This window comes from Neopelma chrysocephalum, unplaced genomic scaffold (assembly GCF_003984885.1).
Source record: "Neopelma chrysocephalum unplaced genomic scaffold, ASM398488v2 Primary Assembly neopelma1_119, whole genome shotgun sequence".
NCBI classification, from domain to species: Eukaryota; Metazoa; Chordata; class Aves; order Passeriformes; family Pipridae; genus Neopelma; species Neopelma chrysocephalum.
The window spans coordinates 4,799,971-4,942,447 of NW_020897781.1; the positions used below are offsets into that span (position 1 = coordinate 4,799,971).

The window sequence follows — 142,477 nt, forward strand, 5'->3', positions numbered from 1 at the left end:
GCTGCATCCAATCTAAATAATCCACCCATTAGTCTTCATGGTGGTTTCCAGTCCTTTTGGATTCATGGACCCCCACAGAGTCCCTGACAATAGACCTGCTTTTCTCGCTTATGTTTTTTTTGCAGAACCTTAGAATTAGTTCGCAGCCACCGCAAGGTCCATGGAAAACATACATAAAATCACACGTCTGAGGTATTTATAAGACACTAGCACCTAAATTCCCACAATCCTAATGGGTGAACATTAAAAAACCTCGAGGAGGTTTTATTACTTGCCCAACAATCAGCCTAGATATATGATTAAGCTTCCTAGTTGTTTCTAAGCCACATGCTGCCTTAAAAAAAACAATTTCAGTACAGTCTACGCCTGCATCTATAGTAGCTTCTCCTCTAGAAAAAGTCAGAGCTAGTGGTGATTTTGCAATTCACCAGAATAAAAGCAATTTCTTTCCAGATTGTTATACTTCTCCCTTCCTGGGTATGGGCAGAAGCAGAAGAGAACTGGACCTCCCGCTAATTTGAAAAAGTTAAATGCTATAGAGAAGTAAAATGAGATTTTCAAAAGAAATCATGGCTTTGGAGGTGTCAGGTGTTGGAATATGACTGTCCCATCCCTCATGCCACGAGAAGGGAGAATGGAAATTAATGCTGGACTGCTGGGGTTGTGAAGGAAGCAGCATAACCACAGAATCAGCACCAATTTTTTTGAATACAGGCCCAGTTTTGGCTTTGGAACGAGAACTTGGACTCACATGAATTGTGTGAGGGCCTGGCCTTGGATAATCAATGGGTGCTCAGTATCTGGCAGGATCAAGTCCATGGTGAACAAGGAACTTGGCCCGGATTTGAAACACCACTTCTTGTGCTTTCCAACCCCATGGTGTAACCACCAGACCACAGATGTCTTTCCCACTTTCTGCTGTTAAGAAGCAAGCATCAGCTTTCAGGCTTGGAGAAATGTGGTGGACTGAGGGCAGGAAGGATCTGTCATTCATAAGAAAACGTGGGCTAGAATTTCAAGATTTATTTAAATTCTAAATTTCCTTAATGCTGATAGAGTCGGGGAGCAGAAGAAGGTTCTGTCACCCATGGCTCTCACTGCAGCAGAAAACTCTCTTCTCGAGCTGCAAAAACCAACGACACACTTAATTCCTTCACACTTTGGGAAACAGTGGCACCTTGCACAAGATAGAAAGCTGGCTCATTTTTGATTCTTCCTTCTTCCCCAGGCCCCAAAAGCGACCTTGAATTAATGCGCATTCCTGATTAGCACGATGATATAAATCACAGCAAGCTGCTTTCATGTGGAGATGAGGAGCCTGTGCTCCTCAGGGCCCTGCAGTGCACACACTCTCAGAGACGTGTAGTGCAATGACACAAAACAAAGCTGCTTCTGGTGCAACGTGCTACACAAACTGTTGCAATTATCTCCAAGGATGTGGGAACTTTATCTGCTTCAACCCTTTGCTCTTAGACATTATAAAGTTAATTATACAATGTGCCAAGGGGGAGGGAAGGAGAAACCTTGTTAACCTTTTCTTTCTGCGGCTTTCCCCCCTCATTGCATTTACATTGGCCTTGAAGAACTGGGACATTTTGCAGATGGTTTAGGGTCTATAAATTCTTATTTAAATCATCGTGAGCCAAGTATAACAGGTAGCAGTCCAGACTTCTCTAGAAAGGACAAACTCCAGCTAAGCATGTAAATAATACTCCAGTGCTTTTTAGTGGATAAATACATATACTGAGCCAGGTGCCCTGGAAGGTTTATTCACATTTTGCTATTGTTGCTCAGTAAAATGCACTGGATATGCATTGCATGACTCTGCAATATTTTTTTAAAATGCTACTTCTCAGTGAATAGAACAAACTACAGGCTAAAGGAAGGTGAGATTTCCTTCACTGCTCCACTGTCAGAAGGTGCCCATCTCAGGTAAAGACAACCAAGACTCTGTCTTTATCCACCAAGCCTCAAATGGCCGAGTCCAATCAGGCTGTTGCTAATCATGGAAAAGCAAGAGGAAATTACCTGCTTGAGATCAGGTTGGTGTAAGAAACGATGGGTGATCAAGGAGGGCAATGTTACTTCACTAATGGTGAAGAGAGTGGCAACAATACAGCAGAGAATCATCGTTCTCTGCTGAGCTGAGAGAAAGAGGGTGCTCAGTACTGCCCATTGTAGCTGGGAAATGCCCCGAGACAGGCACTGATGGCACCTTTTATTTATCTGAGCAAGACACATCCCCCCTGATCCCAGTGTCCCTGTGGGGAAGATGCTGCTATCTTCCTTGAAAGGGCCATGTTTTGAGACTTAATGAATAAAGGCTCTGTACACTGCATTTCTGATGAAGAATCCTCTGCACATATTAACTGTTTTTACTTCAGTGAAAGGAGTAGCATCTGCACCTTATTTTTTTTTCCTGAGAAATCCAAGAATTTTTTACAGGTTTGTTTATTTCTATCACTTTTTTATATCTTTTTTTCCATCCCCACCTGCCAACTGTGCATTATGGACCATCTGTTGGTGAGCCTAAGAGTGTTAAATGTATATAGCTCCCTCCAGAGTTTCCCAGTGAGATTCAATGCAGTTCCCATGAGGGACACTTAGGTCTTCTCCCACAAGTCCCCCAAAAGAGGGATATATTATTCATTTCCACCTATCCTTGGCTGAGACCTGACAAAAGAAGCCATAGATTGGAAGTCATTCACAAGCACAGCAAAAGGTGTTGGCTGTTCCTTTTAAGTCCATCCTGATGCAGAATAACATTTTACAGCTGACCATCCACAGCAGTTGAAATCACCTGAAAGCAGAGTCTGAATGTCAAGAAAGATCTTTTTTAATACTGCACTTTCACTAATACTTTGTAGTAGTCTTGTGCCTAAACCTCTAGGCTGCCCTAGAAAGCTGCTAGGGCATCCTAATTCCCATCACCCCATAAAACACACCCCTGAAACTGAAATAGAGTTCAAGTGGTTCTGCAGGGTAAATATTGGTTGCAAATGCACATACTCAGCACTTTCAGGTCACCCAGTATATCCCTTGGTATTATCCCTTAGAGTCAGGACTTCAGAAGCAGCGTTGCTATGGCTCATGGACACGGCTTTTTGGGGACTCAAGTATCTACTCAGAGGATGCCTTTCTTCAGACAAACAGTATTTTCAGAGCTGCTGGCTGATCAATCTTTGGTTTCCTGGCCTGCTGCCTTCATGTGTGGTTGCCTATCCTCGCTAGTCTGGCAAAGGGAAGAGAAAATATTTGGCCTTTGGGAACTGGACAACTCGTTGCCCTGTATAGCTGACATGAGTGCATGGTTCTGAGTTCAAATATTCTGTACCTGTTTTGCACAGGAATGAATATTACACAAGGTGCCAGGCAAGTGAAGCATAGCTAATGTAAAAACACCTTGGTCTGGTTCCCAGTTACCCTGCAGCTGTGTTAGTATTTACAGCACTGTGAGTAAAGTGCCCCTGAATCAGAATAGGAACAACTTTTATTCTCTTTGAATGCATAAATCAGGCCCCATATTTCTGCTGGAATTACAGGCCTTTTGCAGTCATTTGTCTCCCTCCACGTGCTTTGCCCAGCAGGTAGCCTGTAATTATTTGATAATAAAAATTATAGGCATTTTTAGATTGCTGGTCCTCCGCAGGAGCCGAAGATTACCCAGCAATTTTGACACGAGCTGAGAATTTAAGCCTGATGTCCTGGCAGGCTTCCAGGTTGGAGGAGTCGATCGCCTGTCTAAATCCTCCTGGAATTTCTGACAGACTGTGGCACCCTTCTCATCCTCGGCGGCGGAACAGCTGCGTCCCTGCGCTGGGGCAGCTCTGCAGCACGAGGGTGGCAGGAGGAATTCTTCTCCCCCCCCCAAAAAGTGCTCATGACTTGGTTGCCTTGAGAACTCCCTTGGGAGCTGCAGGGATGAAAGAGGCTGTAGGAATGAAATCTGTCACTGTGCCCTGGGAGTCTGATATGGGATAAAAGCTCCTGATATTTTATATATGATTATTAACATTTCCAAACACCTGTGTAAAAACTACTCTGCTTTGGTTTTATTCCTCCCCTCGAACAGATACTCCAAAAGAAATGAAGGAGATTATCAGTAGAGGTTGGAAGTATCATATGAGAGGTGCATAGCCAAAAAAAGAGTTTGTTAGTGGTAGAAGATTACCTGTTCCATAATTTTTCTCATTTTAAGTTGGCTACACCTGAAAAGAGTAAGTCTTGCTTTGTAAAGGAAACTTCTTGGGAAATTACTCCTTTCTCTCTAGCTTCATTATAAAGGGCAACTTTTTCTGCCTATGCATTTGATAATTTATGAATTTGTAAATATAATAAAACCGCAGTGGTTTGGACATTTACAGAAAATGACTGGTTTGGGGAATTTGAGAATCAAAAAGAGATAAAAACATCAGCTAGAAAAAGGAGTGCCTGCATTACAAATGGACTTTGTTATTTTTTATCTTGGCAAGTATCGTTAAAATTTAATTCTTTATGCACCCAGGACAGATAAGTTTGTCCCACTTCGCATTAAAGATGTTATGCATTCATTTTGACAAAGTCATTAAACCCCCTGCACTGAGACCTCACCCCAGCTCTCTGAAGGCCCTGCTCAGCAAATATGGGACTATGGAATTGGGCCTTAACTTCTCCCCACTGCAATCAGCAGGATTACTGCCGTGAACTTGGAAACAAGCTTCTTTTTTTCCCTAAAGTCTCCTTTTATTCAGTGAAACCCCCAGTTTCACCAGGAAAAGTGAGTGTGCAGGGGTTGTGCTGGGGGCACACATGTGATTTGATTTCTTTGCCTCACTTGTAAAAACTGAACCTAGTTTTTAAGCCTGGAAAAATGCATTAAACTCCATCCCTTAGTGCCAGCACCGGCATGAGGGTTGGCCTGGCAGGGCTGTGGCAGCTCTGCCTCTTCCCTCACTGCTTCCAGAGGCAGCTGAGCCCTCACACTGTGGGACACACATTTTTGAACGTGCTCAAGAGGAGTGAACAGGCTGGTTTGTTGCTAATCACAACACAGAAGAGAAGTGTTTTGTCCCAGACACGTTTGTGCTTCATTTCATGCTGAGAGCCAGTTCTGAGCCCTTTATCAGCCACAGCTCTGTCCCATGGGCCTGGTTTGGGGAATGGAAAGGGAATGGATGGCATAGGTGAGCACTGCCTGAGGTGGGCATTCAGAGTCACCTGCAAAGGATCCCAGATTTTTTCTGTGTGAAATGTTGAGAGAATTTTTAGGGGATTTAGCCCCATCCTTTTGATGACTCTGGCAGCCGAGGTTGGAGATGAAGGAGGATCTGAGGGAGCCTTGGCCACAATGGGCAGAAGAGCCAGGCCATGGGGATGTGGAGATGATCCCCTCATGGTGTGGGGATGTGAGAATTATCTCCTCATGGGGTGGGGATGGGGGGGTGATCCCCTTAATGATGTGAGGATGTGGGAATGATCCCCTCATGGCATGGGGATGGAGGAATGATCCCTTCATGGTGTCCCACAAGAAAGATCTGGCCCAAGCCCCACAGCTGTCTCCAAGACCTCGGGGTGCCGGGGTAGCCCCTCAGCCGCGGGTGTGGTCCCTGAGGGAGAAGCACCGGTCCCGCGGCGGGGGTGCGGGCTCTGCTCGGGGGTGCGGGCTCTGCTCGGAGGTGCCCGTCCGCGGTTTGCGGTGCCGGGCCGGGGCTGCCCTTCTCCTCCTCCTCCTTTTCCTCTCCTCCTCCTCCTCCTCCTCCCCCGCGTGTGCGGTGCGCGGCCGCATGTGGGGCGCAGGCGGCCGAGTCTCCACCTCTTCTGGCAGCGGGAACCTGTGGCTGCCAAGCTCCATTAAAGCCATCAGCAGCCGGGGGGACGCGCTGCGCGGCGGCGAAGGCGGGGTGGGCTGCGGGGATTTAGTTTTTTTTTTTTTTAATTTATTTTAAAATACATACTTTTTTTTCTTTTTTTCTTTTTTTTTTCCTTTTTCCCCTTTCTCCTCCCGCGAGGCTCGGGCTGAGCAGGACGCCTGCGGGCTGGAGCCGCGGTGCCGCCGCCGCGGGCATCGGAGCGCCGGAGGCGGCCCATGGCTGCACCGCCGGGCCCCGCGCCCCGCTGAGCTCCGCGGGCACCTCTGGCCGGGGAACACAGCGGGCACCATGGTCCGGTGCTGGTGGCTCGCGGGGCTGCTCGTAGGTAGGTGCCACCGGCCGCCGGTGCCGTCCCGGGGCGGCAGGAGGGTGGCGGAGTCGGGGTCGTCCCCTCCGAGTGCTCCTCGTCACCTCCCTCGCCCACCCGGGCGCTGCGAAGGGGCAGGAGGTTGCTGGGGGTGTGCGGGGAATTGGGGTGCAAGGGGACGATGTGGGGAGAGCAGAGGAACAGCGTGCAAGGAGTGTGCGAGGAGGGTGCGAGGAGAGCGCGGCGGACCGGGAAGGAGGATGCAGGAAAACTGCAAGGGGAGTGCAAAGAGGATGCAAAGAAACGGCAAAAGGACGGTGCGAGAGGGCTGCAAGGAGCGTGCGAGGAGGGGGCAAGTGGACTGCCCGGAGGGAGCAGGGAAGTCGCACGGCGGGTCTCGGTGGGGCCGGCGCTGGGACGGGACTCCCGGGGTGTCCTCGCCCGGGCAGGAGGCACCTGGTGCTGGGACAGGGCCCCACTCGCTCGGTCCCTGCCCGGCTCGCCCCCGGTGCCCGCCCGGCCCGGACAGGGTGTCCCCGCCGTGCGCACCCGCGGAGGAGCCGGGAGAGGTCCGGAGCGAACCCCGCGCTGCCCCGCGGCTCCCACCGCCCGCTGCCGGAGGAGGGGACGGGCGGGGAGCGCCCCGGAGGGACCCGGGATGCTGCCCCCGAGCTGTGGGACCGGGAGGGGGGACTGACCCTTCCTGTGCCCCCCTCTGAGTGAGCGCCGGGCGGGGATGCCAGAAGGGCTGGCGGGACGGTGCTGAGCTGCCCAGGGCGGTGCTGGGCTGGGGCTCACCCTCTGCCTCCCACCCGGGGCTTCCAAAGTGGTGGGGGCCGCTGCCCCCTCCCCAGAAACTCTGCCGAGCATCCCCTCTGCCACCGCAGGTTGCTCCGGTCCGGAGCGCGGTGCGCGGTGAGCTGAGTTTAGCTGCAGGAAGGGCTTAGAGGTGATTCTCACTGGGAGTTCGGTATTATCCCCAGGAGGACCCAGCACCTGCCCCGGCAAGGGACAACCTCATGAGTAGTCTCCTGTTCCAGGGACATGACACTGAGCCCCAGCTGTGCAGACAGACCCTCGGAGCAGCACAGGCTGCATCTTTGTGGCTCTCTTTCAAAAAGGCATCTTTCAACCCCACAGTTCTTGGACCAGTTTCAGAAGAAAAGGTTCTGGCTTAAAAGACCATATGGGAGAACAAAGGCAACTGTGCTGTGAAAAAAACACAAAATTATTTCTGTTTACAACAAGGAGCAGAGCCTGAGGGAGGCTCCTCCATCCTCAGACAGTATTTTCCTAAGAAATGCAAAGCAGAACTCAGCACCCCTGAACAGAAGGGGCAGGTGAAAGGAAGGGTGGGAGGATGTCCCTGAGGGCCCTGTGCAGCCTGGACACTGGAAATCCAGGCACTTGGGTTCCTGCTAGCTTCCTTTCTACCACTTAGTTCACTCATCTGAGGCTTTGGGCAGCAAAATATCACACTGACTTGCCTTTCCAACTCAGGACTTGGTTTAATGGTCATTGCAAAACAATCATGTAGTGACAGCTATTGGATGTTACTTGCATGAAGTGTAAAGGACCAGACCAGAGGAGAAATCTCTGAGCACGGCACTTCTGTAGGGTAACTTTTCTGTTCTTTTGCAGGGTCTTGTCATGTGTTGTTTACAAAGATAAGGCTTAACAGGTTCAGAAATGTGTATTCTCTGTGTATTTTATTAGTTCAAGTTGCTCTGTTCTGTTATACTGCACTGTGTCAGATCAGTCACTGAAGTCTAATCAGAATACTTTCTTCAGTTCTCATACAATTTCTTTTAGTTCAGTCTAACTTAAACCCTCTGCTTCTTATGTCTGATATCAGTGAGAGAATTTCCAGTGATTTTGGTAAGAACAGAAACTGGACCTTAAGACAACTATTTAAAGAGCGAAGTCAGACCCAGAACTCATTAAAATCAAAGCAAGGTTTGCCAGTGACTTCACTGTGAGCAAGACTGGCATTCTGCATTTTGCATAAAGTTGAAAATCAGCATGAGCGTGACACCAGTGCATAATTAGTTGTAAAGGCACTTTAGTTAGGTAACTGGATCTGACTTTGGAGTCTCCTCCAGAAAAGAATCACTCATTCCTGGAAATGTCCCCAGAGACTTGCTGAGTTTTACCTAAGCTTTCATTAAAGTCTTTACATTCCAATAACACCACGTTGATATTTTTCATGTGTAGCTTCTCCAGCATGGTTTTAACATAAAAGATCTATTCTTGCTTCCAATGTTTATTTTTAAGTTCGAAAATGACAGTGTTGAGGTAAGATCACCAGTTGCATTCAGTGATGAGATTAGCAAGAGAACCCCATAAGTGATAGTACTACATTCAATATAGAGATGTGTGTATTTACTCATGCATAAATCTGTAGTTACTATTAAACCAACAACATTGTCTTTGGTTCAAATGTTTATTTGGGTAATATTTATTTAGCTAATTTATTTTTACCAAGTTGGCGGTTCTTCTTCTTCATTCTCAAGCTGGCCAAAAAAAATCAACAACTAATGTGTCATGCCAGATTGTGTGATACAACTCTATTTGTTCTTTCAATAATTATAGGTTAGCCATGTTTCAAAGTATATGGATATAGATAAAAACAGGGCTGAGAAGTAAAAAAAAAAAAAGCACAAGTGAAAAAAATATCGTGTGGTTTCTATATTTTCCCCACAAGCACAAATTGTTGAGTAAGGAGATTTTCAAAAGCCAGAAATTGCTGTGAAGAAAACCAAAGCTGCAATCCAATGCTAGGGGAGGCTGCATCTGGCAGAACAAAGTTTGGAAAGAGATTTTGCTTTCAGTGGGATCCTGTGTTTCCCCACAACACAGCATATGTCATCCATAAAGACAACGCTTTCGTGGATGAGATACAATCACTGCTAAAATCAACCTCACAATTAGGAAGCACCTATACAATGCTCTTACACAAGGGCTTTGGTTTTCTCAACTCATTTGCTGAGGAAGATAAAGGTGTGAAAGAAGAGAAACTTCCTGATTTTTACGATGTTGTATCTCAGATATAATAATCCCAAGAAAGTGACGGTGAGAACGTGAGAATTTCAATGTGTAACCCTTCTTCTGTAGGCTAAGAGTGCTGCCAGAAACTGAAAATATGATTCATAGAACAGCTCCTTCTCTTCCCAGTTTAAGTTGTGTAAGATCTGAGGGGTTAGTAATCTGCAATCTGTGGGGTTTTTTCTTGAAGGAGTTAAAAGGTCTCATGCTCTAAAATGCAAAATTAGACAAGTTCTTTTTCTCTGTCTGATGTCTCTTTGAAATGCCAAAGCTCCAGAGTGTGAAGTGATAAGAGGGTTGAAATCCATCATTATTTTTGAGTTTTAGCAGGGTGATGGTGTGATAATCGTGTCTCTCATATTGATGTTTTCTAATTTTTAGTGGATAGCTTATTAAATCATCACAGTTTGAATTCAATTGAAACTGAGAATGCGGCAGGGAAACTCAGCTCCTGTGGCACTGTTAGATAGACAGTTGGATCAGTGCAACAACAGCTCTTGACTTACAGCTGGTGTGATGGGACATAAATCAGCAGGAGGAGTCTCACCACAGAGTGTTTGAAGAGATTTGCTACAGTTTAGATTTTAAAATAATGCTTTAAACTTGACTGTACCCATTTAGTCAAGCACTGAAAAAGTCCCCCATGGTTTTTCCTGGGTTAATAAGAAACACTGACAAATGTGTGACATTTTGGCCCTGTCTAACTCAAAGACTGAGGTCTTCGGAAGCAGATTTTCACCCTGCACTCTGGGATCAATGTACACACCAAGCTCCCCACTGAGACAATTGGATTCACCTTGTTCACACTCTTACTAAATCCACAAGTGCTGGACATGGCAGGTTAGGGCTTGGATCTCCCCTGGTGATACAAAAACACAATGACATGTTATTTTTAAAGCTTTTCGGGGAAAAAAAAATCATTTTTCCCAGTTACACTGCCTGGAAAAGAGAGATAAAACCAAAAATGACAGGAAAGTTTTGCTGCAGAAAAGCTCCCAGGTTTTGTTAGCTTTGAGTAGCACGAGTGCCGTTATTAGATTATGCAGCGCGTAGGTTGAATGTCAACTTTGATTTTAGCATCTGTCGGCAGGGTTTAGGAGAACTGGAACACATCAAAACTTGGCTAATGCTGACAGGCAAAACAGTAGACTGAAATTTCAGGCTATCTAGAAACCACACCCAGACCCCAAAACACATGTTAGGAGTAACTTTAATTCTGTGCTTCAGCTGAACAAGTAACCTTTTTCTGTGGTCACTTGTGACTCTAAGTTAAACATGTATGTGTGTTTTTGGTGTGGGCTCTGGATCAGTTCACCACCTTTCTGCAGAGCTTTTTGTTCCTGAGGGTATCTTCTGCTATGACTGCTTTGGAATGCCCTTCTCATCTCAGGAGCCAAGTAGCCTCAGCCTATTAGATCCTATTAGATCCTGGTTTTATTACTATAAACAGTATCCTTGCAGCAGTGCCAAGAGTCCTGTTGTGTTAGGTGTTAAATAAGGAGAGAACAAAAGGATCCTTCCTGCTTTAGTGGGTTTATAACCTAATTTCCTGGATTTAGATTTTCAACGGTGAGCACTCGACATTGCAGGGAACTACTGGGATTCCCAGCTGTGTCCAGCAGTTTAGTACCTATTGCAGTTGCTTATGTCTCTGCACACCTAAATGCCTCATTTCAAGTCCCAGAGGAGCCAGGCAGTGATTTCCATGAGCAGGACAGCGAACAATGTGCTCACACAGGAGAGCAGCTGCCTCCCGTGGGAGCGGGGAGCTGGGATGGCTCCATGGCAGTGGGAGACTGAAAGGCCACTCAGATTATCCCACCAACTCCCTGCCAAGAGCGGGTTCTTCCCCGCTGAACTCATGCTTTGCTCAATCCCTCAAAATCCTGCCAAGCAAGTGGACTTGCCCTGCCTACAACACTGTGCCTCGAGAAGTTCACCCCACGTACAAGCCACATGTTTTTCCTCTCTTCATTCACTCCCAACAGAATCTCTTTATTCTCTGCAAGAAATTCCTTCCCTTCCTTGGTGTTTGTGCTTTGTGAATATTTATAGGCTGTTATCATGTCCATCTAGCTCAGCCAGGCTACATGTGCTCTGCTCTTTTAATCTTGCTTCGTAACTCAATCCCTCCCACCCCCTCATCATTTTTTGTTGTTCTACTCTCAAACTCCCTCCAGTTCCAGTTGCTCATTTTGCTTTGGGTAAACGCTGTATTTATGTTAATATTATGTGGTGGGTGGTCCTCTCTGCGCTCATGGTCCGTGTGAGTGATTTAGACGTTTGAAATGAGGTTGACATTTTATAGCCAAGCCATGGCTGATTACTTGTTCCGTTCTTCAAAGCACTCCAGGAAAAAAAAATGCTTAGCCATCACTATTACAAATGGCCACGATAGCCACTAATAAAGTGTCTGGGCAGGGGTGTGAGGGGGTTGCCAAAACCTGCATGGGTGCTCTATGCATTTGAAATGGCAGCATGGCATTAATTCCACATCCGTGTGCTGTTTCTTCTAATGAGTTTCCAACTCATCTAAATTAAGGAAGATAGATGTAATGTATCCATTTGGTCAGAATGTGAATTCCACAATTCTAACAATTTAACCGAGCTGTGATAGTACCCCCCGGGTATTGTTCAGCCTTGGACTGAGTTTGCTTGCTTTTGGTTTTGCAAACAAATGCTTTCCTTCATGTGTTCTCACTGTTTAGGTACCCAGGGATTTGAGGTCATCTCACTATGGTCTCACCTATCTCACCAAGTTGAAATTCAAACTTTCAGCAGTTTTCCAAGAAAAAAGCTCTAGCATCACCCTTCTTTCCTTCATTTGCTTTTGGGTTTTGGTTATATATTTGCCTGTGCCAAACTCATGTGGCAATACCAATCAAAGTTTCACACAAGCCAAGGTATGTTAGTGTAGGCTGAACCCATTTATTTTTCTCAGTAAGGCTGTATGGAATTGCTCAGCTGTTCTCCAGTCTTTTGGCACTGACCAATTTAGCTGTGGAAAAAACAGAGACCCCCCTCTTTCCAAGTCTGCAGAACATCTTCTGGGAGGAACATAAAGTGAAATGGCTCCTGTATCTGTCAGGACAGCAAGTGTGTTGTGAGTAGAGCTCTGTGTAGCTGAAGATGGTGGTGTTTTGGTTACCATGAACTGTAGGAGATCTCTTGGGAAGATGGACTTGCATCTGCCCCTCGTGCTGTCATTTGTCATCACGTGTCCTCTATGCCAGCTCTTACATGTCTTGCTCAGTTCACCACATTTGGGAATATCATGATCTGTAAGGTACCTTCCAACTCAAATAATGCCATGATATTCCCTATCCCATTTCTCCTTTGTATCCCTTCTTTCTCCAAATGGAGTGTTTGCTGTCAGTCTGTGGGAATGGGCATCTTCTAAACAAGCTGCTGATGCTGTGTTGATACAGTCACAGGATCTTTCCTGTTTACCCACTCCAGTGAAACTGGGATCAAGCTCTTGAATCTCATTCACAGAGCTAGGCCTGTTTTTTTGGGGGTAAACAGCCAGAGAGGGCAGTTTTAAGAAGCCATTTCATTAAAATGTAGTTTATACTGAAGAAGATCTTTGAGGTATTTCTCTTTCCTCCACTACTCTACCACAAATCCCATCTGTCTTGTCATCTATTGCTGGACACGACACTTACAAGAGAAATACGTGATTCCGTGTTTCCAAGAGCAAAATATTTACTTCTCTAGTGCCTAAAAACCCTCCAGGCAACTCACCACAAGTCCTTCACTATTTTAACTGTGGACATGAGACAAATCAGACAACGGTCACAGCCTCAGAACAAAGCTAGGCTGAAATCATAGACTGTGATGTCTGAGCCCATTTGCTATTGTGCTACAAGTATGTGGTGAAAGTATGTTTTGAAAACTTCTCTAAAATCCTGAGCTACTTGGGATTTTGAGTCGGCCGAGTTTCCTCTGAGGATCTGCAGAATTTCATACATGATTATGCTCTGCTGTGCACAGGAAACCCAAGGTGATGCTCTGCAATGATAGTTCCCTTACAGCACAGTTACTCTGCCAGCCCTGAAAGCAGAACTGAGAAACATCCAGTGAATTTAAAGCATTTTATAAATAGCGTGAACTGAGCACCAGACTGGTGAAACAGCTATATGTGAATATACCCTTTTTACAGACAAATGAGAGAAAGGATGAATAATAGAAATACTTTTCCAGAAGCCAAACAGTACTCCAGTGAAAGCACTGGCATCCTCCCTCAACCACTTGACCACATTCTGGCTCCAGTTCAGGGAGGCATTACTAATCAGGAAAAATGCTCATGTACTGGCTTAATTTCAAGCATATGCTTAAGTTTCACTGAAACCAATTAGACTTAAGCACATGCTTAAGTCCTGTCCTGAACTGGGTTCAGTTTGCAGATAGGCAAAATGCAAGGTTCTGCTGTGATACAGGTTTCCACCCCCAGTGGGTGTTATTTAAGTTTTATAACTTTATATCACACTATAAAATGTATCTCATTCCACACAGCTGTTCTCTTGGGAATGCCTTATTCTGAGTGAATTAAAAGCACCACTGACTTGATCTGCACACAAATGCAAGAAAAATTGATTTGCTAAATACAACCATTTTGTTTGCTTTTAAAAGAATGCTTATTCCTTTAGTGGTTAACCCAAAATCCATTCTGTGTGCTCTCAGGAGAGAAAAATGCTAAGGAAACACTGTTTTGCTCTGTTAGTGAAGTCTGTGTGGAAAAGTATAATTCGCTTATGCAGAACATATTGATATGTTCCTTATCGTCCATTTCTTTCCAATCTGAACATTCCTCAGAAAATATCAAAGGTTTTATGTCATCTCTAAATGAAGAAATGTGTAATGCTCCATGACTTCAGGCCCTGATCTTATCCCTGTGAATGGGTGACTAACTGAAACATTAGAATTATAAATGGGAATAATAAATTCTGGCCATAGGAGGCAATAACATGCAACAGATTTAGCAATCTAGCTCTGGAGAAGAGCTGATCTACAGTAACTAATTTGGTGCAAACTGTAATATATGCATTTTCTCCTCCATTTATGAAGAAACAGATGTGTGACTCAACTTTGCTTTTTTCCAAAGTCAATCTGCTTGGAGGAACACAAACAAGATTTGTTTCCAACAAGGAATATTACAGTATTTCTCTCTTGGTTGATGTTTTTTTTCCTTTGAAAGTGAGAAGTGGGTCTGAATCTGGAGCACGCAGCCCTCGTGTAGCACAACCCCACCGGCAGGCTCTCATTCCCAGGCTTGGGATCTTTCATCTTGGTTTTACCAAAATTTATTTTGTGGGGAATTTCTACTTCTGTCTTTCCATCTGTTGATGCCCTGGGTCCTGTACAAATGAGCACTGGAGTAGTCAGTCAGTATTTGCCACTGCTGCTGTCCCAGGGCTTGACCCAGTCTGTGCCGGTCGCAGGGATGAGCGGCCGTTCCAGGTCCTGCCATTCCTGGTTGCCTGAGTGTTTGTGCAGCCCCCTTGCTCAGAGACTTTGGGCCGGTCCTTGGGATGCAGCACGCACTGGAAAGCTGGAAAAAGCCCCTGTTTTGTCTAGTTTCTGTGCTGAGGAGCTCTCTGGAAATGCTTGTGGTTAATCGATACAGACAGACGGGATAAGAGTGAGGGGAAGAGATCACAGCCGGGGAGTTTTTTAGATTTTCCTATGAATGAGTATTTTTGTCTCGAAGATGAATTGTGAATAATTCCTTCCTCCTGCCCAAGAACTCTATAGAGCAGTTAATTTGTGTCTCTCTTAAGACAGAGGAGCTGCTCTGATGTGCTTCACCAGGGGCTGAGTAACAGAGTGACATATGAGTGACAGCCACTTTATGCTGCTCTTAGAATAGAGATGTGCCCTAACTACAGATTTTAGGGCTGGAACTGAAATTTTCCAGCTTGAAAGGATGTTTGGATCTGGTGGGGCTGGGCTGGAGTGATTGGGAGAAAAAAGCAGCCACAAGATTTGGACACAAGCCAATAGTTTTTGGTTTGAGGATGCATCCAGCTTGGAGTCTTGTGTACAATTAAGACAAAATCCCTAGGAATTCCCATCATGTCAAATATTTACATTCTGGAGGCTTTTTTTCTTTTTTTTTTTCTTTCCCCGTGGAGTTTGATCCAGATTATAAAAATTCCCTTTTCTATTGAATGTGTCAAAATGCAGTGACTGCATTGCCAAAGTGTCTGTGCTCCCAAACAATGCAGACTTTTAGTGCTTCTGCCAAAAGTAGCACTAAGAGTTCAGTCAGATATTGAAGCTTCTGCTGCAATAAACATACACAGAGCACAGTTAGAGAGTTGAAAAAGGGGTTATATTGTGTATATTCTATAGCTATACACTCTGTAGCTATATACTGCACTGACACCTCTGGGGTCATTCTGTGGTTATGGGCAAGAGCAAATTTGACCCTTATGTCCATTGCCTTTAATACAAATATAGTTATTTCAGTTTATTGTATTCTCTAGGATAATAATTTCATGTTTGTTTGAAGTGTGGTTCAGTTTTGGACTGCCCTTGTTCTGATGGCTCTCCAAAAGCTTTGCCAGTAATTGGGACTCTCAGGGCAGTCAGATGAAACTTGGCATATCCTGCACATGAGTAAAAAAAGAGCCCTGGGAGTAGGGAGCACATGGGATCACAGAGCAAAGTCCTGGCAGAACTGGGATGAGGATGAAGATGCCCAGCTCCTAATGGCTCTACTAAATTGGCACTCATGGGGCAGCCTCACACACGCCGCAGCTGCCAAACTAAAGGTTTAACTAATAGCAACGGGTTTTGTCATCCAATATTTTCCTATTTTCATATGAAGACTCACAAGAACTGCATCTTAGGAAGCACTCGTGTAAGCAATTGTGAAGGAGTTGGATGTGCCTGCTCTCCACATCCAGCCCTTGAAGACAGTAAGAACTATAGAATTGTGAGTCTGCTCCAAAAAGAGCCCTGGACACTAATAGTGTGTCTTTCCCGCTGGTTCACTCTAGTGCAGTGCACAGCGAGGTACCAGAAATCCAAGACTGGTTTCCATGGCCTTTGGGCTGCTTCTGGTACTGCTCTGCTGCTTCTCTGGGGGCTTCACTTTCCATGTGTTTACTTCTCTCGTGGTTTGTGTGCTTAAGCCTACACAAATCCATTTGAAGGACCCTGTTGCTGTGACATGTAAAACCTCTGCATATGGTGGTGCCACAGCAGAGTGACTGAATTTGCCATCAGACAATTATGTATTACTAGATTCACAACAAAATACTGTTTGAGTGGGAATCCCTCTGCTTTGTCACACATTCTGACTTGAACAGCAGTTTAATTGCCAAATTCCCACTTGACTTGGTCTGGGGCTTTGTTTGTGACAAACTTGGATGTGGGAGATCTGTAACAGGCATTTAACCCTGTGTGGAGGATATGTTGATGCCAGGGATGAGAGACTCCCGTCTCAGAATAAATTGGCTGTGGAGATCTGGGGAACCTCCCTGGCAGATCCCAGCTGTGATTCTCACCCTGAGTGTTTATATTTGTGTTCCATCCTGAGCTCATGAGCCAGGGAATTCTGCTGACTTTGCTCAACAGCTCGCAGTTTGCCCATGGTTTGCAGCAGGATCTGTGTGTGCCAGGTTCATCCACAAACACTTCTTGTTAGGAAGGTAATTGCACTCTCCAAGCCCTGCACGATCTCACCTGTCCCTTATCTCACGTGCAGTCAGGTGAGAGAAGGTGGTTTGGGGTTTCTCTTCCTAGTGAAAGGTCTGGTTTAGGCAAATCTCCCTGTAAGGATCACAGGATGGTTCAGGTTATATATCAAGGTACATATGTGGCACACAGGGACTAAGATGAGCAGTTGTTATTCTGTCTTGAGCTCCTGGACTGAGGCACAGGGTGTGCAAACATTTCACATCGTCATTCTGTGGGAAGGGAGTATAGATGTTGGATCTTTTGTTCCAGCTGATAGGCAGGCTGGAAATCAACCTGTATGGAGGTTGGAGTGAATAAAGGCTGGCTTGAAAATGTCCAGCACACTCCTGGGTAAATTGCAAAGTACAGCTGGAGCAAGCAAACCCTGTCTGGGCTCATAAACCCCTGGCTGGGCTGAGCACCACCGGGACCATGGACTGGGCTCTGCCAGGCAGGGCAGTTGTAGGACAGCAGAGAATTGGTGAGGTGTCAGGAGGAGCTTCCCTGAGAGCTCATTCCGTGGTGTTATGAAGAGGCAAATCCCAAATTTCTTAGTGAAGCAAGCCCATGGTGAGTGCCAGAGAGGTTAGCTTAAGTAGGGTGAATAATATAGAGTATATGTACATGTGTGTGTGTGCATGCAAAGGTCTTCAGGATTTAGCTGAATGTTCACACATTCCCTAAGCCAATAACATCCGTTGTTATGGGAAATGAGGTAAGTGACAGAATTACTGTCCTTATGGCGGGCGACAGGCGAGGCCAATGTTCCCATGCTGTAATTCCATGTTCCAGTCACTGCCTCAACAATAGCCCGGGAGAGAGAGAGAGAGAGAAAGAGAACATGAACAAAGAGCGCTTGGTTTTATTTGAAGATTTCATCTGAAAAATAGTTGGATTCAGATGAAACTCAAGTGGGAAAACCTGAGTGAAATAGAAAAACCTGTGTGTCCTCAGCTAAGAGCTGAGAGTTTACCCGTCTGGGGGTGTGTTCTCCGGCCACTCGGGGCCCTCGGCGGTCGGTGCGGGCCCCGCAGTGCTGATTCCGCTCCCTTTCCCGCTTTCCCTGTCCCTGTCCCGCTCCCTGTCCCTGTCCCTGTCCCTGTCCCTGTCCCTGTCCCCGCAGCCTGCGCGGCCGCGGAGCCGCCCCTGCGCTGGGAGCCGCGGTGCCGGCAGCAGCTCCGCCACCTGCAGGACGGCGCCAGGATCGCAGCGCGGCTGCCGCCCCGCCTGGAGGGGCGATGGGTCTCCACCGGGTAAGGCACCCCCGGACCCCGGGCAGGCACCCCCCAACCCTGGGAAGGCATCCCCGGAACCCCGGGAACGCGCCCCCAGATCCCGGCAATACAGCCCTGGTCACTGGTAATGTGTCCCTAAAGCCCCGGGTAAGGCACCACCGAACCCTGAGAATGCGTCCCCAGACCCTAGCGAGGCATCCCCCTAACCTCCATGGAAACGTGACCCTAAAACCCTGGGTAAGGCACTCTGTTCTCCTGGGAAGGCACCCCCATCCCCGGGAATGCACCCCCAGCCCCTGCCAGGCCCTCCCGCCCCAGCCCGAGACAGATCCTCTGTCCAGCACTCTCACATTTTGGTAGCAGATGCCCATTAAAATCACCCAAGAGCGGCCACCAGGTGTGGGAGGTTCTTGCCCACAGTGCTGCTCCCGCCCCGGTGCTGTCCCCTGTTCCCCCACGCCCCGGGGAGGGATCTCACCCCGCACACCCCCGGGTACAGGCGGCTCAGGACGGCCTTTCCCGCAGGTGTGAGGTGCGGCCGGGGCCCGAGTTCCTCACCCGCTCCTACCTGTTCTACGCCAACCGCCTCTTCAAGGCCTTCCAGTTCTACTACTGGGACCCCTCGTGCCGCGACCCCTCCTACACGCTGGTCATCAAGGGCAAGCTGCGGCTGCGCCAGGCCTCCTGGATCACCCGCGGCGCCACCGAGGCCGACTACCACCTGCACAAGGTCGGCATCGTGTTCCACAGCCAGAAGGCCATGCGGGAGGTGGCCTCCTGGATCAACCAGACCTCCGGGCAGGGCTGCGGGGGGTTCCTGCCCCCGGGGCGCGCCTGGGCCCCCGGAGCCCTCTACGAACTGCTGAGCGCCAAGACGGAGCGCGACTGCACGGCCGCCCTGGGCTTTGCCATGCACGAGCTGAGCCTGGTGCGGGTGGAGAAGCACTACCAGCCCTTGCTGCAGCCGGGGCAGAGCGGGAGCCAGCTGGTGGAGGAGCTGTACCTGGGGGACATCCACACGGACTGGGTGGAGAGGCTCCACTACCGCCCCACCGGTTACCAGCGACCCCTGCAGAGCGCCGTGGTAAGGATGAGGCCTTTGTATGGTCCCCTCACTGGGTCACAGGCTTTGCCAGCATTTATTTCCTTGCTGTTCAAGTAGTGCCTGCTGTACATGGCCCTCCCTGTCCTACGGACATGAGGGTGAGGCAGTGTGGGGCTGCTGGTGCGGGTTCCCAGCACGTGGGGTTCACCCTCTCCCTTCTTGACAGAGTGGGACTGGGGTGGGTGAAATGAGCCTGCATTGGTGTGAGCCTGGAGTTAACGGCCTTGCTTTGGCTCCATGTTTTTTCCTAGGAAATGCTGTTTCCTACTTTGCTGCACCAAAGTCCGTGGAGGCTTTGGTCGTTAGAGCTGCACGTTGTTAGAGCTGCCTGCTCTGTCCTTCATCTTCCTGCCCTCTCCTCCCCTCCTTAGGGGGTGCTCAGGGGGAGAGGAGCGAGGCAGCACCATCTGCCAGTAACTCATCAGTCCTCAGTGTAACGCCATTAGCTGAGGCAGCTGTCCCCAATAGAATTATGTTATTACACAGAAATCAAACTTTCATTTTGACATACGTAAAACTGAGCAGGAGACTTGCTGGCCTTTTATTCTATTTTATTTTATATTTTACAGCAGGTCAGTTTATTCCCAGGAAAGCACCTTTCCATCTGAATCACAACTGATCAATTCAGAAATGATTGAGCAGTGAGACAGGATGAAAAAACCCTCTCTGAACTTTACCAGATAGAATGAAAAAAACTATTTTGGGGCAACATTTCCCCAACATTTCCCTGAACTGCACCAACTGAACTCTGAAAAACACAGAGCAACACCCCTCTCCCTCTCAAAAGCAACATTCTCAAATTGGTTAAACTTGTGTTATCTCGGGCCAAAACCATATATATGAGCAAAACCAGATGGTAAACATAAACACTTTTAAAAGTTAATTTAAAACCAAACCTAAAGATACTGAAATTCACTCTCTGAAAGTAGCCCTGTAATTAATCAGGCAACAGCTCTCCAATGGACCCACACATGATGTCACCACTTGGCGATAATTAGAAGCTGCCATATATTAGAAATAACTTCACACGACTGGTTTAAGCAAGTAAGATTTTTGGCTCCATGTCTCTAGTGATAATTTTATTGAGCACAGGACTTCTTTTTATTTTCTCTGAACTGACATCCATTTTGCCTGTGCTGGTGAGTTACACAGCTATGTTAGGAATTATTTTTTAACTCTCTTTACGAAAATACCACTCTTTTTCCCTTAAATTTATATCTGTTTTAAAGAAACCCATTCTCCCCAAATTACCTTTCATTATCAAAGAATTTCCTGCCTAAGGAGAGCATATATATTTGCCAACTTCTGGGATTATTTAGCCATAATGTACTGTGTACTGTCAGCACTCGTTAACGTGACAGTAGCAGTAAAGCAAGCTGAAAATGACTAAATTACAGTAGACTCCAATCAACTTGCATGTAAATTACCCACCCTACAGTTAACTACTGAGTTATTTAACCTTCTTGCCTATGACAGTTCAGTAAAGATTAGCTCGTGTTCTAGAAAATTATATAATGTTCAAACCCTGCTTATTTAAAAATAAATCATTTGTGATATATGAAGTATAAGAAAAAATTCCAAGCTACAAAAAACCCCTGCTGGCAGCGGATCAGGGGCAGGGCTGGTTTGACTCAGAGCTCTGCAGGCAGCACAGGAGGGAGAGCAAAGGTCAGGGCCTCCTTCTGCAGTGGGTCCTTTTCTTCTCCCATTCTGGCTGCTGGGAAAGCCCTCTGTCCTTCTCCCTCCCCACCTGCCCCATCCCAGTGCTCACACGGGCAGGAATGGGGTGAAGGAGAAGCAGAGCATGAGGGATTTTGGCTGTCCTGGAGAGGCTCCGTCACCGCGGTGCAGCACAGGCACAGAAGCCTCCCCACGGGAAGGTTTCACAGCCTTTTCCATTGCCAAAAACACTGTGTCATTGTTCTGAATCGGTGCAGAAACGCCGTGGTGGAGCTGACACCTCCCAGCACCCCCATCCTCACCCAGCTTGCCCTGGAAAAGTGGTGGGATGTCCCGGGGGAGCAGCTCTGCCCTGCCCTGCCCTCCTCTCTCGGCCTGTCCTCAGCGGCCCTGCACGGGGCAGCCGCAGGACACAGCCCTCTGTCCTTCAGCTACCAGAATAGCAAAGAGCCAGGGCAGCGCTTTATCTCACTTAATCTGCTCGGATGCCTCGTGCCGGGCTCCCTGCAGTGCAGCACCCTGGTGTGGACCGGGGGAGTTGGAGCTTTTGGAATATTCTGAAAGGTGGTTTGTTTGTTTTTTTTTTTTTTGCTTATCAGTTTACAGAGCCGTTGTTTTTTGTCTCCTGCAGCACCACGTGCACCCTTGCCCAGCCTGTGGGATTATATACAGGGCTGACGAGCACCACCCACCCATCCTCCCCGCCGGAGCCCAGCTGCCCATGCAGCTCAGCGGCAGCTGGGTGAGCACCCACTGCGAGGTCCGACCCGCCGTGCTCTTCCTCACCAGGTACTTCATATTCCACGGGAACAACCACACCTGGGAAGGGTATTACTATCACTACTCAGACCCGCTCTGCAAACAGCCCACCTTTACCATCTATGCCTCTGGGCACTACTCCCAAGGCATCCCCTCCTCCAAGGTGCGGGGCGGCACCGAGCTGGCTTTTAAAGTCACCCAGGCTCGGGTGACGCCAATGGACCAGGTGACGGTGATGATGCTCAACTCCTCAGAACCTGGGAGCTGTGGGCTGGCGAGCTCCTGGAGCGCCGGGGTGGAGCAGGATATAACAGCCACGAATGGCTGCTTGGCTTTGGGCATCAAGCTGCCCCACACCGAGTACGAACTCTTCAAAACGGAGCAGGACACGCGGGAGAGGAGCCTCCTGTACATCGGGGAGAGACCCACGGATGGGTCCAGCCCCGACAGCCCAGACAAGCGACCCACGTCCTACCAGGCCCCTCTGGTTCAGTGTGCTGGAGCCTCAGAGGAATTCTCCAACTACGTTAGCCTAAAATACTTGGGAAGAAAGGATGCTAGTGGGAAGGAAGCACTAAAACCTTTGCCTGTGGCCTTTTTATTGTTCTTAGCACTTCTGTTTTTAAGATGGGACTAGTTATCCATTCAGGTACAGCACAGAATCCAGATAAATCTTGGTGCTAGCGTGATTTTTATATCCTCCAAATGAGCACATCTGGAATCAGTTTTTCTCAGATTTGGAAACACTTTTTAAAAAACACCCAGTAGTGAATGAAGCCAAGAAGATATGCCTGACTCCATACTGTTTGTCCCGTGGCTTTATTGCCTAATCTCCCCTCCTTGCGTGCAAATTTAATGTAGTGACACGGATGTGCTGCACATTGCAAGGGATAATTCAGCAACATGGGGGGGGGGGGAAGTGACATCAATTAAAATTGCTGCTTTGAGCTTTTGACATTGCTAAGATTTAATCAAGAGCTTGATTCCGATGTAATTCAAACATCCGAAGTGTCGGCTGCTGAGTTTCTTTGAGGTTAAGTTCCCTCCCATCATACTCCTTTTTGCTGTTCATGCAAATTTAATCTGCAGAGTCAGGCAGCAATAAACAGTCAGCAAGTGTTCTTGAGAAGGGCACGGTTCACGTGCCTTTGGCAGTTCACAGATACTTTCTGCACTTTTCCTGTGTGTGTCACACACACAAGGGTGCAACGTGCAGTCTCCCACTCGGGGCTGCCCAGAACAGCCCTCCTGGAGCATTACCTCGGCTGCTACGCCTGACCCTCGTCTGAGAAGATTATGGTAAATGGAAAATGCTTCTGTGCACAACAGCTCCAGCCTCCAGCATTCCCTGGCTGCAGCACTGCATCCTTGCTGCGTTGTTCTGCCTCTCCAGTGCAGTCCTGACTGCTGCTCACCAGGCACCCCGTGAAGGAAAAGATCCCTCACAAGTCTTGTCAGGCCAGGTATTTTCACTGCCTCCTTTTCAGTCAGTGTACTGGCACACCAACTGTTAATCCAGCTCTCCTCTCAAAGTGTCCCTTCCAGCCTCTTTCCTGTACAGATGTTTTATAAATCTGCCTCTGGTGAACAATGGGCTGGGGAGATGCTCAGATCAGACAGCACAGTCAGGTCAAACTGATTCCTACTGACAAGAAGGACAAACTAAAAAATTATATTCCCTGTCTGCTGCAGCTAAGAAGCATATAACTTCCTTGGAGAAGCCCTCCTCCAGCAGCTAAATCCTCTCCAAATAAGCCTATATATCTTACCACAAAGGATATTTTGTTAAAGCAGCTATGCAATAGCCACCTTCTTAATGCTGTATTTACGAACTTGCAGCTTGTACTTAGATAAATTATGGGGTTTATAACACAAAAATACTTTGGGGGGACCTGTACATTAATAATTCAAATGAGATGCTTATTAAATGCATACAATTGTGACATAAATGTTGTCAGCATGTTCACGTGTTCCAGGCATGATCAAATATTAATCATGCATATAAACACTTATAATGCTTCTAAGATGACACACAAAAGGGCCAGGCTTGGCTGCCTTGCCTTGGGTTCCTTCCCCAGTCTGAGGAGGAGCCTTCTCCAGGGATTAGTTCAGCAGGCAAATCCTCCCTGTGTCCAAGGGTGGTTGTGCTTTGTTGCATGGAGATCCACAGGCAAACGTGTGAGGGAGTGAATGTTGGAGGTGGTGGTGTCTCCTTTGGGATGTTCCCGTTAGGATGCTGTGAACTGGGGCAGCACAGCTGCAATCCTCTGTCAGCCACACACGTGGCACCACTTCTCCTTCCGCAGTTTCCCATCCCGGTGCTCCAGCGGCCGCTCCTGCAGCCCAGGGAAAGCTTCCTGGGACTCCCAGCAGCAAAGGTACCTGTTTCTGCAGGACCCACTCCATGGCAGGAATAGGGAACAGCTCTGTGCTGCTTTGGAGGGTGGGTGGAGGAGGGGGAAGGCAATTCCTGGCCAACAGGAAGGAGATTTGTGTGCAGGTGCTTCTTTTTTTTCATAGCACTGAAACATATGAAGCTCAAGTCCACACAGATCCTTTCCAGGTGGGGATGGGATTAACATGATATAAAACGTTACAAGACAACATCACACACTTATGCAACAGCAACAAGGCCTTGAGAAAGCTCTGCCCTGCCCTGCAGCAGCTCAGGCACCACTGGCTCCAGCAGCACCAGCTCCACAACTCTGACTGAACTTCCCTAGGGAAACCTCATCAGGAGCCTCTTTCTCCTGTTTCCCCCCTCCTCCCCCCTTAAGGATCCTTCTGAAAGGAAAAAAAGCCATGGAAGACCTATTTGCATAAATATCATAACTTTTATTGTTCTGTTCACAGTTTTTGAAGACACATTCCTAAATTACACAGTTATTCTCTCTTAAGAATTTGTGCCTTTTCCCAATTTGAATTTGCCTGGCTTCCACTGCCAGTCGGTGATTCTTGTGTTGCTCTTTTTATGTTCAGAGAGCTGCAGTGTTCAGTGTTTTCTCCCTGTGAAGGTATTTGTGCACTGTAATCAAGACAGCCTCAAGTTTGGTAGAAAAGCTCAGCCCAACTGAGTTTTCTCTCTCACCCTCTCTAAGGCATTTTCACACTCCACCAGTAATTTCTGCATCTCTTCTTTTTTGATTCCATTCCAATTACTCAGCTTCTCTTTTAAAATGTAAATATCCAAACTGCCTCCAAAATTCCCAGCTCTCACAGCTGAGACATACAGAAGGATAATCACTTACAGCTAACAGTAATTAAAACAACAACACATTCGTATTCATTTGTCTTTTACCCTGGGACTGCACTGGGAATGTACATGGAGCTGTTATTCACTCTGGTCCTGGTAGGGATATTTTTGCCCTGTTACCATTTTATCAGTACTGGTTTTGTATGTTTTCATCAGTGATCTGGAACCACTGAATCTGCCGGGTCCCCACAGAATCCCCCTGAGCATCCCCATTTCACTGTGGTTCCCTTTGAACTTCAGCAACGTGTGATTGTCAGGAAACACGGAGCTTTGCGGGGCCCAGGCAGACTCTAATCCCAAAGAGAACTGAAAACCAAAGAGAATGAAAGGACTTGGATCCCACTCCTTCAGGAACATCCATCTCCTTTTCCATCCCTTCCCAGGGCTGTCACACTGCCTGTCCTGTCCCGCTCACCATCCTCAGCAGCAGCCCCGAGACTGCCCCAGGCTCCTCCCTTACAAACACGGATCCAGGGCTTCAAGGCCTGCCTGTTATTTGAGATACTGAGCGTTGCTAAGGAATGACATCACCTTTCCCATCCTCTGACACCATCACCAGGTTTTACCACCTGCACCTATTAACGGTCCTTCTCCTACGGCAAAGGTTCCCCCTGAACTGCAGCTCTTCATTGCCCTCTCTGAGCACTCCAACCCACACGCTTTGCTTTCCCTTTGGCTAGAGCTTTCCTTATTCATTTTCTGCACTTTCTAACTCCCATTTTGAATGGATTGCTGTCTGCTTCCCTTTTTCTCATTTGTTTTATATTAGTTTCCATCTAATTTTTCCCTTCATTTCACCACTGAAGCAGGATGGGCAGTTAGCCAAAGCTGTCCCCCTTCTCGACTGCAGAATTATTGGGTTTTTGGCCATTTAATACCTTTCACTTAGAAAACTGCCAATTCTAATTCAGTTTTCCATCTAATTTCTTCCCCACTACCAGATCTGATACGAAATTTGCTCAGCTATGCCCTTTTGAAGCAGCAATTACATTTATTAGAAGCTCACATGGCTCTGTGCTGAACTCCACTGTAATCAGGATTCCAGCTTGAGTTCTGTGATTCATTTATCTTTATCTGACATACACAAGACAAAACCAAATAACTTCATCTTTCATGTCTAACACTGCATTAAAAAAACCAGGTCTAAGACATAGACCACGAGCATTAATCCTGCTTACTGGCTTCCTTTCAACTACCAAACAAATAAATACCCTTTTATTGTTCCTGTGAAGAAAACCCAAGCTAACACGTGCTGGCAGGTTTGTACCAGCTGGAAGTTGATGGTAACAGGCATATGTGTCTTAGAAAACTCTCCTCCATTCACTTCTTTTAGAATACATTCCAAAAGTTTAATCATTTTTTAACAACTCCAAAAAGCAAAGAAAAATAAAATCATTTCCAAACAGTCTCATTTTCTGCCTTCCTGCACTGAGCCTGAGCCTTCAGTACCTTCTTCACCACCACGAGCTCCTCAGACAAGCTGCCTTTCCAATTTTCTGCTTCTTTAGCAGGTGCAAAAGTTTAAAGCAGGAGCCAAGTTTGCCAGACAAACACAGTCCTGACAATCTCTTCACAGCTCAATTAACAGCAACTTATTTTTCCAATTAACCACCCTCATGCCCCTCTGTTTAAAATACCTCAGAATGCATTTTTGCATCGCTGATTTCCCAAACAATTCTTAAACTGAAACAAAACACACAAAAAAGTTTCAAAACATTTTTGGATACATTAACAGCATTGAGCTACTGCTTCATTTGATAAACAATCCAGATGGAATATAAAAGCCTGTCGCATACTATAAATAAATATACTGCCCTGGAACAGCAGGAAGAAGCTGGAGACAGAAAGGAGATGGGTGACAAGACTCATTGCTCCAAACTCTACACAGAGTGAAGAGGAAGGAGGCACAAATTTGATCACAGAGGAAGCAGAAGGTGAGTGGTTATCCAGGATGGGAAAAGGCATCCAGGACCAGTCCATGTCTCTGCCAGGCAGCCCAGGTGCAGCCACAGCGCTCTGGAGGCCAGAAGTCTGGGACAGGCAGGCAGGGAAAAGCAACACTGGCAGGGTGATGGGAAGAAAGACCCAGATGGAAAACAAGCAGGCAGCAGGGAAGGAAAGCCAGTTAAAGATGCTCGGCTGAACATGGATTTCTCTGCCAAGGAGCAGGGAAGGAACAAGGATGAGTTGGCCTGAACCAAAGCGCTGAGGGAGGGAATGGAGTGAGATTTGACAGCTCAGGCAGAACAGATCAGAAAGGAGGATGGGCAGCAGAGCCTCCAGCTTTCATAGAAATGCTCTTTTGGGCTCAAAACTGAAGCAAAGATTCCTGGCTCCAATCACACTTGTGTGTGGCCTCCCAGTAAAATGTGGAAATGAAAATTGCTGCTTCAGCTCCGAGTTACACGTTGGGAGCTCGGGTCAGGAACGAGTGTCCACACACAGAACACAAAGGATTCCCTCCTGACACGCACACGGGTTACACCCAGTTCCACATTTTAAGTTCCACTTTTAAAAATCTAATTATACTTAAGAGAGCCTCTATATTGTCAGGCACACAAAGCTGGGAGTTTTAGACAACTTCTGAGCAGCCTCATCTCACTTTCTGACCAGGTACTGACCAGATACTGCACTGTACTCACAGAGAGTGGCCAAACTACCAGTGCACAAACCTGGTTCTGCCATTTCCTAATTCCTGAGTGCTTGACTTTGTAGAGCCTTAATAAAGGTCTTTTAGAAGTAGCTCTGTGTGGATAATTGTGTGTGGGAAATTTGCCAACTCAAACATGAGGGAGTTCAAGAGGCTTTTCTAATCTTGTGAGTTTATCCACTAAAGAAAAAGATTTGATTAAAAAAATGTACAGCTAAACTGGGAACAATACTTTACTACGGGCTGTTCTTCACAGGCACTTCGAAATCCTAAAAAAACTCCCCACAAAATTAGGAACTTATTAAATCAGAATGAAATGTACCGATGCAGAAACATAAACAGCAATGCCAGATGGATAATGTCAACTTGTAATAGGCAGCTTCAATTAATTCTTCTTAATTCATTTGTTTTCTTAACTTCTTTTGTTTTGCCATCTGGAAAAGGCCATTTTCTAATGACAGATCACAGGAGAAAAGATCCAAAGTTCAAGTTTGCTTCAAGGAAAAGCAGCTTTGTTTCTGTGCTCGCAGGCCCCGCGTTCCTTTTGTACTTCCACTCACATAGAGGCTTCAGGTCAAACTTAGGCCTGGGCTGGGAGGCAAAGAGATCTATGGGGAAGTTTAGGAAAGGTTTCAAAAAGTTTTACTCTTCAAGTACAAACATGAAAGTAGTTCTTCAGCAGGAAATGAAGCCACAGGGAACAGTGGAGTGAATGACAGGCCCACGGTCACTTTGGAAGTGTGCAGGTCTGTGCTCATTAGAATATGATGTGCAAGAGATTCCTGGCTGGCTCTTACTTGGGTTATTTTAAAAATAATCTTCAATTATCCAGTTAAAAAAAAATCAATCCATTAATAAAACAAACAAATTTTATAGCTGAGCAGTGGAAACACACAATTACTTTGTTCTCTGAAGCTTATCAAAATAAAAGTGAGGAGCAGCACAATGAGCAGTGTCACTGTTGCACTGACACACATTGGACAAAGTGATCAGAATACATTAAGCTGTCAGAGTAATATAAAAACTTAATTGGACATGGTTAAAGGATCAGCATTGCCCTGCTTGAACAATAAATCCCATGATTTATCTAACTGCAACAGATGATTTATACCAGCACTGGATCCCCCTGTCAGCTCTTCACGAAGCTGAGCCTGAGAACAAGGTTTCACTGTACAAACAAGCAGCCTTACTCAGTGTGTCCTTTTATCTCTAAAATGCCTAAACACTGGTTTGTACAGGTATTTTCTAATTAGTAAATTAAGTTTGCAGACATGTGTCTGATTCCAAAGAACAGTCACCTACAGACGGTACTGAACTAGCCTCACTCCACACATGACCTTCTGTTTGTATTAGTGTTTCTGACTTCAAAAACAAAAGCTCAAACACATACACTGAAATCCACTCACCACCTGTCCCGTCTCAACTTGCTCACTTGAGGATTTGGGCAGTGGATGCTCAGCCATTCCCAAACCATGGAAGAGCAGCTCTCCAGGCCCCCTCGTTGCTGCGCAGTTCTAGTGCAGCTGTGACCCAGCCACAACAAACAGGAGGTTCAGAGGGTTCTTTTACATGGGTTTTCATTTCAAACAGAGGGATTTTTGGCCATGTTTTTTTCTCAGTTCCTTTATATGGAAAGCAGAACTCAGGACATGGCATTTCAGGTCACCACACAGAGCAAGAGAAGTATCGTTTCGAAAGTTAAGAGAACTACAGTTAAGTCACTATTGTGCCTGGGAATTAAGGACATTCCAATTAAGAGAAAAAATTACCATTTTTTTTGAAGAAAAGGGATGATAGTTTTTTCCAGTGGGGAATTGCAGCCTCAAGTATCCTGAGAGGTGAATGATCCACTCTGTGCACACCACGATTCAAACACGCTGACAAGAATTGCAAGTTCACATGTGCAGAGAATAGAAACCCTTCCGAGTTTATTGGTGACAAGAAACTCTATAGTGATTCGCAAAGTGAAGTTCCAACTTTATCCCACTAACAGCATTTCAGGAGGAAAAAGTCACATGGAATACCACCATCAAGCTATTACAATCCTGTATTTTTAGAAAATGACATTATGGTACATCAATCCCCTTCAACATGACAGGCATGGCATGATCTTGCTCTCCAACCCCAAGGGCTGTTCCACAGTAACCTGAGTTGGGTTCTGGCTCCCACATGTTCCAGTTGTGCAGTCACAGCTGACAACTGCCAATGCACAGCAATACTTATGATCATTCATGCACAGAGTATTTGCTTTAAGATGTGGATAACTACATAAAAATAGTAGAAACCATTTTCCACTCGTTTCCCAGCACTAGGCTTCAAGATATTTTGTACACCTATTTATATCAAATTTGCCCAAAGAGTGCACCAAGCAGCCTCTACTGGCTCTTAAAAAATTAACAATAAACGTATGTGCAAGTGGTCATCTTAAAATAACAGCAAGGACAATAACTAGATTAGCAATAACTTGATTTCTACTATCATGTATAAATCACAGTTTTCTAACATCTGTTGTTGCGTGAGGACCCCAGACAATAATCTTATTTAGAAACCCTGTGTTTCATGCATAACTTCCTAAGATGTACAATGTCCTCCAGAATATGAACACTTCATGAAAACATTTGCTCTGGTGTTGTCATGGAAGGAAAGACTTACAAAAGGTCCAGGTGATTTAAGAACATCTATGCAATATATTTTTGCACTGTATCTACAGACTGGCCTTTTATGAAGAAAAGAAGTACTTAACATTTCTTTCTACTGCCTATGACAGAAGGGTTTGGTCAGACAGACAGGCAGTGGGGATCCCACTGATCAGCTATTTTATTTTAAGCTCAGCAAAAGCAAAGCATTACCCAGACAATTCAGGGCTGTCAGAAATGGTGAGGAAAGACCTCAGAATTTCGTTAAATTCCAAAAGATAAGCAGTTAATTTGAGAGTCTTGTTTAGGACCGATGATGTGGGTCAGCCCCAACTGCAGGTTACAGTCTTTACCAACAGATCCTCTGCTGGTCTCCTTGATCACCTGTTTTTAGGGCATCTGGCAAAGCATGAGAATGTTTTCTGGGACCTCTTTATAATCCTGGAGTGCAAAACACCAGGACAACTTTGCTCATGGATGATTTAAAGTTCCAGGCTGTCAGAGATCACTAAGAAGTGACCACTGAACACTGGAGGAGGACACAGGTGCTGCTGCCTTTGCCCTGTGCCTCCTCACAATGTGTGTACAATTTACCTGAACATTACTACACATTTACTCACAGCAGACCAGCTTAAAGCTTTGATCCTCTCCCCTGTACTCTGCAAAGACAGTGATTTTTTTTAAACCAATCTTTTTTTTAGGCTGTTTTTCAGCAGAAAGGGCCCTCAAAAACAATTATTTTTTAAAGCAAATCAGGAATTCAGCTTTTCTTACAAGAATGAGATCAAGATACAGCCTCTGAAAAAAAACTACTTCACAGCTCAGTAAAGGTTTGCTCAAATACATTCTTCAAAGCCATGGAAACTAATTTTGCAACATCACTTACAATCTTGTCTTTCTGAAAAGGCTCTTTTACACTGTTTCATTTAAAAGTTTTCTTTACTCATCCTGCCCAAAAAGTATCTTTGTCTTGATAAGTTCTGCCCAACATGTCCCATTGAACTCACTGCTTTCTTCTCCCCAGCTCACTCCCACCTTCCCTGCCCTTTGCAGGAAGGCTGCAACAGTTCTGTCCCTTCCCTCCTGAGCAGACAAGCCACCAGCACTTTAAAATGCTAAAAATACACCTCTCCTTTTCTGCTGAATCTTCTACAAGTACTTCCAGAGTCGTGTTCACAGGCTGAACACACCGGTTATAGTTTTTTTCCATCTATTTTCTTATTAAGCCTCAAGTAAAATTTCACTTATTTGCACTTGCAAAGAAGGAAACCCTTGAGACACAAGTGGGACAAACATAAAGGTCAAGGAGTGCAGCAGACAGGCTGCAGCCCCAACAGCCTTCTCATGGAATCACAGGAATAAGGAAGGAATGACAGAAGTCACTTTTAAAAGGCTTATCTTAATCATGAAATACAAAAAATTTTGTCACCATTGGTTTCTGGATCCACCATTTAAGAAGATATGTGAATTTACCTCCTCCAAAACTATTTCACCAACTGAATCCATCATGTTAAAGCACACTGAGTTTATACACTTTGTGCTAAAAGGAAGCTTAGAAACAAAATTACCTTCACCTTAATATGAATGTGCTGTCAAGTGTCTTTTAACTGCTGAACCCAACTAACCTGGAAAGTGGGATGTTACCTTGTACCTCAGCAGCCAACAAGGTTACTCTGAACAACACTTTTGTGTACCAGACTCGTGCTGGGGTGGTTTGGATTGATCTTAAAATCAGTCTGGAAAAACAAAATAATCACCATGAAACAAAGTTTCCTTATGCCATAAACAAAGCTGACAAGAGAACACTGTTTCCTCCCCACCTCTAAAACTGTGAGAACAGGACAAAAGTAACAAAGGAAACATTAATTTGGGGGCTTTATTTAATTTTTCTTTTCTTTTTTTTCTTTTTTTTTTTTTTTTAAGATGCTACATAGTCAAACAGGATTGGTCTTTTACGGCATAGGACTAGTTTACTACTAATATTTTTTTTTCCCCTAGATAGACTTATTTACATACAAAAACAAGTTTCCTGACCACTGTTTCCCCAATGCTCAGATGATCAAAACTCCCCACAATTGTGTAGTGCCCAAAACACCAGGAGGCAGAAGAATCTTGCACCACTACAGCAGCAAATTTTTAGTTCTAGTCACGGGCTTTGAACAGGTGCCTTCTCACACCACGTAGGATTAGTCGATTTTGTGACAAGAAGGAGACATGAGATGAAATACATTAAATAAGTCAAATATGCATTAAACATCTCTGAATAACATTTTTAATTCAACTAAATGAACCAACAGCAGTGTAGCTTGGTCCCTTGGTGAGAACAAGGCATCGCCCCTTTTCCCAAGCGCGTCCCACCGTCAGCATGAGCCCCTCGGTGCCGCCCGGCACACTCAGCGTGGCCACACACGACTCTTTGCAGCTTCTCACTACCCAGTAAGTGCCAAAGGAATTGGTAACTTGCACAGAGCTGAAGACACTGACAGAAACTGTTAAATTTATGAGCAGAATGGTGGATTAACGTATTTTACAGAAGTTATCAACACCTCCTGCCTAACCCAGCTCCAAACATCCCGAGGGCCAGCTCCAGCAGTGGAGGAAGAGGGTTTGTTTTTTTGTTTTCTAGTTTTCCTTTTTTTTTTTTTTTTTTTTTTAAAAAGAGGTAATCCAGCAACATGTACCAGGGTCTAAGAATGTTTAAAATGACATATACAATATTCCATTGTAGTGTTAAATCAGGATTTTCTCCCCCCCTTCATCACTGAAGCGTATTCTCTTTCATTCATTCGCTCATCGTACATTTTAAACTTTCTAGATTATGTTACATAGTATTTGTGCAGGGGTAATTTAAAGGCAAGACCTGTGAGATGTCATACATTAATTTTTTTTTTTTAAACATTGTTATGAATAAATTTAATCCAATGATATGGCAGAACCATCAAACCAATTTACAATTTCCAGCATGCTGCCTCTACAAGGCTATTTTTCCTATAATTACACCAAAGACAAAGAACAAAACCACCAAAGCAAGTAGTCTGGAGCTGAGCCCTTCATCCTTGACAGCAGCTGCAGAAGGAGAGATTGGGTTGTTTGGTTGGGGTACCTTCCTCATCCGCAGTCCATCTTCTTCCTAAAGGGAGATATATTGATTAATTAATGAAAAAAAGCTTTAAACATTCACCCTTTACCATATTTATTTAGGTGGGTGTTACACAATAGGTGAAAGGTAATTTACAGGTAATTTAGAGCTCCAGTTCCTAAATAATCCTGAGAAGGAAAGGGTAGTGAGGTAGGAGAGGAATTCTGTATCTACTTGAGTGGTAGAGCAAACGCCACAAGCTCCTGGAAGTTTCCTCCTGCTAAGGGAACAAGGGAAGAATGGGGAAGCCATTCCTGTCCAAAGTCTAGAGACAGCTTCAGAACTTCAACAGGAATGATGGAGGGGATGGCCTGAAGATGCTTTTCTTGCCCTGTAAGCACATAAAGTGCTCCTGGGGAAGACGTTTTTCAATATAACTAAGATAAAGTTGCATATTTTTCACAACCTAAGGCAATTACACTCATCATTCCCCCAGTCAGATGTCACAAGCAAATTTTCCCAGCCTTTGAAGGGAAATCTATTTCCCCCATCACATTAATGCTGACATTTTGACATGAAACTAATGGCAATAATTAGGATATTTTCTTGGTACGAGTTTGACAGCTCACTTGATTGAAAGATGAATGAGACAAGAGATAAAACAATGTAACACCACCAAACATTATCACTTCAAGTGGAGATGACGTTCCCCAGCTTTACCTAAAGTGTTGTGCAGCACAGCTAAGTGTTAGCACACTCCAGGCCACACACACACACTCAGAGCACTTCAGGAGAGGGGAAAAGGAGCCTTTTGTGACCTAATTTGTGTCCAGCTGAAGCAGGTGTTAGACTTTTTAATGTGATACAGTATTACAGTGCAAAAGTATAAGATACTGAAGCAAAAGCCTCCAGACTATACATAAAAAAAACACTCAAAATTGGAATAAAAGTTACTGCAGCCTTAAAAACTGTAGATAAGCGAAGTTCAAAAGGCTCAGGGTTTGTCAGTGTTTCTCGCTTTTGAATTTAAAGGGACACCTGAACATTCCAGATAACTTATTAATTAATTAATTAATTTATTTACTCATTAAGTCACAGGTCACCTGACACCCCACTGCTGCTCTAAGTCTGGGCAGGGACAACTGACTTCTGTAAATACTAAAATGTTGTTTACATATATAGTAATTTCACTGCTAGAAACAACAAGTTTCCATTTGAAATATTTTAACTTCCTCCTGACTGACTCTGGCCTGACACTGACAGCACCTGGGAGCTGGCAGTGATTTAGCATTGCTTTCTGATGTTTTACAGATGTTTCTGCACTCCACAAAGGGGACAAAGAGCTCACCAGTTCAGGATGTTACTGTAAGACATCAGCTCAGTTCTAGATAGCTCCTGTAGAGTGTTTATTCAAGACTGATTTGCAAAAAAATTAACTAAAATCATACAGTACTTATAGTAATGAGTTGCTGGCAAAACAAGAAGACAAGGAGAAGTTAAGGGCATGTTACTGTTGTATTATGTGTGTTATTTCTGTGCAAAACAAAACTGGTTTAAAGTATTTCTTCATGCACCAGCCAGAGCTGACAGAACAGAGTTCCTTCAGCTGGGCTGCAATAGTCACAAAATCTAAATGTTCATTGGTGCTGATATCTATGGAACCAGACACTTAAAACTGATGAAACTGCTGCAAAAAGAGTTTTTCAGCACAGTGGTAAAAGCTGCTCAACCACTCCACTTCCCAGCGAGGTGCTGGATATGACAGGGAGCACATTTCCCATTAATCTGTCTTAATTTGGCCTTTTCAATGGCTTATTACAGGTGCAATCACTAAAACACTCAGTATTTGCACAACACGGCCAAACTCAACACTGAATTAATTCACACTGAGAAAATAAGGTGGGAAAAGAAAAAAAGAGGAGGAATTCATTACTCCAGGTTGCCTTCAATCAGCTTCTCTGACTGCATCACTTGTACCTCCTTTGAAAGGAACCACTGATTTCAGCACCTTTTCACAGTTTATAGAGAGAAAACTCAAGTTATCTTTTACTTTATAGACAATATTCAAATATTGTGCTAAGGTCAGGGAACCAAACCTTTAAGTTGAAAGCTTCTTTTTCAGGAAAGGGGTAAATCTGAAAAGAAAACAACACATATCTTTACCTTAAACTGTTTATTCTCCTCCCGTAACCTCTGAACTTCTACTTGAAGCCTCTTATAGTCTTCCATTACTTTCTTAACTTCAGTGTCATCCAAAGAAGAACTTATTGATTTAGACATTACAGAGGAATCTGTCTTTGTTGCAGTTGTGGATACAATTTTATTTATTTCTATGTCATGCTGTTAAAAAAGGACAGAGTGATTTTTGGTTAGTTATTAACACCACACCACACACCTGATATTTAGGAGGAGGATCAGGTAAAATTGTCTGTGCACACCTGAAACGTGCCTGTATCAAAAGAAATAAACATTTTTCTTTTTGTAACCTTTAGTGCTCTCACAGAAAACACCAGATCAGCAATAAGTGCAGACAGAATGACCTCGACTTTCCAGTCCCTGCATACATAGAAAAGGAAATATCCTCAGTCCAGGTCCCACAATATGAATGGGAACTTGCTCACAGTCTGCCCATGGGGTATCAGTGGTCTCCTCACCTTTCCCTCACCAGCAGCTACTCCAGGAACCAGGATCCTGCAGCAGTTCCCTCTCTCTTCCCTCCTCACACCTGGCTGTCACCTCTCCTTCTTTCTTTGGCACTGTGGGGAGGGTGGAACTTGCAACTCAAGGTAGGGAACAAGCTGCAGAGCTCCAAACCCTCCTCCCCCTCCTGCCTTTGGATCCTCTCCATGCTCTGCACTTTGGAAAGGGCCCTCATAAAACCAAACCAGTCTCTCCCCACCCAAACAATAAATAATCCCAATTACAAGCTGTCCAGTGCAAGGCAGAACAATTGTGCCTTTAGCACCTGCATATTAGGAAACATTTCTCAGTTTATTCAAACCATTATCAGTTCTACACTGGACACTACACAGTTCCCTTAGAAATTATTGTGCTCATTACCCTAACAAAAAAAGATCCTGCAATATTATAGCTGCTAATTGCAATATAATCCCTAACTGCATTTGTGTTTTCCTCACCAGCTTTCTACCAGTTTACTTGCTAAAATCAGCATTGTCCCACAGAAGCAAAGGGGAGCATTGGTCAGACAAATAATATTGCTGCTGTATTCAGTATAAACTCTGAGCTTTACAACCATCAATCAGCATCTTGACATTTATTTTAAATATTTTTTATCCTGTGATCTTTCACTAAATGAAAACTAACTCAGACTGCTCTGTGCTACTGTTGCACTTACACTGTTCAAATTAGCTGCCAGTTACATTAAGGATTAACAAGACTTCAAGCAGTTTATACCGTGTTTTTAAAGGGTGATGCCATCCAGGCAGTGAAACAGAGGGTTCTGTGCTTTGCTCATAGAGCTGTCTGCATAAACATGCCATATTACAGGATTTACTGTGGTATTAAGTTCAATCACTCAATATGCATCTGAAAATACTCACAGGCTTATCATTTTCTGCTGGTAGCTCGAACACACACCTAAGTTTCGAATCCATGAGTTCTTCCGGTTTTGCTTCTTTCCACTGGAATAATTTAATATTAATTTAGTATTAAACATATCAGTATAATAAGGCAGATGGAAAATGTGGTGTATTATGTAAACAAATCACATCATTTTACTCAGGGAAAAAAACCCCCACAGGTGTTTATCATGTTCCATTAGCCACATACAGGATGAAAAATGAAATCAAATATGTGACTGATTGGCATCGTGAAAACAGACCAGACACTGTGAAGCAAATCAGTCTAAATAGTCTGAAACCTCCACAGGTAATTTATGAGGACTGGGAGCTGTGTCAGAGTAATTAGCAGAGATAGGGGGAGCTGTGGGCCTGGTTAAAAAAAACAAAAGGAAAAAGGAGGGGTGAATTCAAAGGAAGGGAAAGATAACAAAAACCCAAATCAATCACAGTGTTAGTTCTGAAGTCTTTGCCCAGCTGAGTTCCTATTCAAACTTTTCCAATTTCACATGAGCTTTTTTTCCTAATTGTTATAAACTACAGGACTGTTCTTTCCTCTCCTTGTTTTCCATCTCCTTATTTTTCAGCCTCGGTGTCTGACCAATAACAGATGTGCTACACACAGAGATAATTCCCCTCTCACCTCCTCTCCCCTTCAACTAGGGAGTGTACCATAAACAAGCCTCCTTGCAATATTTTTAATAGGGATTAACAGTAATAAATCTTTGCTCAGTATCAGCTGTAACCCTGAAGTGAAGAGATTTATTCCCAGCAATGATACACAGCAAGAAGTGTCCACACTCATATCCTGGAGTTCCCACGTGCTTCTCTTCACTGTGACCACACTTCTGGTGGCTTGGTATTCCCAGCATATCTCAAGTAGGTGTCAAATTATGGCCAACCCTGTGCAACCTGGAGGAGTATTTAACTCATCCCAAATAGCTGAATCCTACTCCAGCTCTTCTGGGGCTGAAGTCAGAATTCTATTTCGAGCTCCTTGGCTGCCTGGGAAGTGTTGAAAGCTTTACAGTCCTCCCGTAACTGGGCTCACCTGTTCATCCAGAATGGGAAGAGGTTTGGAGAGTGGGAACAGAACTGAGAACTGATCAAAGTGTTACAGGAAAAGAAATTGTATCGGGTCTGGAGAGCTGTGGAAAACTGAAAGGCCCTTCTAGGTACTAAAAACATTCTCTGCTGGCAGAATAACATTTGTCATGGTATAAAGTAACTCATAAAAATTAAAGGGTTCGAAAGAAAGGCAGACTGGCTTATCTTTCTAGTGATGCAGATTTTATTACTATAGCTGTTTCTCCCACTGGATCTTATTTTGAGGCCATTAAACAAATATAGTTCCATAAATCTCTTTCAGAAGGGAAATTATTAACCCTGCAGAGTGCCCCAGCCTTAAAAAGCTATTCAGAAGAAGACTCATCTTGTAAAGACTATTGTAAAAAAGCCATGATATGTACCCTGAGCTTTTCTGGGGTTACTTTTTTAAGTAACACACATACACAAACACACACAAGTCCCACACTTTGGTGTAATGGCCATTTCCCGTTTTATATGGTGTCCTCAATAACTACCCTGCGCTCTCCCAAAGCTTCCTTGTGCCTTCTTGTGGTAGCAGATGCTGCTGTTAAAGGAAAGCCAGCAGTTGACATAATGGTTTGTTCCTTTCCAGGTTGCCTTACTGTAGCCTGATATCTTCTTTCTATGTCTTTTGTCTTTCTTTGCTTCTGCTGCTCTCATTTTTAATCCATGGGACAAAACCTATGAGGACCTTCCATTTGCCAAAGCCACAGCAGACATAGGCAGGGATAAAGAAAAATACACCACTTGTAAATCATCCTCGTGTTTCTTGCTGGGAAAAGGAGCTGCCCAAGGGAAGACTCAAGACTGAGAGTAGAAGCATAAAATATAAAAGATGCCACAGACTTAGAACATATTCTACGTATTCTTAGAATAGATAGTTCAAGTTGGCCTTTCTAAGAAAGGATATATTGCAAAAAAAACTACAACTAGTTGTTTTGTGGCTTGGCATCCCATTCCTGACAGCAGCTTCCCAAGGAAGCAACCACGACACCAGCTGTCTCTTGCAATGCAAGATTCCTGGGGCTCAAAATAAACAGAAAACACCTTGAAATGCATGGAGATGGAAATCTGGGAAAGCCTTCAAGGATCATCCCAGTGTGGTCTGACAACAGCCCTCAGGCAACGCAGTAAAAGGACTTACAGAATTATACAGGTAGAAAGAAATCTATTTAAATTAATATCAATACTTACTACTGCTTCCATATCTGAAGTATCAGCTGGAGCAAACATAGACTGAACCATAAACTTGTGTTTACTTTTCTCATTAGGGTCATAGTCAAAAGGCTGTAGCATCACTGCAAGAAAAAGCCCCAAAACACATCACATCAATATTGCTCTGAGTCATGCACTGATGATACAGGTACCAGAGTTCAGAAATACAAACATTGAAATGGGTTCAAGCTGTACATCCTTGTGACCAAAGCAGCAGCTGAGATCAGGAACGTCACTTTAAACCAAAATTCTGAAAGAAGGTAAGAGAAACAGACTTCTCCAGCCTGTCTAGACTTCTGTCTGAGAATTCTGGAATTGCTGATCACTTTACAATATTCTGTACACAACTGTGGCAGGATAACAATAGTAATTTATAGTAAATAGGATAATTTACATATCCTCGGGGACAGAGGGAAAAATTTTCGAAGGCAGCATCTTTTTATCTTCCTCCACCCTCGGGGCAGAAGTAACAAGCCTTTGGATGAGCCCTGCACACAGTGCTGCTGATGGTCCCTGAGCAAAGCTACAGAGGCAAAGGCAAACATTGTAAACCTCGAGGTTCCAGTCTCAGGATGGAAATTTCCTCTGCAAAGTTTAAGAGCCTCACAGTATCTTTTGTATCGAGTACAAGTAATTTCACTTCCAAAAATAAGTCACTGAACGTTTGTTACCAATTTATAGCTGGAAGTTAATGGTTAAATGTGATGTAAACTTTGCCTCTGAAAGGTATACAAGGAATGTATTTCTCTCCATTTAAAAATCAAAAGCATTCCAGAATTTACTTATGCAGAAAATGACTGTGTTCAGGGGGCAGAGGAAGGAACAGCAGGTTTAGGGGTGTGGTGTTTTATTCCATTTTTTACATAGTATTAGGAGTTTCCAGGTCTTTTCTTTTAGGGTAAAGAACTAATATGTTAAAATAACTTGAAGAGGGACAATGAAGTATTTAATTTACATGGAATATTCTTTAATCACAGTAGTCACATTTGCAAATGACACCTGGATATTCAGCTATTGTGACATTAACAAACATGGGTTTGGCTTCAACACGAGATAGAACTTGTGAAAATAAGCAACAGAGTTTACACAAACATGTTATTAGATATTGCAAAAAGCCACCAACTCCCTCAAATAAAATGAAGCTTATAAATACTGTCATTACCGCTAACATAAAAAATGATATAAAAATTCACATTTTATGACCAGTGAGCTCACTTCAGTCCCTCAATTCAATCACTGAGAAGAAAAGCAGTTCAAGAATTAGGATTACTTTCAAGTACTGGTGCTATTAACGTTATGTGCCCAGATTCATATGCACTAATTGCAGGGGTTTGTTGTATAAAAGCAATATCCAAAGATCCCATCTATTGCAAATGCAGGCAAGTCAAAGCAATTTGCCTCCCTCAATGAGCAGAGGATGTTATGGCTGTGCCATCTTTATTATGCACACAATCTGTGGCCATCAACAACCACATGCCTTTTAAAGCCCAGAGAGAAGGAAGACAATAAATTCCCTCAGATGAGGTGCTTTAAAAATTATTATACATTTTTAACTCACCTTGCAGTAATCGAACACTAGTCCAAAATAAGTGTTTGCAAATTAAACAGGCCACTTTTAAAACTATCTTCCCAACAGAAGTGACTGCACTGTGAGGACACATATATTTCAACACTGCCTGATACATCACTGAAAAGCAGCAGCACGTTTTTCTTCACTGTAGTAGACACTTGAATTATTTCAAATCTACATAATGTGCAAGATCCAACTGGAGAGTCAAAACTATCCACTGTTTATGGAACTTGTACAGATTGTGGCTTTATCAGCCCGCTTTGCTGAGTGCATCCATAAGCTCATTTGAAAATCAGGATTCCCCAAGTGACAAGAGCTGAATCCATCCTGGAACGTTGCTCTGAGCTCCATTCACTGAATCACAAGAGCGAGAGAGGGCTCGACAGTACAAACCTTGTTAGCACTTGTATTTTTAGATCAATACATGAAAGCCACATTGACACAAATTATTCAGCAAATGTCTTGTAAGCCAGATGGGAAGCTCAAAAATATGTACTTTGTTCCAGAGGAAACTGAATCATTTCAATATTTATTTCGCATTTCTGTGAAAGAGCAGCTCCATGAAAGTGCCCTAATTGCTGGAGAATTTGCTACTGGGAATGTGGCTCCTTTGTTTTGAATGGAAACCACATACTTTATGCAAAAACTACGTGAAAAGTGTGTTCCTACAAAATGCCTCATCACATCACTCGTCTCATCTGGTCAGAAGCTTCAGCTTTCATCAGAACCCAGAGTTTTAAGAAACAAAATTATTCCTATGATCTTCAAGTTTACTACCACCAGCATCCATCAGGTAGAGACACGTATTTCAAACACTTTCTAAACTGTTCCCCCTCAGCAGAAGCACCAGCAGCGTTCTACCCTGAGCAAAAACTGCACAGTCACTGAGATCAATGGAATGAGGAGAAGTTGTGTTTGTGAGCCCACTTGTCTCTCTCAAAATTCAAACATGAAGGACTGACCTACTGTACATCCTGAAGTGTTTCTAAAGCAATGGACACCAGCTTTCTCACACATCCCTGCCATACCCCTCATCTATCTTAGATAGCCAGGAGAGGCACTGACCACCCACCATCCTCCTTCTTTTCCCTAGAACAGTTTACTGGCAAAGTTAGTGACAACGTCAGAAGCATTAAGCTCTTCTGGTTTTCCTAGGGTAAACCTGCTTTCTCAAGGAACAGAGGAAATCTGAAGCAAGGAACACGGAAGGAGGCAAAATTCTACCTCTAACACCTGCTGGGATCTACCTTTCCCTTCCAGGAGCAGAAGGAACAGAAAAGTCTCCCAGCTCAGATGGTCAGCAACCTTCCTCTAGTTTCCATCTAAATTTATTAATGGCCTGTTTACTTGGTCCTGGACCAATACTGCCCTTCTGCTTAAATATCAGAGAAGGGGAAGAGTCATTTACTTCTGGTGCACTCCAAGACATCAATCACAGCAACTCTTGGCCTTCTGGTACACTCAGTAAGCCAGACTCAGTGGGTCCTCCCTGGGCCAGGCTCCCCATTCATTCTCTGCACCTGTTCTGGCATGAACTCCTCTACATGAGCTACTCTAATTATACACCCAGGAAATTCTACTAGTGCCTTGCACAACAGCAGTTCTGCTCTCTTCTCTCTCCCATTATCAGCCTGTTTGCTACATATTTGCCTGCAAATGCAGATGTGTGATACTGCATTTGCCTTATTCACAGCCACATTATGTCAGCATCTTGCTCACCCCAGTCAGGCCCCTTTGTTTAACGAGCTTGCAATTATAGCAGGAGTGCTTTATTCTCCAAATATGTGATTTTGCAGTTTTTTCTAATGGAACTCATCCTTTGTTTGTCTCACTTTAACCTTCAAGGACGCCTAGTTCTGCTGCATAACTTCCCAACTTTACATCATCATCAGGGTTTTTAGCGTTCTCATTGTGCCAGAATTACTTGTAAAAGCATTAAACAAGATTAGTACCAAGAATCATTCTCAAGAAACGTCACTAGTAACTTCCTGCTATTACATTTCCATCCACCACATCACTGTTCTCTCTCCAGCAGCTCATTCAACACTGTGAATCTATTTTTCTTTTCCAACTTTACTGATCATTTTCCCAAATGACACTGCATGCAATTCTTCATGGTCTGGACGGATCAAATCTACCACATTTATGTCACCTTTCCATAAAATACCCCAACCAGGGGCAAGTCTCAAGTTCATTGTGCAATTTGATCAGCTCTGCCAGAGGTGAGGAAGGACACTGCAACTACAGAGACGGGCAGAATCCACGGCACCCTCCACGTTTGTTCCACGTTTACATAAACAAACATAAAATTTCGGTACATATTTCAATAATACTAAAAAATGTTGAATCTGTGAAGACCAAGACAGAATCTTTTAAAGCAAGGAGGCACAACCAACCCCAAACTTGGTAGTGGCTATAGGGAGGTCCATGGGAAGAAGGCACAGCGGAGATGCTGCCAAGGGAAAGTTTGGGGATGTAGCAGTGGATGAGGGAACGGGGCAGCCCCCCTGTGACTGCAGAGCACAGGGCTGAGCTCCATCCCTGCTGAAGGCAATGCCAGCTGCCTTTTCCAAGTCAGGCAAGTAAAAATTCCTCCCGAGGACATTCGACAGCAACCCAAGGCCAACATCAGGTTCTCCCTGTTTTCAGGCAGCGTGTTCAGACTGCTCTCTTCAGCAGGACACTGTCACAGATGGTTCCTTCTGCACTTCCTCTCTCCCCCCTCACACACCTCACCAGCATCTGCTGAGGGGTTTTTTCCACTTTTCCTTTGTAATCCACTCATGCCTTTGATTTAGATTTCAACCTCTCAGAAAAAAAATCAGGTATCTCTGCAGAAATCACACGTGTCTGACAAAAAGGGAATGTGTGCAAATGCTGTTCTTTGCCCAGTGTTTGTGAGCACATGCAGAGCCATCAGCTGACAGCACACACACATACGCTCCCCGACAGTTACATAAACTGAGCTGTTAAAATTACATGCCATTATATAACAGGTGAAAACACGGGCTCCAAACCTGCCACCACAGCGAGCAGCACATGCTGACAGGGCCTGAAATGCTGGGATTTAGCAAAAGCTGTGATTTGGCATAAGAAGCCAGTATTTGAAACTCCACTAGAATAAAGTAAGCTTTATTCTTCTAGCGTTCTGTGTGTTGTAAATGAGCCATTATATTAGTACCATATAAGGTGGAATAATGTTGGAACTGCTGCCTCTGTCTCAGGGCAGAATATCTTCTCATATACTTACATCAAATTAGTACAGATTTGGTTTCACAGGAGTGTAACAAAGGCATCTGGTTACTACAGTGCAAGGAGACGAGGCTGCCCCAAATTCAGCTGCAGTCAGTAACATTCTGAGAAACTAATAAATCATTCCAGAGCTTCATGCCACCACAGGCACTGATTTTTTGGAGAGACAAACCAGTGCAATCAGTGACTCTGACAAAGCCAGTCAGCAATTTCCAAGAGGACAGATTGCATATAGTAAATACAGCCCAATTAGTTTAAGTGTCCAGAAGTTACTACTGAATTAACTACATTCTAATAATTTCTCATCAGTAGTATTTTCACTAGGTCTGGAGGAATTCAAGTCCTATTTATTCAAGTCCTATTTTTATGCCCTGTTCAAGACTTAAATTACATGACTGAAAAATAACTGATTCAGAGGCAAAGAAACAAATTCTATTTATTTTTCAGTTCATTAACTCCAAAATCACTCCTCTGTTCTCAAGCAACATCACTCCAAAGCAAAGGTTAAACACGTCTCCCCCCTCTCTGTGAACCTGAAAACAATTCTGTTCTGTAAGTTAATGGGAGTCCCCTCTTTGATCCCTATCCAAGGGATCCCATCTGCTGATTAGAACCAAAGACACTGCCAATTTCAAGTCCAAGTTTAGGTCCCATGCATGGTTTAAAGGACCTACCAGAACTGCCATATATACAGCTCTATTAAACTCCAGTTTAGAATGTTGTAGGAAATAAAAAGTAACACTTGTAAACCCCAAATTCTGTAACATCTACCTATAAATTTACCTCAATATATTACCTGAAGAACAATGAATGTGTACTGTTTGCATTTTAAAATATAACACTAATGTAAGGACTGGCAATTTAGGACCATTACTGAAATTATTATCAGCATGAAAATATTAGAACACACATGTGAGCTTGTGATTAAATACACCACAGCCATTTTCAAAACTAACCAAATCATAAATCACTACAAATAAAGTCACCAGAAAAGGGAAAATTGTAAAGCTATGTAAGCAAGAGGAAAGCACAGCTCAGGGTTAGCACAGCAGTCTCCTCATGGGATACTTGAAGTCTTGGACTAGATCCACACTATCTGGTGTGTCACTGGGAAGAGTGAGGCTGGAAAGGCAAGTTGTTGGTAGCATAACATGAGATGGTTCCTACAAACACCCTCCTGTACTGTATTTGCTCAGGGTGGAGCCTAGGGACACTGAGCAGAGGTTTAAGGAAACACTCAATGCTGAGATCAAGACGACATTAAAAAGCCCGGTAAGAGCCTGCAAAGGAAGCAGGCTTTTAATTCTCAAAGTTCATCTGCAAGATGAAAAGCAACCACATCTTTATAGCATGAAGATAATTTGTAGCTAGAAACCATGCTAATTTTCATTATCATTTCATTGATTTCAATGCATTTGATATGCTTGCCTGCAGCTAGGAGAGATGACAGACAGCTTTACTTGGGAATTGTCCCGACTTTTAAAAATCTCTATTTCTCTCTAGAGAGCTTTTTCATTTACATATTAGTCATTTCAGAGCTCACTGGGCATGTGCTGGCCTCTTCCTGAAGCAGAAGTGCTTTGTCTGCCCCACCTGTAGCTCCCAGTGCAATTGAGGCACAATCCTGCCCATGTTTGCACGCTCAATTTGACACAGAAATCCCAAAGACAACAGATCAATGAGTGTGCAAATGTGGGCATGTCCAAGAAGACTTACAGGATTAGACTTGCTTCATTTTACAGTGCAAAGTATTTTTGGGAGCAATTTTGATTTTGTTGAAGCAAGCTCCCCTAGGGCAAGGTGTTAAAATATTTTACATTTTGTTAAGTAAAAAAACTGAAGTCTTGATTTGTACGAGTTGATTTTTTTCAAGTAAAAAGCAGTGGGTTTAGCTCCCCACCTTTTTTATTCCAGGCTAGGAAAGGTTGCTAAGACACTAATAGCAAACTCTAGAACCTATCAGTAATTTTTCTTATCATGCTAACATTAAATTTTTTTAAAAATAGTAAAGCAAATCTGCATATTTATAGAAATTATTTTCTTAACTAAAAAGTCAGATCTCATTCATGCAATATGCCATTACTATGTGCTTTGGTAGAATTCTTTATTAAAAACATGGATGAGAGAAGTCATTGAGAAAATACTGTTTTCAGGCATGTATCATCAGTGAGTTAATGATATGCAGACATTCAGTTCATGGGAATACTCAGCTCTTTATGCTTTCAAAGTAAGCCACTCCTTTGTTTTTTCCATTACCAAACTTAGACAAGTCAAGAGCTACTGACTCATTAGAGAAAATCATTAACTTTTCCTATGGAACAGCAAAGATTTAGTCATTTGACATTTTTAACACCAAAGGATACTGAATCTTCAGGGAACACAAAACAAACACGGATTGAAAGTAAATGTTTTCATTGTTGGTTATATCAAGGCAGTCTGGCAACAGCCAACACCAGTCTAAACCAGTGGCTGCAGTCCACCCAGATTTATTCTTCCCTTGATGTGCTCACCCAAGCACTTGTTTGACCCCATGGTGAGCTGGTTCAGGAAGTTAAGCTGGCAAAAAACTAACTACAAAAATAATCCCACAGGGAGGGCAGGGCTGCAGCAGCACTGGGTTGGATAGGCTGGCTGAGGCTCTTAATGAGCCATATAAATCATTTATGTATTTCTGCCTTTTTCCTCTCCAAAACATGATGTAAAACCAAGCCTACAGCTGCTAGACCAGGAATAAGGGAAGTAAGGCTGTGTGAAATGGCTGCTTCTCCAGGAAAACACAACCTATTGGGTTCAACAAAATACCTTCTGGCTGCAAAGCATTCCCAGCAATTGATTAAAAGAAGCTACTTTCAAATCACCAAAAAACTGCTTGAATGGCTTACCAGAAACATTAATTGATGTTCCTGCATCGATAATTCCACTGTTGGGCCTTACACAGTATCTACGTGGTGCTGTGGTCTTAACTTTGAAGCAAACATTTCTGTCTGTGGGGTTGCCGAGCTTCAGGTTTGTAGTGACAACATCTGTGAAAGGACCTGGGGAGGAGAGAGAGAAGCAAGACTTGAAATCACACAGAAAGCACTTTTCAGGCAGAGGCTAAGCAGGCTCTAAATCTCTGTTCACAAATCTTATAAAGTCATTAGATGTCCAATTTCCATCTGAGGCACGTACAGATAATCGCGCACGCAAAGCCGGCGCCCCGGCCCTGCTGCAGCTCCAGCCCAACAGCTGAAATGATCATTAACTGCCAGACAAAAGGGGGAAATCATTCACACGTTGTGCCAACACCACAACATGGCATTCAGAGGATGCCAAATTCCCTGCTGCATCACAGATACTCCATCCCAGCGAAGCCAGGCTAACAGAGGTACCACATATAGCCACGTTGTGGGTGATAAATGGTGAGTAAATGCAGTTTGTTAACTAGGCAGGGAATGATAACAAAGGGGCTGCTACAGATCCATCTGCACGTGAAGCTGTACCTCCAGAGAACCAGGAATCCACCAAGTATTCTGGAATGCCACACCAAAACCAGCAAAACAAGCATTTAGGACACATTTTCTTTTCCCTAGCAAGTTTGTTTTTTGGGGTTTTTTTTGTGATAACTCTCTTGGCTACTAGAAATTATACACCAGAAGAAATAAAATAGCCTACCTCACCCAGGGCAGGAAATAACCATGTGGAAATAGGGAAATTTTTAGACGTTGAGAGCACTGGCAAAGATTTCCATATTAGCAAAGCCAGAATCAAACCATTGTCAAGTTCTGCAGCACCAAGTGCAGGCAAATCCATTTCTCCCAGGTTCACTACCTAATTGGAACTGCCCAAATCCCTCAGGTTAAAGGAAAGGCTCGTTACTGATTTCCCACAAGACACTGATAAATCAGACAGGCAACACACAACTACAGCGTTTTACAGATGGTAAAGAAGTAAAATTAAAAGAAATAAAACCACACTTTGATCAAATGTCTTCTGCATAGAAGTGATTAATTTGATGTCTGAATAAAATATCTTCATCTGTCCTCAGGAGTAAAAGCAAATTGGTCAAAAAAAAGCATTGAACTTTTCCTTACAGAAATGACAGCCTTAAAACTGAAAAGGGGGGAATGACGACAATAATAAAAATACTGGCAGGCAACATTTTACCATCCTCCTCCCAAAGCATGGTTGACTTAAATTTGTAGAAAAAATATCACACTTAAATTACCTTATCACACAAATTTGTCTCCCAGGATGACATTTTATACACCTGCAGAAGTAACTCAGTCCTGCAACCTTTATCCTCAATTTGTTTAAAGGAATTAGAAGGGGAAAACCCCAAAACAATCACACACACAAAACTCTCCCACCAGACAACAATGTAGCACCATTTCTGCCCGTACTCTGAACAGACCAGCTTTGCATTTACAATGCAACCTGGGACCTAAAAAAATTGAAGCAATAAAATTTTCAGATCCCATGGCGAAGATTTCACTAAACCTGTGCCTGGTGAAACACTGTGATGTGAAAGGGAATGAAACACAGCTGTCAAATTTTCTCTGTGTTCTGCATGCAGAGAGAGACTTGAAGCTCATGGAAAATAACTGGGCAGAAGCAGCCACGAGTTGTTAAAGAAGTTAAACAAGCCAAACTATCAGAAAAATCCAGCAGACGTTCAGGTGTGTAAAGACAGTGGTAGATCTTCAAAACAGCTCTATCTGGGGGAAGTCTCAGCATCTCAGAAGAAATTACAGGACTCCTAAGCACTAAGGATGTGTCTTTACTAAAAACTTACAGCTTGAGCTATTCCAGCACAGAGGGAGGGTGGGCTGAGCAAAGCCCTGCATATGCAGCTGCATCCTCAGCAGTGCTTTCCTGCTCTGCGTGCTGGGATAGATTTCCTGGGGGAAATACCATGTTTTTATTTGGCTGATCCATGAAGGCTTGTGGGATTTGTGTGCCCCAGCAAAGAGCTGCTGTTTGAAACAGTAATACAACAACAATTCTGTGTGTAAAATAATTTCCAAATGGAGTTACTTATTGCTAACAGAGATCATACCAAAATATCTGGCAGCAAAACCTTCCGGCAGACGGAATTAATTTCTTCTTGTCTGCTTGATGTTTGCTCTTCTGTTCTGTCCACTAAGCTTTAAGCAGTTTCTTTAGCTCCATTTTTCCCCCAGTTCCAGGTTTTGCAGATCAGCCAGCACAACTGTACTGGAAGGCTGACATCTGCTTCCAGCAAACCTGTGTGAGGCACAACTCCTCACAGCACTGCTGGCCAAACACTGCAGCAAAGGAAAACACAGCAGACAAACACAGGATTAACGTGCCATTGGAGGTGTGGTGAAGTGTGTAAAAAAATAAATAGGCAACAGAGTATTAACTCAGGGGTAATTGGGGCATGGCAGTGAAATATTATCAGCTTGGCTGGCCCTGCCTTTTGAGAGCAAGGCCCATGGACTGCCAAGTCGGGCTGAAATGAAACCCTGATAGCCCGTTGTTAGATTGCTATAGCCAAGGCTACACGGTTTTTGGAGGGGTTGGGGTATGTGGGAGAACTATCTCAGGATAAACACAAGCTAATTCTTTACTGGAGATACACCTTTGCTTTCCAACATCTGGATGTGAGCACAGCAGATAAGGCTGGAGTGGGTATTAACAGTCCTACAAGACACACATCTACCCTGGAGCTTCATTTTCCAGTGCAAGGCATCAGGAATTCTGCATTCATACACTGATAGAGCAAGATAAAATGCTCTACACTTCTTCCTGATCACTTTGCCCTCACTACAATTTATACAGGTATATGCAACACCTGGACAATGCCTGTACCCCCAAGGTGGGCTGTGAGGGCAGTTCAGTCAGAATGGTGCATCTGGATGGTACTTGGGTAAAAGCAAGTGAGGACTGACTCTTACTCTGTTCCTAACCAGAAGCTGGGTTAAAACCACAACCCTCACTTCGTTATTTTGTTTTGAATGTTTTTTCTATTGCTCATAATATTCCTAAATAAGTGAAACTCATACTAAGGCAGGGTGCTTTCCAAATGACAATTTGCACTTTAAAATCAGCTCAACTGTTTTTCCTCAAGTGTTTTTCAAGAGATCATGAGAAAAATGCCACTGGTGTCATCCCAAGGACAAAGTTATGGGAAACAGGGTCTGTATATGCATCATCTGACACAGGGTTGTCACGGGAGCGAGCTGTCTACAAGGAAGAATGTAGTAAACTGAATTTGGTGGTGAAAGTCTGAAATATTCCACAAGGGTTTGATGACTTTTTCCTGCCAAAATAAAGTCAACTTTAGTGTTAATGCAAACTGGGCATCAAGTGATATGCAAACTAGCAGAATTACTGAAAGGAAAGGAAACATCACCTCCTATACTCATGAAACAACCAACAGTAAGAGGTGCTATGGTTTTTCACTTTTCAGAAGGGTTAGTGTCAAACTACAGCTGTGGCTTTCTACCCAAGGAGCTACACATCCAACCCTTCCCATGTGAAGATCACAGCTTTACCTCAGAATCAGCCACGCTCCATTTCCTATTCAAACACCAGTGCTGTATCAATCTTTCCTAGGAGTGCCATTCTGCAGTTATAATACCCAACATCATTTCAGTAATGACACAAAAGTCTGGGAATTAGGTCAAAAGAACATGATGTCAACTCTATTTAATTTTTTAATAACTCTCCTTGCAATAAAAATTGCCCATAATTGTACCAGAAATCCAGGCTGATAACTTTTTGATCAGCACAGTACTCACTGTGAGATTCTTGCTACTCACAGAAACCACGTTCCCCAGTACATTCGTACTGAATCTTAATACAGCCATTCTCACCTCAACCAAAATTCCATGCTTTAACACAGCAAATAAACAGTCCTCACACTGTTTGGCATGTGAAAGAAGTTAGCACAAGTATCAGCAGGGGGAAAGCTTTGATGGCACAGGTTGGGCAGGAACATTCAGACCCACCAGGGACAGTCCTTGGCAGATTTGTACCTGCAAATACTACAACATCTTTATAATTAACTACACACATCAGGTGGGCCACAGTCCCAGGGTTGCTTTATTCCTGCATGAGTCCATCTCACTGCTGCCAGGGAGGTGTTCTGACCTCTCCTCTCCCCACCTGCCTGTGCAGGCTGCACAGTGTGTGCCCAGAGCCCAGCCAGGGAGCTGCCGGGGCTGCAAATTAATCCACTTACCAGGCAGGGAGCGAGGGAGGGGCAGTGGGGAAGAGAAAAGGGAGAATCAGTTTTCAGCCAGATCGAGCAGCACTCAGACCTGGCATCAGGCAAACTGCATCTTCCTGCCCAGCATTCTGCCAAATTAAGGCAGCAAGGTCTCACAGTTAGCAGGTTAAAGCCAGCAAGCACATCCAGGCATAGGCACTGCAGTCACACTTGTGTTGGCATAGCTGTTGAAAGTAATTAAGGCACATGCATTATTTCTTTGTGCTTACATCTAATGCAAATTCTCATCTGTTTAAAGCCAGGCATCCCCTAAAAAATTCAGTGAACTTTTCAGAGAAAAGCCTTGCAGGATTACTTGACAGAATTGTAGCCATGTTCAACTGGCACCCATTGACCCACAAGACTAAGGGTAAATTCTCATCCAGCTGCTCCTCCCAGAGTGTTTTAGATGCACTTTCAGCATCTTTCCTTAAAGAACTTTTGCCACTTCAGCTCACCACAGACATGTACCCTAGAGCAAGGTAATGGGAAACAGCCAGAAATACAGGCAGAGCTTCTGGTGAGATAACCTCTCTTGTACTTCCTTTGTGGAGAGCAGTGGAATGCAATAATAGGAGGGGAAGGATGTATTTCACCATGGTTTAATCCCATCGATGTGTCAGAGGAAAGTCATTAACCACCTGACACATTAATCAGCCATAGAAAGGTAACCAAGGAATCTTTATTAAGGGAGATGGTGGAAACCAGGAAAGGGGAAACCTAAACTCTTTTGTGACTATTCTCAAGAGCCCAAATCCCACACATGACTAGGAGATGTCCATCCACATGGAGCAATAACTGACCCTTCATGTGCAAGTGGAGAGGGTGGGGCTGAATGTGATACTTGAGGCTCCCTTCCCAAAACAGCCATCTCTCCATCTGACTATTTCTGTCTTTCTACTTGCCACTTTTCTCATCTTCGCACTGAGTTGCTCCTTTCCTGTCCCTCTGACAGCACCAAGTGATTTCATTTTATTTCCTCCATTTCTCCCATTTCATTTCTGTGGATGTCTATCAGCATTAGAGAGACAGGCAAAATAAAACCACTAGTGATGTGCAAGAGGGCTCAATAACAGGTGAAGAACTTGACTTACTGTCTGCTTCTTTTTAAAGTTATATATAAAGCTGATGACCTTTGACGATAAACACTAAAATGAAAAGAGCTGAAATGTCAAGCAAGACATCTTGAGCTCTCAGCCAGGTGCCTGTGAATCAAGAACACCCAAGATCCAATCAAACCCTCCCACCATCTTACTTGTCTTTAGACAAATCACTTAAGGGCTTGATCTTCTGCTATTAAGAGCCTTAAGAGTTGACAGCAACTCCAAAACAGAAGCAGGTTTGGACCCTTATAGTTTCCCTCTCTGTAAAGTCAGGAGAATACTTACCTAATTACACAGTATCTTGTGAAGATTAGTGTTTTAAAAAGGACTGTGTGCCAAGTTTTAATCATCATCATCATCTGGCTCTGGAGACATTCATAATTAAGGGAGCATCCACAACTTTGGAAATCAAAGAAGTCAAAAAATGAGAAGAAGAGCCCGTGTTGCACAAACATCTGATTTCACAAGGAACTCACTGAGAGGGCCCCAACAACTCCAAATTTGGTAATTATTTTTAAGACAAATCCTTGTGTAAACCACTTGCCAACCTTTCAACTTCAGCTCAGATTTTAGAAGGAATTAGTTAGAACCCCCCCAGCCCCGTGGAATCAATGGCTTCACTCCCAGCACCCACCTCCTCACCCAAGAGAGCCCTGGGAAGGGAAGTGGTCGCTTCCACTTCTGCTGTGTCAAGCAGTAGATACCTTGATGAAAAATACATTACAAAAATAGAAGCAGCATCCAAATCACTCCCCGTGCAATAGCTGATGCAGTGGAGCGATTTTTTTAAGAAGTATATAATCAATAAAGTGACCTAAGAGGGAGAAAAAAAATCCAAGATGCAGAAATCCAACAAAACTACATGATCCAGATGCCAAAGCTGGAGCAAGGCTGGCAGTAAGTTATTCCATTTGGGTGGATTAATCAGTGTCCTTCTCTGGCCTTTTTTGGCATAAACTATTTTTCTCAGAGTGTGCCTCATGGTTAATGAGGAAAAAAACCCAAAACCCCAACAAACATGACACTGAAGACTATTTTCAGGATATCTATTAGTACATAATTTTTGTCACCTTTATCCCTCTGAGGATCATTAACAGTCTGACTTCACAGTTTTAAGAACTGAGAGGCCACACATAAGCTTGCCAAGAGAAACACAGGAATATGTCCTTCACGTAATTTTGGTACCAGTGTCATTTGTTTTTTTCCCAGCTGATCCCTTCAGAGTTTTATTACACCTAAACATGACTTACAGCAAACTTAATCACACAACACGAAATATTTTCTCCACATCCTAAACTGCAAACACATTTCTTGCAGAAACAAGAGCCTGAGAGCAGCCTTGGTGAGCTTTTAGAGGTGTATCTCTGTTTCAGCTGTGCTTTCAGCCCCTTTTAGCAGCGAACAGATCGTATTACTGTGCTCACAAATATCAGTGTACCAGCCCTCTCCAGGTATGAGGAGTCTCATACCAGAATCTCTTTCAGTGGCCATAATGTACCAGAGCCACTGATAAAAACACCTACTTACTGTCTGTGGCCTGAAGTCCCATCCATGGGATTTCAGGACACTGAAACAAAGCACAGGGAGAAGTGGGGATGCAGCACTGGAGAGCAGCAGGATGATGGATGGGCTGATGTGCAAAACTCCCTGGCAAAAACACTCCTGAAGCCTGAAGTCAATGTAAAGTGTCTCTCTGGAAGAAGCATCACGACTTTAATCACCAACCCAAACTACACTTTTTCTTGTAAAGTAATTTTTCCTGGTCTAATTTTCATCACTAATCTCCATTTCAAATGCACATCAAAATGTTAGGGAAGGAGCAACTTAACTACTCTAATTTTATGCTCACGTATACTCTTCAAATAGACAAATGTGATGTGCAACTTAAATAGCAAATGAGCAAATATTTTAAGTGCAAAACTATGCACAAATCGGAAATACCAGAAGAAATAAGCGAAATTAGAGATTTTTGGGATGCACAAAGAGCAGCTGCTTTTCTAATAAGTTTAAAAAAACCCCAAACCACATTAAATAGGCAGTGGGATACTATTTATAGCTACAAATAAGGAAGGAAACCTGAATTTAGCAAGATATATTTCAAGGGAGCCACTTGAAAACCATCCTATTAACTGTATTTTCAGGATCAAAGGAAAAAACCCCAAACCAAATCAGATATTTAGTCAGAAGCAGTGAGAAAACTTTATCTGAAAAAACAATGCCTCACATCTTTTACAGTCTGGCACAGAACAAGATACAAATGTCAAGTTGTGTTCTTCAAACCTAAACTTCTGTCTTTTCCAATCTAAACAAGTCCATGATTCAGTGATCATCTGCACCACTGTATGACACCAGTAAACACAGTGTAAAACCAGCTATAGAAAAATAAAAAAAAAAACCCAAATCTTCCTGCTCTTACACCTCTGCTCCTACTCTGGTTAAAATGTAGGAAGGCCAGAAGAGGAGACATCACAAATCAGAGGAAATGCAAATATTTTGAAAAGATTCAAAATATATTGTCAATTCCCACATCCCAAGAAGCAGCAGTTGCAAATATCAACATCCAACACACATGAAATTACCCAAGGGAGAGGGTGAACTGCTGGGAAAAACATGGGAAGCACCAATAAGGATAATAAGGATGAAGTAACTGGTTCCATGGAAAGGAGTAGTCTTGAGAAAAACAAAGAAGTGCCATTTTTTTTCCTTAAAGAATGACACAGTCATTTGACATGCCTTCTAGAAGCACAACTAATTTGAATTAGGCCTTTTAAATTGCTTACAAAAACATAAGATTTGGCTCCATAGTGATCCCCACACCTACATGATTTTATAATCTGCATCCTAAGTAACTGGATCACCAGGCAAACCTCCCCCTTCTCTATTTTTCCACCACTCGTGGAAACCAACCAAGAAAACAGGATTAAATTTAGAATGATAAAATCTGTAATCCATGCACCATGGTATGAGGGACTTCGTTTACAGCTTGGAGAACTAGACACGAAAGAAGTTTAGTAAAGAGATTATTTTCATAAAGTATTTATAATAACGTGGGATAAGTACTGCAGGCAGCAGCAGAACCCAAACTGCACAAATGTTTTTGAGGCCAGAATTACAAATGAAGTAAGCAATTCTCAGAACTGCTCTAACACAGCAAGGACAGACTCTCTCAGCTCTAGGTCTGGACTGTCTTGCTGGTGTAAACACGGAATCACTTTGATCCACGTGCATTTTAACCCTGGACTGAATTAACATGGAAATGGTGATTTGCTCTGCACACATTTTCAACGACAGCCAGACTGTGACAGCTGTTCCAGACCGATGGCACAAACCCCTCTTTAGGAAAGGTTGCCCAGCAGGCCAAGTTTTAAATTCAACAACATCCCAGACATCTCAGAAAACGTCCTATGTGCCCCCACTGACACTCGGGCTACAAAGCAGGTCTGAAAGCATTTTTATGTCGAATAAATACTGGGTCAAACACCAGAGGAAGAGATTTAGCATGAGTCTGGCCCCCAGCTTAGACAGACTGGCACTTAAATATTCATATCTGTACATAAAATAGGCTTCCCTTCTGCCTCTGGTCATGACACAGGAAGACAATGAAAGGAGCCTTCAATGTTCCTCATGGTAGGAACTGTCACAGCAATGCCAGAGTCCCTCATCCAGAGAGGTCTAACTGGGAAGAGTTCCTGACCTAATCGGGGAGGATTTACTTGCAGAAAAAAAGCCAAACAAACAACTTGCAGCAGCAGGATGATAATGTTAAAGCTCACGTTCCTTACAAACACAAAGATGAAATTTAAGCCTGAAACAACAGCTGTGACCACAAACAGAACTGCTGCAAACACCGTCAATAAAGCTTTCAAAGCCAAGCAGCCACAGTGACAGGGAAAGTAAAAAAGGCTGTTATTGTACTGACTATGAAATGCATTCAGTAGTTATTAGCTGTTCCCAGCAGGCAGCAAACACAAGACCAATATGGTAACAAGATAGTAGAAAATGAGTGTGACTGCAAGATGAGGGCAGAATTAGCAAGGGTCATTTGATTCCTGCACCCTCAGCTGGGCAGAAAGCTGTGTTGAGGGGCCCTCAGAAACAAGACAAACCCTGACTCGCCCAGTTTTCTACAAAAATTGCATTATAACATATGCAGAAGTTGCTCATTTGATTCAAAACTCATTTGATGCAATCAATACCTTCCAGAGCTGGCTGCATACAACAAATTAAGCTGCTTTTAAAATTGGGTATTTGTTCATGGATGTAAGCTGACCTGAGCTCATGAAGTTGGATCATTTGCTATGGTGATGATGCTTTTTTTTCCAGTTGAGTTTCAAAACAGATCTGACAATCTATTTAAAGGTTTGTACTTGAATTCTTACAGTCCTAATTCTGAATTAGAGAGCAATTAAACAAAATTCACTCTTGTATTCCGAGGCAGCTGACCAATTTTAAAAGAAATAAAGCACTGCACGACTACATAAGTTTTTAATTTATAAAACCTGTGCAGTGAGGAAAAAATAGGTAATAATTTATTTTCCAGTGAGAAGGAACTATCAGAAAACTCCTGTGGCAAATTCCTACTCCATATTCCTCTTTCACGGGTGATAGGACATTGCACATGCAGGGGAGCAGCTGGGAAATACAATTTACTGCTAAGCACCAGTGTGAACCTGCATCCACTCTGATACATTAACTGTGCCTCTATTTTGCCATGACAGCCACGTTCCCAGGGCTTGAGACAGCCACTTCTTAGATGTGTATTTTCAATATAATTTGTTATCAGACCTATCTTCTGAAGTGATGAATAGAGGTCACATCCCATCAACCACTGGCAATCCGCCATCCTGATGAGCTTTGAATAACAAACTCAACAAACTTTTTCATGTATCATTGCAATGGTTCCACAGCTCAAAGTGAGCTGAAAATCCATGCACAAACATGGATTCCCAAGGAACAGGAAGTTATGAATGTGTGTGTCCCTTCCCTTACAGTAAAGGCAAGCAGCTGGTCATATTTAAAACACAAAATCACATAAAACTAAGAGAAGCAATGGCCAAATAACAAATATTATCACTGCATTAGGTCTTTCCCTGAAACAGTAATACTTTGATCCCATTAATGCTCATAACTTCATCTGGAATTCTCAAAATCTATGCAGTACAAAATTATTCAAAAGTCCTTAACCCATAAATCACATTGGCCAAAGCCTTCAAGCAGATTGTGGTATTTTTGGAAATAGTCTTGGGAGACCTAAATACATTAATTAAATTTAACAGAAGATGCAGTTAAATCTCCTTGACTGCTTCACACATCTCAGTTGTTATTTGGTGCTCTAACCATCCTACTCCAAGTTTCTGTTAGTCCCCACATGTACAGTTCCTGTCCCCTTTCCCAGTGGAGCTGTTAGTGGACAGCAGCAGATTAAGGAAGCTCAAAAGCAGCATAATCTTCAACTTATTCCACCTTTCAAAAAAATGAGATGTGTTGTAAGACACTCCCAGTGCATCACTATTGTGCTTTTGCTTCCAGGTATTTTCCTTCAAATACCTCTCTTTTAAAGTGAAGAGTCCATGCAAAGCACTGAAGTAATTATAAAACTAATGGAGCACGTGAAATCAGAATAATTCACTATACAAATAAACTAACACTTAATAGAATAAGTTTTTGATTTTAGCTAAGCTGCAAGAAAAGTGAGCATAACATGAACTGCACCAGAGAAGGATCGATTTTGTTTGGTAATTGGGCTACATTTTGAGTTAGATTTGTTTAGATTTAGGAAGTTGCCTTTTATTTAAATACTCTTTTTAAGCCTATAACTTGATAATCAAATTCAAATATGTAGAGAGATGCAAAGGTTTAGTTGTATTTAATGCAGTAACAATGATTTTACTCGGAATCAGGCCAGACAGAGGGAAGCATGGGCTGGTACATTTTTCAGCAGAAAAGTAGAGAGCCAATGGCACAGCAGCCTTCAAAGAGTAAAGAAATCCTAGCACTGACTGCCATTCTGCTGTCAATACCAGGAGGGCTCTAAGAGTTTAAAGAAAACAGCATGTAAAATTTCAGCTTAAAAGATGCATATTTATTACACTAAACAGGAAACCTCACAACACTGTCAGTATTTTACATTCTTAAACATGGCCTGTTCCTGTGGCAGTGACTAGAAATCCCTGTTTATCCAGTACAGAACAGAATGAGAGTCAAATCCCTCCCAATACCTTCAGTGCAGGAGTGGTTCAGTCATCCCTGATGGATCAGGACAGGGGTGGAGGCAGAATAATATGGCCCAGCTGCAATATGTGACCAAGTCCTCAACCCCTGCTCTGACACTTGGCAACTGCAGGCTCAGTAAACACTGATCTTACATCCCAAACATTACTGGACTGCCGGATTGAAGAGCCTTACCCTGGTATCTGGTAGGAATGGGACATCCATGTGGGATCCAGGAGGCTTTGCACACTTGCACTGCAATGTCCAGATCTCTCCTTTACACAGCCTGATCTGCAGGAGCTCAGATGTCTCGTCAGGGAGTGGCAGCCACCCAACCACGGTACTGCAGGTTACACAAACTGCATGGGACTGGGGCTAAATACTAAATATTGAACACTTACACTGTTGCAGATACACTGTTGGACTGAGCATATCACACAGGCCAAGGCCACACCTTTGGGCTGCAGCTCTGATGTACCCAGGGGATGCACTTGAGCCAGTGACAGGTGACAGCTTGGAGGCAACCCTAGGCTCCAGGCCAAGTCTGAATCTCTCCTATTAGGACTGCAGAGGATTGGCTGTTCTGGTGTATTATTGTGCCCTTTGCAGAAAGCAAAGCTACACAGTGACATTTTGCATAGGTGTGAAATCACGAACTGGGGACAGGAACCTGCATTTCCAACTGGCAGCGACTCGCAGAGTTTTGCGAGGCACTAATCCCTGTTTGGCAGTACTGCCGTGAGCCACTTGGGGAGCACGGACAAGAGTGCTGAGTCATAAGTCCAGCCTAACCTGGAGCAAACCTCCAAAAACCCTCCTGAAACGTCCCTGAGCCTACAGCCCCTCTGTTCTGTGTGACCCCTCCTGAACAGCCCTGCCCCGACACACTGTGTCTGCAAAGAGTCCCGCAGCACCTCAAACACCACAGACCCAGGCACGTTTTAAAACAGGCTACATTTTAACAGAATTTTACTTACTGACATTAAACAGCTGATCTCTGTGCCCGATGGGCTGAAAGGACAGGCTGGCCTGCCCTCCTGTGAGGTGCAGGAGGCAGTGCCTGCAGCAGGAGCATGGATATAACACTGTATCACACAGCACCAGGCAACAGGGGCCACAATTCCACATATCCCTGTCCAAGTTCAAATCTAGCAATTCCTAAAGTCAGAGCCTTGAATGTTGCAATAAATTCTTGGCAGATTGTCTGACTTTATCTCTTAGGTTAAAAAAGAAAAAAAAAAGAAGAAAAAGAAGGGGAAACAAACGTAAATGCCATGTATAACAACGGTGTTTTTCACCCTTTGTTACCAATAAAGTCTGAGATGTAAACCTTTAGTTGGATGATTTCTCCCTTGGGCTGCAGATCTACAACAAGCAAGAAGTGAAGGAAGCCACTGAAGGCAGTGAAGCTCCTGTTTCACATGGCATCAAAGACCAGGGAAACGGGCACCTCCAGGCACCTAATGGTGTCCAGCCTCCCACGACTTGCAGCTGCATTTCAGCACAGCACATGCTGATGCTATTTTGGAGCGTGTGTGCTATGGTGGAGGAGATGCAAGGCGGGAGGAAAGACAACCCCTGCTCATGTTCACATGCTGTGAAAAAAAAAAAAAATTCCAGCATGAAAAACTCCTTTGATATTTTTTTCAAACAAGACACAAGCACAGTATTCTGAAACAGACCTCCAGCCGAATTTAGAAGGTTCACTGCAAACCAAGGGGCTAAAAAAGCTGCTTTAAAAAGGTCTTCAACCCTTCGCAAGTGAAAGTGGAGGCCAAGAGAGAGATGGTTGCAACCCCACAGTGACTGGGACGTGTTATAGAAGAAATCCTCATTCACTTATTCCCAACATCCTCCCTCTAGATTTTATACTGAAGAGCTACACAGAGCACTCAAACAGCACGAGCCGTAACAATTTTCTGCTTTTTCTACCTGTCTGCATTTTGATTAAGCCATTTATCCATTTCCAGGGTTTGTGACACTTGGTTCACAGTCCTATCTCATTAAGCAGGAGACCTTTCAGTGCACACCATGAGGAAGCACACCCAGACCAGTCAGCAGCTCCATGACCTCTGGATCTACTCACAGGGGGCCAAGCAACACTCTGGAAATAAATGCAACTATTTGCAAAGGTGACAAAACCATTTCAGCCCTACCACCAGGCAGTGTGGCATCACAAAGTCAGTAGGACAAGAAATGCTTAGAGCAGAATTTACTTCATGAATACTTCAACTTGGGCTCTCCTGAAGGAAGGACAGCGGTCAGCCCTGCTGCTAGAAAGGACTGTAAGGCAGAGGGATTGCCAAAGCGTATGAACACTGCCCACAGCATTAAGGCTGTTTGAACATTAATATTTAAGTGTACTTTGAAACTAAGCCATTTAATAGGTGCAGTTAGTCAAGTAACATTTTATGCTATAAGGAGTATACATTGCTGGCTAAATATCTGGCAACCAAAGTCACTATGGTTGGTTGATTTAACTTCAATGGCTACTGGTTATTTAGCCCAAAACCTCAACTGAAAGAAAGGCAGCCTGACAAACTATCTTTATTTCAAGAAAAAACAGAGTCTGACTGGATCTATACCTACCTGTGCTGAAGTGAAAGAAGAAAAACAAGCCCTGAACCACAATTATGTCTCATTAGCCAAGTCAGTGCCAATTAAGGCCCCGCTTTTTGCCCACCTGAACTTGGATTTGCTTGTTTGCTGAAAGCAGCTTTATCCAGAACAAGAGCTGATTTTCATCTGCTCATACTTAACACAAAGAATGTCAAAACAACAATAGTTTCCTTCTTAAGTATGTTTGATACTGCTGCCATAACAACTTCAGCTTACAACAAAGATATATTCATTCCACCCAGTGTTTATTAACATGCTGCTTGATAAACCCATTTCATAATATTAGTTCAAATATATTTACTAATAAAAGCTGCTACACACCTCCCCTATATTTGAAAATGTACATGAAAGCTTTTTTTAAAGGAGTATTGTTTTTGCCAGAAGCCAATAAATGAATCCCTATTTTTAAAAAAAAGCATGTTTGCCAGAAAATAAAGCGAAGCCATAAAACACCTCTGACTCTGGTCGCATAAATAAACTTGCTGAATGCTTATTTGTAATCCCAGAATATTGTATTACAGCCCTGCTGTCACGCTGCAAGACAGGAATTTCAGTGCCAGCGAAAGCCCAAACCCATTCAAGACTTTTATTTAGAAAAAGGATGGATTTTCACACAGGCAGATTATTTATTTATCCAAATAGCTCGCTGAATTATAATAACAATAATAATAATAATAAGCATAAAAAGGCAGGAAATGCTGCCCAGCACCTGGCCAGAGGCTGGAGAGAGACAAGGTTGAAACAACCCCACAGTGACTGGGACATGTTCAAGAAGAAATCCTCATTCACCACCTTATTCCCAACATCCTCCCTCCCTCTGGATTTTATACCGAACAGCTACACAGCGCACTTAAACAGCATCAGAGGCAGCAATTTCCTGCTTTTTCCTTTTGGCTGAGCCCTTTACCCATTCCCAGGGTTTGTGACAGTGGGTTCCCAGTCCCACCGCACGGACACCGCTGTCCTACATCGAGCACCAGATCTCTCGGCCGGGGCCGCTCACACCCCCCGGGCAGGGCAGCGGCTGCCCGGGGAACCCCCCCGGTCCCGGCGCTCCCCCGGGGGGTCCCCGCCCTGCCGGGCGCTGCCCCGGGAAGGTCAGCGCGGGGGGAGCGGGGTGTTCCCGGCGCAGGCGGCGGCCGGGACCCCCCCGCGCCGTGTCCCCGGGCCGCCCTGGGCGCTGCCGCAGCCGCCCGCGGCGCCGGGGGAGCGGCCCGGGGGGACCCCCGCGGGGCTGAGGGGGCCCGGCGGGGCGAGGGCGCGGCGCTGAAGGACATTTTATCTGCCGGCGGTGCCCGGCCCCCGGAAAATGGCTGCCGGGGAGCGGGGCCGGAGCGCGGCCGCGCCGCCCGCCCGGCGCGGGGAGCGGCGGCGAGCGGGGGATGGCGGCGGCCGCCTCCTACCTTTGAATTTGAGCTCGTGCTGCGGTTCGAGGCTGAGGACCTGCTCCGCTTTCGCCATGTTCCTCCTCCTCCTCCTCCTCGGCGGTGGCGGCACCAGGCGGAGAGAGGAAGGGACGGGGAGGGAGGGGAAGGAAGAGGGGAGGGAGGAAGGGAGGGAGGAGGGAAGGCGGGCGGGGGGCGCGCCCGGCTGGTTGTTCACCCCTCGGCCGGGCGCTGGTTCACCCTCCCCGGGGGTTCTGGTTCACACTGTCCCGGCTGCTCGTCCTCCCTGTGCCGGCGGCGGAGCGGGGACCGCGGGCGGCGCGGTGGGGCGGCGGCTCCGGCGCACACGCTGCCCGGGCAGGGCGGGCGGAGGGCGGGACGATGCAGCACCGAGGGGCCCGCGGAGAGGCTGCGGCGGCGGCTGACGTGGGGCCCGGCCCCGCCGTGAGGGGACGCGGGGGAGGCTCCGCGCCTCCGCTCCCGGGCGCTGCTCCGGCTGCGGGAGCCTTGCGGGAAGAAAGTGGTCTAATTGGTGTTTAATCGCCGCTGGAAATCGTGATTTGTACTCAAATCCTCTTGTTGTCGAGCAGCAGCGTTACTGTAGGGCCTGTGCGCCGTATGGCCTCGGGGCTGCAGGAGCAGCCCTCGGGCACATCGCCGGCCCTGCGTGGCTTCCAGCGCCTTCGGCCAGGCACAGGCCAGGGAAGGGAAGCGCTCCCGGGAAAAGGAGGAGCTCCCGGAGCTCCAGAAGCTGCTTCGTGCGGGGACACCCCGGGGCAGGTCCGGGTGAGGGACCAGGGCAGCCCTGGGAACGGGCATCAAGGCACAGGAAACGCTCGCTTTTTAATAAATAAAACCAGAGTTTCACTTCGTCTCAGCGATTTTAAGACATCCTCCCTCCCTCCCTTTTCTTAAGTGCATTTGGGTTGTTCCTTAGGGCTTTTGTTTGGTTGGTTTGGGGTGTTTTTTGGTTGTTGTGTTTTGGGGATTGTTTTGTTTGCATTTAGTTTTGTTTGGCTTTTACTCCAGTGGTTTAAAATATTTTGTTTTAAATTTACAGCTTGGTTTATTGATAGCCTGAGGCCAGTGTAATTACAGTAACAGTTTGCTTTTTTTTTCTCCCCTCTCTTCTCAGGTTGTTTTAAACATTTGAAAAGTTCCTAAGAGTTTATGAAGTGCTGCTGTAACAGGACTTCTGGAGGAGATGCCATTTGCAGAGATAAAAAGCTTCCAAAGAACAGCAACTCAAAGTACCCAGTTATGTTGGATCCTGATCAGGGCTGATGAGCAAACAGATGAGAGGTGAATAAAAATATGTTAAGATTAACACCCCTGAGCAGGACAGTGACATTCACTGAGCACATCTGCAGTGTTTACATCTCACCCTTCAGCTGCTCCTGTCCATGACAATCCCTGGTTTTCAGCTCATCTGCTTCACCACCTCCAATCCCATTTCATCTTTTTTGTTCCAAGATGTCTTTCATTCCATGCCAAACCAAACCAAACCCATACATGTGTTTAGTATAAGTCTTGGGTTTGCATTATACAAGTGAAACCTGTGAACTCCTTCCAGCCAGGAGAGCACGACCAATTTTTAGAAGCTTCAGCAATGCAGGGAATTACACTCAAATACTGCTCTTCTTCCCTAAATTCCTTCTGTGTTGGAGAAAGGATGGTCACACAACAGGATAGAGGAGTGCATTTTCTTTTCCAGGTCCTTGCTATTCTATTTTGCTTAGTTAATTAGATTTGGAGCCTTGGATGTTCTTGGGTTATTATTTTTGCTACTTGAAGGGGGTTAATTTTTAGCCTAAACTACAGGTTATGTCATAACATTTTAGTTCTCAAGTCAGGAGAGAATTGACTTCAGTTATATTTTGGAGTAGAGCTTTCTTGGCTCATACTGTGGAAAGGTTATCTTCTTTCACCTAATCTCTTAGGTTTTATGTCATAGACAGATTCTCTCTCTGAGCCAGGCATTCCTAGACCAGTAATTAGTAGAAAAGACAAGCTTTATACATATCTGCAAGTTAATTGCAAGCTAACGGTGAGGAATAAGAGAGAAAGTTTTACACAACATATAGTCACACATAATAAAAAACCCTAAATAAACAACTATTAAGTGTTGTTGCCCAGACCTTTCCGAGTTCTACTTTTCCTGAAAGAAGTACAAAGAACACCCTGAAGGGTTTGATGATCCACATCTTAAAGGGTTTGCCAGGATGTATCATCTTACCATAATTGGCACTTACCTGCTTGTGTTTGAAGGACTCGCCCATGTTTTCATCCGGGGTGAAGTTTTTATAAAGCACAGCATTGTTTAAGTTGAAAATTTATGAAGCCCAATGAATGCCAGGTTTTTGTTACGTGTAAATAATGTGTGTACATTTAGTGCTGTGCAGATCAGGTTCACTGAAATAGGTGTGCATGGAGGCCACCTGCAACACTTGTTACCCAGCCAGCACTCACTGTAACAATGCAGCCACAAGAAGGCAACTTGTTGCCCTGGTGGGTTTCTGATTAACAGGAGAAAATCGGGATGAACACTACAGGGAAACGCTGGAGAGCATCAGAAAGCTTTGCACTGCAACAATCTTGAAGAACAGTTTTATCTGCTAAAAAACTTCTACCTTAAAAGCTATGAAACACTTGATCCAAGGTAAAACATTCTCATTGTGTGTGTGTGCAAATCTGGTGGTTAGCATTTAGTTCCCTAGATTCCCTATGCAAACACATGCAAATGTGCCTTTCTCTCTATTTTAGCACACTCCTCGTGTCTACCTTTCTTATGCTCTCTTTGGCACATTCCTGCCATCTTATACAAACACATTTGACACTCTTCAAAAAGCAGTTTGCACACATCTAAGAGGGAACTTCAAACTAGCAGGTAACAGTAAGTTCAAATTATTCCAGGTCTGTTGAAAAGATGACAGTGTGTGTTTCCTGCATAAGAAATGCAGCCACTTGCTTAGTAAAAACTTGTATCCAACACTTTCAGGTGAAACAGCAGTTCAGAAACAGGACTTTTTTGTTTACTTAGCTTTTGAAGGCTGTTATTAACTCAACACGTTCGACCTGCATCACAGATTGCAACAACAAAAGCACATCTTTTAAGCATCACGTAAGACAAACGAGGTAACTGTAGCCAACTCCCTATTTTTGGGCTCCACATAACCACCCGAGCAGTGGTTTAAAAAAAAAGCAAGCTCTCAACCAGCTGGCTGTATTAACAACTGAGAAGGATCCCTTCCCAGCACGACAGGCCCCCATGACACTGCGCAGATATTAAAAGCACTTTACAGCTTTGATTGACAGAAACCTGGCCTAAGCAGCAGAGAATTTAACATTTCATGCAGCCTAAGGTAAAAAGCAATGTATTAAATAACTTGGCCCTGGCAGAATTTGTCAGGCCTTGCCCTGGCTGACAGGACTGTGTGTGGCCTGCAGTTTCTCAGACATGATGCTGCAAAGAAAGGAAGTGTTACACAAAAGCTGCATTCTCTCTGCTGTTTCCCCCCATCCCTTCTTTGCACAAGATCGTCTCCTGCCTTTGTCTGTGTATACATAAACCAGGGAAAAGCTCCAGTCTCTGAACGACCAGTAGTCAGTACTTTTGGAAAACAGCTATCTGAATAGTTTGTAAATGCTATTTTAAAAGCTATTACTGACATTCCTCTTCTATAACCTTATTGCTATAGAGACTATTTTTTAAGATGTTGAGAATTTTGGAAGCATTTATAAACAAAGCCAGCACATTTATAAACAAAGCTTTTTATTAATAAAATGTTTACACCTTTTCTTTTTTTTTTTGCACAATACATCAGACTGGTAGTGATTTAGCATGTTATTACACTATAAAAGTTTATTATGAATGCTTAGGCTGAAAAGGCTGTTTACATTATGTCAAATCAACATTTCTTTATTTGCATTCTATGCACTATATGGGAGTGTAACAATTCAAACAAAAAGGAGAGAACAAAAGCCTGGTTTTCCTCATTAGCATCTACAAACCAACAATACAGACAAACCTGTACACGCTCTCAGGACCAGCCCAAGAGAAGACTAAAAAAAGTCTCAAAACATTCATAAGCTTGGGAATTTCATCACTACAATATTTCACCACTAGTAATCTGACTACACTTCATGCAGTGAAGCAATGGCTGGAGATTTGTGCAGTTTACAGTGCTGCAAACGCTCTGTAACTTGGAGCGGCTTGAGTTTGTTTCAGTAAGAGAGAATATAATAAGAAGGCACAGACCTTTCAACCCTTGTAACAGGTTAACTCAATCCTAGACTGAAAAGGCAGAATGTTCTTACGAGGGACAAGAATTGCTGATACCAAGGTTAACCTTCACACCTAATTTTACAGGCAAACATTTATTACACTGCAAGAGCTATCTGCATATCAGGGGATTTTTGTGTCCTGAACACACAAATGCAAAGTTTCTCGTTGAGAAGAAACCTTCTTTTTTTTTTTTAAATTCATTGTATTCAGCGTGGGGGGTAAAAGTGGGAAGATAGCCAGGAAGTCTTAAGTGTCTTGCAGCTCCAGAAATGTGATCCATTTCTGTGCCTTAAATCAATTAATTCACCGTCACAATGTCACTGCTGGACACACAATATTCAGGAAGAGGAAGTACAAAAAAGGAAGTTAAAACACAGAAGAGTTTACATTGTGTTACTAGAGGCTTACAATAATTTGCTCCTTCAGGTGAATGTGCTTTTAGCCTTCATTATGTGGTAAAATACAGTTGTGGTGCAGCTCTCAGCTGCATTAACAGTTTCCTAAAGCTGTACTAATGAATTTCTACTTTGCTTACAAATATTTGCTGTTGTAGCAGATACTTCCAGAACCTTTGTGGCAAAAAAAGACACACGCCAAAACTATTCCTGTCTAAACCCCACAAGGAAACAAAGAACAAATTGCCAAGAAAACATAATGGATTTAATAGGAAATACATATTGTAACATGAGTAGAAGTGAGGCAAGACAGTAGCAGTGAATCTACCAAGGTGTCAGAGTTACAGCATGTCCAAGTGCAACAACTGGATGGAGTATCACACCCACACCGGGAAGTGCATGACAGGAGGAGTGGTCTGTGCCCTTCAACATTGGGAAAAGAAGTAGCAGTTGGTTTGTTCCATAATACTTATGTGAAAACATCAATAGAAACAAAGCAAAGGAAACCCCAACCTTCTTAAAAGAACACCTTTATAAAGGTAATTAGCTCCTTGAATAAAATTTATAGTAGTGTTTAAGCAAAAATTGAAGAACATCAACTTGCAGGATGACGTAACAGGAACAGCAAAATTGTTTCTTCTAAGAAGTCCTGACTCTAAACTGAGAAGAGTCATCCTACTGCCTTGATTTTCCATGTAAAATAGAAAGCACCAAATAACTCTGAGCCATTAGAACTCTTTAAAGTATTTCTGAATAGCTGTTTATGGCATGTACACTCTTGACAACACTATGTTAAAAATTCAGGGGTGGGGTGAAATGGGAGGGGGAAGGAGGAAAAAGCTGACCCTAGGATCATTTTGACATGTCAGAGGCTAAGAGCATCAGTATTCTTGGATTTCAGGATAGTCTTGTATCCCTTAAAAGATTTGTTATCTGTGACACTTCATGGACAAAGGCTGGTAATGTTTGTTTGATTTTTTCCAAGTCATGAATGTTTGACTGTAGCTGAGCAAGAAATGCTTTGCATTCAGACTTTTGAGACCTCCAGAATATCACAAGGGATGTTTCAGAAACACTGGTGTCAGAAGGCCTCAATAATGTTAGGGAATTATGTTTTGGCACCTGAATTTTGTAGGATATACAGAGATGTAGTTTCAAGCACATTCCTTTTGACAAGCTGGAGCCATAAGACTCAAAGGAAAGCTAACATGACTTTTTTAATATTAGAACCTGTGTTTCCATCTGACATTGGTATTTCACACCAACATCTTATTTCTGTAAATCTTCTGTCACCTACCATTACTAGTCATCTATTACTAGGGATGGGATCTGAACATAAAACATTAACAGTTTTCTTCAGAGAATTTTGTGCAGATTTTTTTTAGAAGCTTAATTTCAAGTACACAATTCTCCTGCTTCAAGTAACTGACTCGTGGGGTATAAACCAACTCAGGTCTCTGTAAAACGACTTCCTGCTAGGAAAGTTAAGAAAGTTTGTCCTGCTCTCTTGTCCATGAACAGAAAAGCCTCTTTTTTTCTAGAGGTTGAAAGTGTTCACAAGAGATACACGAAGCCTTTTTAGAAACTGAGCAGGCAGTATAGAAGTTGAAGTCAGTGAGTGATGCAGACTCTCCTCATGTTTGAGATGATTTTTCCCTGCTTGTCTGTAGCTATTGCTGCTGGGAGGGAGGTTCACTCAGGGTGAGGCTCCACTGCTCTGACAGCTTCTGTCCTGTACATCATCAATTCCCAAGACAGTCTTTGCAGATTGCTGACATAGCACACCACAAATAAACTACAACACCCTTAATACACACTAAAGACTGTTCCACAAGCAAGTCATTCAAACATCACTGCTACAGCTTCCTTTTCCAGCTAATATTACCTTATTTTGAGGAATAATTTAAGCTTAACAGCGTTAACAAAAAAGTCTTGCTGAGGCCAACTTTTAAACCATCCAAGATATCCACCCTGAATTACTTCTTGATAGTTAAATGAAGCTTTAACCACAAATGTAGCTCTCCCTCAATCAGGTTAAAGGATTAGACTTCCAAATCAGTAAGCAGGCACTGTCTCCTCTCCTCTTACTCTTTTCCCAAGCAAATAAATAATCTTTCTTGAGCAGGCCAGTGGCATTAAATGTAAAGCAACACATCAAAGACTCAAGTCTGCACAAAACATCCTTCTAAACCATTAACTGTCTGATCCTGCAGCACTTAAAGGAAGGGTCTCACTGATGTCAGCAGGGTTCTGAAGAGCAGTGATTTGTTTTGTTTCAACATGGACCTAAGAACAAAGTCTTTACCTTCTTGGCAACAGCAAAAAGTGTTAGAATTGTCTTAGAGCTTTTCAAAGCACCTGTAACAATTTTCAGTAGTAGGATTACTAGACGTTCATGTTATTAAATGTAAGTTTCCAGATTTTGCCTTCTTGGGCATTTAGTTGTGCCAGTTTTCAGGATGGTTATAAAATATCCTACAAAATTACCTACAGCACAGATCAGGAGCCTGGCAAGGCAGCCAAGTGGCTGTTGTAATTTACAGGGTTGGATGAAGACACCTCCCAAAACTTGGGGAGCACATTCAAGTTGCTCCAAAGCTTAAGAACTAAATATTTACCAAATTATATTTTTGTTCAAATCTGTAACTTTCATGTGAAAGAATGGTAGTGGTGTTGTTTAGAAGTTGAAACAGTCATATTCTATCAGTTAAAAAATGCTCTGGATCAATGCTATGACACGCACCTCGCTACATTTTTACATACATGGTACTTTACCATTCCAGACCTGTTTTGCAGGAATTAAGCTGTGCCATGTGCTCTGGGAAGATGCTGCTGGAGCAGGGAAGTTGAACCAGATGACCCACTGTGCTCCCCTCCAACCTGACCCATTCTGTGATTGTGGAATTCCCTTTGAGAGCATCTGAAAGTCTGGTCTCTCTGATGAGCTCCACTCATTAAGCAGAAAGATATGGTGGAATAAAACTTTAATCCTGAGCTTTTTTAACAACTTCTTCACAGAAAAAAATTATTAAAAAATTTAGCTGGAACAGTTGATAATCAGCTCTCCAAACACTCAAATACTAATGTATCACCAAATAGAGAAGCTATGTTGGGACAAAATAAAATCAATTCCAGCAAGCCTAGTGCAAGATGAAAGCAGATGACCTGACAAATTATTAATACAAAAGAAACCATTCTTCTACAAGAAAAATGAAGCAATCAACATGTGCATCTCATCCAGGGAAGACTATTCCAGCTTCCAGCTGGGGCCAATGGATCAATAAACAGTTCTCTTGACTCAGAACTTACATCAACCGTCTGTCAGTTTAAACAGGCAGGTGTTAAAGAGCAGCCTCCCTCCAGGGTTTGTAGTTTGGACAATCTCAAACATTGGCTATTTCCATGTTTCCATTAACTGCAGTAATTCAGGATCAGAACTGCAAAAGGATAGGAAGTGTGCAAGGAAGTTGTGTTTTTTGGGCGTGAGGCAAAGAAGGCATCATTGGCAGTGCAGGCAGGGTGAGCAAAAGGCATGACAGAAATGTAGTCACCAAATTTCATTAGAACATCCTGACCCTTTCAGAAACCTCACTGCAACAGTTTGCCTGTTTTGCTCCAGAACAGCTCTGTGGGAATTGTCACGAATACAAACTAATCTGAACTACGAGTCCTTTCATTTCTTACAAACTTTCTTACATTTCCTTCAGAGAAAATACTTGAGATGATAGAAAACCAGATTAAAAACAAAGAATAAGCATCATCAACATGACCTCATTTTGATACTAAAGCTAAACAGCATATTTTAGTATATACTCAAGTCTATTAAGCTGTTCTTCTTCAAAAGTATAAAAGTTTCTCACTAGTGCTGGTAAGAAACAAAAAGTAAAAATAAATAAAATAGCACAAACAGGTATGGTCAACCTATGGTTTAATTGAAAGCCTACTAAAACCAATACAGAATAAGCTAAACACTGAATTGCTAAAACCCCTCACAGATTAAAAACCCCAGGAACCAAGTGGTAACGATCTACGTTACCACGTGTCTTAAGGTTACTTCCTATTTGTATTTTTGTGCCCAAAATAGGAAAGACTGGGTGCACCCCAGATGAAAGCTTGTTCAACAGACAGTCCTCATGCTGCACTGACAGCATTCTCTATTGGCCCTTTCAAATGTGATTGAAAGAGAAAGAATTTCATCTGCCTCTGGATGAACTCACAGTGACAATACCTAAAATGCAGGAAAAAAACCTGATGGAGAGTCCCCAAGGGTTTATCCATAGGTGTGGAATGGAAGGAGTGTAGAAGATTGCATTATTTTTTACATAATTTATAATACTTTAAACACTGGTCTCATAAATATACTATGAACACTTTACACATGCCAAGAAATTAAAAGCTTTCCCCAAAAACCTGTAGGTCTTATCAGAACCACTGGCAGCATCTGTTTACAGCATCTCTTTTTAGTCAGTAACCACTTAATTTAGTCAGAACTACAGGTAGGTTTCCTTCAACCAACATCTTAATATTAAAAAACTTTTGAGAACAAAAAGATGCCTATGAGCATATCAATTTGCCTTAAAGTGATTACAGTCAGCATGAAAGAAAGATTGTCTGTGGTTTAATATCTGTTGCTTGTGTCCCCACCCCCAGAGCATATCATCTTTAAATAAAAAGTGCAAATGGGATTTGGGGACTGGATGGACTGATTTACCTACTATTTATCTTCAGTTGCTTATTCTGTAGCCATCTCACACCAACTGTCCCATCACACTTTGGATTAGCTACACTTAGATTTAAAATAAGGCTCACTGAAGAAAAGGAAGAAATGACATCTAACTTCCAGACTCCTCCCACCCTGATGTCCCACAAAAGTGCTCATTTCCCTTTTTACAAAAAAAAAAAACCCCAAACCTCCTCAAACCTTGATTAGAAAACTATGAAACGTTTCAGTTCTACCACCCATATAGTCACCTTCCTGTCAGGCAAGGCCAAAAAAAAGTGATGACGGATTCCCTTTGAATGCAAGAGCCACCACACGGCATCGCGGCTGCAGTCCTGTCTGCCAGCGTGCGGCTGTCGGATGAGCTGGTCCCTTTTTTTTGGGGGGGACCCTGGGTGTGTGAACACCAGCAGATAAAGATCTAAGACTGAGAATACAAACCCAACGTGAACTTATGAACTTCCAAGACCACCTACTGTAGGAACAAGTTTGACTTTCTAAGGGGGTCGGTCAACAGCAGCTGCGCTTCGTCACCGATGGCTGCCTCCGAAGTTTGAAGCCCTTCCCGCTGGACGGGGGGTTGGTGTCGGTCGATGGAATTCTGCGACCTACAAGGAGGCAGGAAAGGAAATTTATAGCAAATGTTATACTTGAAACCAATTCTAAGCACTCAATGTATATTTTGTGTATAAAGATGCGCCTTCAATTAGCTGTGTGACATTAGGGATGGCATTCCTGCCTAACAGGATGGCAGCAGGAGTCTCCACCGTGTCTGCACAAAGGAGGAGCAGAGGCAGTTCAGAGCTAATTTAGCAGCGTTTACTCTTCAGGCTCATCTAGACCTGGCCAGCTGAGCTGTAAAAGCACTCAGAGCACATACTCTGCAGGATGCAAGGCCATCTGGAATACCTTCATTGAGAACTCCCATCCTGACCCATATTTCCACAGATCACCCGCACCGGGCTTAGCACCGAGGTGCTTGTGGAGAGAGCAGCTTTAGTCATCTCATCAGTCTTTCAAATGGACTATTCCTGGTTGAGTATTCCTTTCTGAGCAGGATTTATGATTTTTTTTCCCCATGTGATTTATTCAAGATCAATTTTAGAGAGCAGCTATTAAGTCAGTAAATCAGGAAGCCAATCTACAGCACATACTTTTTACATCAGCTTCAATATATTCAGCTGTTTAGAAAGACCTATTTTTTTTCCTAAGTCTAATGTTTCTGTAGTTAGCCCTCTTTTCACAAGCAGGCTGATGTACCTGCACATTGGTGTTGCTACTTGCCACATATCCCCCAAATAATATTGCATGGAATTCACTTTGGAATACTGTCTGCTTTTTATTCACAAACATAAAAAGTATCATTGTTGTCCCCACCACAAATGAGACAGAAAAGATTTGCAATTTAATATAAAAAAACCCCAAGATACCACAAAAATACTTGTGGAAAATCCACATGCAATAGTTGCTATTTCTCATGCAATAATTTGGCATTTATGAATTCTTCTGTTTTTAAAAATGCACTTTTTTAGACCAAGTACAAACACTAAGAGCAAGAACTTAATTCCTTTTCTCACATGTATAAAGTCTGGATCTTCCTCATGCCATTTCTTTTCCCCTCCATGACCTTGGAAGTACTAATTGAAACATTCAGTAACAGACATAGTAAGATGAGACTGAATTCTGACATGAGTGCCCTGCTTGCTATTTATCCAACAGCATCACAGTAGGCTTAAGATCTCTAGAAGGAATATTTAGAGGTCATTAGATGACCAAAAATTCACGCAGCTCATTTTGCAGTTTGTATTCATGTCTGATTGCAGAAAAATTAAGTCAGTATACTCACACCTCAATAGCACAAAAGTAATAAAGAAATCAAATTTCTACTTGAACTTGTTGCAGAAGAAAGTATATTAACTGTTTCAATACTTACTAATTTCTATAAAGAGTTCATTAATGTTTATTGCATTTTTCGCACTTGTCTCTACAAATATTGCATGAATGGAATCTGCATAGTCTTTAGCATCTTTTTCCATGACTTCTCTGGAAAAACAAAGCAAAGAAAAAACCATGAGTGCAAAACCCCCCTCATTATTCAAAACCTTAAGGGATAGATTAGGCTTTTAAGTGTCTCCTGTAAAGGGTATTTTCTATTTTACCTGTCTGGCATCACAGTGCTGAAGTGATGCTCATTCTTTACTCTGTGCTGTCTCCCTGCCTTGAGGTTTGAGCACAATCCTAAACTAAGCAAGGCCTTAATCCATCTGACAACACTGCAAAGGTTTTGTCTTGAGTGCTCTCAGTGCAGGTCTGCAATCAATTGTTCTGGGGTGTGTTACACACTCACCAGCTTTAGATGTGCTGACACGATCCTAAAGCATTAATTCCAAAGATCCAGAGCATTTCCTACAACTGTTTACAACTCCAAGTATCTCCCAACACTGCACAAATCATTAGGGCAGTATTTATTTTGCATGAAGATGTAGCTATAAAGAGGAACATCTTTATACTGAGCACAGAACCACAGAGCCCAGCAGTGGAATAGTTATTCTGCACCCCAAAGTAGGCAAGTTGATAATGAAGAAAGTTCCTTAAACAACTTGAAAAAACCAAACCCTAATAGGTGGAGAGAGGTCTGAACTATATGTTGTTATCACTTGACATACAATTTCTGCAAAACACAGGCTACTTTCAGTAATGAGAAACTTCAGAATATCAAGAGCACACACTGATCAGTGACTCAGATATTGCCTCTGACTAAAGCACAAGGAGTCTTGCTCATTAGCTTGAATAATAATGTTTACATAATTCATGATTGCCACCTAAGCACCAAGAAATGAGTGTCAATCTGAATACTGTTCCAAGGAGTTTTAAGCTGTATGTCCTTCAAGAGACATGCTACTTGTAACAGAAGTTACTAGAGCTCACTAGCTGACTGCTATATATTAACAATTTGTAAAACTATTCTAAGAACCCCCTTTGCAGTGGTTCTTTAAACACAGAACCATCTGTCTCCTTTGAGACACCAGCTATGGTACCTTTTCCAATGAAATCTAAAACCAAGAAGTTTACACACACCTTCTTTCTGAATTCTGGCTTATTAAACCAGGACATCAATAAAAAAAGCCTTCTTTTGTTTTTAGTACATGCCTTCTTGAAAGTTTGGCTGTTCATAAAATTTCTCAAGAGCTTTTCCCGCTCCCTGCAACTATTTTGGCCACAGCCAATTCCACCCCAATATTTGAGCAGGGAAGGAAGGCACCTGAACAAGCAAGTCAGAAAAACCTACACAATGCTTTCCAACAGGCTTGATATTTTTCCTAACAAAATGAGGTGCTACAGACTGACAGGGGCACTTCTTACAGAGTGAGGTAAACAGCTTCTATTACACTATAGTTTCACAGGCAGTTTAGGTTTGTGTAACTTGGCACTGCCACCAGAAAAGGTAATCCTGTCTCCCAGTAAACTGCTCATTCCTAACCCTGCTATCCCCACACTGTTATGCCAGCAAGTGTTCATGGTGTGAGAAAGATAAATACACTTGGATGGGTTCTCTTTTTATTTTTTTTAAGGGGTTAGTTTTAATCTGGATCCATTTTACAGTCCCATTTACTGCCAATCACACATCTACTCACAGCAGCACTGGGGAGGAAGTGGGCAAGACCATCCAAGGGCAGCCTAACCACATCTTCTGACAGTAGAAACAGCTCAAATCCCCTGTGAAACTACAGTGCTAGAGCAAAACAGCTTAAATTGTTCTGTAGCTTTCAGCTGCTCTGAAATCCTAAAACATTTAGCACTATGGGCTTAAGGGAAAATCTCCAACCTGACAACAGTTATTTACCTCACATCATTGAGATCACACTTATTTCCTGCAATAGCTACAACAATGTTGGGAGGTCCGTGCTGGCGAAGCTCTTTAACCCAGTTCTTTAACGTTGAGAATGTTTCCTGATGTGGAAAAAAAAAAAAAAGACAGAAGGAATTATGAGTCAGAACTGGCCCATGACATAGAAAAAAACCCCAGAAATTGTAATGCTGGATAAGGATAAATTTCTTACCTCTTTTGTGATGTCATACACTATAATGGCTGCTGCTGAGCCTCTGTAATACATCGGGGCTAAAGCACGGAACTGAAAAGAGAGAGCAGACAACATGAACATCACCTTCCCCTGACCTCCAGGAGTTCATTACCATCACCAGCACTGCTGAAAACTGGCTTTAAAGGTCACATGAGTGGAAAACCTTTCTTTACAATTACAGTGACTCTGTGCAGCAGAGCACATCGAGGCCCAGGAAGGCATTGTTCTCCAAAGGGCAGCCAGGAGCTGGTTTGGGGAGCAGCAGCACACCTACTGCAAACAGCAGGAAGTCAAACCTGAGTTTATTCTGACTTGATTAGAATCTCTCACCTGACAGACTGTCAATTATACACAAACTCTTATTTTGACTAGATTAGAATCTCTCACTTAACAGACTGTCAATTATACACAAACTCAACGCTCAACTTTAAACACCAAACAAGGAGAAAAATAGAGCAAGAAGCAAGTTCAATTTTGACTAAGACAAAAATTTCAAGAAAATTAATATATATTAATGCTGATCTGAAATGTCCAGAAGTTAGTGTCAAGCTCTAGCCCATGGATCAGTCACAGAACTCTTAAATGCTAGAAATGCTGGTTTTTTCATAATCTAACTTAAGGTTTTAAGGATTTCACTACAGTTTTTCTCTCAAAAGTTAGAAGCGTGTTTAAAACTAAAAACTGCAAAAGGCCACAACTGTGTGACCTGCTGCAAGTAGAGCTTTAAGGGACAACACTAGGCAGTAAAAGGCTGCAGTAATTTTCTTGTTATTTTCAGAATTAAATCTACAGCAGGTCTATTTGGATGGTTGGCCATTTGCAGGGTACAAACCAGGCCTGCACCCTTGCCCTGAGAGAGTGTTATGAATCCAGGACTGAAAAAAGTCATAAACCACATGATCAAGTTGCATCAAAAGTATCAATGAAACATTCTTATAAACACTGTGATATTCTGCCAACTTAAAAAAACCCCAAGACAACTAATCTAGCAACCAAAACTCTCCATCAGAGTACAGAGTGAACTGCATATATTGCTCCCATATAAGCACATTTAGAACTTTTGTGCATCTTATTACTCAGGGTAAAAATAATGAATTGGATACAGTTTTTCATAAAGGCTTATTCAGTTCTAATAAAATATCAATTTCCTTTTGCTTAGTGCAGTTCAACTGAGAGCAATATTATAAATCATAAAAATCTTGCTATAAAGCAGAATTCCAGACCATTTACATTTGGCTCTCAAATTCTGTTTTGAAAATAGGATTTTGAACACAAAGTTCAGAATATAAAAATATTTAATAGTGAGAAAGGGAAACATGGGCAGGCATTCAGTTCACGTTGGGACATAATCCCTCTCTCCCTCCTAAGCACTAAAATGTAAAGGGAAACATATTTGGTAAACCACCACTTGGACTGGTTGCAACCTGGCTTTTTGATTATTTGACTATTTACATTGGGAATAAACCAACTTTCACTTGCTGATTTTGTATTACTCTCATTTCCTGTCTGCTAACACTTAGATACTTTTTTCCACCTTAAGAGCAGTCGGCAGATAAAATATATTAACAAAACAGATGTTACCAGAAACAGTGAATTTTCCTTTTGCAATATTTCCAAAGACTTCAGCTTGCCCTCCAGCCTCCAATTCATGTTCTGACAGAATTGTTAAGGCTACATAATGTAATTATCCAGAGAAACTCAAAATTGTTAAGAAGGCAAAAATCCTAATTGCTGTAAATAACCCCCTATCAGTTTGAGTCAGTGTAGAAGAAATGAGGGAAGAAATAAGGTGTGTGTTTAGGGCAATGAGCTGTGGGAAGTAAATTGGTGCCCATTCCCATCTCTGATCAGCCACCCCTGAGAACAAGGGAGTGCCCAGAGCAGTGTAGCACTAGTTGCTGCTGGGCTTTTGAAATGGGAAATAGCAAATGCTCCTCAAGAAGCCAGGCCTATGAATTCCGTGCGTTCCGCATCACAGCTCAGCAGAGACATCCTAGTTCCAAGAATGGTGTGGATGTTTCTGGTATTCCAGATCACCACGGAGGAGATCCCTTCCATAATTCTTTGTCAGATGTGTTGCATGACCAGAAAACTCTGGTACAGATTTCAGGGCAAGGTGGGTATGCAGCTCATTTATGACTGGCAGTGAGTGACAGTGCTGTCCTGTTCTGGACAAAGAAATACCTGTGAAGATACTGCATCATTTCAAAGTAAACATCCTTGCTCACATTCCCTGGTTATATTGGGGTTATATTCCTTGGTTATATTGGGGTCTCACAGTTAAGTTCTCTCAGGAATGGAACATGAGCTTCACAGCTATCACAGCTCTTGGGTCAGAGCCCTGTAAGACCTTTCCTTTTTTTGATTTTAATAAAGATATCGTTCAACTCGTACAGAAGAAAATTAAAGAGGTATCACTCAGTCTAAAAATAGACAGACCAGGAACATGCTGGTCATGTACAGAGATGCTTCCTCAGATTGCAGTGAGCTGAATCCAAATCACCGTGTCCTCCCGTTCCTTGCAAACAGTGGACAGGATGGGATTGCTGATATGTAATGGATGTTTCCTGCCAAGCTGTGGCAGGCATGTTTACAAAGCTTTCCAGTTAAGAGGACCAACCTCTAAAAATTCAGACTCTACCTCTCAGAATATCACATTTCAGCCTCAACATTCCCAAATGGGGCTAAGATGTTCACTTAAGACAAACTATTTACAGCCAATGCTGACTGACTGCTAGTAATGGAAGGACTCGAGATATTTTTGATAACACGGATACTCTTGGACATATTCCTGGGAAACATCCCTGACAACATAAGTTTGCTTTATATGGTGCTGTTGGAAGGAAATGAATTGTCATTCAAAATCTACAGCACTGAAATGCAACACAAATATCCTTGAGTTACTTTCTAGCCACCAAGGCTGTTATCAAGGTAAAAAGCTGGCAAGGCAGTTCCACCAGGAATCCAAAAGTGACTCTGCACAGGGATGACAGAGCCTTTACAAGGTGTTTGTTTGTTTGTTCCTATTGAGGAGTTGTTTGTTTGGGAGATGTTTTGTTGGGGGTTTTTTTGGGGCTCTGTTTCTCAAGCCAATCCTGAAAAATAGTAAAGCTGCATTTGCCAGCTGTTATCCTGAAATAATAACCCAACCTTTGTTACAGTTAACTCACTCCTAAATAAACTCATCAGGAGTAATTGGCACCTGCCAGTAGTTAACTTGCAGTCAACAAACTGCAAGAATAAGCACAGCTAATACAGCTGTTGTGATTTCTACCACTGTTACTAGTAATCCATAAACAAGTAAGTTCACTAGCAAAGTTGCCCTTTAAAATTCCAAGTAAAAATCATGCAAATTAATTAACTGGGTTTTCATTTGACTACTCATTTTCTTGAGAGCTGTTATTGCCTCCTCTCAGAACTGTGCACACTGCAAAGATCAAAACCCCAAACTACCAAACTGAAATTTAAATTACAAACCAGATTCCTTTGACACAGCTTCTAACACCATCAGATTTGATCAGTATTGTGATTGCAGGGGCAGAGTTGAAAAGCAACCCAAACTCTGGCCACAACTTTCACCACAGGTGTTGACTCTACGTACCCGCTCCTGTCCAGCTGTATCCCAAATCAAGAATTTATGCAGCTCATTCTGATACTGTACAGTCTTGGTCATAAATGAGGCTCTGGAAAAAAAACCACCATAGTTTATGTATACATCCTTAGAACATTCATTACCACCATGAGCTTTCAGAGAGGTTTACATTCCAATAAAAGTGCCTTCCCCACACATACCCACACAAACTGAGAGAGTTTCAGATAAAAAACGCTGAAATTCATGAGGATGAAATTTCCTTTCTGAGCCTGAAATTCAACTAACAAAACGCAACAGGAATGCCAATTATAAGCTTTAGTTATTAACAAGCTTTTGATAAAACCACAGGATGTATGACCCAAAGAACCCAGAAAGGTCAGCCTTTTAACAATATTCTCCCTAAATGAAGGAATCATCACAGTAAATCAGTGTACACTGGAAACCTCCAGGGGGAAAGAGGTCAAATCCTTCCCTTTGTATCAGCTTTTTCTATCTCTGTACTAACGCTCAGGTAAATGTTGGTATGTCCATACTTGGGAATAAAATATGGGAGATTTGTATCACTACTGGTATGGGAGATTTGTATCACTCCTGGTAGGTGTTAAGAGGACAGAGAAATCAATAATGAGTAACCTGCTTGTTGTCTGCACTCAGTGCAGCTCCCAAACCCTGTCTGTCATTATACACTTTAGTTTGCAGAGGCTCTTGGACTTCCACAAGACAAAAAAAAAAATCTCTCCTATTCTCCAGCTGCTTCTCCCCTCGATCAAATTCTAGATCTTTTGCAGTAAAATATTGCAAAGTACTTTGTGCTTTACTTGATCTGCTTTAGATGAATCAGTGTATTTCCCACAAGAACACAAATTCAGAGAACTAATCTTTTACAAGAGGGAGTTCTTTGCTATATCTATTACCTGTAGGCACATTTTTTACTAGAAAAGCCACACAGTGAATTCAAATCCTTGTAGAACTGGAACTATAGGTGACATAGTTATTTTAAGCACGAGACCCTACGTTGTGATCCTGAACACCTTTTGTACGATTAATGCTTGTCACTTGAAAATACTGCAGACTTCCAAACTTGCTTTCCTGTCACTTTTGGACAGGATTCTGAAGGTACTGGAGCCTCTTCCAGCACCCCAACTGTACTTGCTGCACAGTCAGAGTCAGCAGGAGCCTTTCAGCATGATCAACAACATTAAATGCCCAAGACTCAAGTTTATCTTGGATCTGAAGTACCACCAGGGCACAGATTTTAATGATGTTCCTGACACTTTTGTATTCAATACAACTGGAATCTTTGGACATGTTTCAATGCTATAGGAGGACAAATAACTATCTACATTTAAAAAAAAGGGAAAGGGAGCAGTTACACAATGCTTCCAACTGTTTGGAGGTAACTTTCTCCCCATTCCTTAAGCCCAGCTCGTTTGCCAAATAGTACATCAGTCTCCAAAGTTGATTAGTCTTTCAAGAAGCCAAATATAAGGTTGCAGAACCCCTGCAAAGGAAGGGTCTAATTGCAATGCATTTCAACACCATTAACTAGCTGATGTATTTCTGCACTGAGTAAATGAAAACAAAGTGATAGGAGTATCTCTTGTAAAGCACAGCAGAAACTTCCACGTCCTTAAGACTGCTGCAAAATAAGCACCAAATCTGAATTCTCTGGTCAACATGGAAACAGTTTCCTAAATCATTGATTCTCACTGAATTTATCTTACTCGGTTCCAAAATATCCCTGTACAGTCAATATGAACTGAACAGCTGTGTTGCTGTAATTCACATCACAACTAAACATCCCAAGTGGTAGCTGATAACAGAGGTTAAATGTTGCTTGAAATTCTTTGCCCATTGGGTCAACAAAAGCCTCCAAACGAGTTATCCCTGATGACTTTTAGTAGGAATAATGTCTGGTTTGTTACTAGATTTCCTTGCTGCTTCTCCCAGCCAAGAAGGCTCTGTAACTACCTGAACAAAATGTACCTGAAAGCAGTTTGATGCTCATAATTCTTTTTTGATGCTGTAATGAAAGACTAGATATTCTGCAGTACCTAGAGAGAGATACTGGTTAAATGTGTCCTCAACACCCTGAGAGGACAAAAGTCGCAGAATTCTGACAGGGCTTCTACAGCTGCTCATGTTTGAACCTTTGTGATGAACATTCACAACAACAAAGTGGGATTGCTCAGATAGTTCCAAGAGGAATGAAAACAGAACAGGAAACAAGATTGTGTCTCACGTCATGAACTCAAACATGTATCCCATGAAGTCAAAACATTCTCAGCTTTAGTTTTGTAAGATGCTCAAAACTCCTCTCTAATCCTTAGTTTTTTCTTTCTACCTACTAGTCTCAAACAGGAAATAAAAGCAAGGTCTAAAATAAATTTCAAAGTTAACCTGCTTAAAGTTTTGGTTCTGTGTATCTTATTGGAGCTTCACACAACCCCTGCATTTGGGCAGATTTTGATTCATTTATACCACAACAGCAAACTACCAAGATACCAAGTCCTCAGACAAGGGAATGATTTTAAGACTGGTAGAAGACAGATTTTGAGTCTGTCACTTCAATCAAGTGTACTAATCTCAGTACTGTCATTAAACCAGTGAAGGAAAATTCTCTTGTACACACCAGCCTCCTCACCACAATGGCTAACACCTTCCAACAGCACCTGAACTCTCTACACAGCGACAGACATTGCCCTGGGAAGACACATGCAAGGGATTTCTTTGGATTCCTGCCTTCAAACACAGAGGTGCTACATTGGAGGGAGGAGAATAAAAGGGAAAAAAAAAATCAACCCACACAGCAGTCAGCAAATCACCAGATCAAAACAGACTCTGGAGGAAGGACAACAAGATTTGATGAAGTTCATTCCAAAGGCTGCTGCTGTTAACAGGGAAATTTAAACCAAAGCTTCCCACAGAACATCTGGCAATTCCATATCATTAGGGGTGTAAGGGGAAAGAGAGAGATCATGGGGAGCCCAATATTTTAGGACAGGATGAGACACAGCTGATGTTTATCAGCAGGATTTTTTCTGGTCAGAGCTGCAGTGAGCCCGTGTGACACCTGAGACAGGAAGTTGCACCGACACCCCCACACACTCCTGAGCATCAAGTGAAGTGTGTCCTCCCCTAAGCCAAGGACTGCTTCTGATCAAAGCAGGCCATAAGACACTTGAAAACCAAAAAGAAAGACAGCAAAAGAAATAAAAAGGTCCAGCTACTTCCTACTGCCCTTCCTTCTACCCATTCGAAGATTCAAGCTCAGTAACGTTGCTACTCTGAGGCTCAACTTATAACACCCTTCTCACCTGTGAGACCAACTGCACAAACAGTTCCACCAGTTACTATTGTGTGTGCATTGCACATGGATGTGCAACATTGGAACTAATTCCTGGAGAGATCTACAACCTAAATTAGTATGTTAACCACCTTCAAAACCTAGGAGACTTGTAAATGTACTTGAGTATTTAAAAAAAATAAATTAAAAACCGTGTAGTTGCATAATAATCAGAAGTTGAAATTTAGAGGTAGCGCATAAGAAAAGAGTGTTGTCCCTTTAGCAAAAGCATCTACAGTGTAATTTATTCACTGTTAGCTTAGACAAACAATAAAAAATGGGTCCAGATCTTACAGATGAACATGTGAGCTTCACGAGTGCTGAGAACACTCCTACGTGTCCTAAGGCAGCTCAGGAGCTTCATTAAGGCTGCAGTCATGTTTATTGCCACATTTAGCTGCCACACACGAAGAATCCTCAAGTGATCTACTCAGATAATTTCACTTTATTCATGAATAAATCACATCTGCTTTATTCGGTTTCTTACCCTATTGTTGGGTTGATGTTGGGATCAAAGCTATCTTCTACAAACCTCCACACGATACTTGATTTGCCCACACCAGTGTCCTAAAAAAAGAACAGAAACAGTTGAAAGTGACATTAGTTACTATAAACAGATGATATTTTGTCCTCAGATCTTGCAGAACATTGTGATAATATATTCCTGCCGAGAATCTCAGAGAAATCAGATGATTAAATACTTCAAGTACTATATTCATTTAGTAGAAAAAGGAAAGGCCTGCGATAAATCACAGTTTTCTAAATGAAATTGCTACAACTTTTCATGAAGGACTATAAAAATCTGCATTCACACTTATTATTTATTATTCAAACTTTTCTTTTCCAAAGTTATGCACAACTTGCAATTGAACAGCAACAGGGAAAGACCATTATTAGTAAAATACACAGCAACTGAGTATGGCTTGGCAGGATGGAGGACCAATAGAGCACATGGAATTATACAAGTGTGACACATGCATTTAACCTCTGACTAATGCTGTCCCACCCTGCTTAATGAAAGACTTGAAATTTCTTCTGTGACACACCTGAAACATGTTACTAATGCAACTCTACAAATGGTAGAAGAGGAAACATAACATGAAAATTCTGGGTCCTGTATGTTTTCGCACCACTGATCCCATGGTTAAAAAAACAGATATATAGAAGTCATAACTAGAACTGAAATAACTCAGTAAACTCTTCTCAGTAGAAGATGGGCATCTTAAATTGTCATTTAATTAATACATTCGAAGACCAACCTTTTGCTTTACATCTCCTGAGTTATTAAAGTTTTAATGAAAAAAAAACCCTGAGGAAGAGCTTCACTGAAAATGAAGTTGTACATTATTCATATGTTTTTTTTGAATCTTCTGAATATTGCAGTAAATTTGGGTGCAGTACATATGACTGTGTTCATCCTGTCAAGCTGTTTTCCTCTCGAGGAAAAACATATTATCCCAGTTCTTCTAAAATACAATATTTTGTATTGTTTGCAGTCTTATGAAGCAGAGCAAACCTTAAACAGAGAAATTCAGATGTGGCTCCTGGCTCTGGGAGTTCAAGGACCAGTTTTCCTGGGTGCTTATTCTCCTCCTCTTACGTGACAAAAGGCTTCTCAGGTCGGGTGGACACAAACAGCAGTTACCCCAAATGCCTTCGTAACGCAAAGGGCAAACAAACACATAATTTTCCCCTCTGAAGGTCAATGTAGCTATTTAGAAGCAGAAAACTCTCGCCCGACTCTGTTCAACACAGGGTTTCGATGCAGGTGGTGGCACCTCCACCTGCTCAACGAGAGGCTCCCTGACTAAACCAAGACTAAATTCACAGCCTTGAATTCTTCTGCTTCAGTTTGCACCGCGACTCCTTCTTCCCCTACCTGCAAGGCTTCCAAGCATCCGTATGTCCTTAAAATAAAAGTTCAGGCCCCTCCCTCTCTCCCACCACTTTGATTTCAGGTGCTTCTATTTACCTTGCGAGCTTCAAGCCCGGAACAGCTCGTGAGGAAGAGGGAAGCACACGCTGGATGTTCGTGCTTCCTCTCTCATTTTTAAAAGGAGAACACGGGGAAAAAAGGACCGGTAGTGGGGGCTGGCAAACACCACCCCGGAGGAGGGGAAGGCCCGCTCCCCTCAGAGGGATGGGACGAGGGGCACCCTCCGCCCAGGGAGCGGATCCCCGCGGCCGGAGCCTCTCCGGGCTCTGACAGAGGCTCCCCACCATCACCGCGGAGGCTCTCCGGGCTCTGACAGAGCCTCTCCCTCCCGCTCCCACCCTCCCTTCCGCCGCCCCACACTTACCCCCAGAAGGCAAACTTTGAGCTCCCTCAGCGCCATGGCCGGGCGGGCTGCGCCTTCAGCGAGCGCCTGAGACGCGGCCCAGCTCGATCATCGCGGCCGCCCCGCGCCCGCCCCGGTTACCCGCGCCCCGCGCTCCTCCTCAGGCTGCGCGGCCGCGCCGCCATCTTGGGCGGCCGCCGGAATCCCCGCCCGCGCCCCCCGCCCCACTCTTCTTCTCCTCAGGCGCTGAGGGGCCGCTCGACCCCCGGCAGCCGCGGCTCGTTCAACCCGGTGGCGTTTCGGGGCTGACCCGGCGGCAGGAAGCGCCGGCGGCTCCTCCCTGTGCCCTCCCGCTCCTCCTCCTCCTCGCCCATGTCCATTCCAAGATGGCCGGTAAGTGGGGCCGGCAGGCGGGCGGGCGGCTCAGCCGGGGCTGCCCCGTCCCTCCGAAACCAACCCCCCTGGTATCTCTCTTCTGTTTTTCGTTTGTAGGGATCCCTTTGTATTTTGTGGATTTGCAGGATGACTTAGATGATTGTGAGTAACTGTTTTTTTATTTTTCCGCTCCCCGTTCAGGCCCCCGCTCCCACCCTGGGGTCCTCCTGCTGCCCTCTTTCCCTCTCCGCATTTTCACCCAGGTGAGGGCGAGGGGAGGATGGTGAGGCAGTTCTGGCAGGTGAAGGTGTACAGGGTGTTAGGACCATCCTCGCTGGTTCCAGGGGCCGCAGGGCTCGGTGTAAAGAGCAGCTCCGGCAGCTCCGCGATGAGCCTGGAAAGGCGCACGGGTGGCTCGGGGGAGCAGCCCCGCTCCTGTGGTCGGTGGGAATTAGGGAATTGACTTTCCAAGGCTGTAGAGGCTGCTGAGGACGCGTGTTCAGCTGTTCTGCATCCCCGGGATGTGCTGCGAGTGCACCTCGGGATAAAGGGAACAATCGCCGTGTGCGCTGCGATTGGGTCGCACAAAGCCGTGGTTTTGGGTTCAGTGCCCTGTCGAGGGTCCCAGGGCAGGGAACAGCTCCATCCCAAGCCGGGGTAGTCCAGGGCTGTGTTACAGAAGAGTCGGACACCTGTCAGACCCTGAGCACGGCTTGGTAAGCGCTGTGATTTAGGAAGATAAAGCCTTGACTAACAATGATAACGAACTTGTATGGCTTTAGAAAGCAGCTCTCTTTGTAGGGTGGTTTTATTGGCACTTCGGATGCTGGATTGACTTTTCTCTTAAAAAGAAATGAAAAAATGATACTTGTACGTGTTTCTTGTGAGAAACTGTATTTGTTTATCACAAAACCGTTATTGTTTAATAGTGCTTGAAAACGTGTAACAGATTTATGAAGAAGATGGTCTTCAGAACGCCAGGGGAAATGCTGGGATACAAGTGGGATCCCAAGTCTTCCATTGGGAAGATGTGCAGGGATGTTGCCTCTGTGGGAGGAGGTGGCTCTGTGGGATTCTGTTAGTTGTTGCTCTCAGCCTTTGAGGTTTAAAGTGCAAACAGCAGAAATAAATTCAGACTTGGTAGTGGTTGTGTTATGGGTTTTGGCCTGGGACCAGGGGTGCCCATCCCTAGAAGTGTTTGTTCTGCATTAGTGCTCAGTCTTTGGCTGTTTTGTTGAGACTGTGACACATTTGTCTGGTAAATTGATTAAGAAGTTTGCTTCTAAGGCAAAACTCCAGTTAATAAAAATGTCCAGATAAAGAAGTTTTTGCCATAAGTGGTAATTAATAAGAGAAAATATCAGTTTCAGCATAAGCATATAAATAAATGTGCCTTTTAGAGCATTATTAAAGTCTTATTTTATGATTTAAAATACTCTTTGATTAAGTTCATTAATTTGATAATGCAGTTAGAATTATGGAATCAAAAGCTGTTGTCTCTGTGTTGTAGCAGAGTTCAGGGGTCCCATCTGAGATATTGTTGTGCTGATCAGTGACTTAGGCTAGCAAAGAGTTCATGATGTGTTTTAGGAAAACCTCAGTGAAATAAATCACTGGCACTGGACTTTTACTTTCTTAACTAATTTGGTGGAAGTGTCATGCACACTGAAGATTGAAACAGAGTCTGGAGGATTACTCTGAATGTGGCAAAAGGCTGTAGTAAAACCTGCCTAAGTTCAAGTGCAGTTTTAAACTTGTTTTCTCTAAGATGAGATAATGGATCATCTGGAAAAATAATTAGCTTATTTATGCCCTTTGAACATTTAAAAAGAAAGTATTTAAAGAATTTGTTTTTCCTTCTACAAACACCAGGAGGGAAAATGACCTCCTTGAGCTCATTAAATGGTTGCACTCTGCACTGGTATTTACTGGTTTGTGTTGTGAAATGTTAATAGTGGCACTGGGAGATGACATTGAGTTGCACCCTTAGGTCCTGTGACCCTGAGTTTCTTACAGGCTCTAAGCAGCTTTTGAGTCTGGGGCAAACTGAGACACAGTGAACTCGAGTTCAGCTCTGGATACTGGCACATTTATTCCTCCTCAGAGGTGGACAGATTTCAAACTTACTTGTTTAATATAATTAAATGGAAAAATACTGAATGTTAGATTTACCTGTGAAAGAACATTAGACAAGAAATGCTAGTTCATTATTTGTGATTTATTTCATAGTACTCTGGTGTATTCTGAAACCTGTAAGTACCTATGGCTTCTTTTTTTATGGAAAAAGAAAAAATTCCTGAGAGAAGACAAAATGGATTCTGCCATGATTATTCCTTACTTGTGTGTAGTGAGAGTGTGTGGAAAAAATTTCAGGTATTTAACTCTCCATCTTGAGCATAAGTAATAGTGCTCTGTTTTCTCTCTACCCTTGGAAGCACTGGTATGTGCTTAGGTAATTTAAATGAATAATAGAGCTACTTCACATAGTAAAATTAAACATGTTCATCATGTTTACAAAACTAGTCCCAGGTGTGGTATAGTAGTCAAAGTTAGAATTGGGATTTATTTCATTGTCATTTGAATTGGTAGAAATTCTAAAATATGTGAAGTGAACTAATAAAAGCCTTCATTTTTAAAGTGTTTCTAATTGGGGACAGGTGGGAGCCAGGTGAAGTTAATGACAAGTATATTGATCCTAATTGTTTTCTTGAGCCCTAATAAATCTTTCTTTGTATAGCAGGTGACTAGGCTCAAAAATTAGCTAGTGAGTGTTCAGTCTGTGTGCATTTTAAAATACATTTGTTATAACTGTAGCTATAAGGATGGTGAGAGTCGGGTGTGGATGTGGAGGATTTGTTGCAACCTCAGAAAGGAAATCTGCGATCCCACAGACACTGTGTAACTTCCCCTGAGCTGTCAGGGATACAGAGGTTTCTTCTGAAGCAGCAAATCTGGATGTTCAGGTGCTGTGATTGGGGAAGTCCTGGAGCAGATCGATCCCGGATGGATCCGTGCATTGGAAATTGTTTACACTGGTGCAGAGAAATGTTTTGAACCCGGCAGATCCTTCTTTAAGGAGCAGTGGGGTGGAAATAAGGGTGTCAGTGCAATACATCATCACCACACAAAGCCATGAATAATTAGCAGCTGTTTCTGGCCGTGTAGCTGTGGGTTCACTTGTAGTGCCTGTGTGTACATTTAGGATTTGAACACTTATTCTAATCCCACAGTTTTCTGCTGTTTGAACCCCATTGAGCTTGTTGAGCATGTTGTCTGCATGAGCAGCAGAGTTTGGAATTGCTCTGGTCTTTAACTCACCTGGGTTCTGTGGAGACCTTAAACCAATCTGATTTTTATTTTTTCCCCCCTGAGGACCCAGGTATAACATTGTGCTCCAAATATGTTCAGATAATTTCCTCTGTAAATGAGCCTTATTTCTGAGGATGTTTTGACTCATGTTAAATAATTGGAAAGAAGAGTTTTATATATGAAATAAGATTTTTCTGTTGGAAAAATAGAGGGGTTTTTAACATTAAAAGTGATTTATAATGGGTATTACTGTAGTTTAGAGCCAAAGAATTTGGCTTGTTGTCTTCAGTGCTTTGTCACTCTCAGCACGTGCTGGTTTGCAATATTTCATGCATGTGAGAAGCTGTGTTGGCACATTTTGCATTGATTTAAGTATGATCACAGTTGCTCTGTTTGTGTGAAAGAAGTGTGCATAGTTCTAGGAGGGCTTGGTTGGGACAACTGTAAACCCAGGGCAGGAATATCAGCTACTCCAGTGCCACTCTTTCCATGGAGTTGGTTGCTGTCCATGTTCCTGTATCTGTGGCTGCAATGAGAGCACTGGTGTGATGCTGGCATGTTATTTCACTGTCTCTGTTTTAAGGATGAAGGATTAAAATAAGTCTGACAGCAAAGTTATCCCATTCCATTTCCTTCTCACAGTTTTACCTTCTGCCTGTAATCTGTAATTGTTACTGGATTAGGTGACTCTTGGACTTGGTGAGGCAAATGTAATACTTGGGTAAAAGTCTGAAGCTGCAAATACAAAAAAGATTTAGAACAGAGTATGCTTATGTGGAAAAGTCTGTAGATGATGGATCTGCAGCAGGAAGCTCCCAGCATGTTCCCAAGTATGGTGGTGAAGGTGAAGTTTTTCCCAAAGCTACTGGTCTGATTTAAATATGTGCAACTCGGTAACTACAGTGAGAAAAATGTGCCCTGGGAAGTTGGAAAAAGATATAAGAGTTTGCTGTTTTAAAGCAATACAGTTTGAGAGTTGCTACAACTGTTAAAATTTCAGTTCCTTTTAATGGGACTTATTTTCCCTTTGAATTTGTGGGTCAGTTTGTGGCAATTGTGTGAGCTGAGCCCTCTTAACTCGGAATGTGTGTGGTTACTGCACTCAAAGGGCAAAGTCAAGTGTGTTTAAAGCCAAGGATTTTGACAGTTGAATTAAATATCAAAGCTTAAATTTACAGGGTCATGTGCAAGTGTTGCACTCAACTTCATTAGATACAATTGAAGATTTTTTGGTTTTGGTAAGCTGTTTCCAGTGATGTTCAAAGACTCTTGAGGAAATAGTTGTTGCTATCATGTATTCCACTGTAACATCTCTTGCTGACTCTTGGGTTTTGTTTTTTTTTTTTGTCTGTTACTTTTCTTGTCTTTCAAGTTGGATTTGAAGATTATGGGCCAGACTGTGATAGCATGAGGATAACAGCATTCCTGGATATCCCTGGACAGGATAACTTAACTCCACTGGCTCGTCTAGAAAAATATGCCTTCAGCGATAATGTCTTTAACAGGTAAGGATACAACAGCCACACCTGGTGATGACTGAGTGCACTGAGGATGTTAAGGTGTCACTCTGTCTTTTATTAATCTCTCAAACACATGCATATTATTATTTCTATTTGAATAACTTTTATATAACATTTCCATGAAAAGAGGTTTTCGTTCTTGATTAAGTTCTCTTGATTCCATCCTTCTTTGGTTGGGATGTAGAATGGTCAGAGGTCTTTTTAAGGTGCCCATTTACATTGGATAAGTTCCCCTTGTGTCCCATCTACATGTTTTTGGCTGGATATTATGGCAATTAATGTTGTTCACTCCACAGGCAAATTATTGCCAGAGGTCTTCTGGATGTCTTTCGAGATTTCAGTAACAATGAAGAAGACTTCCTGACTGTAATGGAAATAGTGGTCAGGCTCTCTGAAGATGCAGGTTTGAAAGCTTTGTTTTGCTTGGTTTTTTTAATTTTGGTAGTTTATTTTACATAAGCTGCAATATAGAAAGTACTGGCATTCAATTTTGAGAGGCAAAGAGGGGACTAAGGAAACTAAATCATCCAACAGCAATGTCTGTCATTGAAAATAAGATAAATTTTTCTCTGCTTTTGAAGTATGTTGTATGATAGATAAGACATTAAATGAAAGGTTCTTACTTAGAATAGGGCCTGAAGTAATATTTTTCAAGAAATTTATTACATCTGACTGTGTGGTGTAGGTGGCACAGAGCAGCTGTGTTAATACCTCATGTGCATGCATTTGTGGTGACTGGGTTTTCCAGCTAGTGCCCTCATTTTATCTGATTTGTTTGGGAAGTCTCTGATGCCAATCTCTGAACTGTGATGATGTATGTAAGGCTATTCCATTTTATTTAGTTTTCCTTGAAGAACAGGCAATCTGTGATGCCCTTTCTATATTTTGATTATTTTCATTTTCCTCTGTTGCAAAAACAAAAAGAAAAATGCTACTTTTTCCTTAAGGTACCTGATCTTAATTTCATACTTACTAATGTAGTTTTGCCTTTCATTTCTAGAGCCAACTGTACGTACAGAGCTGATGGAACAGATCCCTCCCATTGCCATTTTCCTGCAGGAAAGCAGACCAAATTTCCCAACAGCATTTTTTGAATACCTTATGCCCATAGTAGTGAGATACCTCACAGATGTTAACAATCAGGTAGGAAAAGCAGACAATATGAGTTGAGTTGTTGGAAAATTCTGTGTGGTTCAGTGAATTGGAGGCAGGGGAAAGAGATAACAGGAAATTCCATGCTGATTGACACCTGGCTTTTATGTAGTGCTCTGTTGTCAGCACATTTTTCTGTGAGGTCTGATTTTTTATTTAATTTTTTAATACTTTCCTTGGCAGATAATGGGAAACTTAGAGCATTGGCTCAGCAGCACAGGGATGGGGTCTGTTACAGGAGCCATAACTTGCAAATCCTGCTTTATGCTTCATCTTTTGGCTTCTCATCAGAATATGATGAAATGTCATCTAATGATTATATTAAACTGTAGTCTTTATTACTAATTCCTCATAGTCATAAAACTGAGAAGTTTTTTCTGGGTTTGCTTTGTTGTTTTTTTAACTCGTACCTGTGTGTTCATTGAAAAATTGGTTTTTCTTGTGGTTCTTGTATCAGTAAATGTTGGTTTTACGGTGACAAACTGGTTTTGTGTGTTCCTGTGTACAGGTTAGAAAGGCAGGTCAGGAGGCTCTGCTGATATTGCTGGAACAGGATCTTGTGGCTCAGAGTGACATTGAAAACAAGGTGTGTCCCATCCTGCTGGACCTCTCTGCCCCTGACAGTGATGATGAGTACAAGGTGGAAGCTGTGAATGTAAGTTTATAACATTAAATTATAATGGTAATTAAGATGAGGTCCAGGAATAATACTGCCATTAAATAAGCAATCAAACTTTTTGTGTTTATTCTTTAGGATATTTGGATTTTTAGTTTAACACAACAAGTCTTTAATTTTTGTTCTGAATTCTCTCTGAATTCTGAATTCTCTCTGAAGATACAGAGAGACCGTTTTTATACTTCAGAATGCTAAATGATGTCAGAATGGTACCTGAATAACTTTAAAATACAATTGCTCCTTGGCAGCCTTGTTTTAATTCTTCTTAAGATTGTTTTATTCCCCAGCAGTTTCTTTGCATTTGCTCCACCAGGTTTCCCAGTAACACTGTAGATGTGTCAGTGATGACCTCTCTGAGTTCTGAAGTGTTATGAAAAAAACATTGCCTGGTGACTTTATGGAAATCAGTTGACTCCACAGAAAAGTGCTGGTGTGTAATTACATTTCAGCATGGATATCTGACACTTGACCTGTAAAATATTTTACCAGCTAGATTTTCCTCTTCCTTGTTTGGGAGTTGGGAATTGCTTAGGCAGTTTTCCAGGATGACATCTGAGCACCAGATGCCTTTTAGGAGTTGGAAAATTTGTAGGAAAGTCCTTGAATGGTGTTTTCCTTCGTTCTTATTTAGCATTCTGTTAAAAAGGCAAATATTTATTCCTAGAAAGGAATAAAGCTTATTTTTTGTGGAGGTAGAAAGCTCCAACATTTTTGGAAAAATAAAAATAGATGAGTACTGTTAATCTGACAACACTTGTGTAAGCATTAAACTCCTGTTGCTGTGGGCAGAGCAGTTGAGTAGGAAGGTGCATGGGAGCCCCTTGCTTTTTCCTGTTACAAATATAAGAATTACAGAAACTTATCCCAGAAATTGGGAACTGAAAGAAAACACAGAGTCCAAAGCACCTGATTTTTCACAGCAAGAAACATGGTTTGTAATGGTAGTGAAAATGTTACTAACTTCTTTTAACTGTGCACTCCTGAAATTCCTGAGGATCAGTCCTGTACAGTGTGCATTAGCTCACGTATATACTTAGTTTTTCTTGCCCTCCCTTTTCTCTCCTGTTGTATGGCAAACTTGTGTTTTATTTTGGTGTCTGAGCCTATAAAGAGCTGGGACTGTGCACATTTTGAAGTATCTGAACAACCCTGCTAAAGCATAATGTCTTCCTTGCATGCTGAAGTATGAGATATTTCTAATGTGCTTAAAGAGTGTGGGTTTTATAAGTGCAGTGGGATTTTTGTCTTCTCTGTACAAAATCCCAGTGTATGCCCCATTGTAAACACCTTGAAAGCAAATACATGAATGGAAGTCTATTTAACGAGATAAAAGACAATGAATTAGATGCAGAAATGTTGTGTTCAGGCACAGTGTCATAGAATGATTTAAAATAAAAACAGTAGTTGTCTTTCACATGAAACAGGTGTATGAAAACACGAATAATGTGTAGCAGTTAAATCTATCTGACTTTTGCTGTCTTGCTCTCTGAGGTAATTTTTAGGAGGAGTATTTGGCTGTGTTTACAAGCTTTATAATTTTCTTCTCCTTCCACATATCCCTTTCCTGTTTTTCAGATAATCTGTAAAATGGCCTCTATGTTGAGCAGAACAACAGTTGAGCACATGCTGCTTCCTCGTTTCTGTGAACTGTGCAGTGATGGCAAATTGTTTCAAGTCCGAAAGGTTGGTGTGTTTCCAACTCTTAAGCTACCTAAAAACGAAACTTGCATGTTGCTGTTCAAATCCCTTCCTAAATAATTTAGTCATTACTTTAGCTGATGAACTCTGAAAGCATCTGGAAGAGCAGTTTTTATTTATTGGCACGGTTATAGCTTCTGTGGTGCAGTAAAGAAATGGATAACAGACCTTGGTGAATAGCTTTGGTCCAGCAGTTAAACTGGTCTTGAACATTTAATAGTTTTGCACAACTTTTTTTTTTAAAGCTGCTGTGACTGGTTATAGGATGCAAACAAATTACCTCATCTCTACCATCTCGTTTAAACCAGAAATTCAAAGATAACAGACATTTGAGACATCCTTCCTTTAATTTTTTTTTTTTAAATCTGTTGCTATTGAAAGGAGAAATCCCAGAAGTGTAATACTTTAATTCATGTTTGAGTACAAAAGGAAACTTGTAGCATAAGAAGTCTTAAAATATTTGAGTAGACTTAAGGGTCACGCAGAGCTCCAGCTTGGTCTGTAACATAAACTGCACTTGTTGGAATTTGAGCTGCATTATAGCCTTGTAAATAAGCACATAAAGTGAATAGAATGAGTATTAACACAGTCCTATCTTAATTGATTTCAGATTTTGGCAACATCTTTTTCCAGCATGAGGGGATGTCCCTTTTGCCTTAATTATAGCTCCTGTAATGGCCTGGAAATGGCACTAACTTGAGCCCTTGATTAAACTTTGCCTCAGCAAAGTACTTAAGCCACCTTGAGCCAGGATAGTTCTGTCAGTACACCTAAGTCCTGACCCTGGTATCATGTGTTACCCTGCTTTGGGTTTGACAGCTGCTGCTCAAAGTCATTTAAACTTTCAAGCAGGCTTATTGTCCCTTCTGTGGTTACTGAGGTAGATGATGCTCTTCATGCAGAAACCTTTGTCACTATTGATTTCTGAGGCATGTGGTGTATGGACACTGCATGGAACAAGTCTTTGTTTGGGATGAGTTAATGTTACACTGTAGTTACAGGGCTGAAATTTGAATAGTCCAAACATGTGCAGTTGTGTTGTGGGATAAATAATCCATGGGGAAGTTGATAATAAAACTAATGCCCTTGAAAGAGACACAGTGTTATTAATGGCTTTTTTATTTCTTAGATTTGTGCAGCTAATTTTGGTGACATTTGTAATGCAGTTGGGCAAGAAGCCACAGAAAGACTGCTGGTATGTAAAACCAAATCAATTTACAAGACTTGTATTTCTCAGTTCAAAAAGTTTAATAATGTGCTCTTTTATTGTCTTGTCTATAAATTATTTAGCATGCATGCTTTTTTTTGGTTGATTAGGTTAAAGCCTTGGTTGCAATTACGTAGCAAAACCGGGAATGAAGAGAAATGCAAAGTTCTTGTTTTGCAAAACATGTTTAAAAATTTAATTGACAGCAGACATATATATATTTTTATATATATATATATACACACACACTTTAGAATTACTGACTCACTCTTTTTTTCCCAAAACTAGATAACCAATCAAGTAATGATTTCAGGAAAAATAGGCCATTAATAATTCTTTCTATTCTTCCTTATTACATATAATTATACATGAAATCCTAATGGATTAAATGGGAGACAGCTAGGTTTTTTTCCCAATTCCTTCAATTAGTGTATGTATTCAACCTGTCTCTGTTTTTTCTGTTCTTCACTTTGTTCTCTCAAGTTGTGTTTGTGTCTGATTTTCAGACAAATACCTTGATATTGCTGCAGACTTTGTTTAGCCTTTAATTAGTCTTGGTTTTGCTTATTTTTGGCAGATTCCCAAGTTCTTTGAGCTCTGTTCTGACAGTGTCTGGGGGATGAGGAAAGCCTGTGCTGAGTGCTTCATGGCAGTGTCCTACACCACATCCCCAGAGGTTCGCAGGAGCAAACTGTCCCCCCTGTTCATCAGCCTCATCAGTGACACTTGCAGATGGGTGAGTAACTCATCCTGGAATTGGTGCATCTTCCCAGACACATCCTGGGAAATAGTGGGCAACTCAGAAGTGTGCTGAAGAGCATTTGCTGAGATTGGAGTCTAATGTACTAAAAACTAATCTTTTCTACTAAGACAGATCTTATTTTTCCTCTCTCTTTACTTTTAAAGAACCCTGTTGATAGAAATTCTAACTGTAAATACATTTCTGAGAGAAGGTTGCTTGTGTTAAATAGATTGAAGTAGACAGGGATGTCCTTCAAATTTATAACTTCTAAAAGATTTCTGTACAGTGACTGTAGTTACATGTTTGATATTCTAACACCCTTTGCTTAGGTGGCACTTATTTGGTAATTGGTTATATCTGGTGTTCAATGAAGCTAAAAAATTGCACCAAATTTTCATTTTTCAACTCTGTGGGAGCTGATGAAGCCTGACTGTTCTTGCACACCCCCCCCAGGTTCGTCAGGCTGCTTTTCAGTCTCTTGGCCCATTCATTTCTACCTTTGCAAACCCTTCAAGTGCTGGGCTTTACATTCGAGAAGATGGGACACTGAGTATCCGACCACCAGCACAAGATGTGAATTCCAATTCCTGCCAGCCAAGCAACAATGTCACTTTAATGTCCTCCAGTGCAAATGCTACATTGTCCAGGTAAATCGTGGGAAAAGGGGTGGTGTAGTGGAAGGGATTAAAAAGAAGTTAATTGGTTTTGTTGCTTGTCAAGGCTAAAGATCTCAACTTGAGAATATAGTTCTAGAAAAGGTAGGAAGAGTGAGATCACACATTTGAGTGTAGCCAGTGTATTGAAAAATTCACTTTGCCTTCACCGGAGGGTAAAGGGAAAACTGGTGCAGTAAAGTGTAGTGGTAACATAAATTCTGTCTTTCTGTAGAGAAAAGCTTCTGTTGTTGCTGCTGTCTTTTATGAATTATTTCACTGAAAACCTGCTGTTACAGAGTATTTCAGTAAGTGTGTGTGTCTGTTACCAGCTCAGAACAACCAATGGAAATCAAACCGACTGAGGAGATTTCAGCAGAAGTGAACACAAAGCTCTCTGAGAACCTGAATAAAGACACACGGGAAGAAGGTTCAGATTGTGGTGCCAGTCCTGGAGATGTGTCTTGCCTGTCTCAGGGTGACAGAGCTGGTGCTGGTGTCCCTGAGGTCACCAAGGGCAGCAGTATCCCTGGAATGCCCTCGAGGTCTGGCGAGGACGTGTTCAACACGTTCCTGTACTGGCGCCCTCCTCTGCCTGACATCACTCGGGAGCTGGAGCTCTTCCAGTTCAAGACTGAGAAGCACAACGAGAGCTGTTCTGTGCCATGCAATAACTGTGTGGCTAGTAGTGAAATAAAAAAGGTTCTAGAAAGCTTACAAGAGCACATAGATGATCCAGATGTTCAAGGTGAGACTCTATAGTAGTAAAATTATGTTTTCTCTGAGCAGGTTTTGTCCTGGCCTCTACAAAGCCCCTGACTGCTTTTTAATTGACTTGGTGTTCACAGGGTGATGAGCCTTCCTTGAGCAGTAAATTATAGTATAAGGTTATGCAACAGCCTTTTTCATAAGACCTGAGTTATTTCTAGAACAGCTGGGGAAGTGTTCCTGGCTTCTTTTTGCACAAGAAATAAATTGATATAACTACAAAAGGGTTGTTAAAGAGACAAGAGCTTGTTAAAGACAGTTTTAACAGATTCCAAATACTGTAGGTACTGTGGTTTTAGTGACAGTGCTGCCTGTGATCAGCTGAATTCATCTAATACTTGGCTGAGGCCCTAATTCCAAGTTATCCCTCCACAGCCACCCAATACAGGCCCGTTGTGGAACACATTGAAGTGATAATGGCCTGGTAGTGGGGTCTGAGGGTGTTTCCTGGACCAAATCCATCTTTGTCATCCATAGTCAACTCAGTTTCTTGTTTCACCAAGTCTCTTGAGTGCTCCAGAGTAAGAGGCCTTTTCCTTCCAAGAGCAAATGTTTGTGAACACACCATTTCTGTGCAGCTCATACTGGGCTTTTTTCAGATGAGTTAATTATAAGTTTAATGCTTTTAAATGCAGAAGGGAGATTAAATAGTCATTGTTTGTGTTATACAGCTCAGGTCCAAGTGTTGTCTGCTGCTCTCAGAGCTGCTCAGTTTGATTCTGTTGGTGACTGTGAGACCAAAAAAATGGAAGAAAGCAGTGGCAATCTTCAGAACAAAACCATTTCAGATGAAGCAGCTGTTTCAGATGCTGCCTGCACCCAGGTGCAGGACACTCCCTCATCCCCTGCCTCCCAGGAGAACATCAGTGACCAGTCAGCCACCAGTCTGCTGAAAAGCACAGTAAGTAACTTTGTGCTCCATGTCTGAAAGGAATTCCTGCCTGCAAAAGTCCTGGGTGGGTTTGTGTAGTCCCTGGCATAACTGACCCACTTCTGATCCAAAGCCCTTGAACATTACTAGACCACAGCTATCACATTCTACTTACTCTGATTAGAAAAGCCAGTGAGGGCTGTCATTTCTGCTTGCACACAGATGACCCAGGAGTTAGTTTGGCAGGAGTTCTGCAGGATTTTTCCTGATCAAATGTAGCAAGTACAATCTCACCTCTTCCTGTAATGGATCTAATTTTAGACTTTTATCTCTAGACAGGAGGCTGAATCAGGTGGTGACACACACGCAGTTCCTGGTTACTATTTGTTGATTACAACATACAATTAGGAGTAAAAGAAATTGCTTGCACAGTATTTAATCTTGCTGGAGCTAAGGGTGAAATAAAAAGACAAGCAGCTTGTCCGTGAACAAAAATTGGACATAAAACTTGTATGAACAAAAATGTACAACTCTGTTGTCTCTTTGTATTTGCATAAACACACTGAACAAGGCTCTGCCTGTGCAAGGCTCTGCCTGCAAAAGGCTGTTCTGATCTGAGCTGCATTGTCCTGCTGTGTGATGCTTTGAAATATCCCAAACAGCACCAAGTCTCATTCATTTCACTACCTAGTACCTCCTTTTACAGGACTCAGAGGAACAACACAGAGGAACCAGTGTATTTTTAAGAAAAGAGCAAGAAAATAATCCACCGTTTGAAGATGACAAGTCAAAATTCCAGGTGATTAAAATAGCACCTAATGGCTTTAGTGGAGTGCTGGATACAGTTCATCTTACCCCTAATGCAGTGATGGCTTCTGCAGTGGATCAGTTGCAGAATGTGAAGGAATGCTCTGGAATTTGAGGAGAACCCTGTTTTAAGTGAGAAAATTAGAAACATTCTATTGCCTCTTCGGTGCCTTTGAGGCAACCTGTGCAGCCAAGGCAGGCACTGACTGTGCTGTGTTGTCACTGATTTACTCTTTGTCTTCAGCAAAGAAGAAACTTTCAGCTTGGTTGATGCACTGTGTTGATAAAGTAATAATGACTGTTCCTTCCTGCCTGCTCTGTCCCAAAGAGAGGAGAAAGAAGTGTTGGGGTCATGCCCTTGGGGAAGGTTCCCCACCCAGGGATGCCTTGCTGTGCTTTGTTTTGCTGCTGGCGGGTTGGGAGCAAGAGAACTGTGGCACAACAGGTGTCTTTTCTTTCTGCCCTTGAATTCCCGTGTGTGTCACTGATTCCCTGTCTGTCTACAGGATATCATCCCTCAGCCCTTGCTGGACCAGTACCTGTCCATGACTGACCCTGCTCGGGCCCAGACCGTGGACACGGAGATCGCCAAGCACTGCGCCTACAGCCTGCCCGGGGTGGCCCTGACGCTGGGCAGGCAGAACTGGCACTGCCTCAAGGACACCTACGAGACACTGGCCTCAGATGTGCAGGTAAAGGAAAAGAAGGTTTGTAGTGAGAAATCAGAAGTTTGAGGAACTTTTTTGTTCGCTTTGCTGGACTGAAGTTATTATAAGATCATATGATTTCTTATAAGGGATTAAATATGCACTAAAAATACAAAATTTAACACTTATATCAGACTTTGTACTGCTGTGTAACCAGCCCTGTTTGTTCTGCTCTGTCGATCCCCACACAGGTGTAGTTCAAAAGCCTATCTGTTTTAGTTTGGTGCCTGATGTAGTTGCCTTGTTGCCCTGTTTGCAGTGGAAGGTGCGTCGGACACTGGCTTTCTCCATCCACGAGCTGGCAGTGATCCTGGGGGATCAGCTGACAGCTGCTGATCTGGTGCCAATCTTCAATGGATTCCTGAAAGACCTGGATGAAGTGCGTATCGGTGTCCTCAAACATCTGTATGACTTCCTGAAGGTAGGGAAGTGCAATTAATTTCTTCATATACATTTTTTTTTCTGACTCCATTATATTAAGAGTCTTCTAATGAGCTCTGCATGTATCAGGATCTAATTAATGTTTAGTTTTGTACAAAGCTGCCGTTTTGTGTGTGTCTCTATTCCTTTTTTAATGTGCCTCACTTCTATTTTGTCTCATAACCCAACAAAACATCAAAACTGAAAACCCTTTGCAAATGTGGTTGTAAATGCTGCTGGCTGCTGTAAAGGAATTAGTATTTTGGGCAGTCCAGCTGGAAAGTTGGCCCAGTAGCAATTTATGTTTGGGGCTGGGAGAGAAGAGAGCAGATCCTGGTGGGTAATACACACAAATCCTTAGTTTTTGGTGCCCAGAGATGGTGCTTTGATGGGTGTCCTTGCCAAAGGGGTGACTTCTTGTACTTTTTTGGATGTCAGTCTTGTGTGTCCAGGCACTCAGCTGATTGTGCACAGTTTTAGGAAACATCTTGTCAATGGTCACTTGCTTTCAAGTAGGAAAATGCACATAGGTGTGAACAGAGCAACACAGCAGAGAACTGCAAGTATTGAGTTTTCCCAGTTTTACACTAGTCATGTTTCTCCTTTAGCTACTTCATGCAGACAAGAGGCGAGAGTATCTTTACCAGCTTCAAGAATTTGTGGTGACTGATAACAGCAGGAACTGGAGGTTTCGTTACGAGCTGGCAGAGTATGTAATCTTATTAACTTCTGATTTTTAATCTGTATTACTAACTTGGAAATAGGCAGTTACATTCAGAAGTTAGCACATCTGTTTGGGAGCTAAAATTTAAACCATTCTTTAGTAGTAAACTCAATTTAAAAGCCACTGGCTGTTAAGGTTGTTTTGGGGGAGCTGGGGGTGTTTGGGTTTTTAATTTGGGGGTTTTTATGTGGGGTTTTGTTTTGTTCAAGCTGTGTTGTAATCAAGTGTGATTGAAAGTTAAATGTCTGTGATTACACTAAAATGAAGATCTGGTTCACTGACAGCTAATGAAATATGACAATCTGATAGATATTATTCAGTGAGGTCTCAGAATTTATTTAGTTCGAGGCTCCCTTGCAAAAATCAGTGAAATGGATGGAAACAATAATTTTTCTCATGTGTGAGAAAGAAAAAAACAGTTCTTAAAAAGTAAGTTGGTTAATTCAGTACTTCTGAGTGGCTGTATAATGGAGGTAGAACAACATCCCACAGTTCTTTCTCTACAAGCCCTGTTGATATTTGCAGCACCTTCGTAGGCATAGCTTGGGACTCAAATCTGACCTTCACGTTCGTGGTGTTGGTGTTTGGGCTGTTGAGGCCTCGCTGTCCCTCTGTAGTTTGGCACAACAAACAAGGACGTTCCACAGCAGTGCCCTGACCCCTAGTGGGGACCTGCTGCTGTTCTGTGCTGGCAGTGCTGTGGCTGCAGTGAGTCCTGGGAGCTTCTGAGGTACAAATTATTTTCTGAAAGGCAGATTTCTACACTGAGGCAAATAGTCCGTTTTCACTTTGCAAAAATGTACAGGATATTGGTTTGAAGTTGCAAAAGAAACTTTTTATTTTACTTATGGTTGTAGCTTTTGTTATTATCTGGGATAATTTTGATATATCATACATGTAGTTTGGGTAACAGTTTTTCTTGGACTCCCTGATGGATTGAAGTGTGTGAAGAGAAGAACAAACTGCTCAGGGGCTCTGTAGTGACTGTGGTACCTTGGTGCTCCTTCCCCACGTGGAACAGATGCTGAATGGGAGCAGGCTGGTGCTGCAGTTGGGAGAGTCAATGATTTCCTTTGTGTCCCAGGCAGCTGATCCTGATCCTGGAGCTCTACAACCCCAACGATGTCTATGACTACCTAAGACACATTGCACTGACTCTCTGCTCCGATAAAGTCTCAGAAGTTCGGTGGATCTCCTTCAAACTGGTAGGGGATTGAGTTCATTTCCTGGCAGGAGAGCAGGAAAATGATCCCAGAGAGGGGTATCTGAAATCACTGTTTTTTCAGACAAGTAGGGTGAATTGAGACATGTTTTGATCAATATGGTAAACAGTACAGAAAAGAGTGAAATTAAAAGTTTATAAAATATTTTGAGTTGTCTCTCTGCCACAGATATTAAAATCTTCCTCTGTGGTTTTATGTGAATGATAAATCTTTTCACCTGAATGAAAGCCAACATGTATAAGATTTGGAAGAGCATCCTGCAGTTCTGGGGAAAAAAAACCACAACAAAACACAGAACAACCAACTACTGATCTTTCCTCAAAGTTGATTTAATTTCTTATGAAGTTCATGACAATGCCATCATCCCATTGATGTCCTGAAGGAGTAGAAATATTCCTTCAATCTCTTCTTTTTCTTCATAGCACCCTCTAAAGGGGCATTATTTTATTGCTGGTTTTAATTCTGGTGGGTTTTGGTTCAGGTGAACAAAAGCTTTTCTAAAGCTTGGGCTTTTTCCAGAATAATACAGGAATTTGTTAAAACCTACCAGCACAGCTGACAGCGCTGTGTTTGGTGTCCCCTTGTAGAATTCAAATGAAATTATGGGGTTTTTTTAACTCTAAGGGCTGCAATCGAAGTCTCATCTCTTCTTTTTGTTCCTTTTCCCCTTGCTTTGCCCCCCAGGTCGTAGCAATCCTACAGAAGTTCTACACAAACAATGCAAATGCACTGGGGTTAAATTTCATCAATGAACTCGTCGTGCGGTTCCGTCACAGCTCCAAGTGGGTTGGAAGACAAGCCTTTGCCTTCATTTGTCAGGTTGGGATGTTCTCTCTCTGTTTCTGTGTGTACTGTTTCATTTGGAGCTGGTTTGGGCTTTAGCAGCAATGTGGGAAAAACTAGAATTTGGACTCCCAGTTTGTTTTGTCACTTTTGGGCTCTGTGATTCTGTGGGTTGACACGGCTGGTCCAGCTAAAGCTGTGCCTTTGTCGGGGGCTGTGCCTCCAGCTGCAGTAGCTGAGCCTTGGACTTCTGGTATCTCAGTGGCAAAGTCAAGAATTAAGTCCCAAACTGAGATGCATTTTTTTTTTTAAATATTTGGCCATGCAAAGATAAAGGGTGACAAGAGCTCTTCAAATTACCAATGGGTACTTGGTGCCAGGAACTATTTCCCTCTTTATTGCCATTTACCCACCCCCTCCAAACCAAAAATGCTTAATTCAGTAGCCATGAGGAGCAAGGGTTGAATGTTCAAAGGCAAAAGGGTGATGACAGCCAAGAGAGAAACATTTTCTTAAATATACTTGAAAGAAATTTGCTGCTGTTGGATCATCTTTGGCTGAACTTCGGAATGATAAGACATATTTTCAGAACAGCAGTTCAAAGGCTGTGCTTATTTCACCAACACAGGGTAGGGTGTAATTGTTCAGAGCCTTTTTTAATAGGCCAAATTAAGGACAGGATGGAAAGAAATGGCACATAGTGTATTTTTAACACAAATCTTGCTTTCCTGTGCTGTGTCTGTCCCCAGGCCGTGGTGGAGGAGGAGTGTATGCCCGTGGACCAATTTGTGGAGCACCTACTGCCCAGTCTCCTGAGCCTTGCCTCAGATCCCGTGCCCAACGTCAGGGTCCTGCTTGCCAAGGCCCTCAGGCAGACACTGCTGGAGAAAGGTGTGCTCATGAATTTCCTTGGAAAGGCCCAACATCTCAGGAATTCTGTTTTTCCTCTGCTCAGTTCATTGCAAGGCTCTTAAACAGGATCATACGTTGTACTCTGGGACAGTGCGTTTAACTTCGGGCTGGAGAGCGTAGATTTAGGAATTTTAGGAGTGGTTTTGCAGCCTTGGAATATGGGATGATTATCCCTAGAGGGCCTAGAAGTGGCTTTGTTAATCCAGCAGGACCCGCTTGGGGGCACTGTGGCCTCGCCAACAGCGGCCGAGGCGGCTGCAGGGTTTGGGATCCATCGTGCCACAGTTTCCTGTGTTACAATTCCTTAAAAATGACAGAAAAAAGGCAGCTGATCCCTGATTATTCAAAGGAAGATGCACGGAATTCTCCTCTCCTATCTTTTTATCAAAATAAAGTGTGGAGAAGGTTTTGGATTGCATTGTACAGTGGCAGGTTCCTGAGCCTGCTTTTGCTCAGAGACATTTCTGTTTAGGGCTCAGCAAAAAGAATTTATCTTAGAAGTATTTAAGTACCTAATAAGATGAGTCAGAAGCAGCATATTTCTCCTTCTCTGTCAGCTTCTCTGTCAGCTTCCTGTAGTTTCTGTAAGGAGACTATAAATTGGATAAGCTGCCCCAGATGTTTTTGGCATCCTCTGGATTTCTGCACTACTTATGCCCTAGGGTTTGTTCTTTTGAATTTGATTAAAATTGTCTTTTTTCTTCCCTTATTCTAGCTTATTTTAAAAGTGTTGGGAATCCTCATCTAGAAGCTGCAGAAGAGACCATTCTGGCCCTGCAATCTGACAGAGATCAAGATGTGTCTTTCTTCGCCACCATAAAACTAAAACAGGGTAACATGGACAATATTACCATTGAAAAACAAAACTAACAAGTTGTTCTGCAGCAGGGGCTGAACAGCAGGACAGTTGTTCACTTTGTGGTCGTGTTGGTGTGAGTAATGTGGGCAGATAAGGTGGGTTCTGTTACCTGTTTGAGCAGGAAATGTTACAGTCCTCATTTCATGACCTCGTTTCCTCTGCCCGGCTGTGTTTGATTCCCATGAGTAATCCCTCTGGTTTTCCCTCTGTAAATGTGGGTGATAACTCTGATCTCACCTGCAGTTCAGTATTATCTGTAAAGTCTTACACCACACTCAGTGTTTCAGTGTTAATTGGAATTCACATTTCATTTTTTAACAAAACATTTCCAGTAGCACAAGGCTGCTACAAGCTTAAAATGGTTTCTGAATCTTAAAACCTGATTATAACAAACTTCCCTGAAGCTCTTCTTTCTTCACTTATACTGTGGGTTTTGTATTGTTTCAGCTATTGCATTTATTTGAAAAAAGTGTATATATGTGAATAGTTTTGAATTGTAACAAAAAATTAATGAACTGAATTCTGTATCAGTGGAAAAAGCTCATAAAACATTTCATTTTTTAAAGTAGTTACACTGCTAGAATTAAGGCATGGGTCATTTTTACTTAATATAATGTGATATTTTTCAAAGCACAGAGAGCTCAAGATTCTTTGTATATTGTGACATTTCTATTAATTTGTTGCTTCTGAGCTACACTCTGACAGGTGTTAACAGTCATAACAACAGCCCTGTTATTTCTTGATCACCCTCACAGGTCAGTTGGTGTTACTGCTGACTCTCCTGGGGTAGGGAGACTGTAGATTTCCCAAGTGGAAAGTTCCTCATTCTGCCCCAGCAAAGGTCACTTGAGGGATTCAGTTCCTGCAACACATTCTGTGTCTGTACAGGGGTGTTACAGAATTTTACAGGCTTCACTTTGTTTGTTTTACTCACCTGGTTTAACAAACACCTTTCAACCTGCCCAGTGTTTAAATCCCAAACAGCTTTTCCTGAGAAACAAAGGACCTCTAAATTCTGAAAATGCCCAGATCAGAAGTGTCCCAGGGAAAGGTGTGACACAGTTTGCTCTGTAACTTCTGTGGATTGTTTGGTAAGGTTTGGGGCAAACCCCAGATGAAGGTTACTGAAGGTAAGGTGAGGCAGGATGTCTTCTGTGTCCTGAGACAGGAAGAAAGGAAAAATACACAGATGGAGCAGAGTTGTGTTGGGAAAATTGAGTAACTTCAGACAGTTGGAAAAATGATAAAGCCAATACTTTTGCTGGGCCCTGTGTTCTCCTGGATCCCAAATCTGCAATAATGTGCGGCCTGGGGGGGGGGAAAAAAAGCCATTTTTGTAGTGGGGATTGAAACTCTCCTGTTCCAAAACTAATGCTTGAATACTAAAGAAATGGCTCCACGTGGTGACAGTTACTGGCTGAGGAGAGTCCTTCCTCCTGCACAGACCTGGGTGAGTGTCTCCCCTCAGAGTTCCCGTGGGGAAGGTTGTTACAGCAGTGGCTGTTCTGGTTGGGTTTGAATGGGGCTTGTCTGCAATACAAGTAGGTTCCTCAGCTGGGTTCTGTGTTTTGGGAGGGCTCAGTTTTGGGTAAGTTAACCTCTCATGTATTATATAATCTGTACAGTATTTGTAACAAGTGGTTTCCTTGTGAGATCACAAACTGCTCTTTGGGAGCTGCAGGCAGAACTGTACCACTGCTACTGCAGCAAACAGTGTAAACTCTGTAAACTCTTTAATGTTCTACATTTAATTTTTTACAGTTTTTTTTTATAATTTAAAACAAATACTTCTTCAGTACAGACTTTTTATGATTGCTATTTCTTAACAAAAAGACCCCTCAAGTTAATTTTTTCTAGTTCTAATATCTTTTTCTAATGCTGGCATTATACTGGTATTTTCTAACAGTTCAGATTTTCTAAGGCCTTTCTGACAAGGTTTGACTTCTGTTTTTTATTATCAGTTCATTAAATTTCTCAGCACTGAACGGATTTTTTTTTTAAAGTGTGTGTATATGTAAGTATGTTTGAAATATACTGTATATAAATTAAATACCTTGAACATAACCCAACCCAGGTTTCTGTTTGTCAGATCACCTTAAATAGTTTCCTTGACTTGCAATAATCCACTGGAAAACACAAGCTTCCATATGTTTTAGCATGTTTGATTAGTGTTCACTGGGAGTTTTTAACTAGAATGTGTGTAAAGGGTAAGTCACCAGCTATAAAAGTTCACTAAAAGGCTAAACAAAGCTCTTTGTTTTTAACAATATTCTGGTACCTCTCTGGCTCCCAAATTCCTGTCAGTTTTGAACGATATGATTTCAGTGGAGTGTTTTAAAACCTTCTTTTACAACTTTACACTTGCATGTACTAACGGGGGTCATCACAGTTTTTGGGGTGGGTTTTTTGTAGACTGTGCAGGTCTGTTAAACGGATTTACCCTCTGCAAGTTTGTCTTTTTGGTTGAGTTTTAAACTAGAGGTGGTTTCAGCACGACTAAGGCTGCACTTTACGTCTTGTCCAGGACAAATGTGTGCAATGGGTCCAGCGGGGTGTTCACAGAGTTCTCTGGGCTCTTCAATGATGCAAAGAGATGCGTTTGAAAAGCCAGATGGAGCAAAGGTAGAATTTCACAACAGCAGTAAGAATAGAACTCTCCATTTCTAGCTAAGGAACGTGACAGTACCAGTGGTGGGTGCAATATTGCTTGGATGCTGTAGGAAATGGTCAGGCCCTTGTGATCCAAAGCATGTTGGTCGTGCTGTGGGGTTTCAGCCCCTGGTGTCGCTGGTCCCCGGGTGATGCCCCGGCTCTGTCTGTGCACGGTGGTGTTTAGAACCCGGTTAAGTGGGGACACTCTGGAAGTGTCTCCTGTTTGTCAGAGTAAAGAATCTATGTAACTTTCTATTTGTATTTATCTCAATAAATCTGTGACTGTTTTATAAACCAACTTGTGGTGACCTGCTTTTGTCATGGGTGAGATGGGAGTGTATTCTGTGGGTTAACGAAACGTCTCTCAGGTGTCTGACCAAGGCTGAATGTGGAATTTTTCATACTGAGCAGTAAAAAAAAAAAATCCATTAGATATCCAGAGATGTGAATTAGCTCTCCCTGCACTTTTTCCTTGAAGTGAGCGTGCCAAAAGTGCTTCACCTTATCCTGATGGCTGGAAAATACTTGCATTATTTTAATTTAGCTGTCTGCCATTTTGCATTTCACTTTCTTAACAAGATACTTGATCCAGGTGGTTTTGTATAGATAGGAGAAACAACACAAAGTATGCATAAAATCCTTTTTCTCGGTTATCTTAAAACACCATTAGATGGTTGAGGTTGTCTGTTCTTGGGTGTTCCTGTGAGGCCAAGGGACTTGTCTGTGTTAAGAGAATCAGAAGCAGAAACTGCTTCATATCCCTGTGTATTAAATGTACTCTCTATCAGGTGTAAAGCAGGAAACAGAAGGATGTGCCCCAAGAACAAAGGGTTCTTTGAAATGAAAGGTGTGTTGGCATAAGAGCCCCACGGAAAGATTGGTGACACTGTTTTTTTTCAAATAACCTCCCCCTCCTTATTTTTAAGAAATAACCATTCAACTTCCACTTACAGCTGAGAAAACCACTGTGGGAGATGCAGCCCAACATGGAGATGGTTTTGCAGGAGGAACAGCAGCATGAGCACCTGGCAGTTGCTCCTAAGAGGCCTCTCAGCAACACTGCAGAACTGATGTTTGGGTTTATTACCAAAAAAAGCTCTTCCTGGGAAGGAATGTGACACAGGACTGTTTCCTCAGGTAGCCTGGGTTTAGGAGCTGTCTCTGGAATCGAGGCCCAAAGTCTTGGCTGCCTCCTGTGGAGTCTGGGCTTACGTGACCAGTGCTGTGTGTCCTCTACCCCAAAAGCTCAGGTCAGCTTCCAATACATTTAAGAGAAGGTCAAGGACTGCAAAAGGGAACGATTTCTAGATGATTTTGTAGCACTTATAGCTACAGATGAAAGGAAAAGCCAAAATAATGTCCAATCCAAGGGGTGGCTAAGAGTAAATATAATATTTACTAATGAGAGAGTAGAGAATCAAGATGGGGCAGAGTAACAGGAAACAAGCAGGGATGATGTAGCTGATCCAGGGGGATTTACATAGTGTGCAAACACCCCTTGATTGATACCTAAAAAGAATGGTACTAACAGGTCTGTGTTTATTCTGCAGAGCCCACCTGGGAGTTACTGAGGACTTCACAGAGTTCCTGGGAGCAGAGCAGAGCAAGGGATGGGTGGCACTCAGAGCTTCCCTGGAAATGGCTGTGGCCAGCACAGAGGTCGTGTGGGAAGTGCCAACTTTCTCCTGAGCCATGGTAATGCTCTTGGAACAATCCTTCTCTGGCCCAGCAAACCTCCTTCTTGCTTCCCAGGCCCCAGAATTGCCCCCAAATGGCCTCGTGTATTTGGTGTTTGAGGGGGGGAGTGTGTTCAGCACAGCAGTGCTGAGGTGGACTTGGAGACAGGAATAACTGATGATCTTTTACAGTGAGCCATTTATTGATGGGACTTCCCTGCCTGGGGGGATATATAACTTGTTAGCTCAGGGAATTTTTAAGCAGAAAGAAAGAGAAGCTTGTTGTACCTGTTCCATATTTATCAATAGACACCAGTGGTGCAGAACACTGGCAATCCTTACTTTCACTTCTTAAAGTGATCCAAATGGACAAATTGTTAAATGCCAGAGCATTTACAGCTTGTAAAACCCAACAGACATCAGGAAACTGGTACTGATTGGGCTCTTACATGTTGTTTTCCTCTTGCTTAGGAAAGAGAATTGTAGTCAGCTTGCAATCTCCCTGACATTGTTCATAAAGGAAGCAGACAAAAAGTACCAATGAAACAGAAGGGCTGCAATTTAGTTAATTTATGCAAAACACAATCAGCATTCAAACTGGGAGTTACCAAGCAGATATGTATTGATAGAAAAGCCAAAATATTCTCTGTGCATAACTTGTGAAATGTTAAAACAGAATTTCAAGAGACTCCTGAAACTCCCATTACTATAGGCCAGAGAAGATGCAGCAGTGAATTCTGCCACTGCCAAATTCCCGAGGAGTGCAGAGGCATTGATTTAATCCCTGACATCTCGGGCTGGACCAGCTCTGCTGGGACACAGGAGCTGGTACCAGTAAGGAAAAACAAACAGCTTTTTCAGGAGAGGGATTAGAAGGGAGGGTGATTGCTTATAAAAGATGGTTGCAAAGAATCCGTGCTGGGGAGAGGGAAGAGCAGTGAGGAGGGAGTAAAGGGCAGAGAAATGGGAGGAACTGCAGGTGGGGAACATCATTCTGAGGGTGGTCTGTCTAGAGCACAATCTCTGCAGCAGAACCCTCTGCCTTCATTTCTGGACTTTGCAGTGTTCCTGAGTTGTGACCACAGCGTTCAAAGGCAGCCAGAATCAGGGAGCTGTGCCTGAGGATCCTGCTGACCAGGAACGTTTAGAGAGGAAGGTGGTTTGCAGAGGGGAGCCAAAAGCTATTAATTTTCTCCTGTGCTTCCAGCAGCCCGTTTGGGTTGGTTTGATGCCTAAGCCAGGCTGCAATTGAGGTCAGTGCTTTGGTTTCCCTTTAAGCTCCAGCTCTCTATACACTGTTCTGTTTGCACCATTTGCTTGACATGACTGTCTGCTCTGGGTTGATGGTGTTTTTCTAGAATTCCTGTGTGTACAGGAGCTAATAAAGGAACTGTCAACTGAGAAAGCCCCTCTTAAAATACAGTTCTACAGGCTTGGGGTAAGAAATGCACAGATCCCTTGGCTAAGCCTCCTCCATGGAATTTGTGATGCTATTGCAATTCCTTTGGTTTCCAGCAGCTGAACAACCCCTGGGGTCAAGCAGAAGTCAAGGTATAAAAATGGGTGGCTGTGGGCCTCCTTACCTGTTAGCTGCCACATGTTAGAGGGATGATGTGGACTGCAGCAGTTCTGTTCCCTCTCCTGGTGAGTGTTTGTGTGCATAATTCAAATGTGTGTGTGTGTGTTTGAATTCCAGCTTTCATTGATTGAATTGGTCTCTGATAATAAACAGTATAAATAAATCTGGTGGGAGTTAAAGCACTGGGGAGGGGAAAATTAAATTCAGTGCAGTGACCTCGAGCAGAATGTAATTTCAGAAGTGCCTTAAATATGCTGATGGCATACAATAAGGCTGAGGAAGTTGGAGGGGCAGGAGAGTCGGGGAGAGAGGAATAAAACAAAATTATTTGGATTTATCAGGATTACAGGCAGATATGGTTTATGCAGTTTATTGTAGGGGAGTGTCAGTCATGAGGCCAGGGACCAAAAGTGATCAGAGAGCAGTGGGAATGAGGGCAGTGTGGATACGGATCCGAGCATGTGCAGCACCAGGGGAAGGCTCTTCCTGGGAGCAAACCAAGCAAAGCAAGGAGGAGGATGGGGGGATACAGCCATGCCAGCAGGAATTACAGGGACAGTCAGGCTTTGTCTGTTGGTGTAAAACATGCAGGAATCCTCTCGGGCTGGTTTGATGAAGCAAAAACCTTCCAGAGGCTGAGATGTGTGTCTGGCTGTTGCAGATGAAGAGAGGAGAATCCAGCTTTTGATGTTACAGGAAACATGATCTGTAACTGAGCTGCCTAATAGTTCATAGTTAGTTCATCACACTGACTTCAGACTAGAAAAATAAAAAAATGCTTTGTTTTGGACTAATGAGCACCTGACAGCCACAGGAAAGCAAAGAAATTGGTGAATCCTTCCAGTTGGCTCATGTAGAGGTAGATCCTGTGGGTTTGAAAGTACTTGTTTTCTTCTGGTTTTCTTTCCTTCTTTTTAGGTATTTTAATTTTTTAAATATTTGATTTGTCCCTTAAATTGTAACCTTTTTTTCAGTTGTGGCCAAGTAGCTTTGGAAACCCAGTCAAAGGCAGAAGCACTGAAAGGAGAGCTCTCTGTGCATTAAAGTCCATCCGTGTCCTTGCAGCTTCTGTTGTTCTGTCAGATACCATATTAACTGTCCTTGTTTAAAAGTGCTTTCTCTACCTTGACCCATATCTCTAAATGTCACTTTTATACATATTTTCCTCAGAAGAAATTGGATATTTGAAAATATAATCTTCCTGTCTTACCTTTTAGCACCTCAATTTCATTTATGCCCAGAAAGACTCCCAATAGTTGATAATTTCCAGTATCTTAACACCTAGGGCATGTCAATAACACACAGACTTCTCTTTTCCTTTGAGTCCTCCCTGCTTGGTGCTGCATCACATGAAATCCATTATTGTTTGGGAGCCACAGCTTGAGTTTGCCATAGCTGAGTAAGACAGTGAGGAGCTACAGGGAAAACTGAGCTGGGAAGGGCAGAAGCAAAAGCAAATCACAGACAACTTAACATCCTACCTAATCCTTGTGTCATATCAAAATTAAATCATAGGGACTGGTGAAAGAATCCTTGGGGAAGCAAGAGATGCACTTGCAATTTTCCCTTTTCGAGTCTCTTCAGATTTTTGTGGCCTGTCACTGCTGTGCTGCCCAGGTGAGTGTCCCTGCCCAGGATTCTGGGAGCAGGCTGGATGTGCTCTGACATGTGCTCTACCCCCACCAGACACGGATCTTCCTGTCACTGCTTCTGTTGTTCCAACGATGGTGACAGAAGGCTGACCTCCACGTTCCTGTTATCCCTCAGTTCTCCACAGCAAACAGTCAGCAGTAGCTGGAATCTGCATCCTTGGAGTTCTGTTGTCAGTTTGGGCTGTTGTCACACACTCAGCTAATACCCTCCAGTAATTTTATTTCTTATTCACATGCACACTTAATGTCCTTCGTCATTAGACTGAAAAATGTTAACCTTGTCACAGTTAGTGACTGGGAGCAGAAAAGTCCTTTTAATTCTCAGGGGAATGAATTCTAATTTTCTGCTTGTCAGAAAGTGACATTTTACATATTTTTCTCTTTTTTTTTTTTTCCCCCACCAGTTTAGTGCTAAATTTAAATGTGTGTGTCATAGGAACAGACCTTTAGTCTGTGCTAAACACCCCAAAAGCCTTGGCAGGTGTCCAGTGCATGAGAGCCTTGACCAAGAGCTGCTGCTAAAGCTCATTTCATGCACTGCAGAGAAGGGGAGGTGAGGATGGGAAGTTGGAGATAAGGGGTTATCTCAGAGGGCACATTAACGTTGCATGTCAGGATGCATTTTTTTTCCTCTAGAAAATATGGATGGATGAAAAGCAGCTCATCTGGAATAAAATGTCCAGTGAAGAAACAAATTATGTTAATCAAGCAGACTAGTATTAATATTTGTCATAAAGATGTGACACCTTCTATTTAATGCCACAAACTACTGGGAGCCTTTGAAAAATGTACTGGTGGGAAGGAAAGTTCTCTGCAGATACTGAGTTCACTGTTCTATGAAAGGGAATAACTTGTCTTGAAAATTAGATGGCATTTATGGCAAAGAGAAATAATCCTCCCACAGATTACAGCTGTTCACTGCATTGTTGTGCTGGTGGTCTTATCTCATCTGGATATTTTATAAGGTTCTTTCCTTTTTTCTTTTTTTTTTTTTTGGATACATTTCCCTAAGCCTGTTCTGAGGAGGACATTGTGTGCTGGGAGCTGGGTGTATTTTGAGAAAGGGACACCACTACAAAGAACTCTTGAGTCTAAATTGCAAAGATGGGTGAAGTAAAAATGAGGGATGGTTATTTTGCTTTTTACAGATGGGAGCTGAAGCAGGGGAGGTGACTGTTGTGGCCAAAGTCACCCTGGGAGTCCGTGGAATTGCATCCTGCTCTTTGAAGTACAGTTCCAGTATTTTACCATATATTGTCTCTCTGTTCCCTTGCTGATGAATGTGGACTTAATATGCACATGTGTAATGAGCCAAACATGTTCTGCATATGTTGAGCCAAATTCTGACCTAAGGGCTGTGAGGGGAGCATGGCTCCAGCTCCCTGTGCTGGTCAGGAGTGTTTGCAGGGCCGGGCTCAGCCCAAGGACTGCACAGTGCTGGCATTTCTAAAGCCCCTCCTGGGCTGAACTTTGCTCCCCCTGCCTGTTTGGTGTTTGAGCCAACTCGGGGTTCTCTGGAGTTCTGGAGGGTGAGGCACTGCCTGGCTCCTTGTCTGACCCCTTGCACTGCCTGCACACCAGATGCTGATTAATGATTACCATGTAACTAATTAATAAATCAATGCCACAAACAAATCATCCATTACAGTGGCTTCCCAAGTCTCTCCCCTCTGGGAGAGAAGGGAGGCTTGCAGGCATTCCCCCCTTCTCTGTACGAAGGTGCCTCTGGACTATGTGCCATCTCCACACCTGGCAGATCTGCTGTGTGGATGAGATTCATTGTATTCCACAGGTAATTCAATATGTGCTGGGGAAAAAATGGATGTTTTTGGTTTAGTTTTGTTCTCTGCAGGGGAGGGTGAGTGGTCAGCACAGTCAGTGTGGGCTCAGGAGAAACAAGTCCAGTGTTGTGTGTTCCTGTAAGGCCCTGACCTCTCGCCCTGAAGGGCTTCATCCACACTGACTGATTTCTGATAACAGCCTTTGGAGTCTAGAGATAAGATCTGAGTGCCCAGGCTCCCTCTGTAGCTTTGTGGAGAAAGCAAGGATCCTGTGGGGTATCGTTTAAAGGTCTGAATTTGGACTCCAGTCCTGAATCACGATCAGAGCTTCAAATTAATCCATATGGCACATCAGCCATCACTGACCTGAGCCTCTCTGAGCCAAAATCAAGCACCAACTCGAGTTGCTGTGTTCTCATCATCAGGCTGTCAGAAGCACAGAAACTCCTGTGCCTCTGGCCTTATTTTTCAAAAATAAAAACCATTCGAAGGTGTTGTGATGTGTTATGTAATACAGCTAATTAATGCCCTTGTAACAACCACCCAGAGCATTCAGACAGAATTCAGAGGTGGTTTCTGAATCTGTTCAAACACCTCCAAATCCAGAATGAGACAAGGGAGGAAATAAATTCCTGATGGGCATGAGTGATTTTTCCATTCTTCTTACACAGAAACTGTGTGTGTACTTGTTATTTATTGCAATATATAAATCATGCCCCAAGAACTGCACACAAGTGAATGTGTGCATAATTTAAAGGGACAATAAAGAAAAGCAGATGATTTAATTGAATTATGCATAATAAAGCTCTAATTTTTCAGGGAAGGCTGAGGTCAACCAGGTGACCAAACTGACCTTTTGGAACCCGAGGGACAGGACAAGCTCTGCAGTCTGGCTGTCACTGCCCTGATGGGGACTGGTCAGTAGGCAAAGGCAGTGCTGTGTATTTACCTACTTCTCCTCTCCACATAAAAGTTGTGTAAATGATCATTATAGAGCCCTTCTCCGAAGCAGGAGATCTCCCTCCCTGGGTTTGGAGATGCTTTTACATATCCATGACCATTATCTGCCTGTGCTCCAGCACCAGTGCCAAACACACACGTGGAATGAATCAAAAACATATTCCAAATAATGGCAGTATTTATGTGATTTGGTGTGTTCTGTGTTCCACAGAGCCTCAGGAGCTGGTTCTCTGCAGCAGCACCAGGGAGCTGATGGGCACACAGCAGTGCAGGGCCTGGGACTACTGACAGGTAATGACAGAGCAGCAATGACTCCAACAGTGCAAAGGAAAGGAGAATTAAAAGCAGATTTAGGCAATCCTTTCTCCTCCTTGAGTCCTCTAAGTGCACAATATTTCCTCTATGCATGCAGGGCACTTTAATTGTGATTTATTGAGTATGAAGAAGATTGTTCCCTCTCAAGTGAAACAGTGCTGGCCCAAGGTGAAGGAGTTATAATCTCAAGCTGTCCATTGCTGGTGCCTATCCCAGTGAAATGCTGATTTTCTCAGCACTCCTACTGAAAAAAAAAGCCAGAAGGGCAAACAAACACGGTGAAAGACCTGTTTTGGTCAGACCTGTGGTGAGAGCTGGTGAAAGTTTTCTCATTTGCACATAAATAACTCGAATTATTATGGATGCAGCTTCTTGGAGAACAAAATAATAAACGCTGTCCCTCCATGCTCCCTCACCAGCCTGTCAGATGTATCTTGGCTTCTCCTGAGAGACTGTAAATATGTGGGGTTTGTTCATTAGCAGTATAATGTTAAGATGGAAGCTGTAATGCACGTGATGGGAGCACAAGAAATTACTTCAGCTTTCATTGAAACAAAGGACGTGACTGTGCTCTGGCAATAGGAGCATAATGGCTGTTTAATTTTTCCAGACAGGGACTGGAGCTCACTGGGGTTTTTTTGGGCTCTTGCTTTGTTTTTGTTTTTGCTCCAGCTTTTAAGGATGAGAATGTTGTGTCTGACGCGTGTCAGCAAGCAAAGGAGATTCACTAGCAGAGCTGGGTCCGTCTTGCTCCCCGGTGAGGAATAAAAGCATGAACCGTCTCTCACTTCGGGAGGAGAAGGGGGGGCTGTTTCCAGGCTGCGGGAAGTGCGAAGGCATTGTCAGGTTTGGGTCAGGCGGAGCCGGGGCTGTGCTGAGCTCTCAGCAGGACCCATCAGCCGGGTGTCACTCGGCAGCCTGGAGGCATCTCTGGGAAAAGCCAAGACAGAAGTGTGGGGGGCGAAGCTGCCGTGTCTTGTGGTGGTGCAAGACTGCTCTGTGTAACAATGATCTTTGGGGAAAGCAGACACAAAAATGGATAAAAGAATAAAGAGCCTTTATCAAGGATGCAGAAAGAGAAAATGGCCACTTCTACACTACCCACATTTAGATGCTAAATAATGCTGTTATCAGAGCTGTTGAAAACTTTGCTGAACAGGAGTTGTGCCCACATTTAATCCCAGCCTGGTACCTGCAAGGCCTGATCCTGCCCTCAGCTGCATCCAGGGAATCTGGTGTCAGTGAGGCCACTGCACTGAAAGGGGTGGGTAGAGAATGAAGAGCTCTATTCTGTTTATTTCTTCATAGTTGCATCTGTTTTTGTGCTTTGAAGTTCTCAGGTTTACTTCAATCTTCAGGTTTATTTCACTTCTTTAGGGAAGCAGATAAAGCGGGGGGGGGGGGGGAATATGAGGGACAGGGCCAAATTCGAAGTGGAGTCACTTGGGCAGCATAAACAACCTGCAACCCCAAGGTGTAATTTCCATTGGTAAAACCACGTTGAACCAACTAATTACTTTGAAATTACAGCCAGATTTCAACTTTGTAACTGCAGAGCACATCTCACCTAAGCCAGGACAGGGGTACCACAGGAGGGAGCTTGGAAGAGAACCTTGTGAGCTGCCTCACAGTAAAAATGGTAAAACTGCATTTCCCTGATTGTCATTCATTTCCTGGACCCAGGTTTATTGGTTTAATCCCTTCTCTCCATTCCAAAACAATCAACCAAATATATACAAATTTAAAAATCCCTGAAACAGTAGCTTGCCTCCATATTGCAATGGACATTGAACAGCAATAGATTTAAGGTCCTTTGGCAACATCAGGTGGGTGAACTCAGTTTTTGCCTGTGTTTGATTGAAAATTTGGATAGTTGTTTTCCCAGCGTTCCTGATTTTGTTTTACATTTAGCTCTCAGTACTTTAGTCCTTTCTGTGTATGACAGAGCAGACTGAGGGCGATGTTTTGTTCACTGGCAACCCAACCAGTTTCAGAGCACAACAGTATCATTTTCCAGCACAGTTAAATTTATTACAGCGTGGTCCTGTGAAATGGTCTGATGTGCTTTCAACTATCCAAATAACAATTTGCTGGGATGTGGAAACCACAGGAGTCAGGAAGAAGGTAGTAGTCTGTGAGTGGGTCTTGTCTGGGGAAATGGGGAAGAAAACACAACACATTTAGGACCCAATGCAAGAGGTGCCCTGGGCTGGGATTCATTTGGGGCAGGATTTCTGGTCAGGTTGTCACTGACCCTGTTAGATTAATGTTTGTCACTTTGGTACTTTGTTGAATGTGGAAGAAACCACAATGAATCCTTCACTAAAGGGGGAAATAACGTGTGTGAATGGGGAGCCTCAGGTCTCCGAAAAGGGTTTTTAAAATCCTCTGTTTTGTGAGGCAAACAGTCTCAGAACTGGAGTTACTTCAGGCTGACAGAGCAGCCAATAGCAGGAACCAGAGACAGGAATTTGGGCTCAGAGTTAGGAGTGCAGTGGGGATCATTAGGACAGTCACAGCATGTAACTGGAGAAATGTAGAAATGTCTCTTGCAGAACAGTGATTAGTTTATTCTCCAAGCACTCACCTTGTACAGACACTGCATCACTTCCCTGTGCACATCCTGTGGTTGCTTTTCATTTGGGTTCTTTCAAAATGTACAGCAGCACTGGTGTGGTGACTGCATTCTGAGTGCTACTTATTCAGAATCACCATTTCAACTATCATCTAATCAAAAATCTTTGATGCAAAACGCATTTTAAACAAATAATAATCTTTCAACTCTGAGTTCCTGGTAAAATATCTTATATTAATGAATTTATAAATAGCAAGTGCCAGTTCTATGCCAATTCTAACAGCACAGAAAAGAACACACTGTGAAGGAAAACACACCAGGTTTTTGTTACCCAATTTTGTTGTTTGTAATATAAATGCTTGTGAGAAAGATAATTCTGATTTCATAGTTCTTTAGCTTAAATATGTTGTCATTTAAGCCTGTACTCTTATTCCACCAGGAAGCCAGGAAAGCATCTGCAGGCACACAGCCCGGGGGGCAGGAGCTGTGCCCTGTTTCCAGGCCTTGCTGTGGTGACCATGTATCAAATGCAGTCCCATTTTTGTGTGTGCAGTTCTGAAAGCACCATCCAGAGCAAAAGGAGTCTGTTGCCAAAGAACCAGTTCCTCTGAAAACAACACTCCAGAGCCCAGCTGGCTTCAGCTCCCTGACCAAGTTCAGTCAGCTCAGGAGTTGCTGTGCAGCCCCCTGTGCCCACTGAGCTGCCCAAGAGACGACACCAAATGAATGTTGGGTTGAAGCACAGGAGACATCTGAACATACTGGAACCTTGTTTGCACATTTTGGTTCTGGGTCTACGATTTTTATACAGAATTAAAATTTTCTCGACTTTTGCAGCATTTCTGAAGTTGTTTCATTCCGTTTTGAAGCATTTGCTGGTGTGTGCACTGAGTTTACTAACACTGTCCTGACCCTGGAGATGGTGTGATACTTTATGGGGTGCAGTGACATTTATGTGCCCAACTTGGCTCCCATAAATAGGGTAATTTCCACAAATTAAAGGCCAGGTTTGAAACATTACAAGATGATGTAACAATTCTGTATTGGCCTTCAGGATTCTCAGTGGGGCTGATGACCGGGCAGTCCTTTGTCAGCTGCAAATCCACAACTTCTACACAATTTTTTCAGGTATAATGGTAAAACTGAAAGTGCTGAGAAAAGAAATATTGAGGTTTATAGTTTCACATAACATCAAAACATTGAAAATACATGGAGCACTTAACAAGTGACATATTTATGCTAGAGAAATGAGTTCCAATTTTAGACAATACTCCTTGCACATCCCAAATTAGGCTGTATCAAAGTATGTCTTGTACCTTAAAACGACAGAATATATAACAAAAAATCCCTTATTGTTAATACAGAGTTAATATTCAGACATTGGGAATAAGATTCAGAAATCTCCAACTGAAGATGCTCGACAAAGAATTTATTTTGGTTTTCAAAATCTAACCATGGTTCATCTGGATTTCACTTCATACAAACATCCACTGGATATCAGGTGCCAGCTTTGGTTATTTAATACAACTCTTGGAAAACCAGTGGTCTTGAAGTTCCCCTTTCATTTGGCCTGAATTAATGTAATTTTGTTGTTACTAAATTACATATCAATCATTATTATACCTGTTTATATAAATCAGACAATAAGAGGATCATATGACTTTAAAATAAACTGAAGAACCACATGATTAAAATAAGCAAGAGATACAAACCTGGCAATGACAAGAAAGCACATTGATTTAAAATACTGTTCTTAGGATGATCTTGGCTGTTCACAGAACAGTTTACACAGGTTATAGTTAGTAGCTAAACTGCAATTTAGCTTAAATTTCCAGAGTCTGATTCCAAGTTATTCTTTATTCTGTTTTTTAAGTAATGTGTCTGAAGTTACTCCTGCTATGTGTTCTCATTCTTGGGTAATCCTTCCAGAGGATATGAGTCACTTCTCCATTATTTGTAAAGAATATGGAAAAAGTAAAATATTATTATTTTGTGGGCATTTGGAACTGGATTAAAAAAAAAAAAAGGTGGGATGTTGATCATTGTGAGTCATTTCTTGGGAAGAAGGGAAGAACAAACACTGGCTGCTGACTTACTGCTAAGAAAGCCAAGCACTTAGTGCTGACTCAAGAGGCAGCTATTGATGGCTGGAGAACACAATGGAGATCCTGCAGCAGGATTAAAAAGCAAAGTCTTTCCTCTTTAAGTAATAAGGAGTTAGAAGGAGCTGCCTGTGTTGACTTCTTGGAGGCTCCTTTTTGTTTAAGCAACCTTCTAGTTTAAACACGTTGGCCAATTAGAATTACATCCTGCTGCAACGGAGTCTCCTTCCAGTCTCCAAAAATCCTGGCAAATCTGCAGGGAATGAAGTGCAAGACTGATCTCCACAACACGGGGGAGCTACACCAGTAACTCCCAGTGCAACCCTCTGCTGTTCCTGAGTATTGATCCGTCCTGGTTGGGACAAATAGTGGTACACACAAAACTGAAGGGACATAAATGCCTTGTAACCCATTTGCATTCTGATCAACTAATTGAAAAAAACCCTGTTTTGATACCAAAACTGATTTTTCAAAGTGACTTCGTGTCACTGTGGCCCTTGCATACTTTATTTGTGTACTGGGAACTAAATTACTTCTGTGTGTAACTACACAGAATACCTGCAAAGAGCACACAATACAAACCCCAGTGTATTTTATAATTATGACTTAACTACACTTATGCTTTGTGTGCTTTTTTCAAGCTCCAGTGGACACACTGTGATGAAGCCTAATAATTGTTTTTTTCTGCAGGTGTTTTTTGTGTGTTTGCTGTGTTTTTTTAATGAGGAAAGCTTCTTTCCAAATGCAAGGATGCAGTCCCATGGCAGCTTGAGCCGACTGAAGTCATGCCTGACACCCTCCTCTGCATCTTCTCATCCTCTCTGTACAGAAGAGATGCTTTTGTGCCAGCACAGGCACCTGAGAACTCAACAGTGGCCAGGTCAGTGCTCATGGAAAATTAATTCTAAACACAAATTCCAGCACTGGTAAGTGATGAATTGGGCATGAGCAGTACAGTTGGATTGTCAGGAACATGGCAGTCTGTATTTATATTTGAAGAATGCTGTGAAACTGAGTAGGAGTAGAGGATCTCATGGAGAAACAATTATAAAAATTTGCTCTGTCATTCCAACTTCCAGTAAGTATTTTTAAATTATAGTCTTATTAATGCAAATAAAGATAGTACCTGCTTTGTGATCTTTATCTGAGTGCCTTCATTGTTATTTTGAAGTAAACCTGAAGCAGAGTTAACAGCCACAGATTTCAAATAATCACTAACAAGCAAAACGCTCCATGAAAATACATTTACCAAAATGATTGTGGATGTTTACATAAATCACGTGTAAAGCATAAATATTCAACAGTCCACCAGTCCCCTGCAGGGTGTTTAGCCAGGACTGCAAATGGATCTGTGTGCCTAATCTTGATTTCCTGTCAGTCCCAGGCTCCCGGGCTCAGTTCAGACTCTTGCACAGGGCTCCTTTGCAGCTCCGGATCTGATGGTCGATCTCCAGCTCCAGCCCTGGAACAGCAGATCTCCAGCCAATGAATCCCTGCGTAGTTTTAGGCACTGGAGGAGATGGAAGCACCTAAAATAAAAAGAATGTGTAAAACTGACTGATGAAAGGGTTTGTGATTCTAATTGCTGTCATGCGACATCATCTTTTGTGCTGCCGTGTGGATGGAAATGAGAACTTATAAAAAAATAGTGGTTCCAAATGTAATTTGCTGAGTTAATATCTTGAAAACATTGACATTAATGAAAGGAAACAAGAACTTTGAGAGACAGCCCAGGTGCATGCAAGTTTGATTTACAACACACGATAGTTTATAATTTAATTAGAATAATTTAGGTCCCATTCTACTGCAAGACACAGGGAAAGAGAGAAGTACAAGGGCCAAATTCCAATGAAGCAACTAACTTTCAATTACCACCCTTCTAAAACCAAAAAGCAAATTATTGTTTAGTAGTGTATGTTAGCAGTCTTTTTTTTTGAAGTTTGGTTCAATCCTAAGGGCTTTAATGGTTTTATATTCTTAGGGGAAGAATTTTATCTGTGTCTTTAGCTTTTTTCCCATACAGAATAATCATCATCATCATCTTTAAAACTAATTAACTTCTCTAAACAGGAGAAATGGTGTTTTCTAGTTGCTGTAATATATTTGGTAGCAGTGCAGCCACAGAATAATCACTTTATGTCCAAATGCTAAAGATGTTTCTGACCAAGCTGGCTTTTGCATCAAGAACTACTTACTCATTCCACCTTCTTTCTACTTGAAAAGATGGGTAAGCAGCAAGTTAATCTGCAACTAATCTAGCTAAGGAGGAAAGAAAACAAAAGCCAGCAGTGTCTGTTCAGTGACTGCTGTGCTTACTTTGGCTGAATCATCTCTGTTGGGCACGTTCTATCATTTTAGCATCTGGGGACTCAGTAGAGCAATACACAGCAAGAGAACAATGTTTCAGTTCTCTTGCCAGAGTTGCTTCACTTTGTTCTTTGGCCAAGATTAGAAAATGTTTATGATATTTAGGTGGAGCAGTTCCTCAAAAAAGATAATTTTTTATGGCCAGAAGTGCCACCCACCGAGCAGGATAATGAAGGGAATCGTGTCCCACTGTCGATCTGGGGGAAGGGACTAGGAAGAAGCTTTTACTAATCTGACCTCGAGAGGAGAAGAGAGATGACTATTGCCACCAAGGTGAATGTGCAGAAACACACAGAGTTCTGAAAAAGGAGGTGAGAAACTTCACTCTGAACACGTAAAGAGTGACCTAAACACAGCTAACCCTGCTCTTCCTCCAAATCCCGAGGTGAAGGAAGCTCTGCTCCCTGTGTCAGTGTGCCCCAGGCTCTGCCCGGTGCTTGAGCAGCTCACAGCGGGGTGACTGTGAACGCCCCAACCCCCTCACTGCTGAAACGGACTGAAACTGGAACTTCACTAAAATCGGTGTTGGAGAGTCTACAAACTGATCAACAAGTAGCACTGATGGCAGAAATGATGCCATTTCGTTGTTTTGCCGCACTCAGCACTAGCACTTAATTTTTGTTTCAGTTTAATCTCAGTAAAAGCTTTTACAACTTCCTTACCTTATCTTCCCACCCTTGGAATCCTTTGAAAGAAAGCTGGTTCAGCAAGTAAGAATTTCCAGTCTCCTTCGTTTCCTTAATCTTCTCTAAGTGGACTAACCTTTTTTGTTAGCACCTCCTTACCCTTCTATGAATATATTCCTCTCCCAATGTCACTGCTTTAGCTGCCTGTATAGTTACCCTGTTCATTGGTGATTCTCACACAGTATATTTAGAAATTAAACCTTCGCATTCTACTGTCTTTTCCAGCTGTTTGATAACGTCAAGACACTGAACATATATATGAATCATATAATATAAAATCAAATAACTATTACTTTGCTCGTTAGAACTGGCTTCCTATTAATTTGTGCCACTAAAGAGGACAGTGGCATTGTCTGTGCCAGCAAGAAGACTCTCTTAAATAAAGGTAGAAAAATTACAACCCCATCCAAAGGGCAATCTTAAATGCTTGTCTTAAATGCTTTCAAAGCATTGCTCGAGTTGCAAATGCAGTTTACTTTGACCTTTAGTTAAAGACCCACCTCTACAAGACAACTGGTTTTTAGAGCTTGTGTGATTTCTTACAAGAGATATTGTTGTATTACAATTTAAAGTGTAATTTTCTAACCTTAATGTATTTTTCCACAGGTGTCACAGGGCGAATCCGCATGTGTTCTGGAAGCTCTATCTTGGGCTTTGCATCTTTTTTTTCATCTCCTATCAACTAAAACCAAAACATAATTAAAATTTGGACTCTATATATTTTGAAATTTACTGCTCTTTGTGTTATCCACACCATTTCCCTCGTTGCATCTGAACTTCCTGTTCTTTCCATCTCAAGCTCTTATTTCAGTGCTTTGGAAATTACTGGATTTTTTTTTGTTTCAGAAGGTGATGTAATTCTGAATTTCAGGTGGAAGGCTAAATATTGCTGCTACACCACGGGTCCAAAACCAGGTAGAAATACATCTTATATATGTATATATGTCTTATATGACTACAAAGCAAAGATTAATAGATGCTAAATACACCTATTCACCAATAGCAACTGTGCAAAGCTGGTACATGTCACAGACCACAGTCACCCAGGATGGATAATGAAACCATGAGGACCAGGTTTCAAAGGTGCTAATCTGGATGCCTACAGGGATTTTCTAAAACTCCTAGAACAGATTACTTCTACATTTATATTATAACCATGCAGGGGCTGCATCAATCCTGTCCTTTAGCAATGGAGTACTGTGATTCCAAATGGAACATTATGTGCTACTATATTCTAATAACATCACTGAGAAGAGACATCGCTCCAAATATTTTCGTTTGTTGTAAATTCCCCCACTGACAATTTAATTAGCTGGAACCTTTTCCCCTAGATTTTTAAACTACCATATGGATAGACAAAGGGGAAATATTTTCCTGTCAGTGTGCATCTAGTACTTGTTAACACTACTAGCAGTCATGTTTCTCAAGAGAAATATATCAGAATATGCACAGCATATAAATTACCACTTGCTGTTATTTTATTCAGAGGAAAACTGAGTATTTGAACCCAGTGCAGTTGTTACCTCGGATCCCAGCTTAGCAAAGCACACTCAGTACATTTCTAGTCTTCAGAGCTCTCCTAATTCTGTGTCCAGATAAATTTGTGTGCAGTTAGATTTCATGTGTTGCTTACATGCCATTCAATTTTACCTCCTCGAGAGGTGTTTTCAAGAACCCCCATTTGTCAGACCATCTTTTTGCAGCATCTCCTTCCTTTTCGACGCATTTTTTCCTGAAACCAACCAAGAAATATTAAAGATTACTTTGAAAGCTCTCATTAAAAACCAAAAACTCAATGCACAAAGCCAACTACTAATGGCACAAAGCACAGAGATTTAGCAGGAATCTTTAGATATTTACCTTGAAAATAACTTTTACCTTATTATCTTAACTTACAACACCAAGTTTATGTGCGAGTTACCATTGTCTGACTCAGAGGTAACAGGAAAACATTTTCCATAGGTTTGAAACAGCGCGTGTGAACACAGTGTGTGAGGAAGTGGAGGAGGCTGAAAAATAAACTGCAATGTTCTTTCATTTACTGTGGACTGATTCGACGCCCCACACGCGGCGGGGGCTGGAAGCTCTAAAAACCTCGATTTTTTTTTTACCAAGGCACGCTTGTGAAAGCGCGCACAGTCTTTAAACACACACGAAGCGAACTCATGAACAACCCCTTCAGCCCGCGCCTCAGCGGAGCCGCGGGGAGGGCAGGGCGGCGGCGGGAGGAGGAGATGGAGGGGAGCAGCGGCGGCTGCCAGGGGCGGGCTGGGGCCGTTACCAGTAGTTGTCCCGGGCTATGAAGTTGCAGGGCTCCGCCTGCCCCGGCTCCCGGTGCGCCATGGCCGCGGCGGGGCCCCGCTCGGGCCGCTCGGGGGCTGAGGGGCAGCGGCGGCGGGGGCGGCGCCCGTGTGGGCGGTCACAACATGGCGGGAGGGGCGGGCGCTGCCGGGGGCGGCCACAAAATGGCGGGGAGCGCGCGAGCGCTCCGTGAGGGGTGGAGTGGTTCTGGCGTCGCTCCTTTGTCCTCCGGCCGCTCCCCTGTGACACCACGGCCGTATCTCAGGGGAAAAAGTATCAGTTCCCCACGCCGTGTTTTGTTGAGGCACCTCAGGAAACCGCGGGAAGAGCGCTTGGTGTTTTCGGTAATTTATTTTTTTTTTTGTGCGTCGTTTTTTGGGAGGAGGCGTCTTTTTTTTGTGCGCTTTTTTTGATGCGTCTTTTTTTTTTCTCTCTTTTTTTTTTAACCGTTTGTAGGAAAACACGTTTGGGTTAAGATGGTGAAAAGCTGGTGCCTCGATTGAGGAACCAGCCGTGTGTCAAAGGAAGAAATGTCTGAGCTCTTAGTTTAAGGATTAGCCGGGCTCCCCTCAGCACAGAGCTGAACACTGAGCTGAGAGTCTCTTTTAAACCTGGACAAAGGGAGTTGTTCAACAGCCAAAACTTTTAAGTTTTTTAATCCTTTGAAGTGGACATGAGAAAAGTTGAAGGATAGTTTTTATTTTGTTAATCAGCTTGTCAACATGCCCAATGCTCAGAGCGTATGTGTTACAATGGATGTTCGTTCCTGCTCCCCAGTTTTTTATTCCTGGTTCCTCTTGAGACACACCAACACTATCTTTTGGTAATTGCAGTGGGACACAACATCAATCCTGTGACATACAGTGTCCTTCTGATCTCTTTTTCTGGTAAATGTTCTTTATGAGCTACATGCCTACAATAGAAGTTCTGGGAAAGTCCTCAACACACTTTATGGGTTCTGTGTGAGAATCCAAAAAATATTTACAGCTTGTAAAGGGTCCACTGTGCTCCAATACATTAATATTTTTGGCTCTCCATCAATTTTTTGGAAATTTTATTTTCTTGCTGTTCTTTATGAACAATTTCAGCAATGAGTGCAGCCAACTGGCTCTTTGCCCTTGTGGGTTTAAATAGTTCCCTGACCTCTTTCTTTCTGTCTGGAGATTGACTTGTGCAAACACACTGTAAATAGTTAATGGGGCTCTCTAACACCATGGGCAGTTATTATCCTTATTACAGGATAAATTCAGAAAGGTTTGGACTTAAGCTGAGTGGTTTATAGGCAGTGTGTTTGAATGCTTAATTACTAGCTCTTTTTTTCATAGAGCGAAGGCTCTAAAGGCCTTAAATACTTAAGTATGAGAAGACTATATACATTTATTAGTTATTACTCTATTTGAGTAAGAGGAGAATAAAAACTCCTTCAGTAGTCCTAAAATAGCAATTAATACTGCTCTTCTGGGTCTCTAAAATCATTAAAGTATCAACAAATGGAGCATTTCACTTACATGCCATTTCTTGATTCTCTAATTGATAATTAGACTAGCAATTAAATCATCTGAGTCTCGTATCACACCCATAAATGCTTACTCATTGTCCTACTTAATTAACTCCTGCTGCTTAGTCACATTTGTCTCAGGAGCCCTCTTATTGCACTGATGCTTTCTGTGAAAAAAAGTAATTTGTTAATGAAACAATCAAATTTGTAGCTTACTGTGTCAGGGCTTAAACTGCAGTAGCATTTATCAAGAGAGATGAAACTTCCTACACAAACATTGTGAAAATAGAATTTCAGAATGTTCAAGCTTTTCTCTTTTCTGTACTTAATTATTTCTCAGATGAGGGAATGTAGTAATTGAGTAGTTAGTTTTAGGTCTTAAGTTCTTATGAGCACAGGGCAATATTAGAATTGCACTTGCACTATGAGAAAAAAGTGAAATAGGATTTTAATGAGCTAATAACAATAGTGAATGACAGGAATACAGGTCCCTTGAGATTCCAAAATCATTTGCTGGAAGTCTGGATCTTGTAGCTACAAACAGCAGCGTTTGTCATCACCTGACAAATGTTGAAGAAGATACTCCATCACTTAATGTATCATGTTTAAATAGAATAAAGTCTCAATACTCGGTGCTTCAGATCGATGACCCCTTCCAACTCAGAGTATTCTGTGATTCATGAATCCTAGATCTTCTAAGATGGGTAAATTCTAATCTGGATGTTGCCATAAATGCTGAAATTCTAATGCTTCCTGTCCTCTTCCAGTTAGGAATTAGCCAATTATTCAGCTGCTCAGTAGTGCTGCTCTTCTTTCAGAACTTACAACTGTTCTTCCAGAATTTACAACCTGTCTATAACTTGAGAGCAGTGGCAAACAATGTGCATTAACCCAAATGCAATCTTTGTTTAGCTGTACAAATGCTTCCAGCAGCACAGAATGAGGCAGTACAGGAAGGTCCCGCTTTTCCCAAAGCTTCAGGATGTTGTGTTGACACAAATACAGGTGGTGCTGCTCTGTGAAATAGGTCAGGGGACCAAACTGACTTAAATAGACTGTGCAGAAAGAGAAAGTCAGCTCAGTGTTTTAATGTCTTTCACAGAACAGCTCCAGGAGCAGTTGTGCCTCTGCAATCAAGGCAGCAGACAGAACGGAGACAGGAAGAGGTGATGCCTGAGCTGAAGTGAACAACCAAGGGTAGGTGGATATCTTAAACCTCTCCTGCTGCAAAAGACTGTGATGCAATTGTGGTTTGTCAATGTTTGGAGTCTTCAAGATCTGAGTTAATTTTTGGTTTCTGGAAATCTCACATATCTGCCCTGATAGGAAAATGTTAAGGTTTTTTATATTGCTTGTTTATGGAGAAAAGTGTCCAGATGAGCACACAAGAGCCTTCTATGGGATACTCTGAAATTATTTGTAGGAAACAAACCTGTTGTCTTTTGAGTTCTTGGTAAATATTTGTGAAAGTTGTTTGTTTGTGATTATCTCCCACTCAATATGCTGATATTTACTTCTAGAGCAGCCTTAGCCAGGTAAGGACTGTCTCAGCTTTGGGTAGACCCAGGTGTGAAGCATCATGAAAGTGCTTGGGAGATTCTTCATCCAACTTTGTCCTCAGCCCGTGTTGTAACACTGTTACTTACCATGAATTGTAGGAACTGCCATTGGGAAATGGGACAGCAACAGTGCAAATGAGAAAGTGTGGCTGTTTTTCTCCTTAGTGATGTAAAAGCTTGCAGGTTGATAAGAATTTGTCACTAAGTGAAGCTTTGAATTGTGTGCTTGTTATCTGAACAGTTGTGAAACAAACTAGCGACTGTAAAGGTCTGGTAGAACAGAAACATGTTTTCTTATGGAGAGATGGGTGTTCTGGACAGTAATTCTTCATGGGAGCAGCTCTAGCACAGGGGGCTGAGCAGCTTCTCTTGTGCTGGTTCCTGCTGGGAGAGGTGTTTGAATGCTGGTTTCTATGTGGGAAGTTCAGGCAGGGCAGTGTCCCACGTGTGTGTGCCATGAATAGCACGTGCTCGTGATTTGGGGAATTATCCCAGAGCTGTGTCTCTAACAAGTGTGTGACCAGTAATTCCCAAACCTTCCTGCGGTGCTCCAGCTTTTGCTGGATGTCTGGCAGCTCTGCAGAGGCCACTGGCAGTGCTCTGACGAGGCTGTTGGCTGGGAAAGTAGAAAAAGTGCTCTGCACTGATGGGCGATAACAGCAGGGAGGGTGGAGGGATGTTCTTGTCCCTGAGGAAACCCGCAGAGCACCAGTCCCTGTTCCCTGTTGGTGTTCCTGAAGTCCTGCACTTCACACTCTGAGCACTGCCATCCTCACAGATTCTCCTTCAGCTGCACTGAGCTCGTGTCTTCCCCCCACGTCAGCAATGCCAGCACCTCTGAGAGTGAAGCTGTTTGCTGAGGGGTTTATATTTCCATTTGTGTATCTCTGCTTAGGCTCTTGCATTGAAAATGTTTACCAAAAATATTAATTAGTACTGGCAGTTCTATGCTTGCTGGTTCGTGGTTTGCAATATTGGGTGTGGAATCTAACAGAGGAGGTTGTGAGCATAACTTCAGTGTCTTTTACTTTTAAATAGTATTTCAGATGTAGGCAGCCTGAGACTGCCTTGTTATGGATACTGTGATTTAAGCAACAAAATTCCATTGACACTATAAGCTCAGGCTTCATTCAAAAAACCTGCTAAAGTCTATCACATCAAGAATTTGTTAATATGTTAATTGGAGTTCCTGAATTTCCATTTGTGGAAGGAACCCAATGGCTTGGTTAGAATCATATGTTGTGGCAAAATTTAGAACTGTCATCTTATTGTGGCTGTAATTATCCAGTGGCTTTTGAAACAGTGAGGGTATGTCTGTTTTCTCAACAGTAATGTGTTCCTTTTTTTCCTCCATAAAATGGCACTTGCAGCTACAGCTTTATGCACATTTCTCTGGACCTTGTTTGGGTTTGAGCTTTACACTAAACCTGATGGATACACTCACATTTCTATTGTAAACTGGTGGAATAACTATACATGCCCTCCAAACGAAATTATTTCTTCTACTGACATGGAGACCTTTGTCACCTTCAAACTGGAGCATGTGTTTGTATTAAAATCCTTTAGTAACTGGTGCTGTCTCTGAGCACAACTCCCCAGCCCTGGTTGCAGAGCTGGCAGAATTGCTGCCCTACTGCAGTTTCCAAGAATATGGCCCCACTTGTAGGCTGCTCAGGGTAAAAATATCTTGTAAATGCCAGTGTGCAACACTTAACAGAATTCTCCTGCTGCTCTGTGCTGAAGTACCTAGGCACAATATGAATTAAAGATGAAGGAAAAGGCCACAATTTTAAATTTTTGTTGCATTGTATACACTGAAATAAAACTCTTCATGGTCTTTGAAAGTATTTTTTGTTTCGATACAGTGCATGCTTCAAATCAGAAAGCGTCTCCTTTTTTCCTTTTGCCTGAAAGGCAGGGGGTCTAGGACATTTTAATAGCTTTCATATCCTACTCTGCAAATATATTATTGCAGCACAATAGTTTCTTTGCATGAGAATTGCTTAAATGATTCAAAAAGGATCGAAAAATATATTTCAAGTTTTAATTTTATGCACAGAACATTAATGAGCAGTGCCCCTTAGAGACTTGCTGTCAGTTTAACATATTCACAATAATCTCAACACAGATGTTATTCCATCTAAATCCTTTTAGAGGGAAGAAACCAGTAATTTTTCCTTGAAGAATGTCAGAAAATATGTTATTGTTGAAATTACATTTTGATCCCAGAATGCTATGTGAGAAATCATTGCTAGGAAGAATAAGTAGCACATTGTTTCCGAGGTAAAATGCATGTGAAACTTTTTTGAACCTCCTGTAAATTTAAAACCAAGTCAATGTTCTGTTAGTCTCACGCAATTTTGCTTCCCTTGAGGGTGATTGCAGGTGCTGATGGAATATCAGCATCTAATTGTATTCAAATTGAGGGTATTTGCTATAAGTTCAGATTTCTCTATTTGTAGCTGCAATGTGATGAAATGATTGTCTCTTTTGGATACGTTTCCCCGTGCATTCTCTGAGCACATAAATCAGAAAACTTGCTAGAAAGAAAGTCCAGACTTGCAGTGACAGTTTTTGTTGAAAAATGCTTTAATCTCTCCCTGTTGTGTGTTCTGTGATATGCCTGTATTTGCTTTATTTGGTGCTCTCACATTGTGCTCTGCCTGTCTGAGCACAGCTCAGGCAGTGAAATGATGCTGATACAGTAAAAGGGGTAAGGTTGTAAATATTATGTTGAGAAATACTGGAGGAGCTCTTTCTGTTCCACTGAATCTCAACCAAAGTTGATCTTGGGTGGAGAAGCTGTGAGGGGTCACTGGGGCAGGGCCTGGCCATGTCTAAGTAATGTGAAAGAGCACCTTTAGGGAAGTGTTGGATGACTCAAAGCAGTGGTTCTGCAGTTTTCCCAGGTTCTAAGAACTCTTCTGTGGGTCCATAAATAAAAGAATAATACTTATAGTTGTTGATAGCAGAGTGCACAGTGCACTATCGGTTCTGTGCAAAGAGAGCTGGTTGGGGTAGGTCCCATCAGGTTTTTCTGAAGCTCTTTGGTGGAGAGGAAGGTGAAAGATGGGGTTACATGACCAAAAAGCAGGAGAATTGCCAGTTCCAGTCAAAGAAGTGTTTCAACCTCTTCTTGGGAAAGAAGTGCAACTCCTGCAGCTTCTCTGTGGGTACTGTTGACAGAACTCAGTGCCATGGTCCAGCAACTGCAGTGGGGGTGGATCAAGGGTTGGACTTTATGATCTCAGAGGTCCCTTCCAACCCAACTGATTCTATGATTCTGTGAACTGAAGGTTGCAGTTGTGTAACACAGAAAGTGAGATCTCGGTTTCAGGGCTAAAGAAACTCTGTTTTGTGAGCCCTGATGCACAGGATGACAGGGGGCATGGCGTGGGGAAACTTCAGGATAGTGCAGTGGAATATCCTTTATGACAACACATTTATTTTGTAGAAGCAGATGTCTTGATGCCAGATAGCTTTTCATTTCTCCACTTTGCTGTTAAGGGTGCTACAGAGAGAGCCACTGTTAATATGGTGATATAAAATAGTTGCAAAACTGCAAGCAAGCACAAAAAAGACAAAACTTCCCAACACAATTGCTGGGTTTAAATAGGATATATCTTACTTGAAGTAACAAGCCTGGAGAATGAAATTCCATTCCTGTGTGGAATACAAAGAGAAAGAAATGCATTCAGCAGCAATCTGTTGTTTTAATAGTAGCTCTAGGAGGTCTTGGGATTTAAATTATTCACATTGTCATACTTATGGCTGGGTTCATCCTATTTTATACTTAGGTGCATTCCAAATGCTCAGTATTTAGATGTGTACACTGTAGGTAACGTTGCCATAGTGCAGAATGGCTGTGCAGTGACTGTAGTAGAAAAAAGACCAGATAAATCTATTTTCCCACTATCAGTAGTTTTGACATTGAGAAAATATAGGATGCTGGTATTAAATTTAGGTTAGAGTTTTGTTGCCTTTGTTTATCCTGAAAGTAGAAAGTATTTTTTTTGTTATAGATTTGGAAAAAGGTTTATTGTTATCAATTACTTCATTCAAGGTTTGGTAACTTCTTTGATTTGCTGCTCCTTATTTAAACTGCACCTTTAAAATTATCCTGAGCAGGTTCATTCCTGTAAGGAAAATCAGTGTTTAAATAGGTGCTGTAACATGATATATGCAATGAAAAGGCAACTGATTAAGCATCTTAATGTAGCTATAGACTTTGGTTTAATAGTTCTTTGACTAACCCAGATTATGACGTATAATTTGACACATACACATCCCAATTCAATGAAAACCTCTTTCAGTAGCATGTTAAATAGTGCCCACTCATGCAGACTTGCACATTAAAGTCATTATGGGGGAGGGGGAAATTGTAAGAACAGAAAGAAAGTTTACTCTTCCTCTTTATAGTGAAAACAAATGTGTTTTTCTCCAGAATCTGCCAAGCCTGTGTTTTAATGATTTAACAGATGGAGTTGGCACATGTGAACCTGGAAGATGCATCTGTCTGATTTTTCCAGTCTGAGGATTTTTTAACTGCATTAATGGCACAGACAATGGTAAAATATCACCTCCCCAGGCTGCTTTGCTCTCCTAACACATAATGTCTCTTAAGGAAAAAAAAGTGCTAGGAGACTGGGGTGAGCAAAAGGCCAGAGAAATGAGGATTTGAAAAGTTTAATATTTTCTGTCTTCACTGCATTAGGCTTTTAAGGCTTTCACTTCGAATTTCATGTGTGCATGGTGTGGAAACAGAAATTCTGCCTAGACAATGTTATCTGTGATCTCAGGGTTCTGTTAATTAATTAATGGTTCTAAATAAACACCGTTTAAGTAAGGAGACCAATAGCCACCAGTGTTTTGCCTTTTATAATTGAAATGACTGTTGCATTTTCAATTTGATAATTTTACTTTTTTTTTTTAATTAGTTCTTTCAAAGGTCCTACTCATGTATAACCTTAGATTTAGCAATCTCGTTTAGCCACTTGTGCTGTTCATTAAAACAGGTAATGCAGATGCTTAACTGTTTTAACTGTTTGGAATGAGAGCCTTAATTTGAATTCCTTTTAGAGTGGAATCCTTAGCACTCACTTGGATTTTCTGCTGAAACCAATGAACTGCCTTCTTGGGTAGGAATCTCTTGGTTAAATGCAGTGGTTATTTGCAGTGTCCTCTGGAATGACCCACTGTGGTCCCTCCCAGCCTGACCCATCCTGTGAGTCTCTGAAATGTCTCAGCAGTGCACAGGAATGGACTCAATTCTGCAGGGATCCCTGTGAGAAAGTCCCTCTCCTGAGGGGGACAATTTCCCTATTTTCCAAGGGCCAGGTCAGTCCTCCCATGAGCTGCCCAGCTGGTTGCACTGACACTACAGACAAGCACCTTCTTGCATGTGGAAGGGCCCCTCATTCTCCTTGTCCACAAAAATGTTGGGATAAAATGCAATTAATCTGCCCTGGGCTGTGAACTGTCCAGTCCAGGCTTTAACAGCACCGTGCTTTTGGCTTTGCTTCAGCTTTACTGCTGCTGAGAAAGAAGATTTCAAGAGGAACATATTCCATTGTTAGTGAAATTAGCACAAATATTCTGTCTGACATATTGAAAAAGTTTAAAATGACAGTGAAAAGGGCAGGAAAACTATTGCAAATGCTCTAGAGCTGCTTTTGCTGGAGGAAAAGGTGTAGTCACAGAGCTGGACATCAGAAGTACCTTCACTTCTCTGTGTCTCCATCTCTGATTCCACACAAAACACTGGGATTTGCTGATTAGTCTAATGAGAGATGGTACCTCTGTCTGTGAACTTTGCCTTGCCAGTGTTATTACATGGTGTGTTTTCACTTCAGGAAAATCAGTTCAGAGTTGATGCTCCACCTGCACTTCCTGGTAGATAAATGTGGGAGGAGATAGAACCTCATGGATCTACAGGTGTCTTGTCTGCTTTCTTCCATCTTCTTCCATCTCTGTAATACTCCAATCTTGATGTCACAGACCTGTGAAATTAGAGACACATTAAGTAAACTTACTCATTGAGACAACTTCTCCATTTCCTGTTGTTTTGTAGAGCTTACATTGCCTCAATTTATGTGCCTAAAAATGAAGTATGTAGATGAAGTGAGCTATCAGTAAATTCCACTTGCCCTGGGCTATCAGCCATCCCAGGATTCAGCAACCTTTGGAGGTGCCTATTTCATTTGACAGCAGCTTAGGCTGCCAGCTTCAAATAAATTCATAGCTTCTGGTGGTAGTTAGGTGGGTGTAACACTACTTTTACTATCTCTCATGTAAAGTAAGTACATAAATAGGAGGGTTTCAAAATGCCTTCACACAGTTAAAAAAAAAAAAGACTTGAGCCAGTGCAGAATCAAACAAATTTCTTTGAATAGTCTGATCCCTGGTTCATGTGGGTAGAAACAGAATAAATTTTTAGAGAATTGGAGAGGAGCACTAAAAAACTGCCTTCAGAAGCACTCGAGTCCCAGAATAAAAATCCCAGTTTTCTGTAAGTCTGGGACACTGAAAAATCATTGCATTGACCATAGCAAGTATCACTAGAACTGTTTGTTTTCTTAATGCCCTTTCGTATTTTAACAAATGGCCGTGATAATTTTCCTCCTCATTTTAAGGTTTGATTAATCAGTTCAGTGTGTTCTTTCTTCAGAAGGAAACGTGTTACTGATATCCCTTGGTATGAGTGACATATGGGTTCCACTGGAACGATAGAACGTCCTTTAATTCAGCCAAACAAAAAGCTGCCTGGCACTCTGTTCCTCTCTGCTACTATTCCAGCCAAATTTAATTTGCAAGAGTGATGTGGCTTCTTTGTCACTGGCTGTGGAGACAGAACTTCATGGGGATGAGATCCTTCCTGCCTGGGAGGTGTGGTCTGCAGGGCAGAGGCAATAATCACAAAGGTGACATTTCTCTTGCACTTCTCTCTTAGGCCAAAGATTTTAATGTTGCAGCTCAGATCAGCCAACAAATACAAAGCAATGGGAATATCTGAAAACGTGAAAATACCCTACATTGAAAGAGTTCTTTCCTTCCTTTCTATGTTTTCCTTTCAAGTTTTCTGGTGTTTTTTTTTCTTTTAAAAATTCTGCATTTTTTTTTATTATCATCTTCCAAAACACAGTAAGGTAAAATCCATGCTAATGGAAATTGCCTTGAAATGCAGCAATGGAAATTACATACTCTCCAGGATTCAAGCCAGTTAATAATCTGGATAATTCCAAAGTTCTTCTACGTGCTTTGCTATGTGTGAGAAGACAATCCACTAAGATCTTCTTTTTTAAACCCAAAGCCTCCTCTCAACACATTGACAGTGAACATGATACTCATTGGTTTGTATCATGCTGAGTGTTTATTCTTTTTCACAGCATTATTAATTATGGACAAATATTTTAGGGATCCTTTGAATGTCGTGTACATTTTACCCCTCCAACAAATTCCAAATTGCAACTGTGTTGCCAGCTGAGGAATTTTTATTAGCTTTGAATTCCTTATTTAACTTTTTTTTCTGAGCAGTGATAGGTAGGGTATTTTATTCATTTACACTGACAGTAGAAAGAGGAAGGTAATGCTCACTCAAAGTCTATTCCATACCCAGCAGGCTGGATCCCCTCACACTCTGTTGGTTGGTGACCAGGAGCTAAAAAGCAGGTGAATAGAACTGTCTTTGTGAACAGTCTTATTGTCAAGACTCAATTTCAAAGTCTAGTTGTACCAGAAACTCAGAATTTGAAGCAGAAAGAAAGGACAGATACACATGGGAGAATTTTTTTATGAACGACTTTCCAAATGAAAACATTACAGAACTTTGAGTTTTCTAGTGATCAATTCCATTATCTGTGGATAAATCCATAAACATCATCTGCATCTGACACAGTAGGTGAAGTGCAGCTTTTAGGAACCTTCCAAAAGATGGCAGTTCTGTATCGGGCTGTGCCCAGATGTCCCTGCTGCTTGTTCAGAAACTGTTTGTACTCGAGCACGGATTTAGATTTTTTTTTTTAGTAATCTGTTTATTAATTTTTCCATGGAATAGAACAATTTGTGTGGAAGAAGAAAAGGTTATATAACCATCAGCTTCCCCAATCTTACAAACCATCCCATTAGAATGATGACAGCAAAACCAAGTTTAAAGTGATTAAATTTATGCCTTGTATATAGACCATGCTGACAGGTTTTTTTTTAAATAGCTTATATCAGCCTTAAAGTAATCTGTGATACAAGAATTAAAAAATAAAAAGTAATAACAATTCAGGTATTCAGGACAGGAACTCTGTCTCATGTGTTTTATAAAATCTAAGGCAGAAGGAACCTGGTTTCAGAGGGGACAGTTGGGTGTTACTGTACAGGCTGATAATCAATAACAGGTAAACCAGGCACTCACTGTCCCAGTCCTCAGTGTTGGTAGTTCCTTGTTTTAGTACCAGGTAAGCACAGCAGCTCACTCTGCTTTTAGTCATAGACTGTCACTGCTGTGAGAGAAGTGAACAACTCTTTGATCATGACAATTTGGGTGCCATCTCTGTGGTGCTAAACACTCTGAGAAGACAAATTCTCTCTGCAGCCCCAAGTGTGACTGAGTGCCTTTAAGGAGTACAAAGTGCTAAATGACCTTTCATCACTTTAATCACTTGACTGGCTAGAAAATTTTTTAATGAAGGTCATGCCTGGAAAAATATCATAGATGAGAGTGTAAGTGGCATCTTCCTGACTCTTATGTGCTTCTCCTGATGCTGATCTAAAAATGTTCTCTGAAACCAGTCTCTTTTTCCTTGGAAGATAATACTTAAAGTAACAGAATTTGAATGTACTGTGTGGTATCAGATGGTGAAGACTGGTGATTCTTTAAAGCAGTGGTTGGTGTAAAAAAAAAAAATCAGAATTTAAAAACTTTCTCTGTGCCAGTTGTTTTTGTAGTTTGGTTGAATGCCTTTAATCCTGTTCCCACTGTATAAAATAAATCATTGGTATAATTACTAGTGCTCCTGAAGGCTGGTTGTGGCCTTTAGAAACTGGGCCAGAGAACATAGTCAGTTTGACTGTACACTGCTTTTTGAAAATGTGGTGTCTTTGTTGGATTTTCTTGCAAAGTCAGGAACTGCAGTTACATCCCCACCTTCCACCTTGGTTGCTTATCCCTGTAATGGACATTATGAAGCCTCCTGGGTGACTTTTCTGTGGGCATGAATCAAGTGATTCTCTCCTCCTCATTGAAAACAGTAAAACTGTGAGTGGGGAAAAAAGGCAAGTTCCTCAGTGAAGAGATTAAGCTTTCAGAAGAGGCTGGGAGGAAGCCATATAATAAATTTTAGGCTGATGACCTTTCAAAGGGAGGCTTGGAAGGAGAGTAGAGATTAGAGGTTTGGCTTCACATCCAAGTAGAGTTGCTTGGAGTAATCGTACAGGGAATAAGTGATTGCTTACAAGGGTATTGGGGACTGAAGAAAGAATATGATATATTGAAATTATGTTAATATTTTTAGTTTGGAAGATTAGCTGGACTCGAAGTTTGTCCTCTCCTCTGTAACTATAGAAGCTGAAAGTGAATTTATTCAACTGAATCACGGTTGTTTTTTAGAAGAGCAGGGAGTTGTCCACTGCTGTCAAGAAGATGATAACCAAGAGTAAGAGATAAATCACAAGTTAAATATTCAAGAGTAACAAATCTAAGGCAAGTTGACATTCAGTTTTCAGGGATGGTTGAGATCTTTTTTTGTGCAACTCTGCAGCTAGAAATCCTGGAGACTGTAATGCTGAGACCACGCTGTTTGCACACCCCTCCAACTCTGCTTGCCCTGGCATTCCAGCATGGGACCATGCTGGGAATTCCTGTATTCCTCTCCATGGTTCATATGTGCCTGCACTCTCCTTTGGATCTGCTCTTTTCTGATATTCCAGGACTCAGTTCACACGAGCTCATTTCACAGGACTGCCTTCCCCTGTACTTTGAAAGTCCTTAGACTGCAATTTGAGAGTTGCTTTGTTGTTCCTCTTCTAATTGGTGCAAGGAAAGCAGTCTGCAGAGACATCAATATTAAACATCAGAAGGCAGTTTTCTAAGTAGAGCATCTGATGAGGCACGTGAGAGTGTTGCAGGGAAATAGGTCTATGCTGGCATTACTAAATGAAAACAGCCCACCCTGTTTGAACAGAGACAGAGGAAGCACCTGCATCCTGGGTGATTGGGATGCTGGCAAAGAGCTTCTTTGTCAGTCCTTTGACTTCAGACACTGTCTTATAATTTTCACTGAGAAAAGTATATACCAAAGAAAAAGAAAGGCGAAGTCTGGTTTTTATTTCTTTGCATGTTCAGCAGGAGGACAGTGATTTGTGTCCAGACACATCACATTGTTACTCAGGCAGTGCAGGACCGTGAAGTGTGATAGGTCTTGAAAGATGAAACCGTCTCTGTGGGACAGTCACTCTGGGGGAATTCATTTATCAGTTTGTATCATGCCTTTCCAAGGCAAATCAGAGCAGCAGAAATCCCAACATCTGTGGTGCGTGCTCTTACTTTTTGAAAGTCAAATATAAACATAAGCAGCAGGAGTGCTGTTCCTGAGCTGAAATCTATGAGCTTTGTCACAGTGTCATTAATGTTTTGTGTTTCTGGGCACGTGTTGACTGTTGCTCTGTGACGTTTGGGATTTGGGCTTCAGAGGAGCTCCTGCAAATGTTGCCTTCAGTTTCTGTGTTATGTAAATTCATTCCTTTTGCATTACTTTTTTTTTCCCCCCCCATCAAATTTTACTATCATCTGTAGCTTCTAGTGGACCCAGGCTGAAAGTAAAGTGAAGCGGAGAAGTAAAGTTTTCATCTGATTCTGCATGAAAGTCATGTGTACAGGAATTTTTACAGACTCAGCTCAATACTGTAAGGCCTTGAAATTTGCTTAAGTCACACACTTGCACAATGCTCTGTAGGATTTAGTGAAATCTTTTTACTCGGAGTTTGTCACCTAATTTAGAAGTTTAATTACACTCCTGAAACTGCTGAGGTTATTATAATTCACCATGTTTCCTTAGCTGCAGGTGAGGCAAGGGAAGACTGCAGAAAGAGTTGTGGTGAGACTTTCACTTAATATGCTGAGATCTTCCTGTGTTTTTCCCATGACAGCTTGTCTGCCAGTTTACATTCCTGAGCTTCAAATATCACTCCAAGCTAGACATCTCTTGAAACCTGACCCATTTATTCCATTCCTACTCATCACATTTTGGTGAGGAGGCTAGGCTCTCATCTGATTGTAGTCTGCACAGGAAAAAGCTGAAGGAAAACACAACTTTTATAAATCTTCACTGAAGGGGGGTGGGAAAGCTGCTCTGCAAACTGGAAGTTTTGTGATTGAGCACAGTTTTTTCAAATCTCAGGGTGCTGCAAAAAATGAACATGAGAAGAATGAGAAAGAAAACAGTAAGAACAAAATTCTCATCCTTATGAAATCTGCTCTCTGGTGCTGCAGTGAAGCATTTAATGCAAATTAAAATCAGGTCCTAAAACCATACTGAGCTTTCAAACTAATTTTTTGTTGCCCCCAGTCTTGCTAGTGCTGCTTTCTGTTTGATAGTTAAATCTGGACTGTTGTATGTGTGCAGTCTTCATGAATAAATGTAAGCTCTTTTTCTATTAAAATAGAAGGGGTATTGTCTGCACTCTTGACTTTTCCCAGGTTTTTAAAACTAACTCTTCCTTCTGTCACAGTAATGTCTGGAACCCGTAGCAGTGGATCAGGATTGTGTTGTCCAAGATGCCTCATGAGCACAAATGGCAGCTCTTGTTCTAAATGATTTCCTTTGGCCATGGGTGCAATGAGCTGGTTGTGTTGGGCTCTGTTCTGGGGAAGCTTTTCAGCACATGAGGTGTAACACAGAAAGCTGATGGGCCAGTTTCTGATTTCAAACATGGGTAGAAGCTGTTCAATTGATGACTCAATTCTGTATTTTCTACTTCAAGATCGAGAAGGTATCAATGTACTCTGGTGTCATTATATTTTGTATATTTGAGGTTTCCCAAATAACCTCTTGAATTCATATGGTGGTAGTTTTAGTCTACCTTTTAAACTAAGTTTCTAGCCTTTATAGCTACTGAGAAGTTGGAAATACAGAGTAAAATAAACAAACATTGCTTCATTTAATAAAACCTGAGCATCCTAAGCATCATGACTTCTGAATACATGAAAGACCTTAAAATCTCACTGTCTTGTTTAAGAAGGTCTTCAGATTCAGAAAGAGCTTAAATGAAGTTCATCCTGGAGCAGACAGGCTCCAGAATGTCCCTGTGTCTGTGCACTTGAAGGAGTGTGTGCCTGGAGTGGAGGGTCCCTTTACCCAGCTCTCCCCACGTGGGTGGATTTACCTGGGCTGTGTTATCCCAGCAACAGCTGATGGTGTTTTGTCCTAAAATAGAAAGTAACTTCAGAGACTCCAAGTCACTCTCCAGCTTCAAAGCCAGCTATGTCAGACAGGTGGGGGAATGGCAGATTGCTACAAATCAGTCTTTGATTAAAATCTCCTGGGCTGTTCAAACAAATTTGCAATTTTTACTAAACACAAACTCCCTGTGCTTCATTGATGAGAACAGCATGTATCTTATTTTTGTGCCCACATCTCACTGAAAGCTAATGCCACCTGGCACCAAGGCTGCCTTGGAGCTTTTCTTCAGTTCATTCAACACTTGATTTTGCAGTTGCTGATGCTTTTTAAGTGCCTCCTCCCCCCTCCAATCGATTCCATAAACTTTTCTTACGAACTGCAGAAAGCAACGCTCCCTAAAGGAACAGGATGGCCTCTCATGAGAGATGAGCCCTCAGCTGGATCTTGGAAGGAGCAGAACCTACAGGTTTCTCTTTGGCTCTTCATGTCTTGTTCTGTAGCTTCAAACCCAGCACCGGTGAGAGAATGATTTTAAATGTCTCTCAGCCTTCCCAGGGAGGAGCTGGTGTAGTTCTGGGAAGAGCTGGGTGTTCTTCCTGGGAGCCCTTTCACCCTGTGGCTGCTTCCTTGGCTGAGGGAACACACTCAGCTGAGCCACCTCTTTCCATTATCCCATGTGACAGCTGTGCTGCTGGAATTAGCTGCTGGTGTTTTGATAACACTGTGCTCTTCCACATCTCACCTGAAGGCTGGGCAAATAAAATGGCATCAGTAATGGTATCTGATGCAAAAATTATCAGTTTGTGCAGCTGTGGTGCAGCTATTCTGAAAAATCCCTGAGGATTTTCTGTAGGCAGTGTGAACTAGGATGGGTCTTGAATTTTGCTTTAGGCATAGTCCAGCTGCCACTGAGAAATAAAGGTAAATACAGAAACTGGAGTGAAATGTGAAGGCTAAATTAAGAAGAGGAAGGTCCACAGGTGAGTAACAGCCCTATTCTGACCATCTGATGGAGACAGACATCAGCATGCCTGCATGCACACATTTGCTTTTCTGATCTCTGCAGTGTTTTTAAGTGGATCTTCAATTCTCCTAGGAAACCATCATTAGGCTAATTGAGATGCTACTTGTACCTTTAAAATAACAAATGTCGTGATACATCTTTAAAGCCTTTCAAACAATAGCATGACATTCATGCAGGATATCAGGTGCAGTTTATATAAACATTTCAATTACTGTGAAATAAACTATTAATGTTTTCAAAGCAAATAGATTTTCCTTGTATTTAAAACTGATTTTTTTAAATGATTTTACAACATTTCCCAGCACAGTGAGGGTAGAAGTAGGACTCGGTCCCAGAGAAGTGACTTTTTTCCTAGGGACTATTTAGCAATGGAAGTTCTTTTCTTCTCTGTAGAGAGCAAATGGTTCACAAATAGTTACTACCACTGCTGGTAGTAAATTAAATAAGAGCATGGAACTAATAATCTGTTACATCTTTATGGATCTCCTCTTGTTGAGTGTTGTACTCATTCACACCAGGCAGCTGAATTCTCTAGTACATATTTGTGCTTTAAGATAATGGATGCATATGTCAGAATGAATTTTGGCCAAAAGTCAGAGGGGCCAAATAAGAAGGGGCTGATTCTTTTGTCCTATCAATAACTACAAAATAGTTCTAACAGTAGCCTGATATAACTTCACCTGCAGGGTGGTACAGGATCTTAAAGGCTCAACTCACTGTTTCAGGGAACATTGGATC

At 42.5% G+C, this 142,477-nt stretch overlaps 5 protein-coding genes and 1 long non-coding RNA gene across 10 annotated transcripts in view; 3 read left to right on the plus strand and 3 right to left on the minus strand.

Annotated features, from left to right (window-relative positions):
- The first annotated feature begins 5,816 nt into the window (after window positions 1-5,816).
- Window positions 5,817-23,615, plus strand: APCDD1L (APC down-regulated 1 like). The gene is made up of 4 exons (XM_027697429.1): window positions 5,817-6,174; window positions 18,011-18,140; window positions 18,648-19,206; window positions 21,539-23,615. Exons 1-4 carry the CDS (start codon window positions 6,138-6,140, stop codon window positions 22,301-22,303), a joined length of 1,491 nt encoding a protein of 496 aa, XP_027553230.1. The 5' UTR covers window positions 5,817-6,137; the 3' UTR covers window positions 22,304-23,615.
- An 865-nt stretch (window positions 23,616-24,480) lies between these two features.
- VAPB (VAMP associated protein B and C) lies at window positions 24,481-62,864 on the minus strand. 3 transcript variants are annotated; one of them, XM_027697544.1, is made up of 7 exons: window positions 62,540-62,823; window positions 46,871-47,023; window positions 39,146-39,249; window positions 36,845-36,925; window positions 35,680-35,733; window positions 35,381-35,419; window positions 24,481-33,335 (listed from the first exon to the last, which is right to left on the minus strand). In XM_027697544.1, exons 1-7 carry the CDS (start codon window positions 62,595-62,597, stop codon window positions 33,177-33,179), a joined length of 648 nt encoding a protein of 215 aa, XP_027553345.1. In that variant the 5' UTR covers window positions 62,598-62,823; the 3' UTR covers window positions 24,481-33,176. The 3 variants fall into 3 exon arrangements, with proteins under 3 accessions (XP_027553345.1, XP_027553344.1, XP_027553346.1); XM_027697543.1 differs by lacking the exons at window positions 35,381-35,419; window positions 35,680-35,733 and adding an exon at window positions 35,448-35,624 and having other exon boundaries at window positions 62,540-62,864; XM_027697545.1 differs by lacking the exon at window positions 35,381-35,419 and having other exon boundaries at window positions 62,540-62,821.
- A 3,412-nt stretch (window positions 62,865-66,276) lies between these two features.
- RAB22A (RAB22A, member RAS oncogene family) lies at window positions 66,277-85,421 on the minus strand. The gene is made up of 7 exons (XM_027697293.1): window positions 85,242-85,421; window positions 83,429-83,508; window positions 79,605-79,686; window positions 75,983-76,054; window positions 75,766-75,872; window positions 73,855-73,964; window positions 66,277-72,529 (listed from the first exon to the last, which is right to left on the minus strand). Exons 1-7 carry the CDS (start codon window positions 85,275-85,277, stop codon window positions 72,432-72,434), a joined length of 585 nt encoding a protein of 194 aa, XP_027553094.1. The 5' UTR covers window positions 85,278-85,421; the 3' UTR covers window positions 66,277-72,431.
- A 49-nt stretch (window positions 85,422-85,470) lies between these two features.
- On the plus strand, window positions 85,471-107,576 carry LOC113974280 (serine/threonine-protein phosphatase 4 regulatory subunit 1-like). Of its 2 annotated transcripts, XM_027697286.1 has the most exons (20): window positions 85,471-85,613; window positions 85,713-85,757; window positions 90,277-90,409; window positions 90,721-90,827; window positions 91,425-91,567; window positions 92,085-92,231; window positions 93,828-93,935; window positions 95,080-95,145; window positions 95,735-95,893; window positions 96,353-96,546; window positions 96,885-97,300; window positions 97,992-98,221; window positions 98,898-98,990; window positions 99,505-99,690; window positions 99,965-100,126; window positions 100,734-100,834; window positions 101,934-102,054; window positions 102,757-102,891; window positions 103,605-103,746; window positions 104,483-107,576. In XM_027697286.1, the coding sequence occupies exons 1-20, from the start codon at window positions 85,607-85,609 to the stop codon at window positions 104,635-104,637; spliced, it is 2,850 nt and encodes a 949-aa protein (XP_027553087.1). In that variant the 5' UTR covers window positions 85,471-85,606; the 3' UTR covers window positions 104,638-107,576. The 2 variants fall into 2 exon arrangements, with proteins under 2 accessions (XP_027553087.1, XP_027553088.1); XM_027697287.1 differs by lacking the exon at window positions 85,713-85,757 and having other exon boundaries at window positions 85,482-85,613.
- Window positions 107,577-119,809: 12,233 nt separating this feature from the next.
- On the minus strand, window positions 119,810-125,356 carry CUNH20orf85 (chromosome unknown C20orf85 homolog). Its single transcript, XM_027697294.1, has 4 exons — window positions 125,253-125,356; window positions 124,622-124,703; window positions 123,558-123,653; window positions 119,810-121,447 (listed from the first exon to the last, which is right to left on the minus strand). Exons 1-4 carry the CDS (start codon window positions 125,312-125,314, stop codon window positions 121,313-121,315), a joined length of 375 nt encoding a protein of 124 aa, XP_027553095.1. The 5' UTR covers window positions 125,315-125,356; the 3' UTR covers window positions 119,810-121,312.
- A 127-nt stretch (window positions 125,357-125,483) lies between these two features.
- The window catches only part of LOC113974284, a 228,675-nt gene continuing 211,681 nt past the window's right edge, over window positions 125,484-142,477 (plus strand). The window contains exons 1-3 of one of the 2 annotated variants that reach the window (XR_003536514.1): window positions 125,484-125,616; window positions 127,873-127,967; window positions 132,774-133,203. This is a non-coding gene — a long non-coding RNA (uncharacterized LOC113974284). Of the gene's footprint in view, window positions 125,617-127,872; window positions 127,968-132,773; window positions 133,204-142,477 lie in introns of those variants that run through there. The other variant, XR_003536513.1, reaches the window with a different exon arrangement.

Bases quoted from the DNA above. Each gene is read 5' to 3' on its own strand.
- APCDD1L (XM_027697429.1), top strand. From the start codon at position 6,138: ATGGTCCGGTGCTGGTGGCTCGCGGGGCTGCTCGTAG. The intron at 18,141-18,647 runs GTAAGGCACCCC...CCTTTCCCGCAG, and splicing joins GGGCGATGGGTCTCCACCGG to GTGTGAGGTGCGGCCGGGGC. The intron at 19,207-21,538 runs GTAAGGATGAGG...TGTCTCCTGCAG, and splicing joins GACCCCTGCAGAGCGCCGTG to CACCACGTGCACCCTTGCCC.
- VAPB (XM_027697543.1), bottom strand. From the start codon at position 62,597: ATGGCGAAAGCGGAGCAGGTCCTCAGCCTCGAACCGCAGCACGAGCTC. The intron at 47,024-62,539 runs GTAGGAGGCGGC...TCTCCTCCCCAG, and splicing joins GCACGAGCTCAAATTCAAAG to GTCCTTTCACAGATGTTGTC. The intron at 36,926-39,145 runs GTAAGTATTGAT...AAATTATTCCAG, and splicing joins CTTCAGATATGGAAGCAGTA to TGGAAAGAAGCAAAACCGGA.
- RAB22A (XM_027697293.1), bottom strand. From the start codon at position 85,277: ATGGCGCTGAGGGAGCTCAAAGTTTGCCTTCTGGGG. The intron at 79,687-83,428 runs GTAAGAAACCGA...TTTTTTTTCCAG, and splicing joins AACATCAACCCAACAATAGG to AGCCTCATTTATGACCAAGA. The intron at 72,530-73,854 runs GTAAGTATTGAA...GCCTCCTTGTAG, and splicing joins TGAACTCTTTATAGAAATTA to GTCGCAGAATTCCATCGACC.
- LOC113974280 (XM_027697286.1), top strand. The intron at 85,758-90,276 runs GTGAGTAACTGT...TTGTCTTTCAAG, and splicing joins GCAGGATGACTTAGATGATT to TTGGATTTGAAGATTATGGG. The intron at 95,146-95,734 runs GTATGTAAAACC...TATTTTTGGCAG, and splicing joins AAGCCACAGAAAGACTGCTG to ATTCCCAAGTTCTTTGAGCT.
- CUNH20orf85 (XM_027697294.1), bottom strand. From the start codon at position 125,314: ATGGCGCACCGGGAGCCGGGGCAGGCGGAGCCCTGCAACTTCATAGCC. The intron at 123,654-124,621 runs GTAAAATTGAAT...TTTTGGTTTTAG, and splicing joins TGAAAACACCTCTCGAGGAG to TTGATAGGAGATGAAAAAAA. The intron at 121,448-123,557 runs GTTAGAAAATTA...TTTTTATTTTAG, and splicing joins CTGTGGAAAAATACATTAAG to GTGCTTCCATCTCCTCCAGT.